Source organism: Notolabrus celidotus, chromosome 21 (assembly GCF_009762535.1).
Source record: "Notolabrus celidotus isolate fNotCel1 chromosome 21, fNotCel1.pri, whole genome shotgun sequence".
In the NCBI taxonomy this organism is placed as follows: domain Eukaryota; kingdom Metazoa; phylum Chordata; class Actinopteri; order Labriformes; family Labridae; genus Notolabrus; species Notolabrus celidotus.
In genome coordinates this window covers 9,556,133-9,700,311 of record NC_048292.1, presented here as the reverse complement: position 1 = coordinate 9,700,311, position 144,179 = coordinate 9,556,133, and the positions used below count along the sequence as shown (strand labels likewise).

The 144,179-nt window shown below is 42.2% G+C and overlaps 1 protein-coding gene across 8 annotated transcripts; it reads left to right on the top strand.

Moving 5' to 3' along the window:
- The first annotated feature begins 30,793 nt into the window (after window positions 1-30,793).
- foxp2 (forkhead box P2) lies at window positions 30,794-140,932 on the top strand. Of its 8 annotated transcripts, XR_004629347.1 has the most exons (20): window positions 31,004-31,272; window positions 40,255-40,321; window positions 40,990-41,055; window positions 75,257-75,443; window positions 96,963-97,052; window positions 106,454-106,591; window positions 107,808-107,897; window positions 109,893-110,079; window positions 111,036-111,339; window positions 113,834-113,938; window positions 119,737-119,824; window positions 121,618-121,701; window positions 126,881-127,091; window positions 128,123-128,226; window positions 128,396-128,497; window positions 130,900-131,021; window positions 131,202-131,271; window positions 132,104-132,408; window positions 137,177-137,888; window positions 137,984-140,932. XR_004629347.1 is itself a non-coding variant. In XM_034673713.1 (19 exons), the coding sequence occupies exons 4-19, from the start codon at window positions 75,267-75,269 to the stop codon at window positions 137,319-137,321; spliced, it is 2,286 nt and encodes a 761-aa protein (XP_034529604.1). In that variant the 5' UTR covers window positions 30,794-31,272; window positions 40,255-40,321; window positions 40,990-41,055; window positions 75,257-75,266; the 3' UTR covers window positions 137,322-140,932. The 8 variants fall into 8 exon arrangements, 7 of the variants coding, with proteins under 7 accessions (XP_034529604.1, XP_034529600.1, XP_034529599.1 ...); XM_034673713.1 differs by having other exon boundaries at window positions 30,794-31,272; window positions 107,808-107,888; window positions 128,150-128,226; window positions 137,177-140,932; XM_034673709.1 differs by having other exon boundaries at window positions 30,794-31,272; window positions 128,150-128,226; window positions 137,177-140,932.
- The last annotated feature ends 3,247 nt before the right edge of the window (window positions 140,933-144,179 follow it).

Genomic DNA, 144,179 nt, shown 5'->3' with positions numbered 1-144,179 from the left:
ACAGAATGTGAGTGTATAAAGCGGAGCAGCGCATACACCAGTGTGTGCTGTGTGAGTGATCTCCCATTGGGAGTCCTGTAGAGAGAACATTAATCAGACGCAGGGGACTCGGGGCTCAGACAGGGCCTACTACAAGGGGTGTGTGTGCCCGGGTCAGCATGCGTGTGTGTGTGAGTGTGATGAGGGGTTGAGGGCAGTATTAAGATAACTGCTGTTGACTGATGTTCTATGACCAGAGATAACACAGCAAGAGAAGTGAGATGGAAATGTGTCAACTGGAAACCAAAACAGGGCATTGTTACGACTTTGAAGTGAATCTACAGATGTACTTGTACAGGGTTCCCACGCGTCCTGGAAAACCTGGAAAACAGTTGACCAGTTTTCCAGTACTGGAAAACACCTGGAAAATGGGAGAGAAAGTAAAATGTCCTGGAAAATCACAGATTGTCCTGGAAAATTATTCCAACATGACGGCGTGCGACCTGAAAAGGTTAAAAAAAACACATCCCCATTCAACATTTGTGGCCATTTTTGTCATTCAGTTGTATTTAGGTCAATCAATGCACTGATCCTCTGATTATTATTATTATTTATTTATTTCAGTAAGGCAGCTTCCAGAGTCTTTTGTTTTTTACTTAGCTAATTTAATATTTTTTGAGAAAAGAGAAAGCTGAGATGAGAGTTGGCCATCATTGTACTTGGTTGCACTAATAAGGTGCTGTACATCTGTGGTTACATTGCTCTATAATTAATTTGCCATCATTTTTAAGCATGTAAGAGATGATTTCATGGATAGCCATAGACTGCACATCTTTCAATGTAGACTTCCACTGAGAGGATCATATTAGACTATTTAGGAACTAAATTAGGAACTAAATTTAGACTGTCATACCAGCTTGGTCATCACTGAAAATGTCCTGGAAAATGATCTCTGGAAAAGAGTGGGAACCCTGTTGTAGCTCTTGTATGTGGTGCTTTCATTTGAATGCAAAATGACTTCATCAATGTTAAGCAAATATTGTTCAAGATGTTACCACAATAGTGTAACATGCTAACATGAGCCAATAAGCTCTAAAGTGTGAGATGAAGGTGCTTACAGTTTTTCTTGATTGTTTACACACATTTTCAGAAAGCGTGCCTCAAACTCTCAGAACTCTACACACAAATCGAAAAACACACACACAATGGGCAAAACCCCTCAATTCTCCTGCAAAATGAAACTTTACATTCAAAACAATTTTATTTCTTCTCAAAATGGTATTTTGCTATTTTCAAATGACACACACACAAACCACCAGACATTCATAAGAACCAGTTGAACACTGATGTCCTCAAAGTAAAACACTATGATGAATGGAAAACACTTATTCTCCATTCATCATAATGGCTAAGGCCTTTTTTTTTGTTCAGTGTTACACTTACTACAGACAGTACATACATAAGTGTGTTGTAAAATATTTTAGAATATTGTTTTTATACTTAAAACACACAAATTAACTGTAACAATTTTTTTTATTTCCCCCCCAAAAAACAGTGTACACAGTGTACATCCCAACCAACACAAATTTGCACATACAGTGGTCTACATACAAAACAGAAGAATTTACTGTATACAGTTACAGTGAAAAAAAGAACTATGCTGCATCCTCTCTTCTGTTTCAGTCTGGCCACAGCACCTCATCCACATCACAAGCAATGTTTTCTCAGGGGAAATAAAGCTCTGATTGCTAATTGTAAAACTGTGTGACAGGTGTTTGCCCATGTGATGAGTCAGTGTGTATAGTAGGGTAATTCACTTTAGATTTTGAATGACAGTGTGTTCCTTGTGAAAACAAGAGATTTTCTTCATGAAAATTGTGCCAAATGCAGAAAATTGTGGGTAGTGTTTTTGGAAAAAAAAGTGTGTTTCAGAACAGTAATTTGAGTCTAAAGCAGGAATTGTGCTTGTAGTTTAGCAGAGTTGGTTCAGGGGGTTGGTGTATGGGTTACATGTTGAGGTCATTGTGTCTCTAGAACCAGTATTTGTGTGTAAACAATTGAGAAAAACTGTCATGGGACTGACAGATGGACGTGCCCGCCTCAGCTCCACCTCTTTGTCTGTTACTAGATTGACCGAAAGTTAGGTTGAGCCAACATTTCCAATATGGCAGCCACCTTCATTGGGCTTCAAAACCAATCTTCAAAAACCAATTGGTGACATCACTGAGACTATGTCCATGTTTTGTAAAGTCTTTGTCTAACCACAAAAATGTGAAATATGGCCAGTTAAACCTTAAACTTTTCTTTAAATTCCAGTAGCATTGCTAATTTGAGTGTACATATACAGAGTAAACCATGAGAGGTTTAATGTGCTATAGGGGTTTTAAATTCATTGGACTGTTATAGAAATCCTACTTTAATAGTGTGATGTGTAAATCACAGATGCTGTTAGAAGAAATCAATGACAAAGACTGTGGTTATGAAGTGGGCTAGCATTACCATAGTGCAACTGTCACTGCTACTATAAGGATAGGTGGGTAGCTGTTGAGGTTGGTTTCCCCCATTTGTCAGTTATAGTCCATCTGAACTTTTATTCTCCTTCTACACAACAAGAAAAACTGAGCAACATGAGACAATGTAAAATAACAATGTGGAACATCAGTGTGCTTCAACAACAAGCAGGTTTGGAATCAACACAACAAAGTGTATACAATTTAAAAACCTTGAAGAGTCAGATGATGGTAGGAGTGTGGTAGGCATCAGGGAGTATATTGTGACACATGTATGAGGGCATGTTTGTCTCATGGCCATGTGAGTAAGTGCTGAATGCTCTGGAATCAGTTCAGTAGGCGTTAGGTATAAATAAACAAAAATTGATTTTAGAATGGATATTTGCATGGAAAACAGGTCGACCCAACCCACGGACCAAATTCAACCCACGGCAATGCTTCAAAGACATGACAGCACTGGGGCTAGATGAAAAGGCTATGGATGAAAGTCAGTGTGATCTATCCTCTGGGGATCTTGAATATTTGTAACAAATTCAAAAGCATGTCCCTGAATAGAAGTATGGGTAATTAAGGCAGACATTTTAGTGTTATTATGCTGCTTGATGAAAAACAAACCATCACTGAAGTAAGATGGGTTCACCCTCTGGGAACTATGAATGTAGAAGGAAAATGTCATGACATTCCATGAAAACAAAACTATTAAATGTATGCTGTGTCAAAGCTGTAGCACATCTACCTATCACTAGCCAGGGCTGTAGCTTGGTTGTCATTTCCATAATGCTATAATGCTCCAACGGCCATATTTAAATTAATCCTCCTGTTATGTTGCGGGTCAAATTGGCCCATTCTAAAGTTCAAAAATGTTAAAAAAAAAATTGTTAAAAGTAATTTGCTTTATGAAACTTGTTTTGCTTGGTTTTATTAGTGTGAACAACATATAAAATTAAAATGGTTCATTTCACACATTTGCAACAACTGCATGTTTATATCGCATACTGATCGTGGGTCAATTTGACCCGGCAGTCAAAGTGGAGGCTAAAAGGGGTCAGAAGTGTGAAATACTAATTGTTTCTTTGCAACTGTGTTACATATTTCACCCCAATCACTTTCCAATGTACATAAAAAAAAGTTTTAACATGAATCTTCATAAAAAAAAACAAGTGAATTATCCTCATTGAACTATGATCTGTGATAATTAAAGAACACCAATGCACTAAATATTGATTTAAATGGTTAGGAATGGAGTTAATAATGGGATTTAAAAAATGTTTATTGGGATTTTTTTTGATTCTGACACTTTTGAATCATTAAATATGCTCTGGGTCAAGCTGACCCAGGAACATTATTGTTGTTCCTAAGAAACAAACGTAACAGGAGAGTTAACACGGTAACATTACGCTGCACACATTAATGCAACAGACATATTGTACATTAAAATGCGCACACAGAGGGACCAGGAGACCCAGCTTTACAGTGTTGATTTACAGCGCCAGAGCCATACAAATCAATCTAATTCAGGGTCACTTCATTTGCCGCTGCAATGTACACATCACAGCCCTTTCATTTCCATCCTTTAGAACTACTCTTTGATGCCATCCAACTGGAAAACACCCCACATCTACCATACGTTTATTTCCCCCAGATTTTGCCCTCAATTTTGTCTTCCAGTGAGCTCTTTCATTCATGCCTGGTCTTGACTGCATGTTTCCACATGGTCTGCTGCCACTGCTCATAAATTCTTTGCATCTTTCTGTCACAAACCTCTATCCCTTGCCCTCTTAAACCCCCCCTCACGTCCCTTGGTATTCTGCTCCATCTGTGTCTCACTCTCTTCTATGGTGTCGCTTGCCTCACAGTGAAGTGTGTGTGTGTGTGTGTGTGTGTGTGTGTGTGTGTGTGTGTGTGCGTGCGTGCGTGCGTGTGTGTGTATGTGTGTGTGTGTAAGTTCTATATTTGAGTAGGGATGGGAGCAAGGGGAGGTGAAGTGGGGACACAGAGAGGAAAATGAGTAATGGCTGCAAGCAAGAGCATCAAAGGAGTGATTGGTGTTACAAAAGTGAATGAGAGTGCAGCAAATACTACCATTCAATATGGGAAAATTGAACATTTGACAGCACAGCTGCGGTTTTAGATTCTACCTGAATAGGCTTAAATGTCAGTGGACATACTGTGTAATTTATTAGCGGAATTCAGAATGTACTGTAATGCTTTTAGAAGGTGCAATTCCAAAGCTGGATGAAATGTTTTAGGATTTCTAGTTACGTGGATACTGTGATCACTGAATCAGTCCTCCAAAAATAGCCTGTGAAGACTCCTGCAGGCTTATACGCAAGGGTTAAATCAGATAAAGAAAAAAGCTAGCAACAGCAGCTAAGCACTAGCAACAGAGGGAAAAAAACACAAGTTGAATTGAGGAAAAAGACTGAAGTGGAATCAAAAAAGAGAGAGACAGATTCTACTCAATGTATGACCTTTTCCTCAAAAAGAGAGCCTGATAGAGCAGGAGAGGAAAAAGGCTTATGATGACATCCAATTCGTGTGTGCCTGCCTGCCAACAATATGTTGGTTCTCAATATGGGGCTTCTTTTTGAGTAATCCTACCTGCCCACACATGGCATATATTACGAACATGTAGAAGAATCAAACATGCTATTTTGTAGCATTTCACACATTCATACCCCTACAAACCCACAAATGAAAGGCATTGTTTTGAGCATTAAAAACGTGAAGTCAGGCTTCACAAATGTACACACTAGGATGCACAGAAACACACATTCATAGGGATTTGCAGGCACGAAACATGACACAGTTTTACCTTGGCTCCATACTCAGGAATGATTCACCCAAAAATCTGTTCCTTCTGTCTAAAACTCTCAGCCTCAAAATCCCATTCTTCTGTAAAAAGCAGGCAATGAAATCAGTGGATTATATGCGTATATGTCTCTTTGACTCGTCTTACAAAGGACAAAGGTATTATACAACAAACACTGTCACAAAAATCTCCTATTTCAAAAAATGCCAAATGCGTCATGACATTTCCACCATCAGATTTTCTCTTATGTATAAACCTATGATCCAGAAATAATGGTTTAAATATGCTCCATGAAAAAAAAAAAAGAAGGTATTTCTGAGTAACAAAATGATCGTGTTACCTTCAAAAATGTCTTTACCTACTGAGCACAAACCCAGAATGTAACACTGAAATTTGAAACAGGGTGAAATCGGGTCGGAACATAACAGATCGAATTTCAAACATTTTCCAACCAGCTTAAATATTCATACCAATTCAAGGTGTTAGAAAACACACATTTCCTTTTATACATTTCATATTTTTCTCTAGAGGTGAAAGGAGGACATAGCGAAATTATTATTTGACAGTATTTCTCTAAAGTCATTTTTTAGCTGCAGTGCGTCAGTATATTTATAAAGCACATTTCAGCAATAAGGCAATTTAAAGTGCTTCCAAAAGACATTCCAACATTATGACGAAGGGCTGAAGACACATGTTAAAATTGGACATTTAGAAACCATTGAGCCGAGACATTAGAAGTCAAGGAAAATAAAATATTAGAATTTAAAACAGAAGGTCAAAATATAATTTCAAATTTCCCCTTGGTTATACATAATATTATTTAGTCGTCCTCCAGAAACCCTGAGAATGTGTAAGAGGAAAAACGTCTGCATTGTTTAGCCCACCTACTGGAAGCGGTTTTCAACCTGCCCACAGCAGTGGCGGTTCTGGGGAGGAGCCAACAGCGGCCAGTGCCCCTGTAAAACTGAACCTGGACCCCACCTGTGGCCCCCCCTCCACACCAAACAAATATTATACAAAGGGACTCATGTTGAGTGTAAACATCCAAACAGCTGCTGTCAGTCTGCATTTTGATATAGTACACAGTAGTATATATGTCTAGTATATAGGGATGCACTGATGTTTTGCCAGTTTGTTCTCAGCTGGTCCTCGCCATTCTCAGTCTCTTTTGTCAGGGTTGAAATCGTCCCTCTGACAACACCCTTGGCCCCGGCCTGGCCCCCCCAGTAAAATTGGTCTAGAACCGCCACTGGCCCACAGAGAACGAAAAATGAAGACCGCACATGGACTCACTCTTGGGATATGTAGCCTTGACTGCGATGGCTGAACAACCCCTGGATGCTGATGGTGGACGAATGTCTAAAGAAAGTATAAGCCTTCAAGAGACCCTGGTGGCACACAAGACTTGAGTGCAGTTGATGTAGGTTCATATCATGTTGGCTAACATCATTTTCTTGATGGTGACTGAGATGCACTGCTCACTTATACAATCCTGTAGCTGCTTTATACAATGAGGGAGATGCAACTTGAATATTGGCTTCAATATTTGTGGGATGAAAGATCATATGTCACCAGGGAATCTTTAACAAGAAGCAGATCCCTCGGTGAAATATGATCTAAACAGGAACATTTAATCAACGTCTTAAGATATTCAGAGAAAAACTTTCACTTTTAAACCACTTTTTGATCGTCTTTTCAGCTGTGTTAATATTAGTTTTTTCAACCTCTATTCAATTGAGAAATGCTTGCCGGGTAGCTTTGCAAGCCCATCCCCATTCAATTCCCATTTTAGTGGTCTTAAGGGAGCCTGAAGGCTTTCGAAATGAACAGACACCGTGAGCTGTGTCTTGATTTAACCCTTTTGTAAGGGCGACATTGCAAAGGGAATGAGAAATAATCCAGAGAAGGAGTGAGAGAGTGAGAGTGAAGGAGAGTTATTTGGTTCTGTCAAATGTTGCTCTGACATTTAGGTCAGGCCAGCGCTCTAAATGGCATGCAGACAGATTTACTGAGGGCTTTCAGAGAGGTCGGCTGCTTGTCTTCTGACTGTCACAAACTCAGGGCCTGCCTGGTCATTGCTAAAGCTAGTCTTGACCCTTTGCTTCAATTTTCTGTAAAGATCCTTAAAGATGTATTTGTCCTCCCTGAGTCCCTATAGGGAATAGCACTTTCTGAATTTAAATTCAAAAGTTTTACTTTGCATAAGTAGTTGCTCAGAAGGCCACTTTTTTGAGTCAAACATTCTAATGCTGCATATTTTAAACTATAGCTTGTGGAAGCCAGAATTCAAAAGTGATATATTGGTCCTCTGTTTTCTCCTTCTTTTTGTTTTGTTTTTGGAGTAAGCTTCCAAACTATTTCAGCTAACATTGTAACAAGTCATCAGTCAAAATGCTGGTAACAACAGGCCTTGTTTGTTTGAGATGAGCTGCTACAGACACAGCTTTTGTTTAATCTACTTGCTGGCAGCTGTAAAACACTTATAAACTACAGTTCATCGAGAAGAGGCTGGCTGCAGAAACAACGGAAACCACATAGACACCAATTCAAAAAAGACGATCTTTGCAGCATTAATAAACATGTTTACAGCCTATCGGCACACTCTGTACTGGGGTGAATTTTTGTCTTACGCAACGGTTCAGAAATTAAGATTACGAGTTTTTGCCCAAATAAGGACATGACCAACTTGATCGACAGGCGGGAACACATAGCTGTTGGCTAGGAGGTTGAAAACCCCGCGACTCATGTCACAATTTTTTGTTTGAGTTCAGCATTTCCAATATGGCTACCCATACTACGCCCACTATTTATACAGTCTATAGTGTTAGCTAGTGGTCACACTGTAGTTGCAAAGTGGGGCAGGTGAAGCTATTGTCAAAGTTGGTTAACACTACTGTGGAGAAAACAGCAAGAGCAAGCTACATTAAGAAAATATAATGACAAACTAATTAACTAACCCTAACCCAAGAATAAACTAATAAAGCCTTGTACTTTCAGTCTGAACACACACACACATAAGTTATCCTATTGAGTTATTTTCTTAATATGGTTGTCATCCAAGTGAAAATGTAGGGTGATATGAATTGAAATGCCTTCAAATTTTAGAATTATACGCAATAAAGCCTGATCTATACTTCAGCATCAAATCGACGCCGTAGCTCTGTATAGCTCTCGTACCTATGCAGTGGCCTGGGCACACAAGTAGCTGATTTGCACCTCCTCAAAAATGTAACTACACGTTCAAATTGATGCTGACTGCAAGCCCTGTGATTGGTCTGCCTGGCAGAATTGTGTTTCCTACTATTACGGCACTTCCGGGATCCCAGCACATCGGCCACACATCGGCCACACATCGGCCACACATCGGCCGTGTTTTTCATCTCCTCCGAAATGTCCTCTCTATTCTTCCCTGCAATCATGTCTGTATGATAAACAGCAACATGTATCAGCTGTAACTTAACATAACACGCTCTGAATCGCTGTGAAATAGTAAACAGATAACGTACCAGGGCCGGGAACAGGCAACCAGACTATCATAGAGACCACACTGCCCTCAAGTGTTTCATGAGATAATTGCTGCGTAACAAAGACACATCGACGCACAAGTATGTGGTGCTCATGTCCACTTCAGCACCTGCTTAGGGGCGACGCAGAAGTATAAACCAGCCTTGAGCCACTAAGCTTATCAACACCCCAAAATTATTCAAGATTAAGAAAAGAATAAAGAAGGACATCGGAGGCAATGAGTTGCATATATACCTGAATAGACACATCTTTTTTTACAGACTGTAGGACTACAATGGATGTGTGGGTTTAGGTGATTGTATGTTATCGGGTAAAATGTAACGTTAGGTTAGTGAGCATGAAAATACTACCTAAAAAGAATATGTGGCCAGCAGGCTTGCTTCCTTGAAGTGGGCAAAAAACTGCCTGACACTGTTGTTTTTCTCCAAGGTTCAGAAAAGGCCGCCAAAGGGAAATTTTATCAGGAATGGCATGTCTCTTTGTGTTAGCTGGCTGAGTTGCAGGACGGAGCAGTACAACAGCTCATCGTGATTCACTCTGCGCTGCAAAAAAACCAAAAACGTCCATCTTTAGAGCCACTTCACCTAGCTCTTGTGCTGTTTTTCTTTTTCGGGGTGAGATGATTAAGGCCAAAAATAATAGAAAACAGTTAACCCAGAGTACTTGTCATCCACTGCAGCCATCCAGAACTGTTTGGAGGACATACGCAGCTCTCCATGTACCCCTCATCATCTATTTGCTCTCCTAGTGTGATGCACTTTCTAAGTTTGTTACACATATAAGGTTTAATATTGTATTATTCCCTTCCTCTCTTAGTTTTATTCTGGACTGGATGCTCTCACCATGAACTCTTTAACTTCACCCTCTTCTCACTATTCACTCTCACCTTAAAAATTCCTTCTGAGTATATCATCTGCCCCTCCTCCTCCTCCTACTCTACACCTCCTCTTTTTCTTCTCCTGCTCATCTTCCTCCTCATTCCTCTCTCACACCTCCTCGTTGTGATGAAACAAACCCGGTTGACAGCACTGAAGATGACAAACAGCTCTGTCACCTCTTGGTAATGCTGCGAATGAAAGCAGGAAGAAGTAGGAGCGTTTTAATGAGCACTCTAAGATTACAAGATGGTATATTTAAGAGTAAGGTCTCTACAGCTGAAAGGTGACATATGCGTTTAATGTGTAAAACACTGCAGGTCGACTGAAAAAGACAAAAGCGGTTAGTTTTTTTGTAAAAGTGTACAAACTGAGGAGTTGCTCCTGTACCGATTCAAAAAAGGATACCAACAGCAATTTGGGATCAAAGAGTGCGTTAGCCTGTTCACTGATCCAATCCGACTGTCAACTCTTAGTAGAGTTAAATATGTGTATCACCAAAAATAATTTCTTCTTTGTCGCTCCACAACAGTAGCCTGGATAGCTGTACTGTACTGCGACTATGGAAGGTTATTGCTGAAACAACTAAGTGCAGTGTTAGAGCAGCAGAGAGCTAAGAGTGGATCATTCACTTTGTGACATATGCAAATAAAGCAATGTAGTGCTAGTTGAGAATGCAACTTAGCCAGAGCTTTTCACTTAAAAATCAGAATTTCTTCAATGTTCTGGTTCTGTCTCATCACTATCACCACTTCCTCTGTCTCTTATTCTCCTCTATCCCTCTTTCCAGACCCAACTCAGTCGAGGCAGATGGCTGTCTAACATGAGTCTGGTTCTGCTCGAGGTTTCTGCCTGTTAAAAGGAAGTTTTTCCTCCCCGCTGTAACTAGCTAAATACTGCAAGGTGCAATGCTCATGGTGGATTAAGATGGGGTAAGACTGAGTCTTATCCTGTCTGTTTGTAAAAGCGTCTTGAGATATTGTTGTTTTTGTGATTTGGTGCTATACAAATAAAGATTGATCAATTGATTGATTGATGGTACAAGAGGTCTAAAGGGCTGCAAGCTGAGCTGTCGCAAATGTTGGCTTAACTAGTGTGAAGCTGCATTACCTGTTATAGATTATGATTCGTTTTATTGTTAGATGTTCTTGTGGTCTTTAAAACAAACAGACCTGGACAATTATAAGAGTGAAAAGGTCTGAGGGGCTGCAAGCTGAGCTGCTGCTAACGTTAGCTTAACTTGTTTATATTCTCTCTGTCTGTTTTAGGTTTTGATTCATTATTTTTTTGTTGTTCTTGTGGTTTTAAATGAGAAGTGGATTCATGGTAAAAGTCTCTTTCTCTTTGAAATAAAGTGCATTGGTTAATTAAACTAGTGAAAAGGTCTAAGGGACTGTGCTGCTGCTAATGTTAGCTTGACTTGTATAACCTCTCTGCTTGTTGTTGGTTGTTCTTGTGGTTTTAAATGGGAGCTGAATTAACTGCAGAGGTCTCATCCTAAATGGATCTGGTCAGTACAACTAGTGAAAAGGTCTGAAGAGCTGCAAGCTGAGCTGCTGCTAATGTTTGCTCAACTTATTTTTAATAACCCTCCTGTTGTGTTTATTTCTCAGGAACAGCAATAATGTTCCTGGGTCAAATTGACCCAGGGCATATTTAATTATCCAAAAGTGTCAGAACCCAAAAAATCCCAATACAATTTTTTTTAAATCTCATTATTAACTCAATTACTAACCATTTAAATCAATATTAAGTGCAATGGTGTTCTTTAATTCTTACAGATCATGGTTCAATGAGGATAACTCACTTGTTTTTTCATGTGTGTGTTCGTGATTGGGGTGAAATATGTCACACAGCTGCAAAGAAACAATTAGTATTTGACACTTCTGACTCCTTTTAGCCTCCACTTTGACTGCCGGGTCAAATTGACCCACGAACAGTATGTGATATACATTCAGTTGTTGCAAATGTGTGAAATGAACCATTTTCATTTTATATGTTGTTCACACTAATAAAGCCAAGCAGAAGAAGTTTCATAAAGAAAAAATACTTTTAAATTTTTTTTTTTACATTTTTGAACTTTGAAATGGGTGAAATTAATCTTAGGTTGTTTTTGTGGTTCACTAGGTATTTGAAACCAGTATCTGGAGAATTTATATGTTTCCTAGTTGTATGCTCTTCATCAACTATTCTATCACATCCATAAAGGGGAAGTAGTATGAAGCTGTATTCTTTTAAGTTTCACTTTATCTGATCTGATGTGGTACTTGGTATCCAATGGTACACAGATTTAGGTGTCCCAGTAGTGAAGGAATATAACTAAAATACCAATGCATGCCTATATTGATAGAATATAACATAATAGTTTTTGGCCTCCATCAATCACTTGTACCTGCTTTTATTTTCATAAGAAACCCAAGTTTTAAGAAACCTCTAGCCTGATGGTACAACACCTAAGGATGTGAGTACCTCTCATACTGCTGTTATACCCCCAGATGGATCCTCCAGCAGTCAGTACACTGCAATTAGTGTTGAATGGGAGGTGACAGTGTCCCACGCATGCACAGCTCCCAAATGCCAAGTGACAACAGCAGAAAGCCCGGCTGTCTCAGTGATGCAAGAGCCAGCAGACATCTGGGAATGTCGGAGTCAGAGAGGGAGGCTAAAGGGAGGGGAGGGCACATGTGTAGGTTTGGTGGGACGGAACAGCGAGGGAGGAAGGGGGAGATGATGCAGGCGAGGTTGGAGGTTGAATCAAAGCACAATCAGTCGAAACAAAGAGATGTGTGAATAAAACGAGGTTCCCGCGACCGGGGGAGAGTGTGGACGATGCAGCCTGTCAGGTTTCCAATCTGTCAGTGGAGTGCCTCTGTTCCCCCCAGGAAGCACAACATAAGAGGCCCCGCTTCATTTTGCGCTCTCATCCACTCACATACAGCGTCCTCATGCACCCTCTTGTCCCCAGTAGAGCACTTCACTGCACAGTCATTTAGCCACAGGGAGTAAACATTGACTGTTATGTGTTTGTCGCTTTCATGTAAAATTGTGGCTTAAGGTTTAGGTTTTAAAGATATAGAGTGTGTCAAATGTTTGCTTGAGGTGATCACATGATTCTGATGTTATTTTGGGATGAATCTAAACCATTAAACAAGATTTTGTTGTTAAACTAAACATGTGGTGGGTTCCTTGTAAAGTGGAGCTGCATTGTCATCTGCTGGAAGAAATGTAGCATTGCACCATGGTTTGTTCAATATTGTTTTCTGTTTTTTTCAACCTTGAGCTGTCGTCATTCACTGACATCCTATGTGTTTTCTATTTATTTGGTTATTGGTAAGATGTATGTTTTGGCATTAGTAGTATCATTGTTATTCCAGATTAAGCAAGCAAGTATGTATGTTGTTTCTGCCTTATGTGCAGAACATGCAGATAGATAATCAAAATGCAATTTTTACCAGAACAGAGTACATACACACATTTTGAGAGTTAGCACAAAAAGGAGTTATAGATCTAAAACAAAGCTAGTGCATACACCTGACCTATTCCTTTTGCAGCAGTTGACCAAGTTGGACCCTTTAGCAATCTCAATCTAGTTCACAATCATGGATGAAAAAAAATGTAGAAATTAGGGTCCTTAAACCATTTTTTTGTACATAATTAGTCATTGAACTTGAAATGTTAATTGTGATTAATGTTTTTTTTTAATTATTGCTTAAAATTCCATTAGTTTGCTTTTTAAAACAAGTCCATAATAACAATGTGAAGCAATACGTTGCTACTGGAGGATGTCCCCTAGCAAGCACTGTATTTGACCTCTCTGATATATTTTAATTCACAGGACTGTGGTGATTCACGCACTCCAAAATAATGATCCGTTTCGGCTTTTGTGATGCAGACGTCAGTCTACCTAGTCGCACCTGTATGCTTATCCTGAAATACTCTGGTGATATATTAATCTTGTTTGACTTAAAGTGCATTTCACTTTTAACCTGTCATGTGAGCCTTCTCTTCTTCTTCTTCTTCTTCTTCTTCTTCTTAGTATTATTATTATTATTATATTCAGATCTGGCCTCCCTAAAAAGTATTGCAGAAAACTTTGATTCTCCACATCATCAGAGGACATAGTCAGAAATAAAAACTAACCACTTTAGTCTCTCATAGTTTTTGATGACGTACATGGGACCACAGTTAGCTTGAGTACAAATTACATCCTAGAATGCCTTCCTGAGAATATCTCTCCCATGATAAGAGGCAGAGACCCTTATAACAGCTTGACTCTGCGTAATCTTACACGCATTGAATCTCATACCAACACGCTGAATCTTGTATACACACTGTGATGAGCAAGAGCCAATTGAGAGAGCATCATTTCATCGAATGATGACAGGTTCTTATTTTAGACAAGACTTGTATCACAAGGTTCAGGGTGTGATCCAAGAGTCAATTCCCTTGTCTTCTTGTTGCCACCACAGGGACCTTCAGTGTAATACAAACCAAGGTACATGCTATCCAAGACTTTTCCTTTCTATACCAATTTCTAAAAGTTTTATTCTTAAACAAAGTCTTCTGTTTTAACATTATTTTCCTAAAAGTATCTCTAAACCAGTGTTGCCAACTTAGTGACTTTGTCTCTATATTTAGCAAGTTTTCAGGCCCCTGTAGCAACTCTTTTTCAAAAAGGCAAACAAATCTAGCCACTTTTTCTGGTGTTAATGGAGAGTTTTGGAGACATGAATCGTTCTTACTCTACTCAACGAGCAATTGGTGCTGCTGTGAGTGCCTCCTAGGATGCATTCAGAGCAGGAGGCGTTCACCCCTCAGCAGCCAGACTGCAAATGTATCACACACGTATGAAGACACCGCTGGCTGACCCCGCCTACTGTCTCTTTTTAGATTGTTAATGTAGATTGTATACAATAAAAATAAAGAAAATGTTACGCTTGAAAAATTTCATGTTTTACTTTGATTTGTTGTAGGCTCCTGAGTGTAGTTATAAACATATTTAGGGTGTTTTTTAACCCCTTTTTGTCTCCCACTCAACGTTACACGTCTCTCCTACAGCGTCCATTACAATTAGAGTTATGCAAATTAAGTGATGACGTCATTTAGCGACTTTTAGGACAGCCAATTGCTACTTTCCTCACTGAGGATTTGGCAACACTGCTCTAAACCGTGTAAGAATTCAGACGATTCATTTTCCATGTTTATAAGCATCTATCCCGCTGTGTTCCATCTTATTCACGATTCAATATTGCTTTTTCTTTGTTTATTTTTTTAGATATTGCTCAGCAGGTTTAAAGACAGATTGATTAGATAGAAATGTAAAATAGTTGCATATTTTATGGATATTTGAGTCTGCTAACTGATACGGTCTCTCTTACTGCAGTCTGGATTAGTAGATGCCACAGTATCGCTGTATCTAGTGCAGCATTGAATAATTTATAATTCCATTCCCTACATGTTGGCACGAGATCCAGTCAATATAACAAGCAGCCTTGCACCTGAATGACCCCAGCTGATCAAGATTCGGTCCTTGTTTCTCGATTTCTTCCTGTCACTGCTACTTTTTGTCTGCACACCCTCCACTGTAGCAGTGCCAGGTTTGTACTGTGCCTGCTTAGAGACGTGCACCGTGAAGAGTAGCCCTTTGCTGTGCCAACATTGGCTTTTGGACAGATTGTTAAAGGTGCCAGCATTGGTTTGGAGCCAGCTTACAAAAGGTCAACATACTCCAGACGGGATCAAGTGACAGCAGTCACTATCGCACAGGGTGACACACAGGGAGGCATCTCCTTGCTTGTTGTGCAAAAGCAGAAAACATGCACTGACACCTCCTATGCAAATATTACAGATTGAAGGTTAAATCAATGAAGTGCATTACATTGTGACATCCATTTCTGAATAGCCAAAATATGCTTGAACCTATTTTGATATTTCTTTCAATACATCTTAATCATGTTTTCTTTGTTTTGTGCTTCTTTTAGGTTTGACATGGCTGCCATCCACCAGTTTGCTGAACTATTTCTCCTATCCCTAAATGTAGATGGAAGTGTGTGTTGGTGTAAGTAAACAAAACTGACAAACCAACCACCTGTGGCCACACACAGATGAAATGCAATTTTTCTGTATTACTCCAGCCGAGTAGTGAAGTATGATCAACTTCAATAACAGGCTCCACAGTAACTCACTTGAATAAAAATATTGTGTGGGTCCAGAAAATTCTACGCATCTTAATGAAAATCAAGAATACCATCTATTATAAAATGTATGACTTTCAAACAATTTATTTTTACCTTGATAACCGCTGCATTTCAAAAGCTTATTGCATTCAATTTCCTTTTTAATTGCATATTTAAAATTCCACGACTGTGCATTGTAAAATACTGTTGAAGTGGATTACAATGTAAAGTATTCCTACCAGTATCTTGATTTGGTGTCTGATAATAGTAATGAAATGCTCTGTGTGGTCTTGACTTTTGAAATTGGTTTCCAAATAAAAGCGGCACTGTTAAACCAATGTGGTCTAAAACCACGATATAGAGAGTAAAGATAGCTTCAAGGTGCTCATTCTGAAAGTACAGAGTTTTTTTATTTACATCTCTCGCCTGTGTTAATCTCTCTCCCCCAACAGTACATCCATTCTGGTTCACACCCTGGTCACCTCCCGCCTAGATTACTGCAACTCCCTTCTTTTTGGTTTACCTAACAAATCCATCCATAAACTTCAACTGGTTCAAAACTCTGCTGCCCGCATCATCACCAGAACCCCCTCCACCAGCAACATCACACCTGTCCTGCAGCAACTCAACTGGCTTCCCATTAAATACTGCATTATTTTCAAGATTCTGTTCCTCACCTACAAGGCCATCAACAACCTAGCTCCTCAGTGCCACATTGACCTCCTCCATACAAAAATACCCACCCGTAGTCTCAGGTCCTCCTCTTCCACCCAACTCACGCTCCCACCTGCTCGCTTCACCACCATGGGGTCGAGAGCCTTCAGCCGCTCGGCCCCCCGCCTCTGGAACTCTCTCCTCCTGGACATACAAAATTCCACCTCTCCCACCACCTTTAAATCCCACCTAAAAACTCACCTTTTCTGCCAAGCGTACTCACTCTAATCCGTCTCTTTGGGACTGGAATGGCTTCCCCTTCCCTTTCATTTTTCTAGTATTGTATTCTTTATTCTAATGTATGTATTTATTTACTTTTGAGTGTTGCTTTTATTATTGCTATCTTGTAAGGTGACCTTGGGTGTCCAGAAAGGTGCCTATAAATAAAATGAATTATTATTATTATTATTATTATTTATTTTTGTAAGGATAAAAATGTTACACATTAAGAAATATTCAGAAGTGCATCTACAAAATATGTTCAGAAGCATTGTATTTGTGGGAGAGTTCAGGCTACTTAACCACCGACTTAACCACAAGGCCAAACCAGCACCCAACCCAAAATGAACAGTGTTCTGTTTGACATGAATGGCATATTACTTTTGACTTGTCAACTGAGTGGTCTGGAACTTTTGAAAGGTGAAATGTTCCTCACAAAAGTGCAGTGGTGTCATATTTTTTTCCATCACAGTGGTGGCAGCAGGAAGCAGGAGGACACTGCTTAACTACAGTGAGCTGGAAGGGACAAAATAGCATGTGACTTAAGAGAAAACAACATGTTAATTTAAGACCTTAATCACATCACGATTAATACGATAACGCTCACAGCCCTAAATTTTTTGTTTTATTTTGAACTTTTTGATATTACTTGTTTTTGCTTGATGACTATAATAATTTAAAAAACTCTTATGATAACACAAAAATCCCATCGTGTATGAAGTGCACTGCATCTGTGTTTGACATGTGCACATTTTGAGGAGGCATCTTGTAAGAGCAGTTAATTCGACTTTACATTATTGCTAAAATAATGAATTTCAACCCTCAAATAAGTAGCATTTAACAAGTCAAATGTGGTCAATGTTGGCCTGTTTACCATGTGACTGTGACTGAATTCTCCTGCTGGCACATAGTAAAATCGAAATATCAAATGACTACTCACTGATACAGAGACGAAAGATTAAATCATACCTGTCATCTCAAAGACACACTGCTTAGCTTCAAAGGGTTGATTTATCTTATAATCAACATGTAACTCTGCCGAAGCGCACTAAGATATCATTGAAACGTCATTGCAATTTGACCTTTTTTTACACGCTACAAGTTCCATGAAAAGGACTCAATTGCCTTTATGGTTTTATAGTCTCCAACTCCAAGACCAAAGAAGTGCTGACTGATCCTAGGGGCTGTGAAGAGTGACTTCTCAGGTTCAGTGAGCTATCTTATAACACTGAAAGAGGATGTGGCTGTTAATACACAGTATGTGGGAACGATTGCCAACAAGGGTTATGAATGATTCTGGTCACTCTGAAGGTAAGTGCAGATGAACCCTGACCAAACCCATTATCCGAAGTATGAAGTCCTAAAACATCATTCTATGCCTTGTCCTCACATCCGTTCTAACTAAATGTGAATCAATGATTTAAGTGACACTTTGATCCAGTCAGATTCACAAGGACTCAGCGGAGTTCAGTGTAAGCTGTTTAGTGGACAAACAAGGCTTTATAGGCTTGAAGAGGTACTTCAGTGATATGAGTGATAATTCACTTTTTGATATATTTCCAAGGAAATACGAAAGAAGAAAAAGAAAAACACTCAAGCGCACAAACTACAGGATTAAATGTACAACAGACCAGTTGAACTAATGATAGATATTATACTCGTAAAAGGTTTAAAAAGCAGAACCTGATAGTTTTCAAAACATATGCCACAAAAGCTTTAAGTCTTACAACAGCCTACCTGAAGATCTGAGGGCTACACAGAGCATACATATTTTTAAAAGCAAACTCAAGACTTACCTTTTTTGTCTCGCTTTTAATTGAGTTTCATTCTCATAACAGTTTTATTTATTTATTTATTTATTATCTAGTTCAAATTTTAGTCACTTTTTATTATATTTTATTTATTTTTTAAGTATAGCATCTTATTTTCCTTCAATGGCACATGTTTTAGTGTTTTATTATGTTAATAATTTATTTTATTGTATTTATTTATTCATTTGAAGTCTAGCATCTTATTGTCTTTTAATGGTTTAATATTTTGGTGTTTTATTGTCTTAGAAATGTATTTTATTTTGGTGATTTTAATTTCCTGTGTTGAGTTTTAACATCTTATTTTAGCGTTTCCTCAGTTCGTTCAGCAACTTCTTTTTTATTTGTATTTATTTATTCTATTTTTATTGTTTGTATTATTATTGTTGCATATATTGTGTTCTTCACCTTAGGATTGTGGGGTGGGTTTGGGGTCGGGGCTGGGTTGGGATTAGGATGGGGGGTCTTTTTATTTTTTATTTATACCTTTAATTTAAATATTTTTCTTAATTTATTCTATTTTTTGTACAGCACTTACTGTTACAATATCATTGTATGAAAAGCTCTGTATAAATAAAGTCTGATTGATTGCTTGATTACAATAGGTTTAATAATTTACTAAGTTGAATATGATGCTAAAGCAACAGGTGGCATAGACCAATGTTGTTGTGTCTTGCATCTATGCATTAACGTTTTGTTAAGCATGTCACATCTTGTTGATTATTGTGATATAAAATGTCTTACTAACAATATTTTGAACAAATGAAGACAAAAAATCAAGTGGCACTAATTTCTTTAGTCATGTGAACTTCTTTTATTGGAGAAAACCAAGGAAAGAAAAGTGTTACCGTCACACAATCTGCATACACAAACTGACTTTGTTCCAACATGAGTACATTTGTAAGTGATATTGGGCCCATAAAACACAGCAAATACTCACACATCAGACACACTAAAACATTCAACAAGGGCGTTTCTCAGCAATTTTAAAAGTGATTTTAAAAATCTTTATTTATTGATTCCTAATCTTGGGTATGAGACTGCAACAAATATTTCCAAAATTGGGCTGTAGTGGGACATACGTGAGAGTAATAAAGTAAAAAACACAGCACTTGTGCATCACATGTTACTTTCCACACTTCCATCCAATAATTTTCAAAGTAAATGTATTAAATGTAATCTTTGGTTGATCTAGTTTAACCAGTACACGTAAATAAAGATTTATAAAGGGTCGCAAGTCAACATATCCTTTTTAAAGAAGTTACTAGCCCAAAAGAAATACTGTTCTGAACCACTGCACGGAATCAGCTTAGAGTCAGAAAAGGAACAACCAAACATGAAAACACACACGCTGCAAGTGTATCTTTGTTATGCACCAACAATGGCTCACCCGTTTGAAATACAGTACGAAAAAAATCAGCAAAATTGATTGAGCTGTGATTACTGATGATAAAAAGTGCTACACATATCAGTTGACCACATCCTTTTGTCCCTACCTATTTCCCATTCTATCCCACCATCCCCTTGTTTGGTGTCACTCGATGTCTCTTCCACTGTGAGACCCAACAACACACTGAAAATATGTAGAGCGCAAAGAATGCTGGGAAATCATACAAGAAGACAATGAAGAAGAATCCAGCGACTAATATGATGCAGATTAGAAGTCTGGTGATGTGATAGAAGATGTATAACAAACTCTGCCATTCAAGACGGTTGGACGCTTTTAATTTCTCCTGGGAGGAACTCTGGACTCTGTATGTTTGCTGCGCTGACTGATTCCAGCTCTCCCACTCTTCTGTTGATCGAATGGCCTCCTTGCAGGTGACTGATCTTTCTTTGATCTGAGCTAAGTTTCCTCGATCCTCTGAAGAGCTTGAGGCTGGTTCAGTCAATGACTCCAAACTCCTAGCAGCCAAGATGGGATTGAAATCTTGACATAGATGAACACTCCAAGTCAAATCTGTCTGTGCCTGTGAATCCTCCAAGAAAGGGTAAGTTTGTTCTGCCATTGAGAGTGACAGGTTCATTTCTTCTGAGGAGCCTTCGTTGCTGTTGGTCGTGAAGGTTTGTTCTAAGCTTTGGCAGGTACTTCCATTTATATCTGTGGGCAATTCTATCAAGGAAAATACACCTGAATCAAAAGCATCATCATCTTTCTCTAAAAGGAGATGACAATTTTGTGAAATATCAAGCAAATCTGTTTCCTCGCCCCCCAATCCATCACTGCTTCCTGTGTCTCTCTTACACGCCTGCACCTTCAGATCGAACACCTCTTCCCAAATCCTCTTGACCAGATTTTCTCCAAATCTTTCAACAATCATTTCCTCCAATCCCAACTTTATCACTTCAAGCGCTTCAGTACTTTCTGCTTTAATATACTTCTTTGTTCCCTCTGACAATTTTTTACATTCAACACGTGGAGAGCTCTCAACTTCTGCTGACAACTCTTGTTCTTCCAATTCGGCTGGTGCATTCTTCCTCTTCCCCTGAGGGTTCTCCACATTACCCATCAACTCCCCCTGCGCTGCTATTTTCAGCTTCCCAATACTCCCCCTCTCATCTTTGTCTCTCCGGCTCATATCTTCCTCTATTATTTCTAATAACTCAGGTTGGCGTTGAAGTTCTGTTGAATTGTCTTTCTTCGCAACAGTCTCGATTGCTGTAACTTCTGTTCTTGTTTCATTGCCTCCATCCTCTTTCTGACCCTTCAAATCCTCCTGCGAATGGGTCCATTTAATCTCCACCACCTCCGCTGGAAAAGTTCTTTGTGTACCATCAAAGACCTTTATCATTTCATTTGGTTCATCTGACTGTGCTGATGCTATTTCCTGTGGCTTACCATTGATCCCATAACAATTCAAGCTTGATACTTCCTCTTTCTGATCAGAGCTGAATGCATATTCACAGGTTTCAGGTTTCAGCCCAACATTTTCCTGATCGCACAACTCTGCCTGTGCTTGAATTGGCTTTAACTGTCTGTTATGTGCTTGTGGTATCATGGACGTGTTGTCCCTCTGCTTTAATGAATTCGGCATGAAAGCTTTGTCGTTAGGCTGACATGTTTTCACATTTAATACCTTGCTAATTTCAGCTTCTGCACCCATTGGTCTCTTTGATTCTCCATTTGTACTGTAGGTTCTTTCCGCCTCTTTCTTTTCAAACAATTCTCCATTCCCCAGTTCATCCATTCTGAATTCGCCTGCTCTCATTTGGCTTTCCTTGATATTGCCTTCACACGTTCGGCTTGGATTGAGTTCATCTGAATGCGACTGTGCAGGTCTTGTTTCATTTTCATCTCTCTCATTCTGCTGTAATGGATTTTCTCTGTTAAGGTTCAGCCTGAATTCCTCATGATGCTTTTCATCTGCATACCTCTGGGAGATTTCACACCCTTCTGTTTTCTGTGGCCTAAATACCTCCTCCTCCTCTGCGGAAACTCTATTTGCTGTACAGTTATTCATGATTGCTTTCTCCTCTCCCTGCCTGGATGCTGGAAAGGCAAACCCCTCCCTGTCCTTTGTCCCATGAAATGCCAACGTGTCATCTGTAGCAGTACCTGTAACCTCTCCTTCCCTGCTAGAAGAAAGACCCCCATCCAGCCTTGCTCCCTGTGAGATCCTATCAGCGGTGTTGGCATTCTGAGACTCTGGCGTTTCTGTCAAGTCTGTTGTCACTGACTCCCCTGAGCTTGTTTCAAAGTCAGCTGTGTGTTCTGCAAGGGGCACATCTCTTCCTGCGCTTTCTGCTCCTCCTATTATTCCTTCTCTTCCTCGCTCCCACGTCACATGCTCATGACACTCAGCTGAACCGTCAACAGATCCCTCGGACACAGGCGTCGCCCCCTTGAGGCTAAATTCCTGTGGCATATCTGTTACAGAGTTTGTCTGTGACCTTTGGGGCGCCTCTTGTGTCACCGTGTTGTCATCTCTTGGGCTGCTGACACACGCCTCTGCTGGCTGATGGTCTTCAGTGTTCAAGGCAGCAAAAACCAACAGTGTTTGGTGAGAGTCTGACAGCAGTTGACAGGCAGTTGAGGTGTGCGAATTTAAGGTGGTGGGTGGATCCGTCCCCACCTGAAATTCATGCTCTCGACTGCTTGACGCAAATTGGGCTTTGGGCTCTTTATCCTTCGAGGGAGACACTGAGGTTGCTGTCTGCAGCCATTCTGACTCTGGAACACCAGAGTGGTCCGTACAACTCGCCCCATTAAGAAATTCCTGCCATACATCGCACACAGAGGATCCTTTATCAGTGCTATCATCTGTACCATTATGAAAGGTCTCCCACATAACAACAGAAGGTGTTTCATCTATTCTTTTCTCTGACGTTTTTGACAAGGTGATTTTAGCTCTTCCAGTCCAGATGTCATCCATGTCAGCAGACCCCCACTGCTGGATTTTGTCATTGTTCCAGTCCAGTGTCAGCAGAGGTATCTGATGATAGGTGAGAACCTGAGAACTCTCTTTGGATGGCTTCTTTTGGCGGTCTTGGAGAAAGCTTGCAGAGTCACACCACGGGGCTGCCCAGCGCTGAGAGAGTTCATGGCCTTCACCTGAATCATGGGAATAAGCCTGTGGTACTGGCTTTCTCCTTTGGGCCAGACGTTCCTGCACGCGTGCCAAGCGTGTCGTTCTGTGTCTGCTTTTAATGCTATCCACCTGTCAAAAAGGCCAAATAGTCAAAAGGTCAAGCCAAGTGTTAATGCTTGAACTGCTTGTTCTATAACCAGAGGCTACCAGCCCAGTGGTTTTGAACTCTTTCAGGCCATAAATCACTCTAAATCCTGGCTTGATGACAAAAAGTGAATGCAATAGCCCGTTCACTGAGTATTCTTTGATATGTAACATTGCTGTGATGATGCAACATATTGCAACACTGCTGCAACCTCAGCACACAACCCTATTTTTGTTTACATCATCAACTTTGCTTCACGTGTTCCAGCAGGTTGCATTTATTATTAATAGTTTGCACACGGGTGATTTCAGACATGCTCTCAAGTGTCAGGTCAGCTGACTTTGCAGAGCCTTCTGGGACTCCTTGTGCACTGTGCAGTATGCATCTTTGACTCAGCTATCATGTATTGGCAGAAGACATATGCTTCCTCAGTATATATTACAGTTTCTATCTGCAGCTTGAGCGAGCAGTTTCTGTGCAATGTTTCATTTTTAAAAAGATAACAAATGAACCTCACCAAAGGTTTGTGTACTTCATGATTTAGTACTGATTGTATCTCTGCATCGTCTTTTGTCTTTATGTTCCCATCCTGTGCTCTATGTGCAGCCTCTCCCTCTGCAAAAGAAACACAAACAGGGTCAAAGTTTGCTTGCACAATGAAGCACACACATCTACGCATGCACACAAACAAACAGTATAAACAATATGTGTGCACACCTGCAAAAACTGTTGATGTGTAACTGGTCTCCAAGGCCTTTTCCTGTGCACTTCCCCTCCTGTGGTTCAAAACAAAGCAGCAATAACATTACATAAGCTCACAGCTATGAATCACACTCTGTTCCAGTGTTTCTCAGCTTTGAATATTCTGACATATTTTCTCTTACAGCATGTTTCAAACTTGATTTAAGAACAATTTGACCAAATATTGTAAATCTTCAAATGGGAGGTGTGCCTTTTTTTTTACTTTCACAGTATTTTAAGTTATTTTTTAGTGTTTGGATGCACTCTTCTCTCATAGTTTGACAAACATCCTCAATACTACTAGATTTCCTCACCCTCAGTTACAACATGTGTATTACTTTAAAACAGCAGGAAGTTGTTTTGACACATGCATAAATACAAAAACAGTTATGAGCTGAAAATAGGCGGTTTAGGAAATTGTTTCTGAGAGGATAAAGTAGGCATATCTGACATCCCCTGACATTGTAGGACGTCATGGAATCTTGGACAGACACCTGACCTTAAATGGGCAATAAAATGAGTTCTAGTGAACATCCACGAGTGAAAAGTTATGTAATATCTTCCTATACACACACAAGGTCCAGTTATCAAGCAATGTTTGCTCTTGCTTCAAGTAGCATGGAGTAAAAGACACCTACACTGTCAGATTCTAAAAACAACCCCAGCAACGAACTTATTTGTGATGTGTAACTTCTATGCTCGGTTTGCACTGACTTAAACATGGATCACTGTGTAAAGACATCTTTTGATGTACAAGGGGTGTGTGACTAGCATCCTTTGAGCTATGTTTAAAAAAAGATTTGAGGTTCTCTGACCGGTTGGTTCTCAGACAGCTCCTCTTGCTCCTGAAGCAGCAACTCTCCTCTTGCACTTGGGCCCCCAGCTCCTGTACATGTCCTCTATGGTGGCAGAACAGTACATAGTTCATACGATGGTTATTAGCCCAAAAAGTTCCTGCTGAAGTTTCGAAACGCAGACAGAACTCCACTCGGGTTCCCTCTTTCTCAAAAGGAGGAATCAGAGTGTGCTTAAATGTAAATCTGTCTGTTTTTCTATCACTGGATCCAGGCACGTACTCTGCTAACAGGTCAAAGTAGCTCGTCCAGCGATCAAGGGAAATCCGGGCGTAAACAGACTTACTGTAGCAGAGGTTGACCACCCTGATGATGCCACGGATAGTGGAGGTTCCTGGGAGTAGCTCGATGCTTTCCAGCTCGATCATCTGTGCTAGCAGTCTCTGGTCCAGCTCCTCAGAACATGAGGGGACAGTAAACAGACAGGACATGTAAAACTCCTCTGACGGATAGGTCCCCTTACCCTCAGGGGACGAGCTGACCTCTGACTCCATCACTTCAACATCGTCAAACTCCTTAACTGACACCAGGTCAAGGCCAAATGCATCCGCGAATGACACCTTTCTCCTTATGACCGAGGGGGGTTCTGGTTCAGAGTCCTCATCTGTTTCCTCGTCTGAGGCGTCCAATCCTTCCTCTTCCTGTTCGCCACATTTTTCCTGTTCCTGCTTCTCTGGTATCAGCACTTTTTCTTCAAAGGGTTGCATGTACAGAGCCTCCATAATGTGGGATGGTCTGAGAGGCAGCTGTCTGCCCGTCCTGCCGTCTGTCTGGCTCGGAGGGTGGCACAGAGCAGAGTGCCCCCAGTCTGGCTGCACTGATACTGTAGAGGCAGAGCACGGAGAGGACGTGACTTGACAGATGGAGTTCGGTTACAGCTGAACATTGTGAGTCTGAGCCAGGCCTATTAATAGGACACGTATAATGAGAGCAGGGCAGGCCAGTTATCCCCTCAGTCATCCTCTCACAATGTGGTTGCTATTTACAAAGTAAATAACTGGGAATCTTGACTTCATTGGACACTTAGAAGTTACTATCAAGAGGACTATCAAGGTTTTTATAACTGACAAAAGAGAGAAAACTAGACCCTCACAAACATCTTTAATAACAGAAATTGATTTAATAACTCTGACAGAAGCACACTGACTGACACATCCTTCAAAGTTTGTTTTTTGTGGATGGTGGTGGTTATTAAAACACCATTTTTAAATATTTATTCAAGTACAAAAGTTGATTTGAGGTTTTATCACACAATAGTTTTCTGGCCCTTACACGTCTCACCCCTAACAAGTCTCTCATGACAGGCCTTAAAACTAAAACTAACTCTCAAGCCAATGAAATCTAACTGGAACTTTCGCATTTTTTAAATAATAAAAATTCAACTAAACCTTAAAACCAGCATTTAAAACTAATCAAAACTAAACTAAAATTGAAAACAAAAAGTCCAAATTAAATTAAAAATCAGTGAAAATTAAGAATGATTTAAAGTTTGGTGTGTAGCTTATATCTCCTTTTATACACATGATATGTTTGTTTTTTAATTCTATATCTATAAAGTACATTTGAGCTTATGTTTGTGACATGATACAAAATATAATGATGATACATCAGAGATGTGGGTTGAGATTTAATAAATCTAATGACATCACACAGTGGCATGTTGGCCGTGGGCAGATCCAGGGTGTGATCAGCGATGACTGTGCTTCCCTTCAATTCTGATTAGCCACCCAAAAATTCTTAACTATGATTTCTTTTGGCCTAGTCAAAGGCTGGACCTCAGTAAAGTTAAACTTTTTCGGCTGCTTGAGACTTTCTTCGTTTTCTACGTTGCATGTTTTGTTTTGTACTTTTGAAAATTAAAAGATAATAAAGAGGAATATAACATATTTTGGATACTTTGGTGTTTGTAGTCCAAGTAGATGTGATTTGTCCAGATATACATGGTAAATAATGTGATCCATTCATGTGTGTGTGAACACATACTTAATGCCAACCCTAGAAAACTCATTGACAGTGGTCAGCAAATAACACCAGCTGGCATGATACCTAAATAAATGGCTTAATTTTTTAAACTTGCAAATACATGATCTTAACTCTGAACTTTTGGAAATGACTAACACCCATTATGTTTACACTGTGAACGTGTTTTCTCTGTTTAGTGAATTGAATATATTACATTGTGATCTAATCTGTGCATTTCATAGGAATTCTGTCAGGATATCCAGGAAATGAAAATACACAACGTTAATGTATTTAAACTGAAATATCTCAGTGAATATTGGTTGGTTTGTCATAAAAAATGTGTCCATCTCTAAATACTTCTTTGGTGATTTGGTCCAAAATCAAGTAACATGCACATCCAAACCAAAGAGGGCAGGTGCTGAGTCGAGTAAGAGTGTCACAGAAAAAGAACAAAGAAAGACAGCTTGAACTCTGCAGGGCTCCAATATTCCAGATGATTTAATGCACCAGGGGTGTGACGTTTTGACTTGCTCTTCATCAGACTGTCTTATCAGATGTGTGAGCTGCCTCTTCTTTCAATAACTTTTGTTTCTTTGCATATCGTATGATCATCAAGTCAGAGTTAAAGTGTGTTAAATATTTTGGTGCTTACCTCAAATGCTACTTACATTCTTAGCATCCTCGGTTGCTATTCTTAATTGCCAATTGGCAAACTTTTGCATAAAAACATGTGTAGCTGAGCTGGAGAACATGGTAAATATAAGCATGGCAATACTGTGGTTCTGACTTCAGCAATTCAGTGTTAGCATTTAGCTCAAAATACTAATGTGCTCAAATTCAGCCTCATATGATAAGATAAGATAAGATAAGATAAGATAAGATAAGATAAGATAAGATACTCCTTTATTCATACCACAACGGAGAAATTCATGGAGTTACAGCAGCAAACAAGGAGGTGTACAGTACAAGAATTCCAACAAGAATATATAGAAAATTATGTCCATCAGAGACAACAGCTTGGCCATAATTCTCCTATTATAAAGCTGCTTGTATATGTGATCATCATGTTTTCAGTTACACAGCTGCTGTCACATGTTGTAAAATAGAAAGTCTTGACTTATTGATGTATTTGTCACACTGTCTGTAGAAGTGACATGAAGTTGTGCAGCATGATGCCACTGTAAGTAGATCTGCATGTGGTGGAGGGCCTGTGTTGTAGCAGTTATCTCTTCAAGTACTGAGGTTAACCAAAACATTATCACATTACCTTTGGCAGGAAGAGTGCTCTGGCGCCGACCTTTGACTTCTTTGTGCATTCTGCAAAAAAAAAGGAAAAAATAAGATGACTTACCTGTTAAGACCTGACTGTCTGGATAAAGCAGCCACAGGTCCACTTGAGCCACTGCCATTGCAGACAGCCTTCATTTTTTTAGTTTCACAGTATCCAGTAACAGAACACTGAACATTATCTCCTTATTTTGTTGCAGATTCTGAGTGTGTGTCTGCCCTGTTGAATGTAAATGTTGACTAATCTCTAATATGCAGTGTAACAGTACCCAATAAACAAGTGCATATTTTAATTTAAATAGACCCGGATGGTTTTACAATCCCTCACAGGTAGGTGCTTGAGTTCCTGTCCTCAAAAGACCCCCCTATTCTACAGTTTGAAGTCAAACACATTCTTCAGTAACCTTAAATTGCTGTTTAATTATTTAAATTGTGTCAGGGGTTCGTCTTGACATCCTTTCCAAATGCAGATACATTGTAATAACAAATAAGTGTTGTACTGCTCTGCAAACAAATATCTTTAAATCTGTTACTGTATTCTATTTCAAAAAGAAAGTGGAACCAAATGTGGGGAATACCTTCCACTACAAACTACTGATGACTTTTTTTGGAAATGTCCACTATATATCAGTAGATGGCACTAAGTGATCAGATTAAAACATAGCAGAATATTAACCTCCACCTCAGCAAGTTGAGTTTTCATTTAAAGTTGAACTTATGTGTTGAGAATGAGCTCAAATGCACAGCTGATGTTGGAGGGAAATTATTAGTATAATAATAAAGAGGGAAAAACAACACTCATTATGTTGTAGACACTTTCATACGTTTCCTTTGTGAGTGTTATTAAAAGTGACCAGAAGGTGGCAGCATACCACCACAATTCTATGATTCGTGTTTTCCCTTTCCCCCCTAACACTCTCCAAAATGCAGTTTCTTTCTGCTTTTATTTAATTTCCAAACAGCAAATAACAACAGCAGCGTAAATAGAAACAGTAAAATGTCATAGATAAGTGTCCCTTCTTCGTGAGGAATATGACAACATTGTCTGCTATATTTAACTGAGATGATATTTTTTATTATTGCATCAAATATAAATAAAACTATTTTTTTTTCCCAAGAAAGCCAGGCTGGTTTTATGACAGTCTGGATTTGACACCGACGCAGGATGTTCCTTGAATGCACAACAACGTGAAAAAAGTTTCATGATTCTTAATTATTTTATATGACAGAAGTAGAGATGTCGAGTTGCTATTTGACGTCACCAATCAATACAAAAATAAATAAAAGACGCTGTTTTTACGCAAATTGAAATAGACACCGGCGCACACAGAAAGTTTCTGCGTTCCTTTCATTTAGAAGAACAAATCAAAGCCTCAAAAATCACATTCTGCATGCATACTCTTTTATGATATAAATAACATTAAATAAAGCACCCTCAATGTTGACAAAGAGAATGAGACAAACTGTAATACTAACGTTTTGTCCCCTTTATTTTTTTTTTTAACTTGCCCCCATATTTTTCTTCACTTCACTTGATAATAACCTGGCCATTTATCCCCAGACCGTGAACGTCTCAGCGGTTTGAAAAAGAAGAAAAGAAAAAAGACGAGGCAGAATAAAGCAAAGTCGATTCAACTTCAACTACAACTGACTTCGGATGTAGCAATAAATGAATCAATAGGACAAATGACATTGTGAAGGTATGAGAGAATGGGTAAGAAAATTCCTTCAGTAAACACTACATCTTTTTTATCAGTAGCTTAGATATTCTGCACTTATTCCATGTGATAGAATTTAGTCATTTACGTAAAAATATATGTTGACATTGAAATTATATTGCCTAACATTAATAACCTGCACATTATTTGCTGTTACAGTTTAAACTATTCACAGTTCCGTTTCTCTTACACTATAAGGAAATGCAAACACCATTTACAAGTTCTCCTTAATCTGATTATTTACAGAGGGGCATATAAAATGTATTCGAGATTTAAGGCTTATTGAAGTGATGTTGTACGTGTTTACATTCTGACCTGTAAGACGCTAATTATTATTATTATTGTTATTATTATTATTGTTGTTATTTGTATTTCCTGGTGATGGTAATTTTGTTTTAATGCAATTTACTTGCTTTTGTTTATAAAAGAATGATTACGTATTTCCTGTATGCGCACCACACAACACAAAACCATACTTATGAGAATAATCGGACAGATTATGAAATAAATTGGGGTTTAATCTCGTTTATTCTGTGGTTAGTAGAATACCACATAAAAATGAGTTGATATTCAAACACTCGAATATGTATGTTTCTTTTTTTTTTCCTCCCTTTGATATAGTTCCCACTTGCGGATGTAGTTGCAACAAAGACTCTTCTCGGTGATCTTCCTCAAACAGTCACAAGTTTCTCTCATACAGACAGCACCAGGCGCACTCATCTTTCCGTCGGAGGAACCGTCCCGTTAGTGAAAGGTTACTGGTTCATTCAACCGACAACAACAACGTGTGAGGCTTTCTAACACACGGAGCTGAATCCTCAACAATCAGCAACTACTATTAAGGAAATACAGCAGCGTGAAGCTTTTGCAAAAAAAAAAAAAAAGGGGAACAAACTTTTAACAAAAATACTTTTTTTGTAGCAAGCAGGTGGCCCTGACGTCACACGGGGTCGCAGTACGCCCAAAAATAACAACACACCTCCGCGCACAAGCAAGTGCCTCCCCTGGGGGGGGGGTTCTAGTCCCAAATATACTTGCTTGCTGGGATACAGCTTGATGTGTGTGTTTGAATCGTAACGAAAAAAACAAGCCGCGTCTTCCTCGCTATTGCGCGTCATTCAAACAGGACTCGGTGTACTGCTTTTCCCCTCTGTTGCATTAGTAATAACAGCGGCGTTGACTGGAGACAGCAGGAGAGAGAGAGTGTGTGTGTGTTTCTCAGACAGCGGTGCCCAGCGGAGGAATATTTGAGCTTTTTTATTTACTCTGCAGCTTGTTGTTCGTTTTCCTCTACATTATGGTGAACTTGGACAGTCACGTGTGAAGATCTCGACAAGTACAGAGGACGGCGACTTCTCACCTGTGTGTGTCCCTTTGACTTTACCGTGAGGGAAATATACCTGCCGTGTTTTTCTGTGGTAAGTTTTTCTGCCCAAGCCAAGCGCTTATTTCTCTCTCCGCACTCTGACTTTTTTTTTTTACTGCTCTGCCCACCGCACTTTGAATTAGGAAGTGGACCGCTGGCCACAAGTTTTTCTCTGTGTTATCTCTTCGCTTTGCATTTTGATTTGGAAGGTTTTATTTACACGTTTGTCGCGTGCACTTCCTGTATCTTTTTAATGAGCGTGCAGCTGTGAACATATTTCACCTTGCATGGTGTTTCGGGCTGTTTCACGAGAGGACCTTCCACACAGCGCTGGCCACTCTTTGCCTGTTTAAACGCGGAGCACTAGACTTTTTGAAAAGGCGATTATTGCGTATTGTTTCAACCTTTGAAATGAATGTTAAAATACCGCGTGCCAATTGTAGTCAACAAACAGGTTGATATTTACGAGCACGTGATTATGACACCTGAAAAGTTATTTTGTATCACAATGTGTCCATAAACGTGCTTTAAAAAGATTGACAACTGCCCTGCAAGACTACGTCGTATAAAATATTTGTATTTTACACCCTTTACATCTTATAATAACAGTTTATATTTACACTGAAGCCACTGAATGCTGTTTAAAAAGTTATTTGGTGTTTGCTGTAACTGTTTTGTTATTGCAAGAATTGATACAGCCTATAAATACACTGATTTGTTTACTTTATCTCACATTCAATATATATTTTATGTTGTTTTCATATTTTCATTGTCAAGATGGGCACTTTTACAAATTCCTTAAGTCTTGTGGACATAGTGTTTTCACCTTTGACACATTTATTTTTGAAAAGCATCTCTCATCTATGTTCTATTTTTAAAAATACTGAAGTAAATGTATATGATATAAAGTGCAATGATATGAGATTTAAAGCATTCACTGTAGAATGATCTACGCTTTATCTGCATGATTATTATGAATGATCATCAGCATTCAACACCTTACCGTTCTTGCTTGCTCCATTTTTATATTCCATCTTTTTTTCCTTGTCCAGAAACAAACCGGGATGCTGGTAGCAAATCAGTTTTCATGATGACTTACTCAAAAATCCTAAAATTAAATCTGGTTGAACTGAACAGTAAGACCTTGCTGAGTTCACTCTCTGTGTCCTCTCAATCATTGTGGCCCTAAAAAATCAATACAGGTATCTTTTTTTTTAGTGGTAAAGAAAGGCTAACAGGGGTGTAGTGAGAGAAGCTGGACTCTCCAGGCCTGTCCTCTGATCAGCTTTCACCCCTGGATTAGCTGCATGGACCCTCCTTGTTGGAGCCGCAGGGTGCACAGGTGTTCCCTCCTCAGTTATGCAGGTGTGGGCCAGTTCCCCCCTCACTCAGCAGCTCTCACTCTTCAAAGGCCAAGGCGGCAATAAATGCCCCTCGTGAAATATGTCAGCGACGGTGCACAATCAGCCCCTTTGTTGAAGTGCCCCTGTAATCATTTCTCAAAGCATGTTTAAACTGTCCATACTTTTTTTGTTTACGTGTGTTTGCTGGAGCTAAGGACGGTGGTTTTATTCTGTTGAACAGGATGTGTTTTATTCCACTTTTGCCATTTGTCTCCCTGTAAGACTGACCGCTGTTGGGAGCAGTGCACTTATTACCCCGGCTCTCCCCTCTCTGCGTCCATTTTTTGATTGCTGCATTTATCATCGGGCGGTCGTGCTCTACATTATGGTAATAGGAAAATGAATGTCCTCCACAGGATTAATGTGTATACCCTGTCATACGTTTCAATCATTTATCAAAATTAAGATTCAGCTTTCAGCTCAATGAACACTGGTTGATGCATGATTTTTTTTTATCTCAGATATGGAAATTGTTGCTGCACAGATGAGCTGAAGGAGAAAATGCTTTGCAGTTTAATTGTAGCTCTGTGAGTCATGTAAAAAAAAAGTTTGTGTGCAAAACTGACCAAATTTACTGTCCATGTTTGGTTTGGTGCAAAATGACTCAGTGCAAATTAAGACACAGGTCAGAAAGTGGATTTTTTTTTAAATTTTATCAACACAGATCACTTCAATTCCTCGGCAATGAAACACTTGCTCACTTTTGGATTAGCTTTTGAATTGCACCATCGCCCATCCCCCAACACCTCTGTAATGAAACAGACTGCTCGCTCAACCCTTGAGGTGTTGCTGCATTTAAAGGGGAAAAATGGGTAAGAAAATCAAGGGAGTGGTGCACGAGCTTCACTTTTCTAAACACCATGCAGAGTTATTCCATGTAACCTACACAGTGTGTTTTTCGTGCACAGCTCACAAGGCCCTGCAACAAAGCTTAAACGCAATTAAATGGCAAATGTGCAGGTCTTATCCCTTTTAACTTCATAGAAATGTTTCCATGACAACCTCCATGCAAGTTAAAGCAACCAGAAGTGATCAAGTCCTTTTTTCCCCCCTCCTGCCCCTCCCTCCTCCGTAAGAATGGAATTTGTGTTGACAGTTTTGGCCTTTAATGGCACTTTTGTGCCGCTCCAAAGTATTTGTTTACCAGGATCATATGCTGCGAGCTGTCAGGCTCACACAGATTGACTCCTTAAGATAAAAGAGTGTATTACATGCTTAAGAGGCCACCCCTTTTTGCACTGTAATTATCCACATCACAGTAATGATGTTTTGTGTGCCACAGTTACTAAGAGTCTTGAGACAGCTCAGACTTTTTTAGTTACGCTCTGGGTCACTTCTTAAGCCCGACTCCGCTCTGGTGTGAGGGAGAAACGTTGTGACTCTTGGGCCGGAGAAAAGCAGTGCAGGGTGGGGTCAGGAGATGAGGATTAGAAAGCAGATTGCAGTCAGTAACTTACTTTGTTTTATCTGAGTTCATCGCCACATGTGGACTTGGTTTATTTGAGCTTTTTAAGGGGTTTTGTGTTTTCTTGGCCAAGCATGTGTTTATATTTTTACTTTGACCAAAACAACCAGGGGTCAAAATGTCTTGCAAAGATTGTTTTGCAAATATTAAATCTTACGTCACCTCTTTTTTCTGTTTCCATCAAAGGGCTGTAAAGCCATAAACAAATGACCAAAGTGTGTAGCTTTTGGCTTGTGCATTGTAACCCTTGCAGTGTGTCATATCCTGAAATGGAAAGAGACATGCATGCTTTGTAAAACAAACTTTGGGTTTGTTTGCACAGTATGTCTTTAAAGCTATGTGAAGTATTGTAATTTATACTTTTCAAAAGGTTCAGGATCTTGACAGCGATCCCTGTGGTCTCCCGTTCAGCTGACACTTTTGACTTCGCCTACAAATTTAGCTGACCTGTCGATGTGTTTTTCCTATAAACTGTGTACTCATTTGAATCACAGTACACCAACAGCAGCCACAGACCTTGCTTGTGTTTCTTTTTCCGCCCTCAGTTTTTCCTCCCTCCCCCTTCCTTGTTGAGTTAACAATTGCATGTTTACTTGCTGGTCAGTGTGGTGTGAAGGCATGACAGCTTTTATTCGAGTCACGCTCAGATGGACAGTGTCCTGGTGTGAAAAAATGTGTTGGTTTTGGGGGTCTTGCCCTGAATTAAAGAGAGAGGGTCACTCGTGGTAAAAGGCAAGGTCACTGTTGCTCTGACTGCATTCAGCCATCAGCCTGTCATTCCGTAAACAGGCAAACATGATGTGAGGCAGCAGTGTGGCTAACAGTGGAAGCTAGCTCAGACATTTAGGAAAAGGCCTTGTATAAAGAATTTAGGCATATTTTAACAGGGAAAACACAGTTTTAGTATTATGAGTGTGATAGGTTGACTAACAGCTACATAAAATGAGCGAAAGGAAAAGAACCAAGGTCACAAAAAAAGAATAAATCCCAAAACTACATCATTTACTGATTTTCTTTTTGATTAATGGATTAATCGTCAAGTCCAATAAATGTCAGAAAGTTGTGAAAATGCTCATCAAAATGTCCTAAATTGAAACAACAAATCTTTAAATTGAAAATTCTGAAATAAAGGAATATTTTGACATTTTTGAAGAGATTCAATGATGAATCGACTTGCCCACACGTTGCATAGGGGGTCTTTAACCCATTAATTGATAAGTCATTTCAGGTTAGAAAGAGTCACTATAGGTCATTTTCAAACCCATCAGGGTCTCAAAATTGACATCCAAACTGAGTAAGATGAGGTTTTAATGAATGTCTGGTTATGATAGTTAACCCTCAGTTAACTTTTTGGGGAATTTCATCCCTCGTTTCGAATGCTAACAAACAATCACTGCATCCACTCTCCCTCACATCTTCAAGGACCTTTTCTCTTTACCGAGAGAGACACAGATAAAAGGGGAACAAATGTTTATTTCAAACATGTTGTGAGAGAGAGAAAAAAAAACATGAGGAGGGGGTTCGTGACAGTAACAGTTTTTGACAGGCACATTAGGCTGCAGAAAGAGCATCCAGCTCGGGGCTGAGGGCATATGGTGCTGCCTTCTGCCGGCGTAGCTCTAGACCAAGTTACAACACTCGCGCAGGGTCACGACTGTCTCAGGTTTGTTCCTTCTGTCTCACTCGTCTAAATAAAAACAGGAGGCAAAATGGAAGTGGGGGGGTTGGGTGGTGGTGGTGGTGGTGGTGGTGGTGTCGTACAGTGGCTGTGTTTTTCAGTGAAGGACAAAACAAATGTTGCCAGTGGAGCCCTTTGGGTCAGGATGTAATTTGGTCAGAATGTTTAGGGGAGACATTTGACATTTGCAGAAATGCCTCAATTTAAGTTTGTTTTTTTCACAGCAACACACTCCGTTATTATTTTTGTTCCTTGTGTTTGCATGAAAAACTAAGAGCAGATTTCTACTTAAAAGCAAGTACGCTGCAGTGATCTTATCCACTTTCACATCTGAACACCCAGCTTGTGCTCCTTGAAGGCAACCCCTAATCCCACTCTAAACAATGACCCATGTTTTCACCACACTGGCTCAGTAAGGTCTACTCTTCTGTAATGTGGAGAGGATGGACTCGGATAATGTGCGGGATGACGCAGAGCTCTGGTCTGAAGACAGCGGATCGGCAGGAGGGTAATTACAGGCTACTGTGCGGCTCTTCGGATTTTCCCTGGATCACAACTCTAGGCCTCCGAGCTCAGCCTCCGACGCTGCTCTCTGAGAAAGAAATAAAGTGGCCACAACATATGGACGCAGCAAAAACAATGGTTTATTTTTATGATATTTGATGAGTGGTTTTTAATTTGGATTGTCACTTCTGGCAAGCAGCAGGGCAGATGGTGCAAACTTGAGTGCCCATTAGAGCCTAAATACCTCCAGGCAGCTGTTGGTCATAAACTTTTCTTCTTTCTTTTTTTTTCTCCTGCTCCTGCATGTTTTTTTTCCTCTGCAGTTTCTCTCTTTAACATGGCTCGGGTCAAGAGGAGTCAAACCTGTTACAACACCTGTTTCTGCATATGCAAATCTGTTGTTTTGTCATTTCATTAGGCAAGGCGAAAAGACTAGCGTCCCTCGTGGTTGCAAATGCGACTGGCACTGGGCCCAGTTGGCATGCCACAGTGCAGAAAGACGCTCGAGGCAGGACGAGGGGAGGGAGGTGAACTTGGGTTTGTATTGGAAAGTGACTCAGCCATCCAAAGTCTCTAGACTACGGCTCAATCTGAATGTGTCTGGAGCCAAAGTTGTCTTGGAATCGAGGACTTCTTTATCTTTGAAAAGAGTCTCTGTTAGTTGAGTACAAAGGACATACCCAGTAGCCAAAAAAACTAGCAAACGCGTGTCTGGCACACGCAACACGCCTCTTTCCACCCCTCCTCTTCCTCCTCCTCCTTCTCCCATCCTCATCCCTTCATCATCTGGTGCTCTCCCGCAGCGCTCGCCTCTTAACCACATGTGCCAGTGCCAGGCCTTGCTCTTGCTCCAGGGCTAATTGTTCACTGGTAAACTGCATGCTTGTTGGTGGGAGGGGGGGTTTCCCCCTTTATGCAGACACGGTGCTACAAAGCAGGATGTTGATGGTGACGGTGGTGACGATGGCAGTGGGTGGGGGACAGATCGTGATCTCTCCATGCAGTTTATTTTCCTCGTATAAGTCTGAAGATTGTCGGTTGTAATCCGGTCTGTGCGCCGAGTGCAACAAATACACCATGAAATTAAAGGTTATTGCAGGAGCGTAATGCTAAAGCTCTGTTTGAGATTACCGGAGCTGTTTGCAGACCTGGGGAGAATAAGAGAGGGGGATGACAGCTTGCTTCGCTTTGCTGTTTTTGACAGTGCAAGAATCTCTCTATCTCTCTCAGACCTGGATGGTTTTTCTTTCCTTTTTAACTAACTCATTATGCGTCTAAAAAACTGCATTGAGAGTAACTTTTCAGGTAGTTTTTTAGAGTGAAACTTACACTTTAACTGATTATTTTTCAGCATTCTGTTTTCTTTTCATGACTAACCTATGTCCAGTCAAATCCATTGTAATAATCATTCTAATCTAGTTCTATTGTAGTCTTTCATAAGTGCCTTACTCCGCTGACGCTGAAGAGTTACGTGGATGGATGGATAGACCAAGAACTAGTCCCTCTGCTGAGCTAATCTCATCTGATAACTGAGGCCTTCCTCCTCCCTCTCCTCCCTCTCCTTTCTTTTCTCCCCCCCTCCCTCCTCTCCCTGCCTTCTTCCTCCCTCCTCAGCCATGCCTTGGTGGGTCTGATTTGTAGTTCTTTTCCTCTCTCTCCTCCACGCAGACGGCATTAAAGCCAGGCCCCACAAGCCCCCTCTGATACGGGAGAGTTCATTAGAGATGTGCCTTTGATGGGCAGCCTTTTCATGTGACTACCAGTTTTTCAAATACCTTGATGTAGAAGCTTAAGAAGGCATTGTGCAGTAAGCCCTCCTTTTGATGCGACTTATTTAGATCTGCATAGTAAATCAGGGGGGAGTAAATAACCAGCCAACAGATGGAAGCAAGAAGATAAGGCTCCGGCGAACAATCGCATTTGTATTTTGTTATGATGTTGACAGCAGCTAAAATTCACTAATCTAGAGCCACTGATCTGCATTTCAAAGAAATCTCATTTAGCAGCGGGGAGGATAAAGTTCCTCTCATTGTGTCTATTTTATTGCATTCTTCGCTAATTTATCTGCCCACAGATTTAACGCGCAGGGCTCGGTGGTAGGAGCCGGCGTCCACACGTTGCATAGGGGGTCTTAAATACTGTGAAAGCGGTTACGTCTAGACTGTGAGCTGAGGGTAATTACACGTCTGACCATGAATAGAATGAGTTTGAAGACTCATCTTTCTTCGGGCGGGCCTGAATTGCTCGACTAACACTGATAAGGAGCATTTGGTCCCCACAGAAATATTGCCAGTGACTTTCCATAATGCCAACCCCCCCTCCCTCTTTTTTCCCCAACACGGGGGATGGTATTTACTTTTAAGATAAAGTTATTGTGTACAGTAATCTGACTTGTTAGCATAATGTCCTCTTTCATTGCAGGGACCCTCCTTTTTCTGCACTGTGGAGGTATTTGTGGTCCGGGTCTTAAATAGTTTATCTTGACTTAGTGCGCGAGCGCTTTATGTAAATATCAGCCTATAGCATTATTAGGCCTTCATGAATACTTGAAATGCATTTGCCATATTTATAAGTTGATAGAATTTACCAGAGGTTTTATATTTGGCATAAAGATATGTGTGGTATTTGTAAATCCCTACGAATTGGAGGTCATACGGACTAATAGCATTCCTAATGCTATTCCAGTGAATAAAATATGACATCTGCACAGCCTAGAGGTGTTGTGATAGTAAAGTTTACCCAGCAAGAAAGCAGTATTAACTTAACATAATAATGTTAATATCTAAATTACATTAAAAAGTTTCCTTTTATCCACTTGTAAGGCTGACAGTTTAAGACGTCCCATACAGCTTGATTTTGCTGAATCTCTTAGCACTTTTTAGACTTGCATCTTTAGATACACATAGAACAATCTTGTTTTACATTTGGAGTGTATGGATACGCACATTACAAATGAATCATGACTTTCTTCCACCCTTTTTGATTCTGAACTTGTCTGGCTGCCTTGCCTGGTGCCCACCCCCCACCCCCACCTCCAACCCTCCTCACCCCACTCTGAGTCAACATTGCACCGCAATCTGTGCAGCATTTTTCCACAAACTCACAACAGTGAAAAATTATAGCAGTTGGCATGTTTTGTTTTCAGCTGTGCTCTTTGAGCTGAAGGCTTTTTTTGTACAGTTCAGAGAGCACATTCCTTGGGATTCAGCAGTCGTTGGTTGCCTGTAGGGGTCATTGGAATTCTGGGAGAAGAAAAAGGAGCATAAAAAAAACACAAAAAAAAAAACACAGAGAGGAACGTCCAGGCCGTTTTGTGCCCCTCTTGCCCCCTGTGGCAGAAATTTCCCTCCAGGTTGCTCGTCAATGATGGGAATTCAATTTTCCCCCTTAATGTGATGCATGTGCAGTAAAAACGTCCAGAGCAATCTGTAGCTGCAGTTGTGGCATTGTGCACACTTGCTCTACTTCTGTGAGTAACACCAAAAATCATCAATACTAATGGTCTTTAAATTATACAGACGCCATAGCATGTGTGCTTAGATGCAGACAGCTGAATGCTCCTACATGAGAAATCAATCGTGTCAGGTTAACAGTGTGATTTACTCAGCGTTGAGAGCTCGAGCCTTCCAGGCACTGCACCTTTTAACTTAAGAGTGAGTGAGATATGTGTGTGTTTGTGTATGTGTGTGTGATGTGGTAGGTGGGGGTTGATGGGGGCGACTAGCTTGTACTTTACTGTAAGTTGCCTGTTTGTGCATGCACTCACACACATATGCTCTCAAGCTTCACAGCAAAATCCAGGTGCACTTTGTTGTTCTGAACTTTATTGCTTTCACCAAAAAGCCACACAGACAATACTTGCGCAAGATACGATCTAGCCCACACATGTCCGCCCAGCGCTAAATGTGCCAAGGAAACAAGAAAAAAAAATCTCAAATAGATTTGGATTAATGGTATTCTTAACTGTTTTCTCTCCTGTTTCAGATAGCTGACATTGCTGGATTCCTTCCACTCCTGTGACGGACAACAACTGCAAGTTCTCTCCCCGAGGGTGAGTATTGGAACACGGCCCTTTTCATGTCCATCTGTCGAAGAATCCTTAACCTTGAGGAAGATTACAGTAGCATTAACAGTGTCTTTGCAGGATCAGTGTTGAAATTAACGGTAACCTACAGCGTCTTCTCCAGATCACTCACCTTTCAGGCCTTTTTTTATGTCACAGCAAAAAGATCAACTGATAATGTTTTTCATCAAGATAAAAACTGCCTCGTTGGTTGTGGTGTTACAGTATTGTTAGCTCCACTGTGTTTGGATGATTGTAGCGGCTAGTCGAGGTCAACGGGGGCTCCATTCCCTGCACAAATGTAACAAATCTTCATCTTGTCCACCTTGATAGAATTCCCCCTCCACTGGGCAACCTTTCAGGTGTGCCTGTTTGGTTTTCACACCCCAAGGATTTTCAATCTACTCTAGCTTAGAAGTTATGATATGCATTATGGCCGACAAATGTGGGCAAGCTTCGGTATCAGGTTTCGTATTTATTTTGTTGATGTCTTGATTGAGATTTGTAGCTGAACAGAACAGAGGAAAGTGCAAAAGGTTAAATTCATCACTTAATGCTCTCTTTACAGACACTAGAGAGTGAATATGTGAAGGCTGGTTTAATGCACTGCTTACACTTTGAGTCAAAACATCTATTCTCTCGTGTTTCTTTTTCAGGATGAAATATGCCAACTCTGCGCCCGTAAAAAGAAGCAGACGACACACACTGTAAAGTCCAAAGTGGTGAGTGAAAACAGTTTCCATTGTTTTCGCATGCTTGGTGTTGTGAGTGTGTTTTTTTTTCCTTCTTCTGATTAATGTGTCCACTGTAATGAGCCACATCAGTCATATAACTGTTGGGGTTTGGCTTTAGGCTAACACATGGAGTGCTGAAACAACAAACAGTGAACCCAAACACAAGAAAAGTACATATTTTTGTCATGAATGAATGTTGATTATATGGTGTGGACGATGTTATTTTGATCCTAATAAGAAAAAGGCGAAATGGAGAAAACGCTGCCCGTGATGAATACAAATTTTACACAATTTTGATAACAATTTCATCAGCCAAGGATAATCAAGTAATTTTAACTTAAAAGCCAAAACCTTGAAATTGTGAGTATTAAAATCTCTACTTAAAACCAGATTTCTTCAGTCACATTCAGATTAATGTTAACTAAAATGCTGTCATTTAAAGGGGTCAAAGAGTGTTTTTCATTCTCTACAAGTTACTGGTTTTAGCTTCCAAGTCATATATATTTTTTATTATTTTATCAAGCTTAATGTTGGTTTAGAAGAAAATTAAGCAACTAAAAAAATAACACGCAATTCTTTGGTGATACCAAAATTATCAATCTGATTATTTCTGTGTACAAACTCAATGATTTAATTGGTCCTCCATCTCTTATATTGGTTAACTCAGACACAGTCAGCTCCTTTCTCAACGCTAATGAAACAACATGGTATTTGTCACCAGGTCAGTTGACAAGTAAGAGCGAGGAATCTCAGGTCACCAATTATATCTTGAACCTGGCTAATGTGGCTTTTTCTAGTGTTTTCAATCTCTCACATATATACTCATGCATCCATACTCTATAAGTGCACACTCTCCTACACCTTCGAACATTAAAAACAAACCTTTCACTTTGGTGGTTTGTAAAAGAAGAATGTAAGATGGGGATCAGGTTTACATTTAAACACTTTGGTGTGTGTTCAACCCAAATTCCAAAAATAGTAACGATTTCATGTAGAATGTTGATAAAAACTGGGTGTGATGGTCTGCATATCAGTTAAACATTATATTTAATTTAAGATGATACAAACACAACATATGACATGTTAAAATAGAAAGATTGTCAGTGTGATATGAGAAATTTAAGCTCATTTAAAAGTTTATGCCACCAACACATTTCAGAAAAAGGGACCGAAAAAAAGACGGAAAGAGTGGTGAAGTGTTAAGAAAAGTGTTTGGTGGAATGTCCCTCTGTCAATTGAATTAATATTCAACAGGTTAGTGAGATAACTGGGTACAAAAAGGGGAATTCCAGTGAGGCTGAGGTTCTCAAAATATATAGGACTCTGTAGTGGAAATCCCTGCATGGGCTCAAAATGACTTCCAGAAACTATTGTCTGTGAACACAGTCTATCACTACATCCACACATAACAGATGTACAGAATTAAAGTGTTAACTGTCTCGGGGTCTGACAAAATCAAGGCTTGACATTCTTTTTGGCAATCATAGACACTGCATCCTTTACTCTAAAGAGGGGAGAGACAAACCAGCTTATTATCAGCGCACAGTTTGAAAGTCATCTTCCATGACTGATGCAAAATGCCTTTGGCTATGGTAGCTTACACACCTTGGGAAGACACCATTTATGCTGAATAATATATAAAGGATTTCTATGATGCCATCTCAACAAGCGTTTTTGAAGGGAAGACTTTGCATGTATCAGCAAGACAATACCAAACCACATTTCGCACAACAGCTTGACTGTAGTAGAAGAGTCCAGGTTCTAACCTAGCCCGTGTTCAGTCCCAGCTTGTCATCCATTGAAAACCTTTGGCGCATCATCAGACAAAAAATACATCAAAAGGAACTGAATAGTTGAGCAGCTGAAATCCTAAATCAGGGAAGAATGGGACAACATTTCACTTTCGAAACGCATGCAACACAATGGTAAACATGCCCCTGTCTCAACTTTTTGTGATATGCGATGCTGGCATCAAATTAGTAATGCGCAACAACAATTAACTTTTCAATTTCAACATTTGATATGTTGTCTTAGCACTGATTTCAGTTTAATATAGAGTTTTAATGATTTGCAAACCATCATACTCTGTTTTTATCAACATTCACCACACCATCCCAACTTTTTTGGAGTTCGGGCTGTATAAGAATTTTTGAATGGAAGGTATCTTCCTTTGTCAGTCTCTCAATCATCAATAATTGCTTCCATTAAATAAATCGACCGTGGTATTCAAAAGAATATAGATGGGTAATTCTAAGTTTAAAAGTGCTGCCTTTTAATGTCAATTAAGACCATGATTTTATTCAGATATTCGTCTCCCAATCAAAGGGTTAAAAAATCTCTTATCTTTGTGCACCACCGTGAAGTAGCACCCTTGAGGTCTAGATATGATTAAAGCTTGTGGGCAGGAGCAAAGTAGCTGGGTGTCTTGGCTGTAGCACCAGGTCTACCTCCCTGAGAGTCCTATCTTCCCAGAGTGAAGCAGAGTCCAGATTTCCTCTTCCACCTAAAAGAGATTTAAATATTAGTTCTTAATTTGTCTCGTATTCAGTTAAATCTTCAAAGATGAACTCTTACTGCATATCTGCTGGCCTAAAAAAAAGGCCTTCTAATCATTGCAAAAAAGTGTAATTGCCCCAACACTGCGAGCCGTGCTTCCACTGTAGACATATGTAAAAAAAAAAAAAAAGATCTACAGCAATTAGATATATCTTTGGCTGCTTGAAAGAAGCTGCAGTTCGGACTGAACAGCCCTCTGCGCACATTTCCAGTTTGAAATTGATTTCTTGTCATAGATCAGAGACCTCTTGTCATTCCATTTCCAATCCTCAATGGTTCCTCCGAGCCCGCTAAGTGTCGCCCCTGTGAGCGGGCAAACAGGGGGAACCTCCACGGGTCTTTACCCTGGGCACTGGGAGCCGTCGAGGGGGTAGAGGCAGAAATCAAAGGGACTGGGATCATTCCCCATTGGCAGCCTCCATTGTCTAGCTGATTTGGGATTGGAGGGAGAAGGTGAAAAACTGCAGGGTGGAGTGTGGGGGTGGATGGAGATCAGGCGAAGCAACTCCCTTATTTTTTTTCTAATCTTTATCCACCATTAACCCCAGTGCCCCAGTGTGTGGCTGAGATCAGGGCCATTGGTCAATCCCCTATTCACCGCCACCCAGAATATTTTAAAGTTAAGCCCCCCTTGCTTAACAAAAAAAGTCTTACTCATCAAAGGTTTACTTTCCCCTCTCTTCCTTCCTTTTCGCTCTCAGTCCCCGCTGTTCTTCATGCACCCTTATCTCTATGGTCTACTGTTTTGTCTTCACACTTAGGAAATGAGAAGTTTGAAGTTTTGTAAGTTCCAGAACTTTCTATATTTCCACCTAATGAGGTTTGGTTTCGGGGTCTGATCGTGTTGTGCTGCGAGCAAAGTGGAGCACAAGTACATCGACCAATGACTTCTTGGCCTTTGCTGATCCCCGGGATTACGTGCTGTCCTGTTTTTAAATAAACTCCAGAATTGTCTGACGTTATTTCCGCAGAGGAAATACTTTTCACACCTGATACGTACACACTCCAAGATTTTTTCGTTGCCGATGACAATGCCCCATATGTAACTAATCAAACATTGAAAATATAACAATAACAAGGCTGAATTCAGTCCAGATCTCCTCTAACTCCATATGACCGCAGTTCTGACGTGAACGAACAATGACTGAGGGCAACATAGAAAAACAACAGGATGAGGAGATGCAGAGTGAGGAGTGAAGAAAAGAGATTGCTTGGAGAGTGTTTGTCTTGAGTGCTCAGTTGCCATGAGAATGGGGTGAGAAGGTGGGGAGGTGAGGAGGCTTAGAATGAGTGTTACTATCATTCCTTAAGGAGAAGATAAAGACACCCAGTGAGGCTATTGATCCCTGTGGCTGCTTTTCTTTCATTTTACCCCACTTCATCTTTTCTCCAGTTGTATTCCAAACACCAAATCTTGTGCTTTTTTGGGGAGAATATGAAATTTAGGACATTTTAATGAGCGAAAAATGTCACTTTGCCCTCAGCATACTCTGGCACTTTTCCAGCTGTTCAGCACACCTCATACTAAAAATGATTGATACTTTGGAAATGACTGATTGCAAATACTGCATTCACCACCTTCATTTTCTATAAACTAGCAGGGATCTAGTGTTTCACGTGTTATTCTTTCCCCGCTCTTTAATTGGAGAAATGTTGGGTGCGGAAGCCGGTCCCGATGGCATCCCTCCAAGAGCCTGAGATTATTGTGAAACTCAAGCCGAGGCAGGCATGACATCAGAGCGGCCTGACACTAGTTTGAACTCCTTATTTCAGGTGGGAAGAATTATGAGTGGCTTCACTCGCAGGTGATCGTGTCCAATGAATCGGTCGCACACAGTCGTGCATTCTTCTCCCGAGGTCTAAATGCTGATTGTCTTGACAGATTGAACTCGTGTGTTATCACCGAGCTGTCACGCAGCCTCATTTTTCAGCCTGCACACGTAGCACTTAGTTTATTTTAGCCCTTCACAGTCCAGTGTTTTATAGGGATACAGTCATTATGACTTACACTGAATGTACACTATTTTAACCTACTGGTGATCTATGTTTGTAATAGGAAAAAAAGCACCTTGTGAGAGAGTATAGAATATCTTGTGCTGCCAACAAATCAAGACAAATTCTAAGTACTTTTGACATTTCCAAAATGAAAATATTACATCAAAATTGTCACATGATGTTTGCTTTGTCTGCAGGAGCTGGTTACTAGGAAACATATCATACATTTTGTACTTCATTGACCTCAGGAAAAAGTTTGGAAACGTGATTTTGGCTTGTTGTAGTGAAGTGAAACAATCACACACATTTGGTATAAATGTAAACAAGGTTGTTCTATTCTAAAGAAATGTTTCTGAGATTTTTCAGACTCAAATGTCACTCACTTTTACAAATTAGGATGTAGAAAGTGAAGTTTTATTCTGAAAGTGACATTTTGATTGTCTTAAGTGTAATATTTAACAGATTTCATCATGGGATAGTGTCGTCCTCTGCTCTAGCTCATTCTCTCTTCCTTCTTTTTGTCTGTGTCAGAGTTTTAAATCAAACCACACAGTCACAGCCACTGAGAAAGCTTTTACTCCAGAGGCAACAAGCCAACTCCTTTGTTCATAATGATCACTTGATCGCAGCTTGAAAAGGGATACAGGCGGCGACGAAATCCTACAAGCACTTGGAATCTGACTTCCTCGCCACAAACCACAAGCCGAGACAGCGCAACCGTTACTACCTGGTTGGAGACGAAAATGGGCAGAAAGCATCCGTTTGTGTGGAAAAAAAAAAAACTCTCGACGCACACACGCTCTCACAGCATGCTCGATTTGGGTCATAGAGCTGACAGACAGTGGAATGTGAATGTGTGTATGTTGACAAACTCCACTGCACTCTGAATGGGGTTTGTGATTACACCTCATCATGCGTGCTGCATCGCTCCTGTCCCCGGCCTCCCTCACTCTCCCCATTTCTCCCTCTCTCACCACAGTGCCTCTCGGGCAATCATGTGGTCACACTACCTGACTCCTTGCCGCTCAAGAGTGCAGTTGACAAAAACAGCCCGAGGCCCGTCATGTGGAAAAGATTCAGTCGGCACACAGCATACATTCTAACCCCCCCTCCTCAACCCACCCACCCTTACAACTCCTCACTTTCTCCCACTAAGGAACCGAAGCACCCGGGTGTTTCCTTCTTCTGCTCACCTGTGAAGGGAAAAGGCACGGCTGTCCGACTGTCGGGGTGTGTGTGCGAGAGTGGATATTTTTCCCTCCCATACTCTGAGAGGTGCAGAGTGTGTTTCTTTTTGTCAGTCCAGTTGCACTCCTCATGTCATGTAACATAAAGCTGGCGGTCAGTGAGAGCTCTCAGCTGTCAGTCAGCCCGGTGGTCCCGGCCTGTCGAGCTGCTCACCTGTGTTTATTGGACAAGACCTGCTCCACACTACCCAGGGAGAACACCTTGTCTCCCTCCCTTTTTTTCTGTATCTCTCATTCTTCCTCTTTCACTTTTTTTCTTTTTGTCTTTTTCATTCTTTTGTCTCCCCCTTTTCTCTGCCAATATTGCTTTTATTTTTTAAAACCCTCCTCAACCTTTCCTCCCAGTTCCTCTCCCTGCTGTCCTGTTCAGTTTATTTTATCTGGCTCTCCTTTCCCCTGCTTCTCCTCTGTTTCCCCTCTCCCTCTTCTCCCACTGTCCGTTTTTATTTTGTATTATTTTTTTAGGACCTCTTTGTCAGTCCCTCGGTTTAGAGCTGCCATCTCTATAGCGGCGGTGTTCATCTCTTCTCTGCACCTGGCTGAGCACACGCACGCCACACCGCCAGACAGCTGATTGAAACTTGTGTCTCAAAGTTGCTAATGTTCACTGAAGCATTATATTGTAGATAAAGTAAATAAACTAGGTTACCATGGGAGAAATCTCTGGAATAGACTGCAGATGCCTCACACACACACACACACACACACACACACACACACACACACACACACACACACACACACACACACACACACACACACACACACACACACACACATGCACAGAGGCCTTCTCTCTTTCACACACACATATAAACAGACACACATACATGGAGCGATTGAATGGTTGAAGAGGTGTCAGTGATGTTGAGGTGCCAGCAGGGCGGGGTTGAGATTTTCTATGGCTCAGGTATTTCACAGGATTAATGTTTTTTGAGGAGCTCTCTAGAAAAGTAAGAGTTAAATTCAAGAGCAGAAAGTCAAGTGGCTGCTTAAATTGTCAGTCAACAGTGTACAGTCTTGGGCTGCAAGTGAGTAATTCTTGTATTGATGAATCTGATGATTATTTTAACAAGTAATTGATAAGTCAACGTGTCACAACATGAGCTCAAAGTGACGTCTTTCATTTCTATTTCACGTCAAACTGACACTTCACAGCCAAAGAAATAGCAAATCCTTGCCAAAGGGAAACCTCCTGAAGCCATTGTGGGAGTGCCAAACATTGCAGTTCCTCAATTTGCCACTGGGGGGCTGGCTCCAAAAGCCAAGGAAACGCTATTAGAGCCCATTTGGTTTGCTCTGTCTGACAGCTTCCACAGTAGCCCACCGGAACTGTTTCTAAAGCACAGTTCAGTGGAGCACAGCTCAGAGCAGCTGAACTTGCGTGTTCACAAAGTCACGTGAGAGCTCTACAAAATCTCGTAGGGGTGTCAAGATTGTGCAACTACAATGTACACAGAGAGCAGTATACCTTCACCAGGTCACTATGCTTTTCTGCTACTTGTTTGGATATTAGTCTGTGAATATTTAGCCGGTTTTAACGCTCTTGTTCCCAAACTGTCGCCACTGACAGGATTTCACATGCGTACTTCTCAAAACTGTCACTCCTGAACCGTTTAAGATATCTAGAAAATTAAAAAAAACACCAGAAAGCGGGGAAATAGACCTTTGCGCCCATAAAGTTGTCATTACGGTAGCCCCTAGGACTTCCACAGTATGACCGTTATTAACTATTATTATAGTGTCATAAACACACAATAATGTTGAATAACTGCCAGATACTGAAAGTTGAGGTTATCTTGGAAAAAGGGGGCAGAAGCACTCACTCATTGCACATTTTTTGACAATTCTAGAGCCATAAAATCAAAATAAATCCAGGCAGACTGGATATAGTTATGGTCATAAGAGGGGTTAATGTTCATAATTATGTTCTACTTTTTTCTGCTGTTACCTACAGACAAGGTTAAGAGCTGTGATCTGATATCCAGTTAGTGTTTCTAGAATTGCAGATAGATTGTTGGAGCCAGCGTTTCCAATATGGCTACAGCCATCTTTGAGCTTCATAACACCTCTTCAGAAACCAATGGGTGATGTCACTGAGTCTACGTGTTACATCTAACAAGCTGAAACCAATGTTGGCTTTTCTGCTTAAATAACCAACCAAAATATCAGCATAGTATTTTTCTTTCAAACATATGAATGGTACCAATTGGACTTTAGGCTTGAAGCTCAAGTTCAGTCAGCATGAAGTATAATTTTAGATTGCAAAGGTACATTCTTTGGACTTTGGAAACCCTACTAAACCACACAGTTCTCCCAGATGTTAAAAGAGTCTTAAAGGTTACTAACCAACCCACGGACAAAGGTGGTCTTGATCATTTCAAATTCTTTTATTCACCATCTCTTCACTCTGCTATTCTACTTTTCTTTCAACAGTCCTTTCAAACCTTTCCAGTCGGTCCAATTCAAATGATTTTTGTTGGAAAGAGTTATTAGCTAGGCTACTTAGCACATTGGTTAAATGCAAGGCCTGACTCTTTGTGGCTACAGGGTTTCAAACCAGAGTCAGAATGATCCCTCAGTTTAGAGAGCCAGCGAGGCAGCAGAACACCGCTTTCATATTCCCACCTGATATATATAAAACTCTCGTGTTCGCCTTGGTTCCATTCTGTGCCGTAAAGTGGTATAGGTGACATGGTAATACATTTGCATTGTGCCCAGTGATAAATACCCCACCAGTTCTTACTCACTCTGCTGCCTCTGAATGTGTCCGGACAGCGTCTGTATTGTCAAAGGCACGGGGGGCATTCAAAACTCACTCTCCCAACCCTTCTGCCTTTTGTCGAATATTTCCGTGCGGGTGATACTTTTCTCATTTATTTAGTGAATAGTCGCTGGGCGAAGAAGAAAGAGAGTTTTTTACATTATGGAAATGATGGAATGGGTTATAATCTCCCACATATTCATCACAGCAGACATTGGAACCTTGTGATACCGTCCTCCATTTGGCCATTGTTCTGGTTCTTTTTCCGTGTAGTGTTCCCCTCAATGGGCAAAGCAGGTTTTAATCCTGTCTCTCTTTGGAATGACAGTGTTTACTAGCTATCATTCAATAAGAAGCCAGGAGCGTGACACACATCTCTCTGTCAGTAAATGCCTTGTGAATGTGTGGGACCAGATACAGAAGAAAGGCATTGTTTGCCTTGTGAGGATTTGATGGAAGAGGGAGGTATGTTCACAATAAGTGATGAGACATTCATGCACAGCAGAGGGGCAAACACAATGTTGTTGTAGGGAATCTACAAGTGGGGGGGACCTGATTGTTGTTTTTCTGTATCCTTTTAGAAAAACTGACTTGAATTTATCCCAGGTATGGGTTACACATTACTTAATGTTAAAAGCAGTGATGGGCAAGCAACTTGTAAAATGTAGCAAGGTAAGTTATCATTAGATTTTTCTTCACAACACCAAAGCCACCTCTCTAGAGAAATATAGCAAGCTAAGCTACAGCAACACAGCAAAAGTAGCTTGCTCCACCAAAGCTATTTTGTACTTGTATATAGTCAAGTAATTACATTAATTCGCTGTTACTGCCTAAGACTGATTGAAAGTAAGTAGTAGATTAAGAGTAACAACATAGCAACAACATCTAATCACTCCACAATGAGCTTTTGTTGTAAGCAAAAACAACTTCAGTTGCTGGTGAGAGTGGAATAAGCTAAGCATACTCCTATAACATAACTATAAAACTAGCTAGTAGTAGCAGTTAGCTGTAGCCAATGATAGCCTAATACCATAGACTGTATAAATAATGGACGTACTATCCGTGAGGTCACCCATCTGTTCCTGAGCGCTGTTTTGAAGCCAAGTCGACGGTGGCAGCCATATTGGAAATGCAGAACTCAACCAGGCAGAGTGTGACGTAAAGGTGCAGAGTTTGAGCCTCCTATGCCAACAGCTATGTGTTCCCGTCAGGGAGTCAAGTCAGTTCATGTCCTTATTTGGCCAAAAAACTCATTAATCTTAATCTCTTCTGAACCGTGTTCCAAAGAAATTCACCCCCCGTACAGTGTGTGCGATAGAGAAAATTAGCTACGTAGACCAAAGCCGTTTTTTTTTGAACCAGGCTGTAAACATGTTTATTAATGCTGCAACGATCGTTCTTTTTTGAATTGGTGTCTAATTGGTTTCCGGTGTTTCCGCAGCCAGCCTCAAGCGGATTCTCAATGAACTGCAGTTTATAACACTTCCACATGGGCTTCATATTTTGAGACCGATGGTTGCCGCTTGCCAAATACACACATTACATCACTAATTTAGTGTTCATTGTCAAATTCAATACAGCTACTAGAAGTTACTAGATAGTTACTAGAATTAGCTGTCACCAATAATGTAGTCTGCTCTTTTTTTTTTTTTTTTTTGGAGTAACATAAGTCAACCAGTCAATAATTAGCTAGCTTTTACACAAATACACACAACCATATTGATTTTCCTCAAGTTGATCCGACACCTGGGGCAGATTGCTAGACTTAGAAATGAAACCATCCAATGAAACTGCAGAAGTAGCAAAGACCAGCAGGCGTGAACACAGACACTACAGGAATGCAATTAATACATGTGTTTTTCATTTTTGTAAATTTGATTCAGTTTATTTTCTCTTTAAATGTTTTTTAACTTTTTGTATAGTAAAAATTGAATACCAAAATAACATGAGGGAGGGGACGCCTTCCAAGGGTCTTGATACCTTGTTAGCCCCTACCCCCCCTCTCCGCTCTTGTAACCCCTGAAACCGCTTCGAACTTTGTCACCTGACTTCTCTGTCTCATCCATGTTTAGTGTATACATTACACTGCAGTTAAAAAATAAGCCCTGAACAGTCCTTTGGAGTTTGCCTGTCCGTACAACACACAGACACGGCAATGTTGGGTAATTATTGCCTGTAAGTAGGGATTAAGGTTGTGGATGTTGACAGTAAATTGGCTCTCAGAGCGAGTGTTTAACACACCTTTGTGTGGATCAGACACATTCTTTCAAAGAGTGAAGGTGTCTGTACAGAAACCTCCCCCCCTCCTCCCTCTAGTGCACGTCACCCTTGTAATGTATTTACAGTTCACAAATAAATACAGGCTTATTTTTTTCCCTCGCTCAATCACCTCTTATTCTGAAAGGATGCAAAAGGGAGCTAATGAGATTTCTAAATAAAAAAAAAAACAGGCAGGCTAAGATGTTTGTCTTGCTTTTTATTCTTCAGCTTCCTTCGCCCCCTCCAAATTGTTTTTCCCTTCAAAGTCTTGACAGCGTTAGGGATTAGGGGCCATAGCTGCTAACAATCATTAGTGTGTTTTCACCATTGTGTCATGCACTGTTTTCTACCACCACCCCCCCCAGCCTTCCCTCCTGCATGTGTCTCCTGCTTTCGTGCTGAGCAAGAAATGAAAAACAATCGCTCCGACCTCCAGCGACCCCTCCTGACGCACAGTCAGTTAAATGGTTTGTAAGACGTTTAATTACCAAATGGTATAATCGTTATTCATCATCATTAGATGTATGATATTAAGTGAATTGGCTCCCCTGGGTCCCTGTGTTTCACAGATCAATAGATTTAGATGGAGCTTGAAGGGGGTTGGGGTGCGTGTGTGTGTATGTGTGTGTGTGGGGGCAGTTAAAACACCTCTGAGCCCCCTGATATGAAACATGCATTGTTTGTGTGATGCACAGTGGTGACATTCACTCATTCATTTCATTGCAATTAGCTTTTATATATAGGTTTAATTATGCTAATTCCTATGTCTGCACCCAGGAATGGCAGTATGTCACTTTATTTTTTAATGGATTTACGGCTCCTGGGTTTATTTTGACGCTGAAAGGACATGAAACAATGGACAAGGTTACGGCACCACACTTCCCGTCGGCAGAGTGCTTGCGTTTGCACTTTGGGACACTTTGTTGGTATCAAGCATTGTTTGAAGGCATTGTGGAGATTGCTAATGCAGCGTGTACACCTCAGAGGCCCCACTAGCCTGCAGCTTGATATCGCCTGTATTCCCAATGTGAATATGGCTGAGTGGTGATTGGGGACTCGCCGCACCACAAGCTGCTATTCACTGCAGCCGGCACTACCAGCCCGAGTTAATTGTCCATTATCTGCTATTATCTAAGCTCTACCCCTCTCTCCCTCTCTTTTATTCTCATGATTTCTAGCCGTCACCACCAGCTTCACTCACTCACTCAGTATGCTGTATCCACTCCTTTTTTTTTTTTTTTTTTTTACTACCTACTCTAGCAACCTTATACCAGTGCTGTAGCAAAGTCCTGGAGTTCAAATAGTAATAATGATTCCCTTTGTTCCTGAGGTACCTCAAACAGGATTCTGAACATGGAGTCAGCAGAGCATCATGTACTTTCTTGTCTTATCATCTCACTATTTGAGTTGGAGGTTTTCCTCTGTCTAATATTCCCATTCAGAGGGAGGCTTAAGGAATATTGAAGTGGAAAAATATGCATTTGAACAAACCTGAATCACAGTTTTAGGGAAATTTACACATGAAGTGATGAGGTAAAAACACGTCCTTTTACAGTTTGGATGATTTTAATCTAGCATTTGAAGGACTCTCTACTCCTTGTGCCTTTTATTTTGATAAGGTGATAGATCTGTCTGCTGAGGTGTTTGAGGAATCCTCAGAAATTTCACTTGATGGCACTGTTTTCCTTTTTGCTCCCGCTGAAGCAACAGGGTATGTTTTATGTATGCTGGGCACAATGTGAAAAGCCCGGCTGTGCCACAGATCTGCGCGTCTTTTTCTCCCTTTCTCTTCCTGTCCCTGGGCACCGAGACACAGGCAAGGAACACTGACAAACAATAAAATCATGCGCCACACATTTTTTTAAAACATCATTTCACTTCTTATAAAGCAGTTGAAAAGTGAGTACACATCGGCACAGTTACTTTACTGTAGTTCATTAATTTTTCGTGTGTTTTGGAATATTTTCATCCTCCTGCTTTGTGCTGCTTCTCCCCTTTTTGAAAGTTTGACGCTTTTTCTGCATCTTAAATCCCGCCCGCTCGGGAGATGTGATGTATATTTTAATGTAAATTCAAAACGGAAAGGAAAAAAAACTAGAATTCTGTCACTATTCAGGCGTTTAAATTAATTAAATTGTGTTCCTCCTGTGCGGCGAGGCGTTACTTTAATAATTGCATCAACAAGATGATACATACTATAAGGCCTGGAGTGTTTCTGCAGTTCATTTCAATCCACACCTTCCTCTCAGCCACTGCTTGATATAGTTGGATCCTTACCTGCAATTAGTCCACAGATAATAAACCCCCACCACATTTCCATGCACACACACACACACACACACACACACACACACACACACACACACACACACACATATGCACGCACACACACACAGAAGAAGTCATTCATGCATTTAAAGAGGCTTTTATTTTTAGAAGTGGAATATTTAAGACATAAATAAAAAGTATTTAAGCATAAAATTCAGTTGAAAGGGACAAATGTCTGCCCTTTGTCCATTACTCATCCTGCTGTTGAACAGGGAGGGGGGCTAAACAGGGTTTAAATAAGGGTTGGATGGATGGATTGGGGGTGTGCAGGGTGGCGGGGATCAAGATCATATTAAGTGCTCAGCATTAGGAAGTGTTGGTCTGGTGGCCCTGCCCGTAAAGACGCAATATATCATGGTGAAAAATAACCAGCGCTTGTATTTCAGCATCGTGCGCATCATAAATAAAGGTGTGCCACGTATAATTGAGCCTCGTGCATGGGGGAACTCGGCTGGAGATGAGAAATGGAAATCTGTGTACTGGTAAATAGATAATCACACAAAAGTAATTGAGGTTTTCAAACCCCAATCTAGTCTGCCAGCGTGAGCTCGTTTGCATGTTAATCACGTCGGTGATTTCCCTTCATCACAGGGAAGTCCGCGCACACTTCCATAACCAGCTTTTAATTGCATTTAAAATGTCACAGAGGTGGAACACATGTAATTTAGCCAGAACTGTGTCCAAATTAATGGGTACTACTGAGACGCTCCATTGGACAGGGTTGGAAATGAGAGAGGCTGTCCATTGTTTGGGTCTTTATTAGAGATGCCTCAGTTTCCCGTTCTGTCCACGATAACGTCTGCATCTTTTGAAGTGTGTATCAAGACTTGAAAATGAAATCTGACAAGCATTTAGTGAACGCTTTAATGCTACAATAGATGCCAACTTTTTGCAAAATAAGCCAAATGGATGGACGTTAAAAATTTTGGGGGGAAAAGGAACATCAAAAGTGGAGAGCACTCAAAGCCAAAGTGTTGGGGTTTTAAAACGGAGAAAGAAAGGACGGTGTAGTTTATTTTCTTTCATCACCAGGTGTTCTGTGGCGTATAAATTACCGAGATGATGTTTCCATAACACAGCTTAGGGCACTCCAGAGAGGGGAAACCTGCAAAACAGACCTATTTAATTTTTCATAGAGGTGGACCATCAGGAGCAATAAGCCAATATTTCTCTTCCCCCTTTTCCAGATGCCTCCTCCACCACTGTATTTTACCAAAACCAAAGCCCCTCCTTCTGAAAAAAAAGTTCTGCCGAGACCTACATGAAAGGACAACTGTTGAAATGTTAATTTTACCATCTGCTGTCGAGGCCTGCTACCTTTTTTTTTTTTCTTCTTCTAGTGTGTGTGCATTTTTTCCCCTGCCTTCTTTTAATTCCCAGTAGTTCTGTTCTGTTTCATGAATGTGCTGCTATTTTGGCTGTTTGAAGTCACAGGGTCTCTGCGCGCATGGCTTTCACTGTCTGGAAAATACAATGCCACATGGTGGATGCTGGAGACTGTCCATTAGTTTCCTGTTTAAAGCCACGGTCCCCTCCTGGTAAACCCCTGTTTTCTTATACCAGTCCCAAGGCTCCAGTTACGCTCCCATGCCCTCCTCCAGCACGCAGCACTCTTCCTTCCTGAGTGTTCACGTCTTTGGGGACCTATTTAGTCTGTTTATCTTAATGCTGAGGATTTTAATCACTCATTTACAAGACCCCTAGCACCTTTATCAAATCTAAGTTTTTCTTCTCTTGGCACACATTATTGCTAGTTTTCCTGTAAGCTCAATAAACCCTGAAAATCCAGGATTAAAATGAAAATCTCGACAGTTTATCTTTTTTTTTTTTCCTCCTGTCTTCTCATCACAAAAGTTTTTAAAAGCAAAAAAGTACGTTGCCAAGTTTGCTGTGAAGATCTCGCCAAATGGATAGATTCCATTGTGAGATTTGATAGTTGGCAATTAGGGTGAGACATCCTGTGTGCAGAGTTGCTTAGCATTTTCCTTGGCCGGGACCAGATTGTTTAGTCTGCTCTCATTGTGAGCTGTTTCTGAGCCGCAGTTGACGGTTGTTTGCAGAGCGCTGGGGGAAAATGTGAGCGGGGGCCAGTGCCTTTTCTCTATTTATTTATTTTCCCCGTCCTTGGAGCTGGAATCTGATTTGTGTTTCATGTTTCTCTATTCTCTCTGAGCGGTTTTTAAGTGTGGCTGCTGAAATCTAGACTCTGTATGACCTCACTGCGCCGCCTGTGTTTCATTAATGACCAGCCCTGTGGTTTGGGGAGAAATATTTTTCATATGACACCGCCTTGCATTAGCGTGGAGCGGCAGCTGCACAACCACAAAACCATCCAATTTTGTGGCTTTGAAAGGTGTGAAAAGTTCAGCTCCCTATAGCGAGCATTGCATTTATAATTACACTCCTTGTATTCAAGAGTGCACGTATATGTGTCAGGGAGCGGAACTACTGAAGACTTGTAAAAGAAACAAAAAAAAGTCACCTGCTAATGAAACATTTGTCTTTCATTCTCCTTGGCAACTTGTTAAGTAAACAGCGGAGATGTATTTCAGAGTGAGACATTTACACACTTTTGGATTTGACATGCTTCGCCTTAGAGAAGCCACCTAAAATAACAAGCAAAGTGGAGTAGGTAGAATTTTGACAGCTTGATCCATTTGTAATAAATATTTAAATTCAACACAGCTTCATAGTGTTTGGACCTTCACAGTCCCTAATACAAGCAAGTCTTTTTAAGTCCCTTTTTTTCCAAGTGCCACATCTGGCATAAGAGGTATTTCTCTGCAGATTGATTGATTTCCCAGGCTTTGTTGGAAGCGACTCACGCAAGCAATTGACTAAGAAGCATGCAACAATTCACAGACACACTTACTGAGCCTCTGCCCCCCCCCTCATCCCTCCAAAAAAAAGCCCAGACACTAGACTACTGTAACTCTGTTTTGTACCTTGCAGGATATTGAATATCCAATAGGAAACCTCAGATTTGTCCCGTCCTAAAACAAAGAGCCCTTGTCCCGCCACCCTCCACTTCTTCCCTTTTCACTTTTTAAAAACCAGAGTGGGACTGTCATCAAAACACAACAAACACCTCTCAATACATAACATATGTATGCTTCCCAGCCATTCATCATGATCCTTTCCTAGTAGCATTAAGTGCTGTGTTGTCAGCTCCAGAGCAGGAGGTGGAACAGGGGAGAGATTGAGGTTAGTCACCGAGGCTCAGGGAGAGTGAACAAAGGAGAAGATTACCTAAGTCCTGCTATGTATTTGAAGTGGAGCCTGCTGTTTGTTTGGGGAGGTTTCGGAGGCCTGGATGTGCGGGGAGATGTCTCGCAGGCAGCTTGATGGGTACTTTTAAGCTGTCAGAAACATCCCCTTTGCCATTCGTCTTCCTGAGGAGACGGTTACAGGCTGAGACAGGGGCAAAAGGCAAAAACACAGGGAAAGTTAATCATGTTTCCCAAGTTCAGTGTTGGAAAAAGTTGCTGTAAGTATAATTGGATGCCTTTAATGTAAATTAAAAGTCAAGCATGACGATAGCATGACAAGTGCTTTAAGCGTCTGATGCACACTCTGAACTATCTCTGGCTCTGGTGCTACAAGCTTTCTAATAAATTTGCTCCTGACTTGTGTTTGTTTGTACACAACAGTCTCACAGGTTGTCACTAAGAATAAGATCTACATTATGCTTGCACAGGAAATTAATTCACAGCACAAACATCATGGAGCTGGTGTAAACCACTTAATTACATGCCAAGAGAGCATGGAACAAACTAAAAAAAGAATACCTGCATCTGCAAGTCATTTACTTAATTTGTTGTATGATTACTTAAACGAACCTTCATTTGCGTTGGGAAGATCCATTGATGCAGCATCCAACAAACGGAACATTTTTCGAACAATACACTTTTCTTATTTAATTTTCTTAAAGTTGTTTTTGGACACGGGTGGCCAAACCACTCTATTGGTAACTTTTCAAAACCCTGTCTCTGAATTTCCTTTTTTAATTCCGTAAATTGCAGTCTTCCTTTCTCCTGTGATTTTTTTTTTGAACAAACAGTTACGACTCTTGATTCTCTGAAACCCTCGGCAGCCGTTTCTGTTTTGATAAATTGTACATCAAGCCCTATTTTCAGAGTCATCAGCGATTGCTTTTTTGCCACTCAGAGTACTGAACATGGACAGCTTTTAAAGGTAGTGAGTAGCTCTGATAAGTGGCTCAATCCTTGTACTAAAGCATTTTACTGAAGGTTTAATAGCTACTGTATAATGAATTATAATGTATTCTCTCCAATTGCAAATGTCCTCTAATATAGCCCCTCTGCCACAGCAAAAAAAAAGTCCATCTGAATATTATTGTGAGCAGCTTTTTAAGAATACAAATCAATTGCATGATTTTAAGTAGTTAGATTCATACTTTTGTTGTAAATTTCCCCCAATGCCAAATGGAACGGTGCTCGCAAGGCTGGAAAAGCAAACCAATTTCAAGTAGTGACATCATGGTCAGTTCCGAGTCAACTGTATGTTTTATTATAAAATACAACTGTTCATCCGAACATTTCAGCCTAGTTTGAACTCATTGAAAAGCAATAGCCTCATGAGTCATCTTGCTGTTCCAATTTAATGGAACATACCTTTCAATGACAGCGTGTGCCAGCACATCATCAAAGTGAAACTTCCAAAGTTCCGCTTAACTTGTTGCCGAAATAGTTTCTCGTTTTCAGGAAAATTGCTGCGCGCTGAGTCTCAAGAAGTGTATCGGGGGAATCTTCCCTGAAGGAAAAATTGCCACTTGCATACTTGTCTTTGACCAAAGTGAAGCCCTCACCCCCACTCCAGGGGAACATGTGCTGTTTAGGAAGATATAAAGGAGTAATTTTATTACTCGGTACATCTCTTCCCCCTCAGAAGCCATTTCATTTCTCCTTTCAGCCTCCACAGAAGCCTTTATTTGATCTCATATTCCAGAGTATGACTGCCTCAAACCGGTCGGACTCCGTTTATTTCATTTGGAAAACACATTTAGTGTTGGAGGGGTGGCGGGGATGGAGGTGGGGAGCCGTGGATGTGGAAGGGACGGAGGGAAGTTTCTCTATCGTATGTTAATGTCCTCCTGCAGGGATTTTTTTTGGAGCCAAACTTCATATTTCACTCCTGATCAGCGTGACTTCTTTCTATATAATCAAGGAAAATCTTTCAAAGCAGTCCTCTCCTCTGCTCAAAATACTCCCTTACAAATAGCTGTTAAGTTTGCATCCATACAGTAAAAATTGATACAGCTGGATTCCCTTTACTCAGTGCTTTGAAAGTGCAGATCATGTGAAAAGTGTGCCATTTATTGGGCAGCCCACTTAGGCAGCCCAGATGGAGCTGGTCACTTGAGAGGGAGACGTCCTCGTAAAACCCTGGTCCTTGAGAGTGGGCACAACACCCAAATCTGAGAGTCCAAATTAACAACCTTTCCTTGAACGCCACATCTTTGGCCTTTTTTTAAAAACCAGCTCAAGAGAATAGAAGTCACACATTTCCTGACACCCCCCCCCCCCCCTCCTTTTTTATCTCAGTGTGTCTCTGGGTCGACTGTGCATACATCGTCTCCAGCCCGTCTTTTATGACTTTATAATGAAAATATTTGGTCAATGCTTCGGACGTCCCACTCACCTAAATAGTTCCCTCTCTCCGTCTGTTTTTTCCCCCTTTCTTTTAGAGGTAGGGGTGTGTGGGGTATCATAGCCTCCTCTGGGCTCAGTTCCTCACAATGAATTACCTCCAGATGTAATTCCTATCCCCCCCTCGCCCTTCGCCCTCAAATTAGTGGCTAGTAAAATTAGGTTTGAATTAGCCGCGGTGTCGGAGAATAGAGGAGTTTGAAATTTCCATTTAATGAGTTTATTATTCTTTGCAGGAATGCCGTTTTCCTGAATTAATTTGATCAGGGGGTTTTAGTTGAATGGTGTTTTTAGTTATGAATGAATGAATAGCCTCTGTGTCAGCAGGGAGTCAGAAGGCCGAGGTAATCGGAGGACTCTGGGATCCATGTCTCAATCGCTTCTGGTAATATCTGAACTGTCTTCATCGTCTTCTTCACGGTCAGCGTTTGATTTCCGTCATCCCCCATGGAAGTGTGTGTTTTTTTTTTTTTCTTTCATTGCTACTTTCAGATGCAACAACAGGATTCCTTCAGATAGTGGTTGTTTCACAGCACACACAGGTGTTGTGCTCTTTTGACTGCCAGTGGAGCTTGTCCTTGCTTCATTCATCTGTGAAGCCATGGTTCTGGGAATGACAATGTCTTGGCAGAGCTGGAGATCGCTGTCATAAATGGGTCTCAGATTAATCCCAAACAGGAAATCAAAATGTGTTAAGTGATTTTTTTCTCTTCCCTCATCTTGATTACATCTCATCAACCAGGAACATTACAACACCAACTGAGTAGCATGTCTCTCTGAAAAGAGACATCCTTTACACTGCAGCACCTTTACTATATGATGATATCTACTATTGTGAATAAAGGGAAGTTGTCTGCCATGCCCCGCTCTTTCATCTAATTCCAATCTGCAGAATAACAGGTAAACTGCTGTGAGCTGCACTTGCTTGTTTAAATTTACCCGGCTCAGCCGAGCCTTTGATTTCAGCAACTCGTTTAATTCAAATACTCTTTTGAAGAAAAGCTTTTTTTCTTTCTTATTGTGGGGAGGGGGAGGGGAAGGGGGAGGTTGGGCATTGGAGGCAGCTGTGGTGGTGGTGGGAGAATAAGAGGAGGCACAGGAGGGCCAATTTAACCTGGAGTGTCTGTCGCTAGTCTGCTAGCTGCTTCTTTTCAAGAGGCCCGGTCAGCTTGAACCGTCTGACTTCTGTCATTTCGATCTCTTTTATTTTTCTGCTGTAATGTATACTTTAATTCCCGCCCGCCCGCTGTCTGTGTGCGGCAGCAGCGTCGGCAGAAGCAGCTGGAGGGGAGGTGCAGGTATCATTAAGCCTTGGAGAGGCACCAGCGGAACGCTGCTGAGTGCTATACGTGGCTCCTCGCAGAGCAGTGTTGATGTTTCTGGGCCCGGTGAATGTACCGCCGGGTTTATTTTCAATAGGAACCTGAGGCCGGGCTTGGCCAGAGTGTTAGCCCCCCCCTTCCCCTCCCCTTCCCACCCACTCCCATCCCCCGGCTGCTTACTCGGGCTGTTGATATTGAGTCAAGCAAACACTCTCTCAGGGATGTCCTGTTGGGCAGTCAGCCAAAGTCGCAAATGGAAGTCACATGTGGAGACTCCCAGAGGATGAGATTGAGGCCTCAATTCACACCAAAATCCACTTCTTCTTTGCCTTGTTTAGGTTTTATTACAAGAAATTCTTAAGCTCATTTCTCATATTCTGTAAGATCAAGACTAAACAACATATTTAAGACCAGCAACACAACACAATCGCCTTATTTACTCTCAAAGATTGTGTTAATCACACTCCTCTCTGCCTTTAGTCTCTGCTCTCCTTTTCCACTGGAACACATATGCAAATCTATTTGGACACTGTCATTATCAGCCACTTAATAGGCATTTCATTAGGGATTTTCTGAATGCACTGTGCAGGGCAAGTTGCCATGGATACCTTGGTGCTTAAGTACAGTATATTAAAATGGTGCTGCCTTCCAACCACTTATATAATCACCGGTCCGTAATGGTCTCTGCTCTGTGGACATAAGCAACATATCGTGTGATCAACATAGCCACAGACTTTAAAAAAAAAAAAACGCCTTATTTGGCTTTTTATTTATTTGTAGGCGGCTCTTGAATGGTGCTTGTGAACATTAGTGTGTGGACTAATGAATGGTGCTGATGTGAGGGCTTTATTCCATGTGTGTGTGTGTGTGTGTGTGTGTGTATGTGTGTGTTGGGCCCATCGCTTAACACTGTGTGGGAGTTTCAGGGCTGGTTGAACACATTTTTAGCAGACAGTAAAATCACTTCATTTTGTCTGGCTGGCTCTTAAATGTGAGAATGGACGAGAGGGGGGGGGCATCAGTGGTGCACTTGGCACTTGGGATTCAACATTGTCTTTTGTGCTTCAAATTTTTAGATTCCAAAGACTCCGATTGGATTTTTTCGAACACATACTCACCGTTTGTTCTTCTAAACTTCCCTCTCTTTTTTTCCAAGCATTAGCTTGCATCTTTCAGGCTAATGGTTGTAAAGGGTTAACAGAGTGATTCACGTGTCTGAAGGCTGCTGCTGACTGACAAACCTCATGGCAGTGTGTGTACTCGGTGGTGGCTCAGTACTACTGAAGTGATGACGAGGGAAAGACTGCTGCTTAACTTTGCCTAAAACCCGGAGGCGGTGCACTTCACATCGGCTTTAATTGAAAACGCATAGTTAGCTCAAGTGTGTGTGTGTGTGTGTGTGTGTGTGTGTAAACTGTGGAAACGATAGAACACGCCGTCTTAGCGTCATGGCGTTGCACTGCATCGTTGAACGACTAGTGGCTCCCCCCCCTGCTCCCTCTCATGCCAGGGTTGGCCGCCAGCTGCTGCCACCATCACCCCCTCCTCACTGTACCCGCTACACATGTCTATCTCCCTCCTCCTCCTCCTCTTACTCCTTTCTCTCTTTCTCTCCCTCTCTCGTCCTCCCTCCTTCCACTGTTCTCTCTGCCGCCACATCAAGACGCTGGTGGGCCCGTTCGTCTCCGTTGACCTTGGCAGCGGAAAGCGCAGGGAAAAAGAAGAGACGCCGGGAATAAATACCTGAAGGGAGGAGGCGCACAGTTGTCACAGATGTGTAGAAATAGGCGTAGCATTCCCCCTTTAGTGAAGCGCATGTTTCTAAGGGCCAGGGGCCTCTTGTTTGTCTTTTCCAGTGAGGCACTCTGGGTAGTTTATTAAAGGGGCTGAAGGAGCTTTCTAGCCTGAAGCCGTCGGTGCTGAAAGAGAAATGGGGAGAAATTACCAGCATAATGTGGATGCTTAGAGCAATTAACAGCAGTTGTTCAATGTTAGCCTGCTTTCCCTCTCTCATTTCTTGCCCTCTTTTCTCCCTCTCTCTATGTTTCTCTCTCCCATGATTGTTTAGTGTTTACCCTCCTTGCCTCACAGCTCCAGACAGTTGACACTAATGAAAATGCTGCATCTTTTGCTCCGTGTTGGTCCCTAAATGATATCATACGGCTGAAATATGCTCCTGCAGAGCCGGGGAGATAATGTGCAATTCAGAGCTTGTTAAATCACGCCAGTGCAATGCTCAGAGCTGCAAGTTCAAGTGGTCTTCACCCTGCGTTAGGGGCTACATGTTTTACTAAATCTCTGTCATAGCTGCCCTGGGTGCTTCTTTTTAAAAACATAAAAGTTCCTGCACTCGCTGTAACCTCACTCTGCAGCTGTGTGCACACATCTGCTCCTGAGTGTGCGACTAAGAATTTAATTTTGGAGTTGCATCCTCGCCAGGTTCAGATTTGTGTTTGTGTTTTATTCAATGTATATGGCACTAAGTTATGTGACGGGGAGGGGAGTCCGCTCTTCTATTAAATCTCTCAGGCCCATGTGGCAGAGCGAGCTGGTGGCAGATGGACTGGCTTTCTGCATCTGCCGTGCGCAGACTGGGGGGCTTTGTACTCCTCTCTCCTGGGGAACCGAGCCTTTTCTTCTTGCCAGTAGATTCCTGTCTGTTGGAGCGACTAAGAAAAACATCTGTGGCATGCAAGAGGAGAGAGACAGAGGGGAAAAAGAGAGAAGGAAAATAAGGGAGGGGGGAATTAAAAAAAAAATTGACAAAAAGGATTGGCAAACACCATTAGCCCCTAAATGTTCCAGCTCATTGCCTGTTGTGTGTTGTTTACAGTGGGAGGAAACATGTTGATACATCAGATTCAGCAACATCTGAGCCCAGCACATGCTTCATTCAGCTTTTCCGGCTTCTGGAGCAGGCTGCTGTGGTGGCTTTTGCGGTCCCAGTTTAGAGATAGTGAAGTAATTCATTAGGAGAGACTTGTTCAAATATCTGAGTCCTCGTGTAGGACATCTGCGCAGACACGTCTGCCTTTTATCGAGTGGTAAACCACGCTTTTAAAGAAACTGCGGCTGAGGGGGGAAAAGCTGTGAAATGTTTGTCAGCTTATGTGTTGCACTTTTATGAAGACCCTGGAAATAGACTCTTCTGTGTTTGCATGGAGGTTTTTAATTTGCAAGGCTCCACTATTTCATATCTAAATGGTGTTTTTTTTTTTTTTAATAAAGGTAGATAAAGTTAAAAAGCGTCATTTTGTCTGAGAAAAGTGAGGAGTGTTGAGCGTTTGTGGACGTCTCCCCACTTCTGAACCTTTGTGGTCTCCCGCCCCTTTCAGATTCCTCTACAAAACGCCTCAAAACCCCCTCATACACACTCTCTCACACACACACACACACACACACACACACATGTACACAGTCACACCCCCCCCACCACCATTCCTTTGCCAACTCTCACCACCCTCCGCCCCCGCCTCCTCCTCACTCCCCCCCTACCCCACCGATCAAGCCGCTGGTTTTTGTGTACTATTGGTCCTCGGGCGTCAAAACAATCCAGCGGGGCCGCCTGACTTGTTTTAATTAGGCAGCGCTGAAACGGCAACTGTCTCTCAGACGTGACCAGGCAGAGGTGCTCTCTCCCCCTCGCACTACTGTAAATACGTCTGTAAATACTTCCCTGCTGATGTCTTTGACAGTACGCGTCAGCTAGTTTCTCTTGACTTTTTTTCTCTACTTGTGGCGTTTTCTCCCCTTTCTTCATTTTTGATAACGCTTCCAGGCTTCTGAGAATACTTCTTCAAATGCTCCTTACCGGAGAGAGTGGATTTCTCACTCATTGTTTCAAAGGTAGGTCTGTCCCTCTCTGTCTTTTGCAGTCATTTTTTGGATGTGTACTTGTGACAGCATAGCGGTGCTTTGTTAATGCATGGATGTGATATGGTTGATAGTTTTTAAGAGCCCTATACGCTCTCTGCCAGAGCCCGATGCCGAGGCTGCCGACTCTCTGCTGAACCCTTCACTAATCCCATTCAGACTCTTTACGTCTGCACACACACACACACTCTGTGACCTGAGCTGAAAAGAAAAGGCGGTGAACTGCGCGAGGATAAAGGGACACACACATACCTTTGCTGCGGCGAATGCACCTCTCGTTTAGCGGTAGTCCTCCAAGCCTCGGCGTCTGTCTCCGCTTCCCTCGCGTCTCCTTCTCGCGCACAGAACAGAGCCAGTCCTGCCGGTTGTGTGAGAGCCTGTGCATGTGTGTGTGTGTGTGTGTGTGGAGCACTTGCACAAGAGAGAAAGGAGAGAGAGAGAGAGAGAGAGAGGAGAGAGAGAGGAGAAGAGTGAGAGGGAGTGAAATAGAGAGCGTTCAGGGGAGCAGATGTGGGATCAGAGCGAGAGCAGAGCGAGCTGGCTGGCTGGCAAGAACGGAGCCGAGGCGCGAGGGGAGAGCCGGCGAGCATCCTGCGAGAAGTCACAGCACTCCCCGTGTGAAGAACCCCTCGCACTCACACTCTCTTACACACACAGGACCCACCCACACACACACACACTGTGCCTGCACACACTTGCTCTTGCACATTGAAGCACAGAAAAACAAAAAATCTTAAACTTTCAAACAAAAAGGAGTTCAGATGAATTAAAGTATTAAGCTGTGGAGGTTAAATCCTGAATTAAAAGACGGCAAAAAAAAGATCCAACTAATAATTACCTTGTCTCCCATTTCTAATAAATTGAGGACTAAAATGATAAGTAGTGTTTTCCAGTAATGGTGATATATTTCATCAGCGGCAGGCATAAGAAATGATGGTCTAATTATTTCCAGTGTGGGGGGAGAACGAAGGCAACGTGTCTCTGTCATAAATTTCCATTTTGTACACTAACCCCCCCTCCTTCCTTCTCCTTCCATTCACACACACATGTGCCCTCACACACACACACACACACACACACACACACCCTCGGCTGTCCCACTCTATCTCCCCCCAACTGGAGCCTCTCCTATCGGGGGGCCCTGCATGTCCGACCGGCTCAGGGTGGGGGCCCCCGGTCGGTAATTGCCCCGGTGACAACTGGAAATGATAGAATAATTGTCAGGAGAGGCGTCTTGGCTTTCTTTTTTTTAATGGGGGCGAGGGTGATTTAAGTATGCATGAATGGCACCACGGTGGCGGTGGTGGTGGTGGTGGTGGTGGTGGTGAGGTGGCGAGAGAGGGAGAGGAAAGGAGAGGAGAGAGGAGAGGGGGGGAGAAAGCGGGGCGGGGGCTGGGTGGCTTGTTTATGATGCCATCCCCCATAAACACAGCTGAAGTGATGACACAGATAGTGTTGCCTCTCCACGGGGTGACACCAGTCGACTTGCGGCCGTCGCTGCGAGACACCCTTGGCTGTGGCGGTAAGAGAGGCGAGCACTCCTTTGCTCTCTGGTCAAGCTTTGTGGCACTCCTCACCTTCAGGTAAAAAAAAAAAAAAAAAAAAAAAAAGTCAGGAAGACCCCATCCATCCATCCATCCATCCACCCATCCATCCATCCATCAATCATCCATCCATCATCTCTGGGCTGTGTTTTAATGGTTGTGTTTTATTGCCGTGTGGTGTGTCTCCCTGCCGTCCCTGCTGCTCGTCCCACTGTGGAAGTGTGCAGCCTCGCTCTGCTCTGCGCTGCTCTGTTAATCTGCTGCTTAATTAGTACTGATGAATGGCTCTATGTGTGTCTATATGTGTGTGTGTGTGCATGAAGTGTGTGTGTGCGCGCGTGTGTGTAAGTGTGCATGTGACTGTGAACTCTCAGTGTGGTGTTTTGGGGGCTCTGGTACTATACTTGGACGTGGGTTCTTTTGGCTGGTTTTTTTTCAGATGTTGCTACATGCTTGCTAAGCTAATCATTGATCATCAGTGTGTAACCTTTATAAGCTAATAACAATGAATTTTTAATCAGCTGTAGATTTTAAGAGAGCAAAGATTTTTACTTCAACTTTGACTCGTGTGGTTTCCTCCCATGTCTTGGTGTGTAAAAAAAACAAAACATGTTTGAACTCTTTGGAGCAGTTTGAAGTGAGGAGAGGTCACCGACAGACTGATAATCGTCCAGGCACTAATTATCTTTATCAAAGGCGAGCGGGATAATTTGTTTACTTAAATATTGATGAGTCTGAGCAAGTCATGCTATTGGGCTATTGTGGGCATATTATTAACATTTCATAGGGCTTTGTGCAGGAATGCGAAAGAGACTCCTCTTCATAATTTAATACCCTAATGCATAATGAGCTATGTGATTAGTTCACATGGAGAATTGGCCAAACTCCATTTTGAAGGCAGATAATTTACATTGTTCTCCAGAGCCTGCCATATAATAGGTTCTTTAGCGCAATAAAATTAAAAGCTACACATTTTGTATTCCAGCTTACAAATCCCCCTGGCAATATTCACTTTTGAGTCGTCTGTTTCTGTTTTTTCTTTTTCCTTTCCTTTTTTTTTTTTTTCTCCACGTCCGTCTCATTTAAGAGGAAAAAAAATGTAAAGATGTATTTAACTAAAAACACATGTTTACCTACATGTTTTATTTAGAACGCACACTCTCCAATTAACACCGTTCATTAGCCGAGCCGCGTTATTTGTTTTGAAAGTTTAACCAATCACTTTGTTATGCTAATTGTGATGTAATTTAATTTGAGTTCCCCCGTAATGATGATGCCGCTATTATCCACATAAATGATGCAGTTAAGCAGCACGGCCTCATTTGCATGTGCTTGAAGGGAGAGAGGCTGGAAAAAAGGGAGCCGGCTCCCGTATCACTCTGCTTTAATTTTCCACCTCTGTTCACTTCTGCCCTTTGGGTCTTCCTGGCCTGTCGCTGGCTATTGATGATCAGCACTTTTATCTGAATTTTTTTAAGACAAAGAGGCCTTTATTTGTCTGCTTTAAAAAATCCCTGGAACCAGGAGAGTGTTGAGAAATTAAATAATGGAAATTTGAGGCTGTAAAAAAAAAAAAAAATGCAAATGATTATTATTTTAATGGATGAATCAAACTGAACAACTGATTGTGTGCCTACACACACATACACACCCCTCAACTTCTCGGTTTCATTGGTTCTTTTTTGGGACGGTTGAGAGGGAGAGAGCTTCTTGAATTTTAATATTTCCATATCAAAGTGGTGCTTTGTCGGCAAGGGCTTAATTTTTAATCTGTTGATTCCATCATCATCTTTGGTTTGGACATTATGCAGATGTGGGTTGAATGAGTTGGGTGTGTGATTTTTTTATTTTAATGTAGAGGTGCAGTAAAGCTGAGCAGTGCATACTGTCAACCAGCTTGAGTGTATTTTCTCTAAAATCAATTTCTTAATCCTAAGAGGAGCAGGAGTGATCCTCGCAGTTTAAAAGTCCCCAACCGGGCATGAAGAAAGTGTGACTAAAGACAGCCCATTATCTGTTTTGTCCTGGGTTACACTTTGGTAATTTTCCTGTGGAAAGATTATTTTTCCTCCTGACCAGTCTCCCCCCCTCCCCTTGTTATTTGCCCCTAATTGGTTACATAAATCTTGTCTGGTATGAATGAGAAATGTTGCGGTGTTGTCAACTGCAATCTTCGCCCTTATTTACCAATTCATTAAGATCTATCGATGCAGGACTGCTGAGGGGGAATGACAACATAAATCAGAGCTGGAGACATAATGGCCCTAATCAACCAGAAATAACTGGAAACGTCACAATGAGCTATGTCTCTGTAGCTGCGCCGGCCGCGGCTGGATCCCTGCGCCTGTCCACTGGATGTGCCTGTGCGCTGTGGAGAGGATCAGAAAGTCAAACCATCCGACTGTCATTAGCTCCTCTGATTCCTTCTTTTCCTCGAAAAAAAAATCCCAAAAAGAGTAAAGAGCGTCTCCCTTTTTGTTGTCAAATCTCCCTCCGTGTCACGAGCAGCTCTGTCCTGAGAACTTAACATCTTTTCTGACTTCTACATACAGGCTCTATAAATACAGTAAGGTCGGAAGCTCCCCGCATTCACCGGCGCACCTCCTCTGCTCTGGGTAAAGATGATTGGACGAGACAATGAGGCCTCCCCTCTTTATAGGTCAATTAGCCCTGATTAGGTGGGCCGAGTTAATTAACAGAATTGGCAAATATGCAAATGAGAGCTGACTGATCAGCTTTCGTCACTGTCTCGCTCTCGCATGCACACAGCGGCGGGTGCTGTCTCCTGCGTCTGCAGAGAGAGGTGGCTGATGGGTAACATGGAAATGATACGGGACGTGGAGGAAACTAGTTCCTCTCCTCCTCTTTTTCTCTTTTCCGAGAGGGGCGTGCTGCGATACGGAGAAGATTGAACAGGTGTGCGTTCACTGCTGTGGTGGAGTTTTTATTTTATTTGCAGAATACAGATAAAGTTCAGATTCAATTTGATCCCACATCTTTTCACTTTCTTTGAGTTTCATTGTGGATTTTAATTTCTCTTATTGACGTCGGCCCACTCTCCCTTCTTTTATTAGAAAAAGGATAGCCCATGTACAATAACTGTTTTGCTATTGTCACGTTTCCAAGCCGGTTGTATTCATATAAAATGAATTTGTATTAACATTGTATCATGCACACTATTCATGAGTGCTTCTTGCATTTGATTCTAAGGAGACATTGTGCAGACTGTACAATTGAACATGCACTTTACACCCTTTTCCTCTGCTTTTTCTTTGTCATTTCTTCTCCCTTTCTGCACTCCACAAACACTGCCTGTCACATTCACACACCACACACACACACACACACACACACACACACACACACACACACACACACACACACAACACACACACCACACACACACACACACACACACTCCATTCAGGGACACTCTCACACACTGTGGCAAATAGTCTGTCTTTTCTTATTCTGTCTCATCTCCTTATTGTAAATAGAAGAGAATTAAGTTCTGAACACTCTTGACTGAATGTGTCCTATCACAGAACTACGATTTATTGTCGGCTCAAATGAAGAATTGAAATATGACGGAGGGTTTTCTCAATGTAGGGCTCATTGGACAGGAGATAACCACATTTGATTCTGTTGCTTTGAATAATGTTAATCCCGTGAAAAAAGCAAAGTCCATTATTCATATTCATCTCCTTTCATTTGGCCCCACTCCTGATTTTGTAAATATGATTTCTTTAGCCCCCCCCCCCCCTCTCTCCCTTTCTTTTCCTCTCCAAAGCAATCTTTATTCACCGGTGAAACACTTTTGAAATTCCTCTATCTGAGAGCAGAAACCATTACCATACACAGGTTTATAAGAAGTAGTCATTAATGCACCTTTATGGTGGCCCTTTAGTGCCAAAAAGGAAGCTTTTAATTCTGGGGCACGGCTGCCTGGCTTGCCATACATAATCCTGGAAACTGGGTTTTGTCGGATGAGGCTTTCCAAGTGGACTTTTTCCACTTCTGACTCAAAATTCACCTCCTGAATCCGAAGGCTGTAATAAACTGCTTCTGTGACACGTAAAAACAAACAATCATCATAATAGGGAATTTCTTGAAGGCATAATTTATGATACACTTGCATTAATATATGCTAAGCACTCAAATGAGTTAGTTTAAACTTTCTTTCCTCGCTCCATCATTAAATTTAATGTATTATTTTGAATTCCTGCAGTTTTCAGCACCATTTTTTAGTCAGCAAATATGTGGCATTTTGATTTATTAAGCAATCTGAAGTATTGAAAATGTGCGCCCTTGCCCAGTTACTTCTTTATTTTGTATGCATGGTAACTTATGGCAATGATGAATTAATTTCACTCAAGCACAGAATCTGTGATTATTTTAAATGGTAAGCATATCTCCACTTGATCACAGAGCTGTGAGGAGTCAGCAGACTGTGAAATGTAATTTCTATTATTATGATTTCCTTTTATTTTTGATCCCACAAACCGAAAGAATTCCAGCCTGCCACCTGAAATGTGAACTGATAATGAAGGGACGTCTAGGATCACAGATTTACCGGTCACCTTTTTTTTTTAGTCGTTTTAATGAAAACATTTTTTTGCAACTCATGCATAAAAAATGAGATGAAAAAGTGGATCCTCACAGAAAATGGATCGCCAAGACTCAGAACAAAACCCAGTGTCAAGCCTGTTGTGTGTTAACAATGTAAGGTGTGTGTGAGTGTGTGTATGTGTGTGTTAAATTCCCCTGTGCTCCCCAGCAGACAGCTGTGTATTCCCACTAGATGGATGGCCAGTGTCATAGTGTGTGTTTACTGCACATGATAGAGCGGGAGACAGGCCAGGTAATGAGGCTACATTAAGGGCTTTTAGAGCTCGCAAACAAAGATGGAGGGTTGCTTCTTTCCCCTTTAATGATAGGTGTGTGTTTGGTGTGCATGTGCAGAAAAAGAGAGTGTGTGTGTGTGTGTGTGTGGTGTGTGTGTGTGTGTGTGTTTGGGGCAATGAAAGGCTCAATTCTCCTTACACCTTTGTTATGTCACTTCTGGGAAGAAAAGAGAGAAATTCTCCCAATCTCGGGGCCAAATGCGTCGTCAGGTCCTTTCTCAGATTCGGCACCTGATGGAAGAGACAGATTTGCGTAGTGCGAGATTCGAGGGTAAATATTTGCTCAAGCTGAAGAGGAATAGTAAGCAAGGGGTATGGTTGCTCAAGGAATGAGACAAAAGCCGGTGTTGGGCTGCAGCTTTGCAAATAAAGTGTCTAGCTCTGTGTCTAGCTTTGCTTAATCAGGAAATGCCTTTCTTTTCTGCTGAGCCTCCACAGCGATAGAAACGTCGGAGACAACTGTAAATTTCGAGAGTTATCTCCGTCTCTCACTATCTTCCCACCACCCTTCAACCTAAACACTCAGTATCACTATCATCTTCCTACCCACAGCTATACATCCACAGCGTATTAGCAGGGCAATAACAGGCTTCCTCTCTGTTTCCGATCATGATAATAAGCGGTCTAGGTTCTCCCTCATTGGAAGATTATGGCTTGAGGAAATAGCATCAAATAGCGGGTGTGTTGAAACGCGGGACACCGGCAATTTATGGGATGTCAAACACATGTGCGGGCAAAGCCGGCAGCCTTCACTCAAGCTGAGCGAGAGACCCCCAAGTTTGACGCTGTTGTAGCTGGGGGGGGGTAGGTAGTGTGACTCCTTCCGACCCAGTTGGTTTAGGCCAGGCTGAGCCAGGGTCAGGCTGGTATGCCTCAGGGAGCCGTCGTAGGCACACACAAATTCAGATCCACACATGCATCTAGTCACACCCTCAGGTGCCAAGCATTGTCACTATCTGTCTCTCTTGAGTATTGTGTTTCTGTGTGAGTGTGTGACAGTTCCATCACCCCCACAGTCGACTCGGCAGCTCGGATGCCCGCTCATCACCGCAGCTTGGCTGTGTTTCTAATTGACATTCTAATTGGCAGATTTGAATGCCGCCTTTAGATGGCTAATTAATTTATCTCACCGCTGTCATTAAGGTTAAAGCACCATCTGATCTCTGCGAATATACTTTGCATATATCTGCATTATCATTATGTTGCAGTTAGACATATTGCAGGGATTGTATTTTGGAGGAGGGAGGGGAAGATTATGGGGCTGAGATTAGGCTGCATATTGAGCTTTTATTGTTTGTGTATTAAATTCAAATTATCCTCTCTTTCTCTTTTTTTCACTCCTGCAGAGATATCTAGATTCTTAATTTCTTACCTTTATCTTTTTATCATATTAATGCTTTATTACAATAATCATATGCACGCACGTTATAACCATATTTCATTGGTTTGTTAATATCAAAGTAGCAATTTTGCTCAGACTTCCGCAGCAGTTTGCATTCAGATGTTATTAAAAAACCTTATTTCCTTGTCTCATATATCTTCAAGTTTTCCCGAACATCCATCCCTGGTCCGAGAAAGAAAGCAGGAAAAAAAGAGAGAGATATCCAGGCTCCATTAGAATGTTCATAAAATTGTAGTAAAGGCAATCAGACAGTCTTTCTCTGAATATTTTAAACATCGGGCATGTAAAATTTATGCCTAATTTGAATACTTATTAGCCGGCTGATCTCGGCTGCAGCCTTGAGTTTCTTATGCTGAGATTCATCACCGGATTGGATGTCACATTGTGCCAGTCTTCCCCCCCCCCTCCTCCACCACCTTCTCCACTACCTTCCTCCCTCCCTCCCACTCAGTCCCTCTTTTTCACTCACATTCTTTTCATTTGTCTCTCTCCGTCACCTCCCCACCCTCTCTCTCTCTTTCTCTCTCTGTCTCTCTTTCTCTTTCTGTCTTCTTTTTTTTCTTCTGCGTGTCTCTCTCCATCAGTAGTGAGCGGCGCGGTGTTAAACAGGGGCCTGTTTGTTCACAAGCACGCCTTGTCCTGGCCTCTTCCCTATTTACTTGTGTCCCGGGCAGCTGTCGCCCTGCTCTGTGTAACAGCTCAGCCCTGTTTGTTCTCCCCGCCTGGATCCTGTTTATCCTGGCTGTGGACATCCTTTAAGGCCTGTCCTGTATCTGCCCCTTGTCAAACACCACACACCACACACACACACAGACACACACACACATAGACACACACAAACACATTGAAGGACGTGTACACACCTCTATTAAAACGGTATTTACCGGCCAAAGAATACACACAGACGGTACCCATGTGAGCTGGGCACAAATGCTCAGAAAAACACATGCACAGACACACACACACACACCCACCACACACACAAACACAACACACACACACACACCATCATTATCAGCATTGTGCTCTTTTGTTGCATGTGTGGCTTCTCTTGCATCAAGTTTGATTTATTTAAAAAAAAAGCTTTAAATATGTTTTTAGATAAAAGATTTTTCCTTCTAATAAAGATAGTTGTAGTAGTTTCTAAACCTAGAATATATACATTTTCTCATATATTCAGATTGTTAATTTTCCAAATGAAGACAGCACTTAAGCCATGATTCTGGAGTGCATTCCCAGTCAGTGTTTGTTGGGTCTGAGTGTCTCTTATTTATTCTGAGAATGTCGACTGATGTCGCTGGGCTCCTCTCTGTCCCAGTGAAGGTACAGAGCATTAAATGCAAAGGGGGGAAATGATAAAACATTTATTACTGGAGAGAGAGGAGGTAATATGCATAATTTATGCTGTTTTTAGCACAATCATTAGTGATATTCATGATAGATTTTTCTTCCCTTCTTCTCTCTTTTAAGATATCTAATAAATGCAGAGAAAAGGAACACAAGATCACATGTTTATTCTCTGTGAAAACGGTTGTCTTGGATTGTAAATTGTCCACTACAAAGTCTGATCATGTGCCCCGATATCAAAAATATTGTAACAATACAAAATAGAAGCGTATAAGAGATGATTGAGCCTGCAGATTTTATTCCACAGCAAAGATGACAAACCCATTATGTTCATCACCAGCTCTGGACCATGTGATTCTCTGCCTCCTCCCCCTCCTCCTCCTCCTCCTTCCCTCTTCCAAATTTTAATTTTGCATGATTAGCTTTGCGTCATTAGGCAACTTCATTCACATGCGACACACACTCAAATTCTGACAGCATCAAGACGGGGAAGGTTTTGAGGAGAGCCCGTGCTTTTATTTTTCCGGTGTGTGCAGGCTCACTGTCCTTAAGTGTGAGGGAGATGTGGAGAATCTGTTCATTTGCAAATCGCACATTTTTTCAGGCATATTTCAGATGAATGTGTTTGAATTAAAAAATATTAATGACAGATGAGTTATTGTTTCCCTTAGATGCTTACATTTTAGTGCATAAAACCACGTTGAGCCACCCCTCCCATTTGAAGCAGCACCAGGACGTGCATCTCTTTGTATTGCTTCATTTACACAATGAATGCATAATTGCTCCTCCTGCATCCAACCCCCCCCCTCTTCCCTTTCTCCTCTCCCCTCCCTCTTCTTTAAATGCTTTAATTTGCAGAGGGGGACTGAGGGCTTGATAATAGAAGCATAACAAAAAAAAAAAAAAATAGGATGGAAAAAAGGGGGGGAGTGAATTGTAACAAGAAGAGCCCTAACCGGTGCCTCTTAATCACTTCTAGGTTTAAAATCATGATGATGCAGGAGTCGGCCACAGAGACAATAAGCAACAGTTCAATGAGTCAAAATGGAATGAGCACCCTAAGCAGCAGCCAATTAGAGGCTGGCAGTAGAGATGGGAGATCAAGCGCTGGTGACACGAGCAGCGAAGTAAGCACAGTCGAGCTGCTGCATCTGCAACAACAGCAGGTAAGTTGTGTTTCTCCCCCGTCTCGTCTCTGTATCTCTCTCCCTCTGCCGCTCTCTCACTCTCTCTCTCTCTCTCTCTCCCACTCTGTTTGCCCCTTGCTCTCCCACTCTTCTCTGCTTCTCAGGCAGTGCTTGGGTTCTTTCTACATAGACAGGAGGCACAAAAAAAATAGTATTTTGTGTGAATTTATGTAAATATTTTGTGTTTTTTTTAACGCTGAAAAACAAAGTGTAAATAATGGTTGTTTTTTGTTGTGGGTGAATTTTCTTGGTAGGTTGTTTTTGCCTGAAGTGTTTTGCCTGCAGAGTGATAAAAGATGCTTTAGTTGTTTTTTTAGATTTTGTTGTTGTTGTCGCATTTGAATTTTGTATGTATAGAGAGAGCATTACAGACGTTTGAAGCCATGTGAGACGGGTCTGTTCGTGCCTGCAAGAGCTGCACCGAGAGAGGGATAGGTGTTGAAAGGGAAAGAGTGTGTGTTAGAGCATCGCACCCGGACCAGTTTGTGACTGTGTGTGTGTGTGTCTGGCAGCGCTGTATCCACCAGAGGGCCTCCTAACTCGGCTCACACACAGATACAGACCCACCGGCAGCAGGAAAACCTTTGACCGGGACACTTTTGGAAGAATGATTTGCTTGCAGTGTCTCCGTCTCACTCAGACTTGACTAGAAAACTATTTAGATTATTTCTACCACACGCAAAGATTATTCTGATAACCCCGAACAAATCCCAATGTTCTTTGTTTTTATCTTTTTATGTTACTTAATTGGAGGCACCGCTTACTAAGACTCTGTCGCTTTAACTTTTCCTTTTCATATCCATGTTTTATTGTCCTCCTCTATTCTTCTCAGTCAGAGCAAGTTGGGGGTGAATGAGCTGCAGGGAGACTGTGTGGTCATGTGTGTTTGTGTGTGTGTGTCTGAAGCGGGGGTGCAGGAGTTGTGAAAGTCAGTCGCCAGCAGAGTAAAAGAGTCAAGTGTCTCTCGTGTCTTTTCACGGTGAATGATGGCTTTGACAGTTCGCCAAAAGAGCAGTGGGAGGCGAGGTCAGAGGGCTGTGCTGCGAGGCGATCGGGGGACAACGCCGCCGGTTGTAATGATGCGCGCTGTCCTTTCGCGTTGTTGGGGATGCTCATGCAAGTGTTTTTTTTCTTTTTAACCCCCTACATGTGTGTGTGAAGCAGCTGAACGCCTTTGGTCAGATTTGCACCACAGATTCCCTGTGTGTTTCTATGTGAATGTGTGCTGAAGGGGATGTTTGGTGTAGCAAGATTTCCATCCTTCATTCTGCACCCCCCCCCCTGCCCCCCATCCCATCTCAGCACCCATCCTCCGTACACAACCGACCCCAGCGGTCCTGCTGGTGGCCGCAGCAGCAGCCTTACCCTCTCATTTATCACTACTCTACTACTCTTCCTGCACACACACTCACACACACACAGACAGACACCTGATTGGGGTCAATTCTCCCTCGCTCTCTCAGTCATCACTCTTTTTACATTTGACGGTAGTGCCTCTATCTGTGTTGATGCTCTGCAGATAAAGGGTACAAGAGAGATGAAGAGCAGGATAAGAAGGAACTGTAGACAGTGTGTTATATTGCACAAGAAAACAAAAAGAGTTCATTCTTTTTTATATACTAAAGGAAAAAAAAAGTTCCAAAAAAAGATAATTCACTCATTTTTGGGACTTTTGTAGGAACTTCATATAAAAGTAAAAATATGTAAGGACCTTATGAGACAGTTTTTTTTGTATTTTTTTGCAATTCATTTTAGATTTGGTAAAAAGGTGTAAATAATAACTAGTTTTCAGATAAATCGAGGAGTGTTTTGTGGCTTTAATAATATAGAACACTTGCCTACCAGCACAGCAAAATGTGTGGAGGTATATTAAGACCAACTCTGGATTTTGTTGTAAGATATTTGAAATTTTGAAAGATAAGAATGTGCAGGTAAGGAGTAGTTTCAAATTATGTGTTTGGACTTTTATTTTAAGAATCTTGCCTACGTAACAAAGACTAAGTGTATAGGAAAATACCTAGAAGTGAGTGAGTGTGTGTGTGTGTGTGTGAATCTAACTCAGTAAGTCATCTGAAAGCATGGAAGCCGTTTTTTAAAAGGGAGTGTTGAGAGAGAAAAAGCGAGGTAAGCATAAAATGCGTAGTTAAGACTCTGAGACTGACGTGCAGCTAAGAGCTCGTGGTGGTGGGGTATGGATGGTGGGTGGGTGGGTGGGTAGGGTTGGGAGAGGATGTGACAGTGTGCGCCTTGTAAAAGAGGCCAGCCCAAGCCCTTCTCTCCACAAACCCAGAGACAGACACATTGAAATGAGCAGTCCAGCTAACAGGTCTCTGGAGGCTTTTTAAACAGGGGGCCCTGTGCTGTTAACTTCACACACACTTCCTGTGTCGAGAGAGAGCTCGGTCCAAGAGAGAAGACGAACACGGAGGCTTTTTTTTTTTTTATGCATTAGTTAGCAGAGAGCTTTGCCGTTTTGCTGCTGTTAGCAAGCTCATCTAAAGAAAGGTGAACGCGTGTGTGAACACACGCATTGGTGTGGTCATATTTCCTTTTTTTGCACCTGTGAGCAGCTTTTAAAAATTCCAGCCCACGTCTCTCTCTCCGCTCTGAGTCCATTTTTGAAGGAAGGCTGTGGGTGTAATTTTCCACCCATATTTGGAATGACATTGAGTGGTCCGGTGGGTATAGAAGCTCCGGTCTCTCATCACGCTGCTGGGGGGATGATTAATAATAAGCACTGATGAATTCTCCACTGTCCCTGTGGGTTTCTGCCATTACCTTAGCAGCTCCAAAATACCACCTGCAGCTATAATTAGAAGAGCAGCATCTTAAGGTCTCCTTGCCTTTAGATTCAGCCGGGTTACACACAGGCAATTTTACCTTTTATTCAAATATTGATAAATCAGATTTTTTTTTTCGTTTCCTCTCTGAAACCTTCTCACAGAGATGAGTGCATCCCTTTTAAAAGCCACACACTTCCTTATCCATGCATCTGAATAATAACCATAATGTCACAATTGAATTTCCAACCCTTAATTTTCTGTCTGGGTTTCATCACCCTGTTCCCAAGGTTGTCTAAATAGACCTAATTTGATTTGAGATCACAGATTAGATCCCCACTGTATCTGATTGCAATTTGCCAGCTCCAGATATGTATCACAGCAAATGATAAATGTAGCACAGCCTTAATTACTACGCTAAAACGATCACTGTAAAAGCTCCTCCTGCTTAAAAAAAATGTGCTGAGCTCATATTAGCAATCAATTTATCATCGACTGTACTTAGTCTTATGTTTTAATCTTAGATGCAGCTGTGTGTGTACATCAGAGCTATGCATTGATCTTTGGATCTATAGCATAATGTACCATAATGAGGCTGTTAGTTGATTACAGTGGTCTGTGGACTTAATCCTGCACGGGGTATCATTGGATTGATGAGCCAATACTCAGGGCTACTGCCCCTTCTAAATGGAGTCAGTACTTTTAGAAGTATATTGATATTCAGTGCAGGAGGGAGGCCCTATCCATGGTCTGTCACTGTCCCAATCACTGACTCGTAAAACTCTAACATAATGGAGAAACTGTAACTTGAGAGATTCATTTATTTCCAAAATGAAGCCTTTATTCTCTTCTCTTTTTAGTTGTCATGTGTTACATTTGATTTTACGTGAACTGCTCATGTTTATGACAATATTTTGTTTACTCCACAAAAAAAGCAGTTAATATTGGAGTGTTGTCAAAGACAAAATGTTGGTAAACTGGTTTAAATGCATCTTTGCACGTTTTCCTGAGGCACATGATGCAGCAAAATGCAAACCATCCAACCCCATTTAAATGACTGCAGCGTTTTGACATAAATTACCACAAGTGCGCCGAGGTGCCATCTTACTCCCAGGCTAACCCTGTCGCTACACGGGAGTTAGGCAGTGGTCCAACTTGAGAGTGACAGCAATTAACCTACCTTCCTCGCTGTTTAGCTTCAGGAAAGGAAGGGATGAGAAATCTGACAGCCAGTGATGGGTAATATTTAGGGTTTAGGGGCAAATGAAATTCTCCCCAAAAATGAAAGTCATTAGGGAGAAAGTTATCCCACAGACAAAGGAGAAAAAAGACAGTCAGTGTTTGTGTGCGTGCGCATTTTTTTTTGACAGACGTGTGAGCTCACCTCCGTCTTATAACAACTCAAGTTTGTCGTTTAATGCAGGTAAATACTAAAAAATACTGTCACAGTGTTCACCTGGCATCACCTCTCACAAACAAGCCTCAAGCATCTTTCTCTCTCTGCCCTTCACCTGCCTCTCTGCCTTCCTCTGAGAAGACACACACATACACACACACACACACACACACACACACACACACACACACACACACACACACCTAAGATGCAAATCTGTGCTTTGCCCTTGAGCATAATTTAAAGGCCTAATCACCCAGACTGTCCCTTTGGATGGAAAAGGGAAGAAGGGGTGGGAGGGAGGATGGTGTCTCTCATTTGCACCCTTACACAAAGAAGCTCATTAGGTTTATCTTTCAGGCCTGAGATTGCCCCACTCAACTGTGTAAATAAGACACCGGCCCCGGCCTGGCGCATCAATCACCTCTCAGGACAGGAGACAGACCCCGGCTGAAATATGAACGAATTCATAAAGGGGCCTTTTGTTGGCCATCATCATCTGTGAGAAGATAAGGGCCTCCTGTAAAGGCTGGAGAGGCATTAGAGAAGCAGCGCGTACTGTATGTCTTTGTAAAATTATTCCTTCTTTCAGTGAAAAGACAGCTCCTCTCTGGCAATCCTTGTGTTGGACTTATTTACAATGGAAGCCATCCTTCTTTTTATTTCAAGCTCAGCTATTGGCAGCTGGTCCCTACAGGATAGTACATACAGGCCTGTGACATATAGGCCTGTAGTTTCCCCCTCCGCGATGACACTAAAGATATAGGGTGTGAATGACAGCACAGCTACTGTTTGCTCACCCTTCCCCAGACAAAACACAGTATTATTCTATTATCTATCCAGACGCCACCTCTTCCTTCTCCTTCTCCTGGCCACCCTTTTTTTCTCCTCCGTCTCATTCTTCAGCTCCTTCCAAACCTGGCCTGTCCATCTATGTTTAAGACACATTACATGTGGCCTTCTGGAATTTACAGTGGCGCTCTCCCAGTAACTCCATTTCGCACAGGAGTCCCCCGAGAGCACGGCGAAATGTCAAGCTGCACGGATTGAAAGAGAGACGAAGAGAAAGGGACAGAGACGGATAGAGAGAGAGCAGAGGAGATGGAGGAATAGAGACGGAGAGGATGAGAGAGATAGTCAGAGGGAAATCTGCTGGAAATAAATACTTATGGGTGTTTTATGCTTCAAGCAGTTGGGAGGTGTGGAGTAGCAAGGGTAGTCTACAGGTTGAGGGGCAGCAGGTGTAGAAAAAAGCAGACAATACTGAACACTGTTTGCTCTCCAAAAATATTGCGAAAAATTGTTTGTTATAAAATGGCACGTGCATTTAATGGAGGCCAGTTTACACATTACATTTGGGGCCTATATTAGATTTTTTTTACCAGTTTGATCATTAATACCCAGTACCAAATTGGGAACATGATGTTGGCCAAGTAATACATTAAGTGTTAACCCCTCCAAGAGGCAGTTATTGAGGCACCAATACCAAATAATAGGCACCTTAAAAGGCAGAGAGTGCGACCAGTATTGATATCACTTACAAAAAGTGTGTCCATACCAGTATCAGGCATGATCAGTATCATTACCAGTATCATGTCAGCCAGTATTGGTATTGGATCCGCTCTAGTACTTATGTTTTCCCTTGCCCCACATCAGCCTAGTGATGAACTGGCCAAGGTTTGCTAGCTTGGCGCAAACGTGAGGCATCCTTTGTTGAAGATAGTGTAGCATTTAGGTAATGTACTTACACCAGATTGTGTTGGTAGCATTTCCAGTATGACTAGCCATCAGTACTGGTATTGAAAACATTCTACCTCTCTCTTTCCCCTTTTTTACTGTGTAGCATATCAGCCCAGTAATAATGATCTGGGCCAAGGTTAATCACCTTATTGAAGAAGAGGCATTGATTGGGTAGCCATTACAACATTGTACATTGTAGGCAGTATCAGTGGATGATACCAAGTACCAGTTTTATCAACTTGGGTATTGGTATCAGTACCGGTATGTTACCAGCCTCACCAGCATAGTTCAATCAGGAGAGACGCAATTTGAAGATTAAATGTTATTTATTACAACTTAATGAATAATGAAACTTGACAGAAATATTTGGCATAAGGACTCTATGGGGGTAATTTTGTGAGCTTAGGATGTGTGAATTTGGCAGCAGAGAAAAAAACCCTAGAGTCCAGACTCTGGTGGTGGTGGTTGATGAATTCCAGGAATTGAAGACTTTGCGGAGACCAGATGGAGATGGGGAGGTGGAGGGGTGCGCGCCATCAATGCAAGAAGGAATTAGCGGGAGAGAGTTGTCTGAACTTTCGCTAGAGCTACATTTAGTATTGTTATTGAAAGCAGTATTGTTATTGAACACTTGGGATTGTCTTATATTCCCATTTTTTTTACGTGTAGCCCATAATCCTGTGATAAATGAACTGGGCCAGGGTTAACTACTCCACTGTAAATGATAGTCAGCCATTGGGTAGTCAATATGAGATAAAAGGAAGTATTGGAGGCCAATGCCAATACCTATATTGCCTTGGATGGTATTGGCCATAAACAGTATCCATACTAGTACTGTATCTTTCAGTATTGTGTTGAAAACACCCTAGCTGGCACATTTTTTCTCTTTTTTTTCCACCCATTCCTTTTGAAGTGTAGCGCATTAGCCCAGTGATAAATGAACTGGGCCAGGGTTAACCACCGCAGTGTAAATAAGAGGCAGCCATTGAGTAGCACACACTGTGGCCAGTCGCCCCAGAGTCTCCAGCCAACCTAGCACAGGCCGGGATCAATGGCCACTTCACAACTCATTTCCTTTTACGCCTCCCTAACTGCCCCGCTCCAGCTCTGGGAAATAAATGGCACTGGATCTATACGTCCACTCACACGAGCGCAAACACATACACAGGCATGCATGCACACATTCACACACTCTCTCTGAGTGAGCTGAGCAATTGCTTCAGCTCAATACCCTCCACAATAATTTATTTGCTTCGGAGGCGAATAGAGCGTCATCTGTCGTGGCCTCACAATCGAAAACAAGCATTCTGTCATTGTTTGTTGCCACTCCCCTGTCGTCGGCTTAAACAGAGTACCAGTCATTAATATGGTGAGGTGGAGTCTTACTGTCACCCACAGCCTGAAAGCACTCATGTAAATAGCTCTGCTGTGCTCCAAAGCGGTGTTAACAAGACAGAGAAAACACGTTTATTTGGGGGAGTTTGATTTCCAATGCACACAAGGTAACGCAAATGCTTCCCTTCCTCCCCCAACCAAATAAAAATCCAAGTGGCTTACAGTCATTTGATAGGCCACGACACCGCTATCCATTTAACAGAGCTTAAAAATCCTACATATGCATATGCCGGGGTAGTCTTAAGCTGACAACCAAAAGACAGGATTTGCTAGAAGGCAGCTTTGGAGTGTTGTGAATTTAACAAGCATGTCTAGTATTACAGTTCCTCTCCGCTTTAGCCATGAATAGTAACAAATCAGACTCTGAAACGCTTGCCTGATGGTTTGTTGTGTGTACCCCCCCTCCCTGCTTTCCCCTCTTCTAACTAAAATGACTTCTGCTTGAGAAGATGACTGGTGGAAAAATGTGGCGTCTTATATGTCACCTGTGCTCTCTTTGCACAGATTCCCTTCTAGCAGATTCCAGGTATCTATGCCATTTTTTTTTTCTCCTTCTGTTGCACTTGTTAACACTCCTCGCTGCTCCGATTACCTTCATCCCTGACCCATTTTTGAATATATAAATGGCTCTCCCCAGTTGTTTGTAGTTGTAACGCAAGCATGCTGCAAAGGGGAGATGCTCTTTTACGCATTGCCTCCAAACACCGTATACATATGTAAGAGATCCAGTCGGGGCTCTCGGTCCTCTCCCCTTCACAGCTTTTCATACAAATGCAGTAAATAAGCTGCGGCCGGAGGGAATTGAAGGCTTCGAACAGACGAACTGACTGACATGTCACTTAGCGCCGGCTTTGGCTCTCTTCACTGTTGGCTTTAGAGCTGAAGCTGCTGGGTTTTCAAGTGTATCAGGCAAGGCCAGGTGCTTACTTTGCTGTCAAGGTGGACTGACGTCTGTATTATTTACTACGTTGTAGAGACGTAAAACATGTTGTTTGCTTTGTTTTTTAAATGTAGGCTAACAGAGCAAACAGTTTGTCAAAGGTAAGAGGCAAAAAAAAAAATCTTTCTGGATGGTAAACTGAGCATGTCTTGAAGGCAGATAGAGAGAGTAACATGTACTTTACCCTGAGGTTAATGATGGAAGTCACACTATTGCATCGCAGGAGATAGACAGCCTCGCCAAACAGCCCGCCATTCCTCATCAACACCTAACCACTGCTTATTTACCCACACTGTGGGACTTAACTCGCACGAATTGATCGGTGATAGCACCACAAAGCTGCTTGTTCCACCCTGATAAAAGCGACAACCCACAAGCATATGCAGAACATGCTTTTGTGGGGGGCCAGGCGCGGCACTTCAAGCTCGACTAGACACTAAGCTGATATTGGTTTCACGCTTGAGTCCGTGGTGCGAAAATCTCTCCAATTGAAACCCGGAGATTTGATTGTTTCTGCATATGCATTTATCAGAAGTTTACATGATAAATATACATTAGCCCGGGGGCTTGGCCATGCGTGGTATTGTTTCAGCGATACTGTTCTTCATGCATTCCCCTTTTTCACCTGTTTGGACTTCATCATCCAATTCAGTGGGAACTGATAATCGTAATTTGCACAAAACTTCAAATGGATTTGTGAGAGTTTTGTGCATCGTTGGTCTTTCCCAGAACTATTGTCACAGAGAGGGACTACTTTTTTTGCAGCTTTAAATGTGTGCAGAGAGAATCCAACTTGAAATAGCTGCTTTTCTTTCACGCCAACCAGCTTGTGTCTGCACCATGACATAATTCCCAGACTCTAATGTTAATATCCCTACAGTATGTGTAAAACAGCCCCCATCCCCCTCTTGGCCTACTCCTGACTTAATTTTGTAATGCCTTCACACTCTTAAATGATATGTCATTTATCTTTCATACAAATTCCAGCCAGAGGTTTTATTTTTTTAATAACCACTGTAATTGTTCCGTCCTTGTATTGAGTGCTATGAAGGGAGTGATCATGCTTTTGGCACATTTATCAAAGCTCAAGCAAAAGGGGATGAAAAAAAAAACAGCAGAAAGGAGCTGGACTAAGTGTGCGACAGAGTGATAAATTTTCTTGTTAGGAGAAATTACATCCACTAACTTGAGCTACTTCAGCATGAAATTGAAAAAGAAGCATTTCTGGTGAATTTCCATTCTTGATTCAATGAAAGATGTAGATTAGCCCTTTGGAAAAGGGCGGGGAGCAAAAATGAAACTAAAGAAGTATGACTCCGCTCACGCTTGCTTGTTCTCAGAAGCGTGATATAGGATGCTGTTGGAAAAAAGGCTTTGTTTATGGAAGGAAAGCTCAGTCAGGCTGGTGGCAGATGAAAGAAAAAACATTAAACTTGCCTTTCTTTCTTTTCCTGTGTGTGTTTGTGTGTGTACCTTATGCATTTTTACATTTTTATCGCCAGGATAAGTCACAGTCTTTGCTCTTGATAGCTCCATCTCTTTCTTTCTTTTGCGGCACACACACACTTCTACACACACCGACACACTTTCAGACCCAGCAGCCTGTTCGAGTGAGGATGTTGGGGGGTGAAACACTGATTGATAGACGCTGGGTGTCAGAGTGGAAGGCAGATAACTATATCTTCTACAGGACATTTAAAGGTCAAACACACACCGCTGTAATTGGAATATTCACAAGACAACTACCAGAGTACAATGAAGGGTGGAGGGAAGAAGAGAGGAGGAGGAGGATCACAGGAACAGATATATGTTACATAAGGATAGAGATTGAGAGGGAAGAAGGAGGGTGGATGTGATCTGTTGCCCTTCCACGGGCTGATGTAGTGCTTTTTTTATTGAGGCCATTTTTTGGGGAAGTCTTTTTAAGTTGCAGCACCTCTAGTGGAATGCTAATTTTTAAGCCTTGGGGCTATTGGCAAGAGAAATAAAGTGACAAAAACTTCATAATAAAAACTTCAAATTCTTCAGTGGCAGTGGGGCTGCAACTAACAAATATCTTTGTCATCAGTTAAAGTGGAGAGTGTTTTCAAGTTAATGATTATTGTTTCAAAAAGTTTGTAAAAAGTCAGAACGTTGAGGAAAATGTGCATCACAATTTCCCATAATTATCTAACAGTTAACCAAAGACTTCTCTCAAATCCTTAAAATTCAGAAGCTACAACCAGCAAAAGTTTGATTTCATGTTTAAAAACTGTACACCTTTTTTTTCCTGACCAGTCATGTGACTATTACCCAATATCTGTAAACTCAAAGCGGTTGTTTGAAAGATAAACCTGGCGTGCGTGCTTCACACACTCAGCCTTAATAGGCCTATATCTCATGTCACTTGCATGTCATTACAGCCGAAGGCGATTCTCAGTGTTAGCCAAGAGGCAGAGTGATGTCATCCACAGCTAAGGTCACGGTGCTCTCTCATCGACCCCAGAACAGGAGAACACTTAGACTCAGCACTGAACCTGAGCTCGGCCCCAGCAGACAGACACACACTCATACTATTGACCTGCAACAGCAGAGCCCCTCCAAGACGAGATCTGATGTACTCATACACACCAACACACAGATACACACTCACTCACACACACTTTGTGGATTTTAAATGACATCTGCTGCTTTTGTTGGCTTAAAGATGGATGACAGTGACACTCAACAGCTTTCCTGTTTTTTCCTAATCATTGTTTTGCGTTCCTTCTCAGGATATGAGTGTGTATGAGCTGTGTACATGTTGTGCGTTTCTTTATCAGTGTTTTCATGAAGTGTAAACACACTTAAATGTGGTTTACCTTCCCCGGATGCAGCAACCATTTATTTACCTCTTTTACCCTCGGCCCTTGTCTGCTCATGCACACGTGTCAGCACATTCTTCTACCAAGCATCTATTGGTATTGGCATTCTGCACAAAAAGCAGCTCTTCCACAGCTTGTTCTCTAGTGCCAGTCAGATCTGGTGGTGCTAGTCGCCTCTGGCCATGTTGTTTTTGGAGTGGAAGGCTCTTAATAAAGCCTTGTCAACACAGACAGACGCAAACGCCCCAGAAAACAACTTCATTCTGGGTCTGATCCTCTGAAATAATGATGAGGATCCCAGTTTGTGCTGGAATAAGGTTGTTTCTTTTACAGTGCTATAATTGCTTTTAAATAGCCATATACTTAGTGTGTATCAATATGCTACTTTAAGATATAAAGATTACTCAATCTTAAACAAATCTTTGTACTATTTGTTAGTCACTATGTCTAAGCAATGAGGTCTTCTTTCCACAATTCCAGTTTTTCCACTGCTCTCAGCGTGAGCTTGGGCTGAATGCAACATTTCAGATCAGGTATTCATCCAGCTGTGTGACCTCCACTCGCCTGGAACTGCGAAAAAGAGAGGGATCATAATCATCTAAAGAAGAAATCAAGCGTTTCAGGGGCTAGACAGCGTGTGTGTCCAACAGAGAATGTTGTGTGTTTGTAATATTTTTTTCTTATTGTGGCTGCCTCATACCAGCTTTACTTGGTCAAAGGGAACACTTGACCTCAAACACACACACACACACACACATACACGCTATTCTTTCCCATCTTCCAGCCACACAAATACCTTCCCTCTGCCGCTTCTCTTCTTCTCAGTCTGTCTCTTTGTGATAGTATATTGTAGTAGCTCTCACTTGTCTGCCTCTAAAGGACTTCCCTAAGAGCAGCAGTAGATAAAGAGCGCTGCTGAATGGGTCTGCTGTCACCTTATCTAAACGGAGCGCTGCGGCACAGGTCAAAGTGAAGACTTGCTAAAGCCACCAGCAGAGAGAGAGAGAGAGAGAGAGAGAGAGAGAGAGAGAGAGAGAGAGAGAGAGAGAAAGAGAGTGAGGGGTAAAAAGGGGGCTTTGTGAGGTTTTAAGTGATAAAGAACAGAAGAAAAATACTGGGATAAAGGAAGAATAGCTGAAAAAGAAGCAAAATGACTCAGTTTGACTAAGAGCTAACAAGCTGAGATTTATGGCTCCACTTCAAACATGCAAAAACTACACAACTAGCTTCTTTTTTATATAAGGGGTTGGAAACTCAGCTTGAATACAACTCAAACAGTTGTTCTTCCTTGTTTGAACATATACTCTACCATTTGTACAGAACATCTGTTGTGATAAGCGCAGGTGATGCGGTGGTAGCAAATGTTAGCAGTGTACAACAGCAGGCTAGAATTTATGTTTGGACTTCAGATGTGTTAAAAATACACAAAAACCTTCTTTCATATGGAGTGATGGTATTCTGTGTAAGAGTTCATCTTAGTAGAGCTAAAGTAGAGCTATTATTATATTAAGTCCATGAACCCTCCTGTTACCCTCAAATTTACTAACATCTTTTATCCTTGGGGTCAATTTGAACCCAGCAATAAACCTCCAGAAACTGATTGTTACCTAGGTTTATGTGTCAGGTACTTTATGTTTCTTTGTTGACTGTCTAAATAGCCCTTTAAATAAAATATATTCCAACATAAACACAATATAAAGCATTTAGAAGGACTTTATTTGTAAAACAGAACATCAAACTGCTGGGAGTCTGTCATGCTCTTGTTGGCCCTGCCTTGTTTCTATGCTATTGAAACATTTGATGACACAGGATACATCATTGAATGTCTTTAGAGACATCGTGGCTGGAAATATTATATCTCAATATAAAGGTTGGCGATTCGATCCCAGCTCCCGCAGTCACATGTGGAAGTGTCCTTGGTTGTAGTAACCTCAATATCATCCAAAACAACCAAAACAAATGTGTGTGAAATGTTGATATTTCTTATGTCATATACAGCAAAAACAGCATTGGGTCGAATTGACCCCAATGAACACGGATGCGTAATTTTTTTTTCAGGAAATTAGAACACATCAATATTAAAATTTTACATTTTCCCAGTTGTCCCCATTAAATTAGGACAATTCATAAAATATGAAGCCAAAAAAAAGATGTTAGTCATTAATTTAGAGATGTTAAACATTGAATGGGGTCCAATTGACCCCAAGGATAATAGGAGGGTTAAACTATATGCAGAGAATAAAGTGTTACTCAAAGGTACAATGTTAGTGAAGGTTAGCAGTTGCAGTGAACGACAGCACGCTAGACGTTGTAGTTGTTAGTTGGTCTTGCTAATCTGCACTCAAGCGGCAACCTCCAGTCTAAAAATATGAGTCCAATGCAGAAGTGCTAAAAACTGCAGTTCATCGAGGATCCACTTGAGGCTGTCTCCTGAAGTACTGGAAACCACATACACACCAATTCAAAAAAGCCGATCTTTACAGCAGAAATAAACATGTTTACAGCCTGGTACAAAAAACGGGTGTAATCTGGATAGCTCATTTCTCGATCGGCACACACTGTATGGAGGATGATTTTTTTTCTAACGTGGCGATTTCAAAGATATTGAAATTACGAGTCTTCCAATGAGAGGCACAGCTGACATGATTGACAGACGGGAACACTGTAGCTGTTGGCTAGGAGGCTCAAAGCCCGCCTCTTTACTTCACAATCACTCGACAGCAGCAATATGGCTGCTGCTGATAATTGGCCTCAAAACAGCTCTTCAGAAACAGATAAGTGACGTCACCGATACTACATACATTATTAATACAGTCTATGTCTGCACTTAATGTATTTTGGGGCTATTTGCACAGATAACCCGGAGTGATAACATCCCAACACGTGAATGCTACTAGCAAATATTAGCCGTTGCTGTGAACAACAGCAGGCTAGCACATATGGTTTAACTTTAAGCCTGCTAAAAATACACAAAATGCAAAGTTTAAGGCTAATGTGTTGCACCGCAGTTTAAACATAAAAAGAAACACTCATTTGTTTCATACTAGAACAGATTTCATTGTATTTGCACAGAATATCCATAGTTATAACAACAGGAGGTGCAATGTTAGCGGTTAGCAAGCAGTGCCCTTTGTTATTCCTGGCCAACCTCCCAACGGCAGAGCTTAAGCAGACACATACATTCTGGTCCATATGCACTCTTCAACTCCCTCTCACAGACATAAACACACACACACTTAATATATCTGATGGGCAAAACAGACCTATGTTTTGTCTTAGTTAGTGGAAAAACAAGTGTAAGGTTACACAATGGAGTGAGACACCCCCAAGCCCCTCCTACCTCTAACACTCTTCTCCCCCATATCAGTGCTCTTCTTCCTGGGGTAGGAGCGAGCAAATTCATCTCGGCAATCCTCCCGGGAGGGTGTAGCTATGCAGCTCTGTTTACTGTGGCAGAAAGTTAATATAAATTTTCATCAGTGGGGGAAGTTTACACATATGATTCTATTTGTCCTTCATTATTAGCACCTGAGTCTGGGGCTGGGGAGGCATAATTGTCTACAGACGCAGGCCAAATAGATGCAAGGGAAAGGCAAATAAGCACAGCCCAAAATAATTTGATGCTTGTGTGTTACAATCCTCCACCCAAGGAATTCTTAATCTAGAGAATCAATAAACAAGGGGTGAGAGGCGTGGGAGAGAGTAAGGGGGAAAGAAAGACAGAGAGATGAGAGGAAGAAATGAATAATGGGATATGAGTAGAGAAGGAGGGGAGAGAGAAAGAAGTTTAGTTGAATTTAAGGTGCATTAAAGAGGTGGGAAGTAAAAGACAGCAAGTGATCAATATTTAAGGCTTTCTTTCCAAGGAAATGTTTGCTCTTTGTACGTGGAGACAGAGGTAGCAGGTAGCTGGAAAGAGTGGGATAGAGATAGCAGAAGGGGACACAGAAGCCCATTGTTCTGCCGGATAGCTTTACCTCCATCCTGAGGCCAGAGCAGACTCTCCATGGACCTCTCCCCTCCCTCCCTTGTTCACTTCAGACTGTTGATTTATTGAGTCATACATTCAAATGCTCATTACTCCTACATACTTTCCAAATTCTCTCCCCTCCTTTATTTTTTCTCCGGTAGTTTCTCATGAAAACACCATTTGTGAAATCACCTTTTTGTCTGCGTTTAGGTGCCGCAAACACGAGCAGTTGTTTAAGCCACATTTGAGTAATAAAAATGCATTCCGGGTTGATCACAAGATTTGCAACCAACATGGCTGATCTTACTTGTTTATCCACTCATTAGTCGAGCAAATATGCTCTCAAATGCGCATGTTTCAAAGTCTAAAAATATTTTGTTTGTGCACCTCCAGGCACTTTCTCATTAGCTTCAACTTTCAGCGTTTGCATTTGACATAAAAAACAAAAAACAAAATCCAATCTTTTCACGTTGCAACAACCTTATTAATTTGCATTCCTGCAACTTTTCACCCTGCTGCTGTCTGTGTCGGCAATTCCAGTCAAAAGAAGTCATTATTTTTTACTTCCTTTCCCTAAATACTAAACTCAGCAGATGTGGTTATATCCAGGTGTGTATTGAGCTCTGCGTGGGCTTTGTGGAGGCGATGGGGGAACTGAATCTGCAGCTATTGCTGAGGCACTAGTGCATCATCACCAGTTCTGACCTTTCAAAAGTATACAAGTCTTTCTAATCATCTGGTCGAGTTACTTGAGGTGAATGGAATCAATCGAAGCCCACACACATCAGAGTTAAATCTTTATTTATGTAGCAGTAACTTTTGAAGCTTTGCCAGTCCTCTACTGTTGCATGAAGACCGTTTTAGGCCCCTGCTTTTGCAGCAATGTTCCACTTTGCTTGTTTTCACAAACTCAGGCCCCACTTTGGCATTCAGACATTGTATGTTGCATCTTATCCTCCTCCCCCTTCTCTTCTCATTTGTCTATCCTCTCCAGCTAGCCCCTCTAAATCCATATCCATCCATCCATCTGCCCTGAATCCACTTATATAAGAAGATAGGGTGTAAATATTTTGGTGTGGAGTGTCAGCGCATATCTCCCCAGCCAGCGGGGCCACAGCCTCAGTCCAATCAGCAATGTTTGTTTGTTCAGCTTAAACTGTTTGTGCCTTGTTTTCCGTGGCCTGCGAGTCTCACTGCAGCTTGATAAAGTGTCACACTTTTTCCTTTTTTTTTTTTTTTTTTCGCCTCCTTCTGTGTCTGTGTTTCCTGGAAGGGAAGATAGATAAGCCTGGTGGTGTGGTGCTGTGCTTTTGTGTGTGTTTATGTGTGCAAAAATGTGTGTGAGTGTGGGGGGAGTTGTCAAAGCTGTCAGCATGACTGGAGTTGTTCTGGCCGACAGCCTGGTGTTGGAACAGCAGCCCTCTACTCCCCACAACAAACACACACACATGAATACACACAAAACATCTGTTCTGCACGCCACTGTGAGACTGTTTTTATGAGTCAACACATTTCTTATTGATCAACAACTGATATACACCATGTTTGCTTAGGCTGTGTAAAGGCAGGAGTGAGGTGATAAGATACATATCATGACACAAAGTTACCAACCTAATATATTATGATAGTTTACACAAGACTATATAGTGCACTTTCTCTGAGTCTATTACAGCTGTTTTATTACCTGGTTTTCTACTTATTACTGAGCTGTGTCAAATACTTGACGCTGATTGGTCGAAACCCAATGACAAGGGTGATTCATTCTCAACTACAAACTGGACACTAGGGTCAACCTGGTCAAACACATCATATATCACAACAATCAGTGGAAAGTAATCAGGCACGTTTCATCTCTGCCTGTTGACACTGCGGCAAAAATGCCAAACATTAAAGCCAAAATGCTTATATCCGTCTCCGGCAGACAAATTATGACAGTTACTCTGAACCCCAAACTGCTGAGATGAACTGATGTTGATTTTCCCTAACTGTAGGACTGTCTGCCATCAGTTTATTAATGTGACTTGATTGGGTGAATGTGACAAGTAGTGTGAAAGCCCTTTTGATTGGCCAGAAAGAGTAGAAAAGTCTTATATAAGTAAGTCTGTGTTTGGCAGGTTGCAGCTACTTCAACCTGTCAACCAGGATAGAGACTTGGCAATGGTTACCAACCTTGTTGCCCATCTATAGGTGCATTTTGACCAAGAGTTCCGGGGTTCTTTTTAGAGCCCAGAACTACTTTCCCCGGAACTAAAAGGTTCCTGTGCCCCCATTGTTGTCTGCGTTTTGACCACAGGCTGAAGTCCCGGGTAGATTGTGCAAATCAGGCCAGTGACGTATGGAGAAAAAAAATGTATGTTAAATAATATTTTGAAATCTTAATAAAAAACTAGACTAGTATGCATTCCCAGGATCTCCCTCTGTGTTTTAACATCTGTGTTAACTCCACAAACATGTTTGACCGAATGTCCCAGGACCTTTGGAAAGTACTACCCCCCCCAAGCAGGGGCTTTTCAGGGGGGAGATTATCTAAATTTAGAGACCCTGGTTCCTCCGGTCGAAACGCACATAGTTCAGGGGTAAAGTTCCTGCGGTTGAAAAACGCCTTATGGTCTCTTGTGGTTCAAAAAAAAAAGATGGCGATGACCAAAATGCAATTGTCAAGGCTTGAAAATGGATGGACATAAACCAACTGGGGATCACATGGTCATTTTGTCCAATTCTTTCACACAGTCTATAGTTCAAACCCCAACACCAAATTCACTATTGCCTTGATTTTCAGCATTAATTACAAGTAATGAAGGATCATGAAATACAGTATCATAATACTAAAGTATCTCGATATTTCCCTCAAACCTAGTGTTTACAGAAACACTCTGAAGGGGTCACACTGCCATGAAGGTGTTGTGGGGCCCCTCATTTCATACCTGTGTCATCATTCCAATATCTCCTATATCCTCTAATAACAACAACTCCCAACGTGACCCACGCCAGGAAGTGATCTGCGCTGTCCAAACACAATGTCACAGCCCCTCAGATATATCCAATTCCAATGTCACGGCTGCATATCGTGTCAGTCTCCAGGTGGATTTGAAAGAGTGACATTCTTAGTGGAAGGCTTATTTCTTGCACGCAACCCCCCCACACCCACGCCCCCCCCCCCCCTGCACCACACACAATAAGCAATCTGGAGATTTGTTATGGTTCGGCCTAGTGTTGCGGGGCCTGCTAATGTGTTTCATGCTTGTTTAAGATCTTTGCATGCTCTTTACAAAGGTGCATTGTGATAGGTGTTGCTTATTACCCTGTTCAGTACAGAGTCTAAACACTGGGGCCCAGAGAGTGGAGGATAGAGTTAGAGAGGGATGAATGGATGCTTGATGTGTGTTTTTTTTCTCCCCCCCCCCCTCTCTGTCAGTCTCTTCTCACTCTCTTTTTTCTCCCTCTCTGGTGATCTCTGCATGCCTATTAATGTAGCAGAGGAATGCCTGTGTAAACATTCTTGTTTCTCAGTCCGTTTCGCATAATAGTCGCCTGTATCGCCTTTCTCCTGACCTCACTATCTGAAACCAATTACAGCAGATCCATTTGGGCTGAATCTTATTTTCATAAGGATCCCCGTGTCGCGGTCTCGGTCGCTCCGTGTGTTATTTTCCCTCCTCTTGTTTTTTCCCTTTTTTCCAACCTCGGTGATGGATATCAACATCAAATATGCCTCTGAGTGCCTTGTTATTTATATAGTGGGGTCTGGCTCTTTCTCTCCCCCTCTCCCTCTCTTTCTCTGTCTGTCTGTCTCGCTCGCCCATTCTGAAGAATGTGTCACATTGTACTGTTTATACAATGTGTGCATTAATAGACCGGGGATGTCATTTTTTCTTGCATAGCAACCCAGGTTAAATAGACGGTGCGCCCGCACTCGTCTGTGTTTTTGTCCGCTCCGGCAGCTCTTCAGCAAACTTTTGATGACTTTCCTTGGCATTTTGCGCTTTTTGTACTAGGAGATGGGCTCCAGCTTGCCATCTCTGTGGAGTGGGAAAAGTGGGTGGCACAAATTGGTGCTTTTTACTGTAATGGCTGAATACTCAGAACCAGTGAAAGCGAGCAGACAGGACTTTTTTTTCTCTCTCTCTCTCTCTCTCTCTCTTACCTTCCACACAGTTACAGACTTTCAGAAAAATGGCTAACCCTGCTTCCGTGGAAGAGGTGACAGACAGTTTCAGGCATGACAAACCGCTGTGGAAAAGTTTTGCCGGCGTTGATAGGCCCTGTGTTATGTTTGGAGAAGAACTCTTTATGCAGTCTGAGCAGACTTCTTCTTTAATAAGCCGGCTGTAGCTGATCTCTCTGCTTCACCCCTGCACGTCACCTCTCATGCCTGCACCTCCCTCGATATTTACCTGCCATGGATATTGGCAGCGTGGTTAAAAACATCTCTCCCTCTGTACTCTTGACCGTGTGTAATATATCGAGTGGCTCTCTTGACTTTGGATATAACACAGTGAGTCATTATTGATTCACACACGGATAAACATTTCCTCCTGACAGCGACGCCGGGTTGCGCTCATCAGGCAGCCTTCCCCTCTAACTACTGTGTGCAGGACTCAATAAACCTTATAATTACTTTGATTCACCAATCACGGGGAGATTAATTAGGCCCTGTGTTTTTAATTAGCAACGTGATTGGCTGCATTCAGTGAATTTGTTTTGTCTTTTGCCTTCAGTGCATGCAGCAAATGTTTGGTTTCCCATCCATTAAGCCAAAACCCACAAGGAACAAAGTGGTGCGTGTGCTTAATTTTTGCAGGTGTGCGAGTGGCAACTTTTTAAACGTGAATGTGTGTGTGTGTGTTTGAAACGGATCACATTACACACACACACTCACACGCATACAAAGCAGTGGAGACTGTGCTGCTCTTACCAAGGAGACGGATCAATGCGTTTAGGACCCAGTGCCAGTGTAATGTGTTTGTTTACTTGAGTTCAGAGAGCCTGGCTCCTCCTGAGCACCCAGACAGACAGACCCCCACCACTCCACGCATTCCCCCTCCTCCCCCTACATCCTCAGCTCTGTCTTTTCATAATTGATCAGGGGGTGGCTGCACTCCCTGAGGGGTTAAGACATGGCAACTTTTTTTTTTCTCCCCTCCCTCTCATTTTTTTCTCCCTCGCTCTGTCCCTCTCCCTCTCTCGTCTTCTCCTCTTGTTTGCTCAGGATCTCAATGTACTAGTTCAAACATTGTTCCCACCAGCTGGTAGAGCTGCGCCATATGCACGCCCTGTCAAGGCAGCTGTTGTCATGGATACTGGCAAGCGCCAGAAAATAAAAATGAGCTGAGGAGGTGTCACTCTCCATCTGAGTTTTTCCTCCCCTCCTACTCGTCCTCTTCTTTTTTCATCAAAAAAAAGAAACACCTGTGAAGTTGTTGTGTTGTGTTGTGTTGTGTGTACGCATACATGTTTTTTTTTCTCCCCCCCCCCCACTTGATGCTTGTGGGCCCGAGGAATACAAGCTATACTCCTGTGTGGAGCAGCAGCAGCAGCAGTAGTAGTAGCAGCAGCAGCTGTGCACAATGTTCTTTTCTGCCAGACTCTTTCATCCAGCTGCTCTTGAAGAATCGCAGTGAAGCTGCTGGCCCAGCTGCCGCCGTACCTGTGTGAAGCTGGAGCTCGCTCGTCAAACAAATGCGGGGAGAAAAAAAGGGGCGGGAGGGGATCTGTAATCCCATCAAACCCTGGAGAAATAAATTACACCACATCCCGGCCCTTTCTGATTCTTATCATCCATGTCTAGCAAGCAAATCAGAGTGTTGATAGCAAATTTTACAACTTATAATCAGACTTCCTTTAATTTTGCATGTGTCGTGCAAACATCTATGAAAGGTCTCTCTTTCCCCTTCCATCCCTCCGTCTTTCTACCTATCGACCAACCATCCCTTGCTTATGAGCACCCTTTAATGCACAGTGTAAAACCTGTGCAGCTAGTTAATTCACTCTAAATGTAATCTGATGTTGATTTTGTCAACTTTAATTACAGCTCCCAGGGACACTTCACATGGCGCTGCCTCTACTTCAAATTGATATTATGAATATGCAAATGCGCTGGTAATTTGCAGAGAGAAGTGGGTATTTCACTTGAGCATGCACTAGACAGGTCAATTCTACTGACGCTCTGCCTTTTTTTCCCCCCCAGCCCACCACCCTCCTCCACCCTCTTCTTCTTCACTGTATTTATTCTTGATCACAGACTGGAAATTGTTACTAAAACGCATCTCAAATGCAGTGTGAATCTAAGAAAAACCTGCTGATATTTGACAGGAAAAGATGACTCTTCTGTCCCTTGAAAATCTGAATAACTTGTGCAGTCAGCTTCAAGAAAGTCTCCCTTCTTCCTCTCTTTTTCTCACACCGCCTTTTGTCTTGTCTCCCTTTCTACCCAGGCCCTACAAGCAGCGAGGCAATTACTCTTGCAGCAGCCAGGCAGTGGCCTGAAATCTCCAAAGAGCCAGGACAAGCAGCGTCCACTGCAGGTAAGAAAAAAAAAAAAAAAAAAGAAGCTGCCTCCCCCCGTCTAATCTCTTAAGTCCATCCATAATACATGCTCCTCGGCAAAAGAAGATTTCCTCTGTTCCACAAGTGTGTTTGATTTGCCGACGCAATCCTCGGACCTGCCGCTGGAATCCTAACGCTGGACAAAGCTAGTCCCTGAGGATGCAAAGCGTCACATACATACGAGAAAAACAAAACAGAGGCAGACTGCAAAGAGAAATGTAAGATTAAAAGGCCATGTGTCATTTTCAAGCTCACATTTTCTATGTTAGGGAGCGTTTTAGAGCCATTGGATTGTGAGTTCCCATCAAACTGGACGATAGCTACTCCATCCTTCCTCAAATGTATGCTGGATTACAAACCCTCCTATCTAAGCAGCTCTGCTCTCTATCCACAGTGCTGTTGACACTTAAAGATGCAGAGGTTAGTTATTATTTGAAAGATATGTCAGCCTGACACAGACAGCTAATTTTACCCGCCTGTCATTTTCACTCTTCAACGCTAATTTGCCTTATTGATTCGTAGAGCTGTCTATTTCTGTTGTCAGTGATTTGGAAAAGGTCACACTTGTACACACACGCATACACACCGACACCACACTCACACATACATACACATTAACACAATGCCTGCAACCCTCTTTCTTCCTGGTGTTGCCATTTTCCTCACAGTCTCGTCTTCCATGCTCGTTTAAACCAACAAGACGGTTAGTTGGTTTTTCTGGCCCCAAATTATGTAAGGCCTCTTGACATCTGCTCCATGTTTTTATTATTAGTGAGTTTTTTTTCTTCCTTTTATTTAATTTATTTTTTCGCCGTTTGAAATTGAAGTGTGGGAGTTTGTGCCCTCCACTCGGCTAATAAGTACTATCAAGGAGCAATGGTTTACCTCATTAGGGGTTCTGTGCATTTCATTAATGTCAGGGAAATTGGCGTTAACCTCACCCGTTGATATTTTCACAGAGTCTAACAATGGCGACACCTTCAATTGGAGTCACACCCCTGTGTACCTAATTACGTACAGGCGAAGAGATAAGACTCAGTCATGCTTTTGCATTTTAATAATTCTGCTCCACCTCATCAAGAGTGTGAATAATTCCAGTATTCACATATATGTTTTCGCAGAGTGTTTATTCATTACAGTGTGTATTTCTTATTTATTTTGCCGCATTAAAACAACCGAATACTTCATTAAACCAAAGGTCTCTGTAGCTCATCGTTGAGCTCCATTGCTCTTCCTCTGTTTGGCGTTCTGTATGCGAGGTGAATGCATTCAAACAAATGGGATACTGATCTACAAATGCCTGCATAGTCGCCAATTGCAATACATACAAGGCAGGAAGAACAATATTGAACGAGAGCGGTGCGGGTGTATGATAACTGTCCACCCCTGCTCAAGCCCCTGCCTCTAATAACACCAGCACATGGTAAATATTGAATATTTACATTTGCTTACTCCATCCTTGCCTTGTGTTGGCGATATGAATCAATATGAATCAGAGGGGCCTGCCGATCGGCCTGTCCTCAGCTCCAAACTAATCCATCTGTTGATCCAGCTTTTATTAACATCCTCACCTCTTTGTTCCAAAAAGTCTCCATGCAGAGAGTCACTGCCAACTCTCCCAGCGATGCACACTGTGCATTCTGCTTGAAGATCACTCATGCAGCGGGGAAAATGCAGCTTGAATCCACTCGTTTCAAATGACATTTTAGCTGTAATACTCCATTGTGCATACATGAGCATAAAGCAATGAAACTTTGATTAAAAAGCTTTGTTGTGCCACTGTTATTGTTCTGAATCTCTCCTCATCTGAGCATCAGATACTTTTTTTATTCATGCCTGGAGGGAGTTTACCCAATAAAGCTGCATTATTTACCTGGATTAGGAGGCCACAGTGGCTGGCATAGTGCAATGTTTTGCAAGCATCGCGGCTTGATAAGAGTCAGTGGCAATCAAGCTGTATGTTTTCCACGGGAGGAATCACGCACATTGATCCCCTTGTATGATTAGCGCAGTATAAAGTGGGAAAAGGATTAATATTAGCATGACATCCTGCTTATGGCAGAGATACTGATAAATCCTCTGCCAGTCTTTCTTTTTTTCCCTCTTGTTCTCCCATCTTTGGTATTTAAGAGCGGGAAATGATCCATAGATCATGGCATGTAAATTATTTAGTACACAAGCATCTAAGTGCCTCAGCTCGCAGTTTTAATTACGCGTATTAGCAGCTAAAGGCTCTCGCCTGACTAATTCTATCCGCTTGCTCATCGCTGAGTTGATGATGCGAAGGCAGGCAGCTCTGGCATTCACGCACACATGTAAAGAAGAAAAAAAACAGTCCCACAAACACACATACAAACACACACACAAGCTGCTTCTCCACATTTGCGTAATGTGACAGGTCTATTATTACACAGTAAGCCCACGGGAGCACTCAATAAACACCTATTTCTCCCCGTAAATCCCCTCCTGCCTCCGCCATGCCGCTTACACCGCTCTCCCAAGGCACACGCCACCCTCTCGTCTCCTTTGCTCCTCTCTCCCCTCTCGCTCGCCCGCTTCTCTGTGGCAATACCCCCACCCACCCACCTCCCCTCCCGCCACTGAAAAGGCATTTATACACTGACATTTCAAATACAAATAAAGAAACGCGGACAAGGAGAGGCGGAGAGGATTACAGTGGCCTACGAATCTGTCAGTTGTTTCGCTCGCATACACGCGTACATAATGCATCCACGCACATGCCACTCTCATACACAAACACACGAACAATGACAGTTATTTAAAGTTTTCTCACTGCTTGAAGTGACTTTGTGCAAGTCGAGTTGTAATACTAACTATTGAAAAGAAAGCTTGGACTTAAATTAGCTAGTTGTTGAGCAGGCCTTGCACTTTAGTTGTCATCAAAATAAAGTATCACCTTCCAAACATGGGACCCCAAGACTTCCTTTGTGACACAACCACCACCTTTGTGTAGCAAAGGGCATGTACAAACCAGCAGGAGTGACCCCTCACTCTGCTTGTGTGAGAGATGAGGGCTTGACAGTGTGAAGGAACCCCCTGCCATCTCCTCAAAGTACTTAATGACTACTTCCTAACCACCAAAAACCTAAGAGCTTACCCCAAGGAAGTGTTACTACTGCTGCTCTGCCCCTTTCACACTGTCAAGCTGTGAATGGGCTTTTTACAAGACTAATAACCTCAGCCTCATCTGTGCAGTGCTTTACTTTAAGTATGAATAAAATGTTGACGGTTTTAGGTTTGGTTTACAGACATCAGTTGAGCTGTGCTTTCCTTAAATTCTCCAGTTTCCAGGCCAAGTCCGATTGGTCGTGGGCACTGGGCCATCCTCAGAAGTGTCACAATCTTAAAGGTCAGGTCCACACGTTCCACCACTGAGCCAATATCATCTCGATTTCAGCACTCATCTGCTTATTGGCTTTCATCCGGAACACACATGCGGATGCAGGGGGAAAAGGGCTGCGACGCTAGGCTCCGGTATAGGTTAGCCAACTCCAAACGTGCGTGGCTAAAGCATGCTAGTTCACATTTACATTTATGAATATATCTTTCTACTGCATCCCCTCTGGTTGGATCTGAAAATAGAGAAAAATTATCACTGCGACAGGAAAAAAGAGAGGGGGAAAATATTATGTTATTCATGAGAAAAACTTCTGTTGACTCTGAAAGAAAGAACGAGAAAAAAAAAAAACGTCAGCACATTCTAAGTCAAACACCCTTGGTTACTGCTTTTGTAACCAGAAAACAAGATTTTTTTTCAGTCCCCATCTCCCACCCCACCTCCGTTCTTTTTTTTTCTCCCCCCCCTCCTCCGCATTTACAACACCTACAGGACAAGATTGCTAAATTGCGAGGACAGAGCAGGTTCATCATTGTGATGCAAAAGAAGTTGGAAATGCAACCCCAAGGCGAGGTAGCTGAGTTTGGAGGGGGATCAAGAGAAAGTGAGGAGGAGGGAGGGAAGGATAAAGAAAAAAAAAGTAGCTCAGACCTTTGATGTAGCAGCAACAAATTTACCTTGTGACAGAAGATACATGGGTGCAATAAACGAGTTATACCAGCCCTTACACATGCAATCAGATGATTCTGGCCAGGGTGTTAATTGGATCCTAACCGGCAGATCTGATACGCCCGGGCCCCGTCGGTGAGGGGGGAAAGCCTTTTCCAAGTGATGAACTATAATTCACTGAGCTGCTTGAAGCACTTGTAATTTACTGTGTGTCACTGATGAAGAGGCTGATCCAGTGGAGGCCATATTACCTGCAACATCAGAGGGAAGTGCCTACCCCCTTCTCGCTCTCACTTGTGCTCCCTCTCTCTTACTTTTTTTTTTCTATTTCGACACTCTTCCCCTCTTTGCACTTTCTTTTTTTCCCCAACTCTCCTGCTCTCTGTGTCACTCCCTGTTCAGTCTTGAATTATGTACACCTGCAGGGAGGCGTCAGTCAGGAGCGAATTGCGCCATGATTTGCACCGATAATGACACAAACAATGTGTAGTAGTGTACTCCACATTCCAGAGGCTTAATCAATGAGTATCTGCATGTCAAGATAAATCAATATGGAAATCGTTCTAAGCTTGTGCCAACCTCCCCAGGCTTTTTTATTAGAGCCTTTTACATGATGGGTCTTTATGTTATGATAAATTGCGCTTCCCATGCGCTGCTGCCAAACTGTTATGGAAATTGATTCGGGAAAACATTCAGTAATCCACTTAGCTTCACTCCTGACAATCCGGGGTATTGATCTCCCTAAGCTGAAAACACGACATGCATTTGAGTGCTCACGTGATTTTACCTTCTAAACATACATGTGTGTCTTCTGGCTGGACCACACACTTGAACTTCTGAGTGACACGCTCACCCGGCTAAGGCCAGCCTCTGGCCTCTGTGGTCCTCGAGTGAAGAGTCCCAGCTATCAATAATCGCGTGGCCATATTTGGCGGTAATTGGCAAGAAAACGAAGAGCGTTAGCTGAGCGGGAGTTGAGAGGTCAGAAGTCCACAAGCTATGAGGGGAGGTGGGGTCTGAGTTTGGGTTCCTGCACCCCCTGGGAGGCTCTGGAGATTGAGATGAAAAGGGGACGCAAGGGAGGAGAATCTTTCCTTTTTTTCTTTCTCTCTATTTCTGTGTGTCATATGAAGCTAGTGGCTTAATTAGCAGTGACTCCCCCTGCCAAGGATCCTCAGTAATTACCGACTAGGACCCTCTTCTGTTTCTCATTGCATTTATCTCAACAGAGGCTGCTCCACTGCCTGTCCAGCACTACAGGAACAACCTCAGTCATGATAACCGCTCCATGTTCGTTGCCCCTGCGATGTTTATGGCCGACATGTAATCACTAGTTCCCCCTCTTCTTATTGCTGCTAAGTGAATTGTACAGTGGGAAATCGAATAAAAGAATTCCTCTCTGCTGGACTTTAATTGTTTAAGTTTGAACCCTGATACACCACTTATCTCCCGCGTTAGGTAATTTGAGTTCAGTCATAAAAACTGTAAAGATAAAGCACCACACAGAGGAGTGGGCGTAATTTGCTGGAAGTGCATTTGTCCATTGGTGCAGATAGTTAGCCACAGATAGCTGTGTTAGCCAGTCAGTGAGGGACATTCATTGCTGATGTGGTGTTTTGCATTTAATGCCAGAATGCCCAGTTAAATCAAACATAATGAGAGACTCGGGGTGCCAGTTTTTTTTTTTTTTGTGACTGAAAGAGATACCTGAGCTCTCTCCAATGAAAGAGCTTGACCTTTTGCAAGGCATTGGAGAGGCTGGTTACAGGCTGCGGCTGTGACAAGAGTGGTGTAATGATCTGCTTGTTCTGGTGAGGGGCCCCGCCAGTGTTTTCACATCAGGAGCCAATTTAAAGGTCCTTTGTTTTGCTCTCCAACTTTCAGGGCGAACCACATGGCTTCAAAGTTCATGTCAATACAGCTCATCGTTCTTTTTCGGACAAGGAACATAAACAAATAGGGGTTCAAATGGGGAACACAGTTAATAACAAGCATGTCCTTTGCAAATCTGGTTTGCATTCAAATGACTTGTCTAAAAGTAATTTGCAAACCTCTTTTTCATCCAAATGTGCACCATTAAAAACAGGAGAAGCACCTTTTTTGTTATGAAGGCCCCCAGTGGCCACATCAGCTGCAGCTAATTTTCAAACAGTTAAATAAATCCCATTAATATTTTTTGCAAACCAGTTTAAGAAATCTATCCTTTTGGATTACAGAGACACAGAGGCACAGCCCAATTGGATATCATGGCTCCTCTTCTGTGAAACCGAGTCTATTCACGGTGTGTGGATGTTTACGCCGCTGCCATCGTCTCGTAAATGCTCATTAATTTTATCCCTTCGTGGCAAAATCATTTCTAGGAGAGGCAATTCAGCCTCCTGTTCCTTTCAATTCACCGCTCCCGTCAATCAAGCCCTCGTGCAGTATCCTGCAAAATGGAGGTGTTATATTCCTGCAATTATCATGTCATATACTCGAAAATGTAAATGAACGTGTGTGTAAAATTAAATTTATGGGTTGTCAGTGAAGAATAAGAACCAGGAGAGCAATTACTTATCTGCTTTCATCTCGGAGCCTCTGATACGTCAAGCAGAAAAGCATGCAGTTAAATGCTGGAATTAGCATTGTGCTGCACTTCACAATGGACGTGGGCCACTGCCTTTTCTCCCCTCTCTTTCTTCCTGCTGCCTTTTTCTCCCTTTTCTCTTCCCCTCTTTTTGTTTGGAGCAGTGGTGAAATGAAGATGATTATCACCTATTATGTCTCTAAAAAGCTAATGAAAGTGTAAAAGGCACTTCCAGTTTTATAACCTTGTTGTTTGCACTTTAAAATTTCCTTCCTGCTGTTTTTTTTTCTTGACGTCTTGTTTTGTTTTATTCATTGTTGCTGAAATCCTGCATTATTCATTTACAGGTACTGGAATATAAATGCTTGTACTTGCTACTTACACAACAAGAGAAGCATTTGAAGTGCAATGTAGAATTTATATTTAATTCCACTTTATGTATGCATGCGCATACATTTGAAATCCTACATGTCTAGAGCTGCATCCCTTTTGTGAACCAAAACATCTTTGAACCAGCATCCAATTAATAGTCTTAATGAGAGCATCACTCATGTTGTTTCTCCTCCTATTGTCATGGCATCAACACAAAACCAGGAGTGACTGCGGGGGTAATTACTTACCCAGCAAATGCACCTTTAAGGGTTAATAACATTGAAGGTGTAAGCATTGCATTTGCATAATTACACACGGACTGTTTAATTTGCAACTTTTGACGGCTTTTGTTCTGCACCTCGCTTATTGTGAATGCATTTTTCCTTTTTCGCACTCTTGCATAGAGGAGTCCAAAAGGAAGAAAAGAGATGTACCACAACATCCTCCTCCTCCTCCTCCTCCTCCTCCACCTTTAGATGGAGTCCCTTCTCTCTAAGACCCCTAATGAACAATGGAGGCAGGATTTGTTTGAATATGAATATGAATGTGCAGCGGGGCCGGCTGGAAGTTGACCTTCAGCTGTGATTTTCAGTTCATCAGGATTAGTCAAGGCGGGCGATCAGGAGCCACTAATGCATAATGACTTCTAAAATGAAAAATGTGTAGTGACCATGCAAATGTCTCGGCTAATCAAAGAGGGGGGAAACCTGGGGGTGGGGCGGGGAGGTGGGTAGAGAGGAGAGGAGAGGAGAGCTAAACAAGGACGTGTCAAGGCCTGACAGAGGGAGAGAGGGAGAAGGAGGACATGCATGGAAAGTAATCAAGGCAGCTTGATTAGCTGGCGATGAGGACAGGGATGTCTTATTGGCCCCTTGACACACCATATAGGCCGGCTACTGTCATGGCTGCTCTATACCAAACACTGTCACAATTAGCATCCACGAAGGCACTGCTACATGTTGATATTTTAATTGTGTTTGGCTGGCATATAGCTTGAATACATTCATGCAGCTCTACAGGATGTTGTTTGAATCATTGTGCTGTAAACATCCAACTGTTGTGTCCGAGTTGATTAAAGCTCCTGTGAGGATTGTGAGGGGACTGATACTTTTTTATGATTAAAAGAGTAGCTACCTACACGTGTACAGAACAAGGTCAGCAAGGAGATGTGGTTTACCAATATGTCACTAAGATAGACACCAACCACAAGTTACTAACAAGAGCTTTAATAACATATTAAAGGTTAAAGAGGAGCACAGGGTTGTTTAAATCTCGTCAGTTTTTCAAGTGAAGTGAGTCCATGAGAGTCAACGGGCAGCAACTGGTGGTGTAGGATGCTACATTGTGCACTCGTGATTACATGATTGTTCATGTTATTTTCCATAACTGTATTGAAGAGTAAAAACTTTTTAACACAGATGTAAAAAATGTGCTCAATTTTCAAGCAGCCATACTGTGACTGTTCGCCCTCACTACCCTGTTAGCATGCTGCTCACATTCAAAGAGGAAAAATAAATTGTATCATTATTCTGTTGATCTGCTGCCTTAAAAGTCGCTCACACAACCACTGGAGCGTTCTCTGTGTAGTTATTTTGAGGTATTTCTGCCTTTATGGAGAGGAGAGAAAAGTGGGGAGAAGAAAGTGACATGCAGTAAAAGGTCGTGGCTCAGGGTTGAACCAGCGACTGCCGCAATAAGGACCAGAGCCTCATGGACCAGAGCCCATAGCCATACATGGAGCGTGTGCTTGACAGCTAGCAGTTCAGTGATTGTCACCTAAAAATGACATCAACTTTTTTCAAGCTAAGAAAGGAGTGTATCAAACAAGTGTTCCTTTGGTTGTTTAGGTGAAACTTGACATGTTTTTTCTCCCATGTGTACCAGCTTTTCAACTTGGAAAATAGCTTCAGGTGATCCCCAAACGTGTCAGCCCTGACTCACAACCTCATGTTGATTTATCCACTTCATCAGTGTAGTTTTAATCAGCTGTACAGTTGTGTATTTTCCCACTTTTCACAACAGCAGCACTGACAGGCACATTAAAGTAGGGGGAGTTCAAGGGTCCTGCTAATTAAGGTCTACGTCTATTTAAATCTCGTACTTTTCCCAGCGGGGGTCGGTGGCAGAGCAAAATAAGACGAGAAACACAAAGGCACAGCACCCATCTGTCCTTCAGCGTCTCCTCTAGGCTGCCGGCCGTCACGGCCAGAGGAGGCACACTCTGCCTGCCTTCAGTCACCAATTACCCAGTCCCAGTGGATCTATGCCAGTAGCCCCATCTAATGATCCAACTTTCTCATTTTTTCCTCAATGCTTCATCCATTGCAATCTTGTTATTTGTTGTTTACCTTCCTCAGTTCTTATTTTTCTTACACGCTCTTAATTTTCTCCCCTTTCTCAACCCCCCCATCTAGGTTCCAGTGTCAGTGGCCATGATGAGTCCCCAGGTGATCACGCCGCAACAGATGCAGCAGATCCTCCAGCAGCAGGTCCTCTCCCCGCAGCAGCTCCAGGCTCTGCTCCAGCAGCAGCAAGCTGTCATGCTGCAGCAGGTACGCATACGACACCTTTAAAGTTCAACAACTCACAATCCAAAAAAGACTAAAACACAGCACCCTGAGTCACTCTCACAGCCACCAGCCAACTCACCACAGCTTTTGTGTCCTTGACACGCTTTACCAAGAGGAATCGGAAATTGACGCTCATGTCACCTTCAATTAACCGCCTCTTGTGTGTCGCTGGTTCAATTCCCTGACAAGCATCCATCAGGGACCGGGAGAGTAGGGCACAGTTGGGTTGAACGACAGGAGCTGAGTGATGGGCGACGCATGATGTAATATTTGGAATCAGCTTGAGGAAGTGCACACTCGGCTCAGTCGGGTGTCAGAGTTGAAATGCATTTCTCATTCATAGATTTGATTAAGGAGAGAGAATTGTTTAATTAAGAACGTTAGTCACTCTGATTATTGCTCTTCATTAAGAGCGCTCAGAGTCTGGATTTGGTTTGAGTACAGTGCCTTTGTGTTCTGCTTTTTCTACAGCAACTCAAGAGGCTCTCTAGTTAGATTTTTTTGTACAGTACATGAAAGTCTTAAAATAGCAAAGTTATCACCTTGAAAATAGAAAAATTAACTTCAACAATCCTAAATCAGCAGAACTTCAAGGTAAAACCTCTCCCAAGTCATAGAATGAAGCCTTAAAGTTGGTTTACGTTGATTTAGGTGACTTTATCTTGAGTTATAAAACTAATTGCTCCAAGTGCTCTTATTAATTCTAATATTACTCTTTGTAAAATCCTGTGCATATTTCTGTGGCAGTACAAGGAGAATTCCTCTGGCCTGCTTTATAAATCCAGGCCAGAGACCCACCTGAAGATTACATAAAATAAACACAAGATCATCATGTAGATAGCTGTCACAGTATGTGTGGTAAAGAAATCAGTTCAGTGCTGTAAAGCTGCTCCTCTGAGGCTTCTCTCTGTTTATTTCAGCCAGTCCAATGGAAGCGAGCGCTCTCTGGCTGCCAAATGTGTTGTTAATATGATGAATTGTTGCCCCCTACAGAACTGTGAGACTATTAAAAGTCCACATGGAGAGGAATGTGTACGACAGCCAGGATACAAACGCCAAAAGCAGGAGACATATTTATTTATAATCTGCAACAGATTATGCAAAACCAACATGTTAAGTATAGCTGGGACTAAAGGAATGCAATGTGGAGGTTTGTACTGAAACAAGCATGTATGTGTGTGTGTGTCTGTTTGTACAGCAACACCTGCAGGAGTTTTATAAGAAACAACAGGAGCAGCTTCATCTGCAGCTTCTGCAGCAGCAGCACCCTGGAAAGCAGGTAAAAGAGGTGAGTGCACCACATATGCACATGCACACTCTCTCATCAACATGTGTGATTTGTCTTTGGGATCGATGATTAGATTGTCTTAAAAGGGATCCACAGTCTTGTATAAGTAAAAATAAGGGACCTTTGGATTGGAAATATATGTTAAAAGTGAGATAAGCAAACATGTTCCAGGTGTATGGCATATTTTAGCAATAACATTCAACAGGATCAACTGGTGATAGCTACAGGTCATGCAAATCTCTGCCTGCTATACTTTTGCAACTGTTCCTCCTTCCCCCTTTATGCAGTCTGGAGATCCAACTCCTGCTTCAAGCATATTTCATACACTCTATGCACGCATGCAGACTCTCCAGCCCTGGTTTATTAAGGAGACCAGAGACAAAGGGTCCCAGGTCCAACTCATTAACAAACTGTGCATCTATGGGTGCACAAACACATGCAAACACATGCATCACCTCTAAAGTTACAGCGCACCACGCTCATAAATCACCCTGACAGGCAGCAGGTGGACAAACACAACACCATCCCGTCCTTTTTCTGCTATCAGAGAAGAAGAGATGAGCATGACAGCCTTGGCTGTATTTGCGTATCTGCGTTGGAGTGTCACTCAGTGATGAACCTCCCGAAGAAGCAGCCGAGCCTTGCCACTTCTTTTTTGTGTGGAGGCGGTTAAATTGATCAGAAAAAAATGCTACATAAACACACACATTCTCGTTTTTCCTTTTTTTCCTCCACTCCCTGCACCTCTCAGTGTCTCCTCAAGCAGCCCATTATGCCGCCCCGACAGGAAGCCGCCGCTGACCTCCCGGCGGCTTTGTTTCTGTTTGGATTTGTGAATAGAGTTTTTCAGGGGGCCTCGCCATCAAATATGGAATAGAAATTGCTCCCTTATTTCTCTTGAGGCAGGGTGGTTGGGGGGCGGCAACCTGCCTCTCTCCATCATGCCATTATGCAGCCTGTTTTCCAGTGAGCGCATCACAAGTTTTACCCCCCCTCCTACTTGTCCCTACACTTCTTGAAACATATAGAAACACATGAGTACTGTACACAAAGGAAGAAGGAGGAAAAACAGCTGCAAACCACAGGCTTGGACACATTGTCTCTTCTGGCAGACTAAATGCTAATCATTACCTCGGTTTTTTAATATTTCATTACATGCATTTATGAAAATGCATCTCAGGTTTAAAGCTTTTTCCCTCCTCACTGAGACCGACTCCCTCTCTGTTTCGCTGAGTTGATTAAGTCTGATGTTTTCCATGTTGTTGTTTTTGTTGTTGTTTTGCACACCACTTACGCAATCGCCAGTCTTGGCCAGGCGATAAACAACTCAGTGAGGCAGTGAGCGGAGCAGCGGAGGATGGGGATGGGGGTGGTGGTGTTGTGCATGTGCGTGCATATGTGTGCGTCTACGTTTGTGTCTATGCATTCAAACACACGTGACGCTGTAAATCTCTCATTCTGCCAGCTCCCTCTGGCCACATAAGCTGTAACAGACCATCAGTGAAGGCGAGACAATTAACTATCAGGAGGGGGTGGGGTGGGGGGGAATTATACCAGAGGCTTAGTATCATACACAATCACAAGCCTTATACACAGACAGGCTTGAGAGCTGGTGTATCAGCAGAGCTTTGTTGCCTGTTTGTGTGTGCGCACAGTCGTAAACACACACACACACACAGATAGGAGAGGCAGTCTGGTACAGCCCAAATAACAGGAGGACGAGTAAGAGAGCACAGGCACAGAGAGAGAGAGAGAGAGAAGGAAGCAGAGAGGTATAACTAAGGTCACGGTAGAGGCAAGTGAGTGCAGACTCACACACACACACACTTAGCACAAACACAGCTCTGTCCTCTCTCTCCTCTACCTCTCTGTTGTTAATTCGCCTGTAATTTTCCCTCCCCTCCTTCTCTCTCCTCTGTGCTCCTCTCTTCTTCTCCTCCTCTCATCTTCCTCCTCCTCCTCCTCCTCCTCCTCCTCCTTCTCCTCTCTCTATAGCAACAGCAACAGCAGCAGCAGCAGCAGCTGGCCGCCCAGCAGCTCGTCTTCCAGCAGCAGCTTCTGCAGATGCAGCAGCTCCAGCAGCAGCAGCACCTGCTCAACATGCAGCGGCAGGGCCTGCTCTCGCTGCCCGGGCCTGCACCCGGCCAGGCCGCCCTGCCCGGACAAAACCTGCCCCCACAAGGTAAGGAGGAAGAGAATGTTGATCTAGGTCACGTGACTTGCATCAGCGGTGGTCACGTGCTCCCTGGGTTTGGTCTGCAGGTGTTAAGTGTCTGCTTTAGTCACTTTGTTTCTGTCTTTCCATCCTGCCTGTCTTTGTTTTTCTCATTTGTATGCACCTGTGTCTTCCCTTGCTTTATCTCTAAGTATGTCTTTCTGTCTGCCTCCCCCTCATTTGTATGCTCTTCTGCCATCCACTTTGTCCCTAACTCTCCACATCATCATTTTGTTTAGTCTTCCATTCTCTTTTCTTGTCTGATTATGCCTTTTCTTTGTCTACCAGCTCTGCTCTGCTCTGTTTGTTGTTTTTCCATCTCTGTTTCTATTCCCCCGCTCCCCAAGCCTCCCCTCCTTCCTCTCTCCCCCGATTCTTGTTGTTGTTGTTGTTGTTTACTGCCTTTACCGCGAGAGCCAGCAAGAGGATGAAGAATAGAAAAGGACAGAGAGAGAAAGAGAGGGAGAGCTGGTTCCATTTTCCTCCTCCTGAGCCAAGTATACACCTATGTTTGTTGTTTACCTCCAAGATGGCGGAGATGGAAAACAACAGGCGGGAGATATTAGAGGGAAATCAAAGAAGTAATTGGATACAAACAGAAACAAGCAGTGAACACAGCTTGTTTGTATTAGACTCAGTTTGATAGTTCTTTTTCATTGAAAACACACACAGATCTCAGAGACCCTGGACTACAAAAGTTGTCAGTTATCAAGTTAAAACCAGAATCAGAGTGAGAGGAAGAGGGAGAACACACTTTGTTTGTAATGACAAGTACAGAACAACTTTAAGTGTAAGTCTTCAGGGTGGTATTCCTGCAGCTTGGGACAACTTTTGACTGTTAAGCAAAGTTTGCAGAGTTAGGACATCAGCTTGTTGAGCAGCCATATTGATGTTTCCTTTCCTCTTCCAATTCTTCCGTCTAGCTGGCTTGAGCCCAGCTGAGCTCCAGCAGTTGTGGAAGGACGTGACCGGAGGCGGTGGCGGCGGCCACAACATGGAGGACAACGGCATCAAACACAACAGCAACGCTGGAACAGGCAACGGTGGCGGAGTAGTCAGCGGCGGCTTAGACCTCTCCACCAACAACTCTTCTTCAACTACCTCCTCCAATCCCGCCAAAGCATCGCCGCCCATCTCCCACCATTCCATCGCCAACGGACAGTCCCCCGTGCTCAACCACAGAAGAGAGAGGGAACGGGAAAGGGAAAGGGAAAGGGAGCGAGAGAGGTAAAATAATTGAAATGTCGCCCACCTACCTTTTTGTTTTGACAAAAAAAAATCATAGAAGCAGAAAAGTTCACAGAGGCATGTTTGCCGCCCGTCACATGAGGTTGTTGTTTCTTGATTCAGCGCAGAAACACATCCACACTCCTCGTTTAAAGTAACACTGTGGATTCAGCAGGGAAGCCTGATGTGTTGTTTATTTGTTCAATAGTTTATTAGCATCTTGGTAATATTCAAGAAAATAAGAGCCGGGTTGTCTCAGGGGAACACGTGTGCCATTGAACGCACTTAGCTTGCACACAGATATCAAACGCAGGGAGAGGAGCCATGCAGGCAGGCGCTCTTACAACAAGCCTCTCTGGCAGGAACAACAAGGTAACCTCCTTGTACATTAAGTATTTAGTGCTTCTTTCTTTTTTCCCCCTCTTTTGAAAATTACCTTCCTTGCTTGCTTGTCATGTAAACAGAATACGTGATGCCTTGAGTGGCGTTTCCAGGATGTTTATCCTTGTGATGGCGTCTTTTATAAATGCACCAAAACACTGACTGTTCACATATCTGCCTATCTGGCCCATGCATTATTCAAAGGCTTTTCTTGGGCGATATTATAATAAGGACTTGGGGTGGCGGCGTGTGTGTCTGTGCAGAGACACTGTAGGTGGAAGTGCTGTGTAATTGGTTTAAAGTAGATGCTATCTCTCCAGCACCACTAAAAGGAGGCTTGAAAGAGATACCTACAGAGGTGGGAATGAAGGGAATAAGGAGAGAAGGAAAAAAGGAGGGAAGAAAAGGGGTTTCTATCCGCCTGTGTCCCGAGGGGTGTGCGCTGTCTCATAATGATCGAACAAGGAGTATTGTCAGGAGCGCTGCTTACTAACATGCCACCGATCGATGCAGGGAAACCCCCTCTGTAAAACACAGTGTGAGCCCTGCCAGCACACACACACATATTCATAGACCGCTCACATACACACATAGAAATGGACCACACACAAACATGCACAGGCATAACCTATAAGCAGACAAACACACACACACACACACTGTGCTCAACACACTCTGCGACAGACGCACACACCAGTGCCAAGCCTAAAGGTTAAACTGTCATCTTTAATAGGATGTGCTGTCTAGGCAGGGTCGTAACTTATTTGGGTGCCATTTGAAAAACGCCACAGCAACCCCCCCCCCCACCCCCCTCCCTCGTCCTGCTCCCCTTGTCCTCAAAGAACATAAGTTACACACAGTATTAATCTCCTGATGAAAATTATACGGCTGTCTGGATTTTTAATGTTTACTTGAAAGCGTGCAGCCCCTCCTCCTCCCAGTAATGGCTTTACAAGCTGGCATGGAGGCTGTGGTGGAGACAAAGCTGAATCTTACTGAAGAGTCTTAATTGTGGGGAAGTCACACACTGATCTTCATCACCTCTTAGTTATTGTAGCTGCTGAACTGTTTATGATAGCCTTCATTACACATTTATACATCATCATGTTTGTTTCTTAGAATTTGTCTCTCCTCTGTAGCTTCTACATTTAAATATTCAACTGGGTGGACCTTTTTGACCCCTACCTTTCTGATCTTAACTTAGCATGCACAAACCTCCCTTAAATATACTAGCTCTGTCATAGATATGCATATAGATATTAGTACTTTTACTTAGTGTAATGTGAGTTCTGCATATTCTTCTTCTTAATGTCTCCAGAAATAGTTCAGCATCGATGGTTATGTAAGTCAAGAAGCTTTAATAACTTCTAAAGGTGTTGAAAAAGCGCAAATCTCCCTTGTATTTCCATCAAGCTTTGCTGAATAAGCAAAAAAAAACATTTTGATGCAAACAAATCTTAACATACAAACATGAACAAAGCATTTCCTAACACTCCGGGTGTTATTTCATATTTGTAAACTTTTATGCCACCCCAGCATCAGTTAGTATCTGAGTCAGGGGCCCCCCCATACAAGAAAGCCTGGACACGCCCCTGCTTATAGGTACAAATACTGTAGAACAAAGTAACTATTAGGAACAAGAAGTCTACTTACTCGCCCCTCCTGTTGTTGAAGCGAGGGTGGCCCTCTAGGACAAGAATCCTACACCAATTATCAAGTCTTCACCATCAAAAAACGTCTACAAATTTAACCCTTCTCTTCTACTTCGTGTTCAAACTAGTGCATTTTTCGCAGCCACTCTTTATATATGAAAACGTGTATGTTTGTAGTTTGTCCCTTCTGCGCCACGGTAGGAACATGGCGTTGCAAGATGGCGGCCTCACTGGAAAGGGAATCGGTCCTGTGTAGATCTAAGAGGCTCATTCCAAGTTAACATAAACAAAGTGAACTTTATAGTCTCTACAAACTGCCCCTTTAAGGTCCTGTTACCCTCCTGACCTTCTTCATTTGACTCCCTCTGCTTTCTTGTGTACTTATTTTCATTTCTCTCTCACACACTCTCTCTCTATCTCCCTCTATCTCTCCTTCTCTCTCTCTATCTCTCCTTCTGCAGTTCACTACATGAAGAAAGCGGAGGGACCCACCCCCTGTACGGTCACGGTGTGTGTAAATGGCCCGGCTGTGAGAACATCTGCGATGACTTTGGACAGTTTTTGAAGTAAGACCACGCTCCATGACACAGACGTTATGATGTCTGCTCACCTCTCCCTGTTAGCATCATGTGGGATTTTGTCTGTCTGTACAAGAAGCTAATTTCTCCCTCATTGTACCACCCACAAAAGTCCCCCCTGCACACACACGCACCACACCACAGCACAGCACCTCCTTTCTGCGGGTACAAAGAAAACATCAGTGCCTTTCAAAGAGCACATTTTGACCTTGCAGACAGCCGGTTGACAGGGCTCAGCTCTGGCGGCGCAGGATTCAAACCAACTCTGATCCATAACAAATCTCCTCCGTGGCGTGGAGGGGCCTGATAGGTTTGTGAGGAAAAAGCGTCAAGAGCTAATGGCAACTCGCACGGCCGCACACTTACCTCCACAACAAAAGGCCCCCATTCACTGTTGTCATGGTGCAGGCGCCGGAGCGAATGAACTCTTCATGCTCCATCAACAATTTAGTTAATTAGCTCATTTGTAATTGGCCGGCTTTGTTGCCTGGATGTTAGTGGGGGGACATCAAAAGAAGAAGGTGTTTGCAGCACTGCCGATTACAGGTTATCACATTGCCACTCACTGAGACTCTCCCTCTCCCTCTCTCTCTCTCTCCCTCTCTCTCTCTCTCTCTATCACTCTTTCCCTGGCTCCCTGCTCTCACACAGAGAAGAAAAGAAAAGGGAAAAGCTTTAATTTGAATATTCTAATTAGATTTGTAATTAACTGTGAAATAACGATCTGGTGAGGGTTTTTCACCGGCTGTAAATGTCCATGTGAATTTCGCACAAACTCTTGAAATCAGGACATTGTTCCAGCGTATCTTTTTTTTCTAAATTATGCATTTCTCGACTGTAATAAGTTGCAGAAAGCAAAAAAAGGGAAAAAAAAACAACGTACTGATACACGAAAGTAGTCCACCCATGGGGAGCTGCTGCAGGATTTAGGTCAGGCTTTCGCTACAGCAGCTTGTGAATTAAAAGCTAAAAGGTGTGTCTGTGAAGTGAAATGACTCCAATAAATAAAGTGTTTATTAGACTTTAAAAGAGAAGCAGACATGACATTAAGCTGGATTTTCACACTCCATCAACACACACAATACACTCAAAGGAACAGTAATTGACAGTCATGGATTTAAATGAAGCAGAGGTGAATATATATTGCATTTATACCCTGACAGGAGTGTTTGCTTATCCCCTGTGGAAAATGTGACACACACATGTCAAAGTCAATATCACTTTCCTCCAGCAGACATCCATAGGCATGATTTTCCAAGCCTTGCTTATGGAAAGCCAGATTTCTGTGTGCAGTGCGTTGTCCTCTACCTGGTACAAGAGTTTGCCTTGCAGCTTGGTCACAAACGTGTGTGTGAGAAGGCAAGCCTGTGTCGGATTAGCAGGTTTTCTTGTCCTATCACCTCAGTACACTTACTTAAAGAAGACATCAGTCAATCCCTGCGCACTGTACGCTCCGTTCACAAACAAAAACCTAAGTCTGTGTGCCGTAAGGATACTGTGTCTGGGTAGCTTAGCTGGATATTTAGGTGAGGGGCAGAGGTGCAAGGTTTAAAGAGATGTGCTGCTGAATCCGGTAAGCTGGCGAGCCGATGCAAAAGGATGCAAGACAAACTGAGCGAGCGAGGAAAACACAGATGGAGAGAAAAGAGGTAGATTTCAAACTTGAAAGCGAGAGCACAGGTTGGCAGACGGTTTTGTAAGAACGCTTGCCAGAACATTTGCTGCTACAAAACAGAACAGTGTCTAGGTTCACTTGCTCACACACACACACACACCAAACACACACACACATCTGTGCAAGTCAGAGGCTGGCTCTATACTGTAACCCAGCCAGCACATAAAAACAGGCGCCAACAAAGCAACAGACTCGTCATCAGAACAAAGATGGCTGCTCGGTGGCGTGCCTCGGAGCAGTGATTGTCGGTGTCACAGGGAGCGCTTTCATGTTCCCTGAGATGCACACACACACAACAGGGGCATGCACACACACACAGGCGCAGTTTAAACGGGGTTACATAAAGCGGGTGTCAGATTCAGATGACAGTTTAGATGTTGGTAGTTGGGTGTGGGTTACGTGTGCGAGAGAGAGAGAGGGTAGGGGGGGTGGGGGGGCCTCGCTGTAGGAGCTCAGCACAGCGGCGGTGACACGTTTAGTCATCTATTGTTTTGTTGCATGAAGAAACTTGTCAAGATCAGCATTTAATAGCTCCTCAGTGTTGCTTTTAAGTGTTCTCACCTGGAAACGGTAGCCGCGAGGTGGCTGGCACCCTGAATTAGCTCTCTGAAGTTCAAAATGAAATGATATTGCTGGGAATGTTGCCTGAGTGGTGTGCATTAGTGCGCGTGTTTGGTTGTGTGTTTGTGTCAGTTACATGAGAACGAGAGGGGAAGGAAGAAACATAAATGCTATTAGTACATGCGCTGGAGCTATTTTTGCAGGGAGCCTTTATGGTAAACATAAAAATAGAAAAAGCAATTAAAGCTTGAGCGTTTAGCCCTTCATATGTGTCATTTGCACAGACATATTTGTCAGTTCAAAACCTTACTGATGCTTTTGTGTAAACCAGCGTGCTTATTGATTTAAATAACTAATGATGCTACACCTCTCTGGGGTGTAAAAATACTCGATCCTCCAGCATGCACACGTCTCTTCCCCTCTTCTTCGGCCTTTCACCCTGTATATCAATATCTCCCCACCTCACTAACATACAGTCTATCTACACATAAACAGACAGTGTCGTGCACACACTCACACACACACTTAACTCTTCCCCTCTCTGTCACCACTCCACGCTCCTTATTACTGGCAGGAAGGCAGACTTCCATGTTAAAACGGCAAGCTCAGCCGCTAACCTGAACGCTGGTGTCTGTAACCCGCTGCTAATTAAACCCACAAGGCAGCAGCCAAGTGTCTCTGTACAGTGTACACACACTCACACTCACACACACAGACACACAGAGACACACACACACTGTAGAGGCAGGCCCCTGGCCCCTGGATAGCCATGCTCCTCGCTACCCCTCCACATGTCTGCTGCTCTGTGACAAGACCTTTAAAACGGAGGGCATTACTTATGCACCACCAGCATTGGAGGAGTGTGTGTGTGTGTGTGTGATTGTTTGTGCTGCTTGTAGGTGTGTGATAGGTTCATTTCTTTGCATGTGCATTTAAGGACATTAGTTTGCTTCAGCTGGTGTGTTTGTGTGTCAGACCCAGACAGCACAGAGGCCTTTCTTTCTGTCTCCTCTGGGCCTCCGTAGCCCCTGATAATACACACAGTCAATTAGCACAAGTGTATCATCCATATATGCTGGCTTGAGTAGATTTATTATTAGGCCCTTAGTGGACGTTGATGGCCTATACATATTCATACACACAGCTGTGGGGGGAAGCCTCTGAGATGTTTTGTTCCTTTCCAGTATAGAAAAATAAATGATATCCAGTGGTTCAAAAACAATATATGCACTTCCCTCCCCTTGTCCTCCTTTTATCAGTCTCTTTAGTTGTTATTTGGTCTGATTTCTTTACCTTTTGCAATATTTCTATATCTTTCTTCCCCTGTTCTCACCTGCCTTCATCACGTGTAATCCCCTCTTCAAGGCAGTAATCAATACTTCTTCAAAAATGAGGCCTGAACAGTAAACATGAACCGCCACAGTGAGGTTTCAAAAGATGCTTCAGTTAGATGTCTCACTCTCACTGTGTCTATTCTCTCAAACTAATTTAGTTCTTACGTTCCCACCTACAAATGATTTAGATTTGTTTATGATTAGAAGCGACCAAAGGGAAGCAAAGATCAGAGCGGCGGTGTAATGACAATTTTCAAATGAGTATATGAGAAATTATACAAGAGAGAGGGGCTTTGGAAGGAGATGAAACAAGAGATAAGAGTAAAGGGGATTTTATGTAATTAGAGAAGACGGTTTGGAGCTCAGAGAGGAGAGAAACACAAAGTACCTTTTTGCCCACATCTCAGTAAATAAGGTGTTCTTTCATTATTGTTTTCTGTCTGCCCGGCTGTGCCCTCCCCCCTTCCCCCTCCTCTTTTTTGTCTTTGTGTGGCATTATTAATGCACAGTAGGACATGCTGCCATTTGAATATTTCATAAACACATGTAGTAATCTGCCTGTAATCACCTTACTAACCAGCCAGCAGTGGAAGGTGTGTGCATGCAGGAGAATAACAGAGTAGAGTCCACAGTGGAAAAAAACACAACCAAACAAGCTATTTTCAATAAGAGAAAACTTAATAAAGATCTCTCTCTTTCTTTTCCCCTTCTTTTTTTTGTAATGAGGTATCTTCAGGGACAGCGAGCAGCCCCGCTCTGTGCTTTTGAAGCAGCTGTAATTCATGACACACGCCATACATCAAGTGCATAAGATAGCATTATGGGCAGTGAAATGAAAAGGGTATTTGCAACATTAGTTCCCTCATCCTGCGAGGGACGTGATTAAATGATTAATGTAATGCCCCCTTTTTGCATGCGCATTCTGAAACAGCAATTAGGCACAGGGCTGGAGAAATCCACCAGTATGGCCCTCCCCTCGTCCCCTCATCCATCCCACTCCTCCTCTTCTTCCTCACCCTTCCCCTTTTTTTTTTTAAGCTACCTCATTCTTGATTTATAATTTTATAAAATGGAGTATTAGACCTCCAAGTTGTTCCTTAAATAAATCAGGAATAGAATGGTTATATACGTGTGCAGCGTAATTGAAAGGTATTATGATTACATTCAGCTTTTGATTGACAGCTCAAGAAAGGCCGGCTCAGTGAGTTCTTGTTTTTGCACATTGTAGATAAACAAGAAGTGAGGGGGTTCTGAAGACAATATGTGCAAGAGTGTGTATGTGTGTGTGTGCAAGTGAGTGTGCAGGTCTTCAGTGTTTGTGCAAGTTGGCGATAATGTAAGCAACTGTGTGTGCATTCTTAGATAAAGTGAAAGCAAAAGAGAGAGAGAGGGAGATTTTGCTCTCCCTCTAATGCACTGGAGGCAGCGCTGTAAATGATCATTGAAGGGTCTGCAAGCTAACCTATAATTACTGGAGATAAAGTGGCAGCTCTGGCATTTCATAAGCATGCCTCCTCAAAGCTTGCTTTGTGAGTTTGTCACCAATGATCATTTAGATAGAGGCTCATTACCCAGCATCACAACACTTTAGAAACCCCTTTTTTCGCCCCATATTTTGTGTGTGTGTGTTTGAGTGCACGTGCGTGTGTAGTTTTATCAGGAATAAAGGTCTATCTTAATGGTGAGCCTCTTTTGTGTCCTACAGACGAAATCCAATCAAGACAAAAACCCTCATTGACTGTTATGGCTGTCTGGCTTGCCTTTTTCTTCTAATGAGGCGAACACACCAGATACATTTAATATGTCTGCCGCCCGGATAATGCAACCTTCAGATGAGGAGCTGCTTTTGTGTGTCAAATGTTGCCGGTGTTAAATTGTGTGCATTGTTTTCGGTAAACGAAGGAGACAAAGGCGTTCTGCTGGGCTAGCATCTTTTATTCTCTGTAGAAAGCAGCGCTCGGGGTGGCACTGAAGTTAGCCATCGAAACTGACGCAGGCCTATTGTGATGTAAAACATGGCACCACACACCAACATGTTACTTCTAATTACCTCATTTCACAGCAGAACAATGGTTCCTATAGATAAATGTCCCACTATAGAAATGTTATCATGAAAAACAAAACAGTGGTGAAGTTGATACTGTAATTATCATCCTCAGAATTTCCATCATGCTAAAACTGAGCGCAATTGTTTTGTGTTTTCTTTCGTCCTCCAGGCATCTAAACAGTGAACATGCCCTTGATGACCGGAGCACAGCCCAGTGTAGAGTCCAAATGCAAGTCGTACAGCAGCTGGAAATTCAGGTAAGTTTTCTTTAAGGAGCAAAAAAAGCACACGTCACTGCAGAGCGGGAACAAAGCTATGTGCATTGTTGAATATCTTCCATTGTCACATTCAGCTATAGTGGACTCATTCTTCCTTTAAGTCCCTAATCATCCAGTCAAAAGTTTATATTTTGAAAGTTTCATGAGCGAAAGAAAAGGCCACACTGTCGTCCACCGAACACTTCCAGACAAGCAAGACCTGCTGAATTCAACAAAGCCACTAAACAAAGGAATCCTTGGGCCTTACAACCAAAGCCATTATGGCTGTTTTAATTGAATTAAGCGTGTGCTTTATTTTCTCTTCTGCTTTTTTTTTTTTCCTCCTCTTTTTCTTTCCAATTAATAGCGAGCGCATCTCTCTCGGTCTGCTGTGTTAATTAACTGCACTTTGCACCTGAAGAAAGCTCAAAAGGAGGGAACTATTTTCAGTAGGTGGAGCGTGACCTTATTAAGAAGTCATGCTGGCTAGATAATGAGAGCGCTGATTGAGCGACATTATTACTCAGCACTGCAGACAGGCGCTCGTCTTCCTTTGGAAACAAATAGATATGTATGTTTTAAAGTGGGCTGGAGAAAGTGCCAGCTGGAAACGTGAAGTCTGCTGCTTAAAGTCAGGCCTTTAGGCTGTGCAGAGCAGCATATTTAGGGTCAGAGCTCCTCAGTTTGTTAAGGTACTGCTAATTAAATTGGATCAACATCTCAAATAAAGAAAAAAAGGTGTATTATACAGAGATCAGACTCTAACTTTCATTCTTAAGCTCTCTATTAGAGTCCTAAGCCAAGTATTTCCTCCAGCACTGCTTATTTTCTCGTCTCATAAACATTTAGTATTTAATTGTTCATCTGGGGGCTCTCACAAGTAAATAAATTCAGTGTGCATGTTCAAAAAATACACGAGGAAAAAGGATCTGTGTTATTTATTCAGTTCTATTTCATTATCTGTGTCTTGTTTTTTATTGAAACACAAACCTACTGAAGCCTGAGCTTTACAGTGTGACCAATTACAGCACTGCACTCGTGTTGTCTGTCCTGTGTCTCGCCTTCTCTCCCACTTCTTTCATTCCTCACTCCCACTATCCCTCTCTTCCTCTCCTCTTTTTTTTCCACGAGAGCCGTCACTAGTAATGAGGCCCAGCTCTGTATGTGTGTGTATGAACGCCTACTTGCTTGTCTGTTTCTGTGTGTTTGCTCCTCATGTGTGTGTGTGTATATTAACAGTGAGGGGGGCAATGAGAGGGGTTGTGGGAGCCTTTCACATGGTCTGGTCCCTGTCACTCCCCGTGAATTAGATTGATGATAGGCGATGGCCGGGGCCACTAACTGGACCGGGGAGGCGGGGCCACCTGGCACCCTGTTTGGAAGACCCCTTCACCTCTCGGCAGCTGCTGGCTGCGCTCCATCCCCCTAACAGTGTCCACAGGACTTTGAGCAGACACCCAGGACCGCCTAATTTATGGCCCGACTAGCTTGTTACTGTCAGAGTCTTCGCTGACCTAAATTTCGCTATTGACAAAAAGATGAAATGCTATTTGTTTAGCCTGACCTGTCTGCACCCTCTCCCCTCTCCCCTCTCCTTCCCCCCCGGCCTCTCATATTCTCCTCACATCCTCAGACCAGCTGTTTGGTTCATATCAAACACTTTCTTTCTTTCTCTCTCTTCCACCACAATCGTACTTCTCATGTGCTTTACTCCCTCTTCTCCCTTCTCCCTCTCCTCCCCTCCACTCTAATCTACTCTAACGCACTCTCTTCTTCTTCTTCTCTCTTAACAGCTTTCTAAAGAACGTGAGCGTCTTCAGGCGATGATGACCCACTTGCACATGCGGCCCTCGGAACCCAAGTCATCTCCCAAACCAGTGAGTGCATATTGCTCCGGCTAGCGTAAACAAGCCCCCCTCCTCTCCCTCCCTGCTATAGCAGAAAATGAACAGTTTAAGCACCAGGCAGTTCTGTATGTGAGGGAGTGAGTGACAGAAGATGAAAGAGGGGGAGGAATGGGATTTGTAATACTGAGTTACATCTGCAGAGAGGGGGGACAATAGAGTTTGGAAGTGTATTAGATGACAGAGCGGTGGAGTCCCCGGCTAAAGCGCAGGGTCATTTCTCTGTGATGGATATAATCGACCAAAACAACCTGTTGGCTGCTGATGACTGTTTGGCTCGGTGGCCGCAGTGGCTCTCCAAAGTGGAATGAGAGAGGAGAAGATGTGTCATTTTAACAACAAACACCTGAAAATTACAGCTGAGTGTCGGAGACGGTGCAATGTTGACATAAATACCCACGAGGCTGCTGAAATTGGTTGCAGAAAAAAAGAAATCCAAAATTGAAAGAGGGGTCATTGCAGAGAGAAAACGATGTCACACCACTTTTTGTTTCTTTAGCATTTAACTGTAAGATTGAGTGATAACAAAAGCGCTTCTTTGAACTGGTTTCTGAATGTAACACTTCAATGATGCATTTTTAGCAAACAGTCTTTCGTCCAGTTGTCGACGCTTTGAAACATTCGGGGGCGCATTGTTAGCGCGTTGGCTGCTGCTTAGTAAGTGCCTACTTTCAATAGAATAATTTTTCTCATCACCTCTCAACATAGAATGCAGATAATCACAAGATAGCATAATTATCCTATAATTCCATCAGGAATCAAACTCCCGTTTTATTATTCAATCTCTGTCTCTCTGTTTCTCTTTTTTTTAATCTTCAAAACTCCAGCAGCTTGGTTCCATCTCGTCCAATAAAGAATTTGCAGCCTATAATCCATGCCTGAATATGAATGAATGATGCTAATGAAGTATTGCATTACATAAAGCACACATGAAAGAGCAGCTAATTGCATTTGATGGTGGGGGCAACTCAGACAGAATTCCTAAACGAACAGTTAGATCCTCAGTTTAGGCCCCACATTTTTTTAAGGGGAGGTACACACACATGACATATTGGAATGAAGGAATATGATGTATGTGTGTGTATGTTGAGTAAAAATGCAAAGCCAGAACAAAAACGAGAGATGGTTTGTGGATTTACACCCAGTCAAGAGCAGGGACAGAAGACATTTGATAAATATTAAAAGTCTGTGTGAGCCTATCAAGGCTGGGAATGAGGACGATTTTTTCATTAGTGCAACCCTCGAAACCAAAGCAACACAGATACATAACACCAGTGCACTGTCTCCAATATGACCCCATTTATTCCCCGAATCACACTTCATTAAATGCTTCCTTTTGGCCATGCCATGGATGGATGAGAATCAAAGTTAGCAAAGCTGCAAGTTTTGCATAATAAGATCTCTCTCTCCTCTTCTCTCTCAATCCCCATTGAGTGTGTGTGTGTGTGTGTGTGTGTGTGTGTGTGTGTGTGTGTGTGTGTGTGTGTATCCAGGTGAGCGAGAGGTGACAAAAACGCTCACTCCCCTCTTACTCCTCCATCCCTTTCACTGTAATCAATTAAATTTTCCACACAAAAAATGGGATTGCATGCCTGCAAACATGTCACGCTTGTTGCTGTGTCGCACAGGTGACGGAGCGGCAAAGAAGGACAGGAAATTGTGTTCTAGCATTATAAATATACATGCCTATACACACACATGGAGGCATTTATTTTGAATTGAGTTAGCATATTTTAAGATGTTTTCCGCTGTGGAGTGTGTGAGTGTCAACAATTCACCCTTTGAGGAAAATTTAGTGTGAATTTCATGGTTCTGCATCTGGTTTGGGCAAAATAACTTCTCATGACCTCAACCAGTATGAATTAAGAGCCGATTAGCATATTTACTCTTTCCACTGCTAGTCGAGAAAACAATGCACATTTGGATTTTAGCAGCCAAGTGTGAGAGCTGAGAATCATTTTAGGTTTCAGAAAGATGTTTTTTTGAGGATTTTCTGTATAAAAATAATCCAACCTATTGATTCAGATGCATAATTAGATGAATATACTCTTCATTATGGCCTCATGCTGCTCAAATACTCATTCTCTGTACTCAGCAGAGTTCTGTATATGCAACCAGACCTTGTCCCCACCCATCACTGTAGCAGCTCATTACAGCTAAGTGGGCACATAATTATCTGAAAAACCCCTACATCCAGTCGACTCTCTCAAACTTGACATTTTATCCTATTTATCAACACATGCCACAAATGACCGCTGATACCTTCTCCTCAGCCGCGCTCCTCCATCTCTCAGCGCCTTCGGCCCCACATTCCCTTCCATCTTTCAAGTCGCTTCTAATTCAAACTCTCGCAACGGATGCATTCCACTTGTAGACTCACAATTAAGGCAATTTGGTTTGAATATGTAACGATGTCATTACCATTCCGGCTAAATTAGCGCAGAGACTAAAAGGTCAGTTAGGAATTTTCCAGTCGGTTAGAGTCACTCACATGAGATTTGGGGAAAGCGAAAGCAAAAGTGGTGGAAAAGCCGGACGATTAGCGAGCACAGTTGGCATTCATGCCAGAGGTGACGAGCACTCTCTCTGGTCCCTCATGTTGAAGGAGTGGAGGAGACAAAGACAGAGAGAATGAGAGTGTGTCTGGAGTCACCATGACTGTCTATGAAGGCTTTTTTTTCCCTTCATTGTCTTTTCAATCTTACAGTGAGAACACACACACTTGTACTTGTTTTACTTCCTCATGCAATGGAAGTCTCATTAAATTAGGGCTGATAAATCTACTCTGACTATAATCTCTAATGGAGTTATAAAGACTTTCTGTTGAGATGATGATGTCTTAATATCTGCAATCCAAAGTATCTACAAAATTAATCAGATTACAATACACAATAAATTAGGCTTTGAATGGCAACTTGATATTACTTTACTCGTCAGGTTACACGATAACTACCTCCAATGATATTTGGAAAACCAGTTATCACAAACAGGCACCTACACTGTCTTAAACCACAATCACATTTCGGCCTGGCTTACACTGTGTAGTTGTAGAAATGACATGGTGCTTCCACAGATGGAAGTTGAAGAACATGACTACAACAATAAAGTACAACAATCAATATTCACAAATTCAGTTGTGTAGTTCAAAACTCAAGTCAGAATCAGCTTAAATTCACCAGGCCTCAAGATAGTGACCCAAGAGTTTGCTCTTTGCATAGGCATTTCTAGCCCATTCACCTCTGAAGTTGTATTTTTTTTTTGTCACTGTATGTCCTTTTTAACAAGCTAGAAAAGTTTCAAAACCATTCAATACTTGGTTGAAACGTAATATTTTAACAACAAAAATACAGCAGCTCCAATGCATTTTACATGTTGTGCATTGCATTTCAAATGAAAGTCCAAAAAATAACTCCAATGTCAATTTTTGGTATTTTTGGTACTCACTACAGGGGGCTGGTTTACTCCAGAAACATACATACTGTTTATGTATACTGTTGAGGAGCTGCTGTATCAAAATGAGTTGTCTTTCACCATAAATTAGGGTTAGCATATGTTTATTTTATGATTCCAATCCATTTCTCTTTTGCTGTGGCTCAGCATTTAAATAACCTTTATCAGATTTGATGGTTTAGTCAATCGCCCCTGGCTCTTGGTGTGAGTCCACAAGGATTCTCCAATCCAGACCCTGTCCCAAAAACCTGCTTACACTAAGTCAGAGCGTTTCTTGTTTTGGTATGAAATGGGGACCATAGATTTTAAAATGCATAACTGTAGGGGTCTTCAGTATTTAGTGTTGAAATGTAGTCACATTAACTCACAAAACCTTTATACGCATACCTGTTGGGACTGCTGGTCCTCGCCACCCAAAAAAAAAAAAATAACAATCAAGATAAGAAAGTATATTTTGTGGACTACTTGTCTTTGGTACAACATGGGGACCTTATTTCTACAGCTCAAAATAACCATGGGGACCTTTATCTCTCCAATTATTTCAAGGTAACTTGGAGTTAAGATAGAAACAAATTATAGAAGTAGCTCATAGGACATATTTTACACTACATATGTGTTGAGACCTCTTGCCCTATCAGCCAGATGTTCCTCTTGATCAAAAAGATGCTGGGGGGCGCTGGTGGCCTAGTGGTCTAAGCGCCTCACATACAGAGGCTACAGTCCTCGTCGCAGGGGTCGCCGGCTCGATTCCCGGCCGCAACCATTTCCTGCATGTCTTCCCCCACTCTCTACTCCCCACATTTCCTGTCTCTCTTCAGCTGTCCTATAAAATAAAGGCAAAAAAGCCCAAAAACACAACTTAAAAAAAAAAGATGCTGGTACATGGTTGTAGAACATGACCAAAAAGTGACAACAAAGCAGATATGAGTAACATCTGATCGTAATCGCCAGCAGAAGGCTATTAAAAAGTGGAACTAAGATTTTCTGTTGAAATTGATGACATAGAATTGACTCAAAATGAGGATTAGACCTAAATGGTAAATCAGCTGGGTTTATCCAACAGGATTTTCACACCCTCAACGCAAAACCATCTTGTGATAGCAAGGCTTTTGGCTGCAGTCCAATGTCTTTTACATCAGAGTAGTACCGCTGTAGTGCCACTGTGGTCACGTGTTAACTTTGGTGGCCCCGTTCATACCAGAGTGGAACACAGTGTCATGGGTTGGCATTCTAGACCAGGGTCAGGTAACCCATGTCGAACACTTAACACTGACAGCAAACAAGGTTTTACCAGCGTATTGCTTCCGTCTGAAAGGATTATGGGTGGTTGTATTAGGGGGAGAGATGTAACAGGAGGGAGGGAGTGTAGGAGAGAGAGGGAGGGAGTGATAAATAGAGAGATAAAGAGAGATGGGGCCGGGATAACACGGAGGCTGATCGTTGGATAATCTTGAACAGCGTGCTCTAATTAGAATTCTTATGATACAATTTGGTGGTTGTAATTAGTGGAGATGGGCTGGCTCCTCTCCACAAGCCTTGTTAGTGGAAACACAGCTGTGTTAGAGAGGAGGAGAGCAGACACTCGGCTCTGTCAAAGAAACCACAAAATAATGCCTCTCCCTCTCTCTCTCTCTCTCTCTCCTTCCCTCCTTCCCTCCCTCCCCCTGCTTTTTGTCTCTGTCTCTTTCTCTCTTTTTTCCAGCTCAACTTGGTGTCCAGCGTCACCATGTCCAAGAACTTGCCCTCAGCATCGCCCCCCAACTTACCTCAGACACCCACCACGCCCACAGCACCCATCACACCAATGAGCGCCATGCCCCAGGTGCCGTCAGTGCTGGGAGGAGCGAACGTCCCCAGCATGGGAGCCATGCGCAGACGCCACTCGGACAAATATTCCATCCCTCTGTCGTCAGGTAGGACCAACTACTCAGCACTGCACGCCTCACACACAGACGGACTATGACTGGACTACACACAACTGATACACCTTAGATTAGAATATGTTAGAATACACATGAAAACATTAGAACTATCAGAAATTGCTTGAATAAAATGTGACCCTGACGTGACTACTGACCAACAACAACACACATGACACATGAAGGACTGAATGTAAATGTAGTCCATTTTAGTTCCCTGTAATTGGATTGTCTCTGATTTGACTTGGATTCAAATTATATTCAGACTTTGTTGACATTAGCGCAGATTATTCCCCTTTAAACTGAATTTATATTCACATCTAATGACATCATCATGTTGAAACTGGAAATTACATGTGATGTCTACACTCTGAGCACACTGAACTATTAATAGTATTTATAATGCTCTTCTCACAGTTTTAACTGCACACACACACACACACACACACACACACACACACACACACACACACACACACACACTCGGACTGACATAAACACACACAGAACCTTGTTGGTCTTGCCAATGTGAGATGTCTGGTGCGTTTGTAAAAGCAAGCCTGTGTTTAATCACTCTATATGTAAATAGACAAGAAGTTCCTCTGTGCATAAATATTACATGAATGTTAATTAAGTTCAAATAATAGTGAAAAATACAATATTTATTACATTAAGACATTCCATGTGTTAAGCTTTGCATTTTAAACGTTCAGTCTTTGATGTTTATATTTACTCTCTGTGTTTAGTGTGAAGACACATAAATTATTCACCTCACCCTAACTAACTACACGGATCTCATTTTATGGATGTATTAGTGTTTAAGATCTCTCACGAGAGAGATTAATTAAAAATGCATTTTGTTAGACATGGAAAATGCTGATTTGATGTGCCCCCACTAACCCCCCCACACCCCATCCCTGTTCTCCTCTCTCCCCCCTCCCCTTTTTCTCTCTCCCCCCTTTTAATTTGATGAAACCTTGAGTGAATTCAATACCTAAAGGAATAAAATTTACCAATTATTTCAGGTGGTGACACAGTATTTATTTTTCCAGAGATTGCCCCAAACTACGAGTTTTATAAGAACGCAGATGTCAGACCGCCATTTACTTATGCAACCCTCATAAGACAGGTGAGTGGGAAATAAATTAACTTTGCCTGATTAGATTAAAATTAATTGCTGCATGAATCATGGCTGCTCTCTCTCTCTCAATCCGTTGGTGTGTACGTGTCAGTGTGTGTGTGTATGTCAGTTACGTGGTCTCGTTAGTAAACCATTATTTGATGTCATCTCATTTCAGGCTATCATGGACTCTGCCGACATGCAGTTAACGCTTAATGAAATCTACAGCTGGTTCACACGCACGTTCGCCTACTTCAGACGCAACGCTGCAACTTGGAAGGTAACCTTGATGAACCCCTCACCCACCTGCACCCCGCTGTGCCCTTTCACTCGCCTTACAGTAGAAGCTTTTCCTTCCTCCTGCTGCTCACATTTCTTGAATAGAGCCCATTCTCTGTCTTATTTATTTTTTCCGCTGTTCTGCCTTTTCTGTTTGGAAATGACAGCCGAAAGAATATTCTGCCTCAGATATCGTTTTCTAATTTGGTGCAATTAATAGTGGAGGCTTGGCGCAGAGAGGAGAGGGTCTGACGCACTAATTATACAGCAGCCACTCCATCATCAGCACCTTTTGTTAAGAGAGACACCCCACCTCCTACTCCTGAAACCACCTTCCCTTGCATATCATTGGTTAATTAGGAAGAAAGATGGCTGTTTGCCTGTTAACCAGCTCTCTGTCGTGTGCAGGAGGAGAGGGGGGGGATCTCGCATGTACACACACAAAAAACACATAAACTGTGTCTAACTGAGGGGTTAAGGGTGTGTTCATGTGGAACTAAAGCAGAGAGGAAAGTGAGAATTGGCCTGTCATGGAGGGAGCACTCTTTATTTACCCGCACAAAAGGGCCCATTTGTATATCTGTCCCGACAACTTTATTGTCCTGTCGTCCCGCACAAAGATGGTGAAAAATGTCCCTCCTGCAGCATGTTTCACCCAGAAGTGTGTCTGCGTGCTGATAAAGAAAGCCTCGCCGAGCGTCAGTGTCTTGTGCGTTTTTTATCCCTCGGCCCCTGCGTGTCATTCGTTAGCCGCCGTTGGCCTTTGTGACTGCACAGAGGACTGGAGGGAAAACTGCAAGCAGCCGCTCATCAGCATGCAAGACATGGCGCAGCACTAGATTTAGCAAAGTGAATTAATTTGGATTTGGGATGCAAATGAGCACATGGGCGTGTGATCACCAATTCAGGAGGGCATGCAGAAAGGATCGGTGCCCTTTTCCAGTTTGTTAGGTACAGTACGAGCCATGTTTTGCTGTGTAATAATGTTATGACATGATAAGTTCTCACTTGTTTTGTGGCTGTTGCATTTGCAGCACAAACTGTAAAAAAAAACACACAATTTAGCCTTTTAAAATCTCCCCGTCGTGATTGGTGTCCTGAAAGTAGAGCCTTTGTTCCTGCTGATACAACAGCAGTGATATTCCAGTGACATTAGATATGTCTCCTCTCCGTGTTTCCCCACCTCACACAATAACCAAGGTGATCTATTTACATCTCCATCCCCCCTGTTCTCTTTGTAAGTATTAGCAAGATGATCAGCGATGGGCTTGTCATTTGATTAATGGAGAGAATTTATTTTAAAAAAAGAAGAAAAGAGAGAAAAGAAATGAAAGGTAGTTTAATATCTCAGCTTGGTCTCATCAGCTCAAAAGAAGGATCTACCCCTCCCCTCTTCCCCCCTTTCTCTCTCTCTCTTTCTCTCTCACCCAGAAGCTTATTAGTTCTAACTATATAGCATGCATAATAAAACTGCTCATTTGCTCATTAATATTAAAATTATCATATTCAGAGCCATGGGCATTAAGATCAATCAAATCCTGGGATTTTCAGGTCAGATGCGAGATCTGCTTATGAGTTTTTTTTTTCTTCTTTTTTTTCTGAATCCCTTTTTCTTTGGAGAAGAGGAGTACATACAGCAAGCTGAGGGAGATGATAAATATGAGAGGCAGGGATATTAAAGCCAAGGTTATTATTTGTAGAGTCTGATGCATGTTTTAATTATGGTCATCTGGTCGTATTAATAGAAGAGGGCTTTTATTTTGTGCTTTCTTTTATTTTGTAATTAATTAAAACACCTCACTCAAATGATACATCCTGTTTTAATTCAGCGCAGGTTTGATAATGTTAGCATGTTAGCATGTTAACATTGTTAACACCACAGAGGGTATTTGGACACATAGATGTCACACACCTTAATCTTCCATATTCTTGCATGCAGACACACACTCACTGAGACACACACACACACACAGACACACGCTTAAAGAAGGTCCTCCTGATGACTGTCTTTTCTCTTGAAATACTGTCATCTTTTAAGTGACGTGTCCATTAAGAGGAATGCTTCTCTGGCGCAGGAAGGGTTACTGACATCACCATTATCAAGGCCAGCATTACCACTTCTGTCACCAGCATAAGCCATTCGCTATGCTGATTACCTCCTTTTAGCCTACTTACTCTGATTGATATGTACTGTGTGCAGGACTTGTAAGAGCATTCGCTCTCACTCAATTTTTACTAATTAAATCAATGGTGCATGAATGTTAAGAATTTCTTCAAAATGCAAGGAAAAAAATCAATTTCCAAGCCTTCTTCTTTTTTTTTTTTTGATCTTGACGGTTAATGATTGAATATGATTCATTTTTTTACCTCATCCCTCTGACCTGTGTGTCACTGTTTCCGCAGAACGCCGTGCGCCACAACCTCAGTCTGCACAAGTGCTTTGTGCGCGTGGAGAACGTGAAGGGGGCGGTGTGGACGGTGGACGAGGTGGAGTACCAGAAACGCAGGTCGCAGAAGATCACAGGGTAAGGATTCTGTCACACCTGCTTAGATCGAGATCTGAAGGTCAATGACATGTTCAGAGGATCACAGAAAATCTGGGCTCTCCTCTTCTCCCTGCCTGTTTTTCTGTATTCACGCCCTCTGACGGGTTCTTCAGTCACTAATATATCTCTTGTTTTCTCAATTGTTTGTGATGCATTCAGGAGCCCATCACTTGTCAAGAACCTGCCCTCCAGCCTCGGCTATGGAACTGCACTAAACGCCAGCTTACAGGTACGAACTGGCCGCCTCAGAGAACCTCTGACTCACCAGCTGCCTGTGTGTTTGACTGACAGGCAGGACGACTGCCTGACTGATTGACCAATTGAGTGACTGAATGAGCGTGGTTTCTGTGAACAATAGGGTCCCACATAAGTGCTCACACGCATAAGTGCAAGCAAGTTTATTTTTTTTCCAGGTTTCTGCTTCTCTTTTACACCTTCCTCCCTCCCTCTCTCTTTCCTCTACTCGTCAGACTCACAAGGCCACCCTGTGGTCGAATCAGGAAGCAACCCTCCCTCCTTCTTTTCCCTTCTTTTCCTCCTCTCAGCTCTGGCTGCCTTCCTAGATTGATGGCGGCATGTGCAAATGCAAGGGCATGTGCATTAATATTTATCTAAGCTGTCATAAATGATTTGGCTTCATAGTGTACGCCGGCGAGGTGCTCATGGCAAAAACTTTAAAAATTTAATCACTGTATATAACTTTAATGCGCAGCAGGCGAAAGTGTCAGGAGTTTTTTTTATTATTTTGAGGTAAAGTTTTCGAGGGACTTTTTTTAATAGCCGTAACGCCACACAAGGGCATGAGAATGGCAGCAGTGGGGAGGTAGTTGTCAGCAAGGTGTCACAGGGGGAAAAATAGCCCGCAGAATGAAACTTAAGCATTAGACAACTGCTTTAATGATTACCCTGTCTGACCTGACACTTTTCCCCCTTGTTTCACTTTCTACGCTTCCCCTCTCTTCCTCTATCCACCATATCTTACCGTTAGATCTTCAACTTTTCAAACCTTTCTGACATGATCGCACCTGAAATATGTCTTCTCCCTCTTTCCTTCCTTTCAGGCCGCTCTGGCAGAGACCTCCCTGCCTCTGCTCGGGACCCCCGGCCTCATGAACAGCTCCGCAGGCCCGATGGGAGGCAGCTGTCATGGCCTACTGGGCGGTGACCCATCCATACTGTTGGGCGGTAGTCCGCCCGGACTCTTGGGCGGGAGTCCACCGGGAATGATGGGCGGCAGCCCCCCAGGTACACTCAGCTGCAGCCCCCCCAACCTGTTGCAGTCAGCCCATGAGGAACTGAACGGCTCGCTCGACCACCTGGACACCAACGGACACAGCAGCCCCGGATACTCCCCACCAGTACACATGTGAGTTTATTCAGATGGTAGATGAACTCCTGCAAGAGATACTGCAGATCTGTGTGTCACTGTAGGCAATGCAGACACACACGGGCAAGCATCTGTTATAGTACACGAATAAGGCTTTATATTTCCATTCATTACTGTTTTTGAAAATGAATCATTAGTTTGCTGGTTGTTGCATACTTTCTGTAACGAAGAAGGTACTTTTTTTTTTAAAAAGAAACACGTCTTTTGACTGCAGTGGGGATTCAATTCTGGTCTATTTCCATAAAACAAAACGTCTTCTTTTCTAAAAACACTTCAAGTTTTAGTTCATATAAATAAAAAACAAAATCTACTGTTAGAATGTGGCTGAATGACCCCTAACCCAAACATCACTGACTCCAAAGCCCACAATCCATTGAGTCCACTGACCCCCAACAAAGTGAACTCATTATCCTGCTACCCCACAATCCCTTCCTGTTCTCTCACCGCACTATTTGAGAGATAATTGTGTCACACACAGACTCACACATCTCACATTTTTATGAGCGCCTATCTGAGAATGCGAGCACATGTTCAGCCCCCCCCCCCCCCCCGCCCCCCGCCTCCACTTTTACACTGACTTCACTCCCTGTTCTTGTGCCCTTTGTTAGTTTAATTGCCTGATATTTTACCACACAGTACCAGAATGTTCTTCAGTTTGCCATGACCTGAGGGCAAGGTTCACTTTCCAGAGTGTGTCGTATCATAAGCACACTTCTCTCTCTCTCTCTCTGAGGTGAGCCGGACGTTTTGATAACAGTTAGTTCTACGTCTAAAATAGACTCTATTACACATTCCCCTTTTAATTACACCACTGTCTGCATTATGGGGGTTTAGCTGCTATATTTTATGCAAGACTGTTCCTATTAATATTAAGCAAGTGCAGCATTAATTACCCTAAAAATCTCTTCCGTCCTCATCTCTGTTTTAATGGAGAAAGAGAGTGTTTGTGAAAAATTGATGTGTGAGTTTCAGGGACGTCTGAAGCATCAGCGATGTCACACATGCAGGGACACACACACTCAGGAAACACACACTCTCATCTGCCGTCCATCAAATCTGATGTTGCAAAATCAGGCGACATCAGCTTACCGCCGTCTGTAATGGATATAAAGGATGCACTCAGGCTATCTTTTAGTGCATCTGTGAGAAGAAAAGAGTGTTTGGTTAGCTCTACCAGACGTCCATACATTAATCTATCTGGACGTGTTTACGCTGCTCTGAAATGGGCTGTTAAGTGAGCAAGTCTGCCCAGCACAAGACAGAATCCCAGTGTTCCCACTCTCCCAGCTCATTTAAGTTTTAGTAACCGGACAGCATTGACGTTTCTTCATATTTTTTTTTCTTCTTTTGCTTGCTTTTTTTTCTCTCTGGCCACGCTGCCCTGACACCAGAGGATGGGATGCATTCATCCATCCCCGCCTGCCTTTACACCCCCCACGACAACCTCAAAATGGAAGAAATGTGTTTTTCACGACTGGCTTTTCCAGCATGTTGTTTAAATAATGGAGTGGCTTGTAGCACTAAACTAAATAGCACATCACCTTTTGAAGGCCTTTCTCAGGAGAGGACTCCTTCAGGAGAAACACCAAGTCAATCCAACAATTAGACCAGCCCCTCCTTCCCCGCAACGTCTGGAGGTTAATGCTAACTGCTTAACCACAAACCAGATCGCCCCAGGCCATGCAGGGTGTGTGTGTGTGTGTGTGTGTGTGTGTGCATGTGTGTGCATGTGTGTGCATGTGTGTGTGTGTGTGTGTGTGTGTGTGTGTGTGTGTGTGTATGGGCTTTGTGGATGCATGTGCAATACGCTCATGTACACCCTAAGGGGTATGCTTAAAAGAAAGAATACAAGACTAAAACTGCAGCTGTAAAATTAGGTTTTCCATCGCAAGCAAATTAGCAACTTTGCACAAATGAAAATGAGTAGAGTTAAATATTATCACAGGGAAAAAAAACTTCAAGTAAAGCAAAAAAAACCTCTCAAATGTCGTTTATTTATCAGTGACATCACGTTTAAGTGCTCAGTGACCACCTCTCTTTGTCGTTCCTTAATGAATCACAGTAAAGTGTTTTGAAAGTCTTTGATTGGCCCTCCAGTCCTCACCCCTGCCCCCCATCTACCATCGAGGCCCCGTGGACTAATGACCTTATTTGCATCCCTGACATACCTCTGCATGATGGCTGGTGCTAATCTCCAATTGATGTGAGAGCAGGCTTCTTGAGAGCACACACACACACGCACACACGCATGCACTTTCACTAAAATACGTGCAAGTGTTTATTACACCCCCAAAGTCCGGCGTTTACTCCTGAGTGACTCAATAATGGCAGCTAGCATTACGCACTAAATAGCTCATCCACATATTTAATAAAGTGACAGAGCGCTCCAGGCCTCGTGAGTGTGGAGCTGCATGTTTGTCTTTGCAGCCACGCAAACACATGATGACATGCAGGGTGCAGGAGCAGAGGAGGAGGTTGTGATAGGGCTCTCAGGAAACACTAAACTGAAAAAAAACCAGCTACGACTAAATTTTCAAAGCTTTAATTGTAACCATTGCAGATTTTTGTAACATTTATTTTCCCTTTTAAAAGTTTACAACACACTTTAATGTAATCTAAGCACGCAAGTGTTTAAAGCGGATTTGTCAACAACTATTTACACGTTACAGGAAGAGATTGAATTAATATAATTATTAATTATAGATCAAAGAAGACACAGGATGTGTGACTTGATTTTGAAAAAGAGGTTATGTGGTTCAACTAATTATTTACAATGTAAGATATTCAATATGTATGTGCTGTCAATACAAACTAAATACAGAGGTCTAAAGTTAACTGTCATCATGTAGTTTAATATTTTTGGTCTAATTCAGTTGTCAAACATAATTTTTCGCCTCCTTTAATTTTCATACATTTCTCTTAAGTGATTAGTCATTTATTTATCTTCTATTGCGTTAGAATTTCAACTATGACATATCATCTAATAAATGAAAACACCTCTGCTAGCCAAAACTTAGGTGTTCAAGATATAACAGTCAAAAAAACACATTCATGTTTGCTTAAAATCGAAATAAAAATGAGCAAATCTTCACATTTTCAGAGCTACAGACACATGCTTGTCAATTTACCTTCATATATCAGCTAACTGATTTCTCATTGGACTCACTCTGAAGCCTTCAACATTAAATTAATTCTCGTCTTATAAAATCAACAATAGTATTTCATGAGCTTTTTGATAAACAAGACTCTGTCCTCCCTGGTCAGGAGGAGCAGAGTGAGTGTTGTTCTGTGTCTGTAACCTCTGACTGATCTCTTCCTCCTCTTCCTCCTCTCGCTGCCTGCCTCAATCTGAGGGGCAGAAACAGAAATATTCATCTCTCTGCTTTGCATCCTGCTAAGATCAGCCTCCTCGCTTTATCCCACCACATCAGAATATTAATTTACAGTATTTGGCTCTGAATATTAAAGTCATCTGTACCTTTTAAAATTCTTTTCAAATTCAAAGCAACCCCCCCTCCCTCCCCTCCTCCTCCTCCTCTTCTCGTGATGAAGGCAGCCCAGGAGAGCGGCTACGAGACGAGTCCTAACGCACTACCACTTGATAAGTCTCCCTCTCTCTCCCCCTCTGCTCTCCTCTTTCAAAGTCTACGGGGATTTTCTGATGCATCCTATGTGTCAGAAATAATTAGGTTTTGTCAGATTTATCATCGTGGCCAAAAACCCCGCTCCCCGACTCGGGCCCCCAGATCATGTTATGCCTTGTTTGTGTGTGACAGCATATTATTCTTGTTAGTCGCCCAACACTTTCTTTTTTTCCTCTTCCCGCCCACTCTTCTGTTGTTCTGAAGGCAGAGACGTCCCGCTCCCTGCACCACGGCTGCTTCCTGCCCAGCACTTATTGACAGCGGCTAAAGCTATTCATCCATTTAGAGTTAAAAAACATGTATCATGGTGTCCGGGGGACGACTGCCGGGGTCTGAAGTTGATTAATGGCAGAACCTAGCTGCCGGTTTTTTTCCTCTTGAGGAGCGACACGCACAGCCCCTGCATATAACGAGTGGCTTGCGCTTTCTATACTAGATAAAAAAGCCTCTCCTCTGCCTTTGCTCCAGGGGGCTCAGGGATGAGAAATTCTCCCTTATTTATCATTGTGGCCTGTTTTTTGTTCCTCCCCCCGCTTTTTCCTTTTTCATGTATTTCAACCTGGTGTCATCAGTAAACTTTTAAATGCCAAACATGTCTGGAACATCACAGCTTATCGGCCTTACAGGGGCCGTGTTTTTTCATGCAATTTTCATGCGCTTACTTACAGTAGACGTGAGGCATCATGTCGAATTAGCGTCTTGCAAACAACATGGTTGTTGCTCTGCTAGATAAGGCATGTAATGGCCTGGGTTTTTTTTTTGATACAACAAAATATTTGTCTGGTAGCTGAACTCCACACTTCACAGTCCACATGCAGCAGAGGATAAAAGACCAGAAACCCTCTCTCAATTATAAACCTTATTTTAAGGTACAATATGTGTTTATGTTGCACTTTTTAAAACAAAGGTACTAAATGCTTCAACTGCTTCAAAGACAGCACAATAAATGACGACATATAAAAAACTTTTGCAGGAAAACGTGTTATAAAGTCATTTTAGAAAACATTTCTCTGAGTCTTTGTTCAAATTGTGCTTAGGGTTAGAAATCTGCCATACAAACACACAAAAGTCTAACATTTCTCGCCGCTGTGATTGTGTCACAGGCCGCACATTCACGTGAAGGAGGAGCCACTCAACATGGACGACGACGACTGTCCGATGTCACTGGTGACGACAGCCAATCACAGTCCAGAGCTGGATGACGACCGGGAGCTGGAGGAAGGGAACTTATCAGAGGACCTGGAGTGACTAGGATACAGTTTTTGGTCAATGTATCCCTCCGCCCCGCCGCACTGTTTGTCTCACACAGACCACCTGCAAGACTAGAAAAAAAAAAAAACCACTCCACAGTCCAAGAAAAACCCACAGCTGACTCTCCTCTCTCGTCTCTCTCACCACTGGGACTATTTATTGAGCATGCATCCGGGTGGAGACCGGTCCAAAGGAACTCTTTGTTGCAGCCCTTTGGGATCCCCCCTGAACATGACAGGCATGAGATGTCTGGTTTAAAAAAATGAACTCTTTGAGACCTATTTCATTGGAGATGGCGTGGCCACGTACAGTACAAGGATGATGGACTCATGGATGGGGAAAAAAACCTGAAACAAATGAGCAAATCATGTTCCGTTGAAAGCTAGCGGCCTCATATACTGCCAAAAAGGAAGACGTTTTATGTTTGTGAATAACCCCCTCCCCTTCCCCCCCTCCCTCCCTCCCAGTAGTTGTTTATGTCTAGAGACAATTGCTGGTTCAATTCAAGTTGTTGCTCTGTTATCATTTGCACAGGAGTAGTCTCAGAAGTTTGTGTCACTGCCTGTATGTTGCTACTATTATCAAACCAGTATATTATTTTTAGCTTTTTTTTTTTTACCATCTTTAATTTCAAAAAGTATGATTTTTTTTTTTTTTAGATACCACCGACTGTAAATGCCATTCCCCGAATCGCACCAGAAACGGAACTTCGGTACCAAGACTGTTGTTGCAGCTGTCCAGAAAAAAAAAGAGTTAAAAAAAAAGTAAAAAAAAAAAAAAAAGTTGGCTTCCAGTCTATTATCTGTTTGTGATTAAAATGAAAAAAACAGGAAAATTAGTTGGGGAAAGAGAAGTTTGTGTAAAGCACCATTAACAAAACAAATGCATTTCTGCATAATTTTCTTCTTGCTGTTATCCTTTACCTCCTCGTACGAAAGCTTTGTCTACCTGCTAACAGTCACAGGCAACAGCTAGAAACCAAAGCCAACACTAGCAATGGCCAATAGCTTATGAGCAGAAAACACCAAACTCCTCTTGGTCTTCTGCGACTTTAAACTAGTAACAAAGAGAAGCTTTTGTTCCGCAAACTACCTTCGAAAAAAACCTCTGGGATTGTTTCATTTAGCCCTATACAAAGATGATCACGAGTTTAAGAGATGAGGGGAAGTAAAAATGCTGATTTTGATGTGTAATTTGATAACTCATAGAGCGTCCACTTTGGAGATTTTTCTGCCAGACGTACTGTAGGTAAAAGGTTAATGTGATATTTGAACTGCAGTCATTTTGTGCTGGTGATTTGACTGGTAGAGAGCAGCTAACTGTAAAAGTGGAATATGACCAAAACAAAACATTTGTGTATTTAATGGAAGTGCAGACACATTGTGTTATTGTGAATTTGATTTCTTTTTCTTTTGCATTACACATCAGAAGTCATTTTTCTTTTATTTTGTAGGGGTTTTCTTTTTCTAACCTGGTGATTATGTAATGTTCCAAGTGGGACCGTCAAAATAATGTCATGTCTCTCTTTCTGTGGCGGTTTTTGTTTCCGAAGCCGCGTCGAAAAACTGAAAACATCGCTAACCAAACAAGAAAAATATCTAGTGAAGCCAAATAAGTCATGATTTCTGGTAGAAATGATGTGGCTTAGTCACCATGGAGAAGCAAATAATAATAGCCATTGCGTAAGAGGATATTAAAGGTGAACGTTAACCTTTTCTAGGTGATATTTGCTTTAACTCATCAACAAATACTCATCGTGTGGTTCATAGCTTCGAAACTATATAGATACAACACAGATGTACTCTGTATAGGTTGCCAGCTTTTTTCTAACACAACTGCTATCTGTAGAAACTAAAGAGAAGTAGTGGAGACTTCGCCCCGTCATTTCCCTCACTGCTAATGTCATCTAGAAAAGTGTTGTTGCTTTAATGGTCATTTCTGTTTTCAGTAAACCAAAGTTACACAAAATTCTGCCTCCTCTTGTATGGGATAAAGAGATGGTAAAACAACCACACGGAAGACTAGCATTCATGCTAGTACGCTATATGCTAACGGACACACTCAGACCCAGAGCTACCCGTCAAAGAGTGGCTTTGTTTTTAGTGCTGCGACAAACAACCGACCGAAGTGTACTGTACACTGTGCATACGTTGTTTTCAAGTGTTTCGCCAAGCCAAGGGAACCCGGCTGTAAGAACTGAACACGCAGACACGAGCAGTACTGTGCAAAAACACACCGCATGAGAAAAACACACACACACACACAGAACACACGTACGCCAGTTTCACGTCAAAAGGTTACTGGGCCCAGGAACAAAGCTTATCCCTTCAATACTTAGCTGGAGTCAGCAAAACGACTTGAAGACCACGTTCTTAATAATCTTATCACACCAAATAAAAAGGGCGCTGCGTCTTTCAAAAAAAAAAAGAAAAAAAAAAGGGTTCTCCCACTCACCCAAAAAGGCTTTCAAGAAGCTTCTACCTCTGCACAACAAATTCAGAACAATTACGACAGATTGCACGAGAACACCACAAGAGCTGATACACTTTGCTACGCTTGTCTCATAGGACGTGGCTCGAAACCAACGTTTACATTCCCTGCGGCAAGATATGGAAAGATTTGCATTGTAATAGGTTGTCCTCAAACATTTGTAGAATGATGATGTATAGATTACCTGTAAGGGAATATTGTGTTTTAAAAATGCATGTCAAAAAATCATTTGGTGGACTGGAAACAAGAACCTATAAAAGAACATAATAAAAATCAACGGGACGATGGCCTAAATGTACGTACAATGCATCAGAGTGCATTACCTCAGATATACTGTTTTGGGAGGGATAAAACCTGTCAGCCACAGAATGCATATTACCTGTAGATTTGCATGGGTTTTGTATAAATTAAGTAAAAAAATGTCTAAAATAGTTGCTTGCACATAATACCAGAAAGACCTCCAGAACTGCGATCTGCTCCTCCACTAGATTTTAGGATTGTCTGGATTTTCTGGGTTGATTTTGTCTGTATTTTGATAACTGTGCATACTTATGTATAAAAAAAAATGTTGGTGGACCCATAAATTTACCAGACTTTTTTCTAAGAGGAAAAAAAAATCTCAGTGTTTCTTTTCTGACTTACCTGAATTTTTACTGTTTCTCTCTCATTGCTCGCTAAGAATAGCAAACCTGCTTTTTCTGCATCTGCTTTGCGTAGCTGTAAGGCTTAACCTAATGTGTGTATTTATTGCTTGTACCTCTGTGCATACTTTATGAAGCATTATGTCTGGCAGTTGAGTCATGTATCCTTTCTACTGCTATCCTTCTCTAATAATTGGGAATATGATCCCCCTATGTATACAGTAAATTGGGACTGTAGCAAACATATGTTTATGTAATTGGTGAAAACTTTTATTTTTTTGTTTCGATTCCTTTCGATTGAGATTCAGCTCCTTTTTTTGATACTTTTCATTACTGTGTACTGTGTCCATACGTTAAAGGTTCTCTGACATTAGAAGGTCATGGTTGAGAATTGTAACAGACGTTATTATTTTCTGTATTCATGGCATTTCACTGCTGAATAAAATAAAGGACCAAAACTTGGAATTTGAAAAGCAACTGTCTACCTCTAGCATCAGAGAGTTTTTTTTTTATTTTCTATCCCCCACTCCACTGTTACACATATATCTTTTATTCTACAAAGGCACAGCCATGAAATCTAGCGTGCATTACACTTTTAACGTTTCAGGAGCCTGCTACTCAGAGATGTGAGGGAAAGGGCTTGGAAAAAAAAAAACAATTAAAGTTTAATTGTTATGTTACAAGGCTTTGTTCCAGCTTGCAGCACCTAGAGTCTTGTTTAGAAGAGGCGGACAAGAAGGCACTGTATTGCCCACCCCCTCTGGACCTGTAATGGGTTAGCCTTTGTATGCTCAAGCCCACTGCTTTCATGTACCACAAGCATGTCCCAGTATACACGGAAGCACTGCTGCGTACCTTATGAAAGGCTTTTGTAAGAAGTGACTTACCCGGATTGGTTTCTGGTTTTGAAAAGTGGTTTTGACGCAAACCACATTATTAAATCTGTTGTTGCTCATGTAAGAAAAAAATCGACCTTATTACCGTCAAGTTTCTGCTTCATGTAGAGAAAACAACGATGTGAAATTTCATCCAAACTCCTGCTTTTTCCATCAATCTTCAACACAGCAGTTTGCTTTTGACACTTCAAATGAAAAAAAAAAAACACATGCCTTTTAGCCTCTTGATTGATGGATGTTGACTGCTAAAACGCTATGACAGGCCGTGTGGCTAAATCAACTCCAACAGGCCTACCACACCTTGTCGGTCATGGAGCAGCCAGACACTGACACCCTCATTGAGATTCAAACTGAATCTACCATGACCAATGGGTTGCCCATTAGCTCGTCTGTATGCCGAGAGCCTTCTACACGTTCCAAAGGGTGCTCAGGGACATCGTGGGACCCTTTGAATCATGTCCGCTGGTCATTTAATCGTAACGCTGATGATGTTCTTTTTCCTTACCTATGATGTCCATGAGGGTCAGAAAACAACAGCATTTTCATAAAGGACACACTTCTCTTTCTCCCCCCCACCCCCCTGATGTCCCAGGCATCAGCCATGGCAGGCTCCTGTTATCTCCTCATGCAATGGCGTTCCGGAGCATTAGCTAGCTCGCGAGGCACTCGTCTTCCGTGCTATTTATGCACTTGGAAGTGTTGTGAATTCAAGTGAGGGATCGCATACGGAGTGCAACAAGGGCCGCTGTGTACTACACAACATCAGAGGGAGCTCCGACATTAAAGTGTGAGAGCGCCTGCTATAGACCCTTCTTTCAAAGGCCATGAAATACTAATGGGTTGTGGTTAGAGAGGTATCCGTGAGTCACACGGCTGCTTTCATAAAGTGGAGTTATTTACAGTACGATGAATAAAAGAAAGGGTAGCTGGTGGTGCAAGCCTTTTCCACATGAATGGTGGGGGGAAACAAGTCCCCCTAATATGCAGTGGCAGTGCAGTATACTACATTTGCGGCTGGGAAACGGAGAACTCACAGCGCGAGTTTACTTGTGAAATATTGTTTGATATTTTACCAAATGGCAAAGTGGCATAAATCTTCTAAGCTTAATTCTTTAAGGAATTACAAAGATGTTTTTTTTGGGGTGCTGGTGGCCTAGCGGTCTAAGCGCCCCACATACAGAGGTTACAGTCCTCGTTGCAGGGGTCACCGGTTCGATTCCCGGCCGGTCGACCACCTGCATGTCTTCCCCCACTCTCTACTCCCCACATTTCCTGTCTCTCTTCAGCTGTCCTATAAAATAAAGGCAAAAAGGCCAAAAATATAACTTAAAAAAAAAAACTGCTAAAAAACATCAAAGCTCCCAAAAATCATAAAAAACTAAACTTAAAGTTACAAATACCACACCACACCACATTGCACTAAAAACTGAGACAAATTGACCAAGTACCTTAAAAAATCTACAAAAGCCACATCAATCCACGTGGATCCAAATCCACGTCCAAAACTGCACCAAAAACTACCATAAAAACTCTACTATTTAAAAAATAACTGCACCAACAACTACACCAATTACTGCCAAAAACTATGCTTAGTTCATTTTAAAAAAAATAGATGTTTTCCAAAGTCACATTTGAGGGCACTAATAAAGAAATCTACTGTCAGCCTTTTAACTCATCCCAAGTTATAGATTGTAACAGAAACCTCACCTCTGACAAGACAAACAGCCAATCATAGTTTAGGATTTTGGGGTGGCCCCTGGGTGGCAAATTGGATTTCAAGGGGTGCCAGTGCCAACCTTGGCCACCCCTCTGGACACGCCACTGCTGTGTTGTTGTTACCTCCTCAGATGTTTTCAAAGCGGTCTAAAAAGTTATCTTTTGTGAACTAGAACTGATGCTGCCATGCTTTCTAGATCACCCTGTGTGTAATAGTTAAACAAGGCTGTGCTAACTTTCTCCTAGCTGTAGCTTTAAATCCAGTGGAGGCATTAGTGTGGTCTTAATTTTGTCATGTCACTCCTCAGATAAGACGAATGAGTATACTTTGACCAGACTATTCTGTGACCCTTGAGTAGATCTGTGCACATCTGAGTCCAAGGATAAGAGTACAAACCGCTAATATCCTGCCCTTCTGAATTAGTTGTGCATCCTAGCATCATTCATTTCATCTCCAACACTGACCAATTAGGTCACTTTATGAAGCGTCCCCTTTCGGGATTGGGTGGTAAATATCTCACAGTCTCACAGTTTATTGATTAAGAGTGTCGACTCTCTCTCTTCTGTCTTCTTTTCTTCCTCTCTCCACTCTTTTCTGACCTGACGATGCGTGTCGGCTCCCTTGAAGACCCTCGCCCCCAGGCTGCAAAATTGCCTGCTAAATAGTCCGAGGCAATGGCAACGCTAATTGAGATCATCATTATTATAATTGCGAGCCCTGAAAAGCGCGTCTTAAATAATTTGCATTGCTCTCAAGTGATATTGGACGCAGTGCAAAAATAATTGCATAGCTGGGAGGCATGACGCTCGGTTTCGGTGGTGGGCGAGGGGCACTCGTGCGCCCGCTCCCACCCCACCCAGCCCCCTGTAAGCGCCCCAGCCAGTGCCAAATTAGGTGCCACAAGACGATGCACCCAATTTCAGATGCCATCACAGGAGTCACGAGGTTATCATGAACTAAGCATAGTTTTTGGTGGTAATTGGTGTAGTTGTTGGTGCAGTTATTTTTTAAATACTAGAGTTTTTATGGTAGTTTTTGGCCCAGTTTTGGACATGGTTTTTGGTGTGGCTTTTGTAGATTTTTTTAAGGTACTTGGTCGATTTGTCTCAGT

Coding starts and splice junctions, on each gene's coding strand:
- foxp2 (XM_034673707.1), top strand. CDS start 75,267: ATGATGATGCAGGAGTCGGCCACAGAGACAATAAGCAACAGTTCAATG. Junction 128,498..130,899: donor GCAACGCTGCAACTTGGAAG/GTAACCTTGATG, acceptor CTGTTTCCGCAG/AACGCCGTGCGCCACAACCT. Junction 131,272..132,103: donor CACTAAACGCCAGCTTACAG/GTACGAACTGGC, acceptor CCTTCCTTTCAG/GCCGCTCTGGCAGAGACCTC.